The 141679-nt window shown below is 48.7% G+C and overlaps 5 protein-coding genes across 8 annotated transcripts; 2 read left to right on the top strand and 3 right to left on the bottom strand.

The window, feature by feature from the left end:
• Window positions 1–58317: 58317 nt before the first annotated feature.
• On the bottom strand, window positions 58318–66260 carry LOC112588523 (pollen-specific leucine-rich repeat extensin-like protein 1). Of its 2 annotated transcripts, XM_025298723.1 has the most exons (7): window positions 66165–66260; window positions 65716–65877; window positions 65336–65476; window positions 65011–65112; window positions 62730–62789; window positions 61091–61320; window positions 60705–60881 (listed from the first exon to the last, which is right to left on the bottom strand). In XM_025298723.1, the coding sequence occupies exons 1-6, from the start codon at window positions 66240–66242 to the stop codon at window positions 61105–61107; spliced, it is 759 nt and encodes a 252-aa protein (XP_025154508.1). In that variant the 5' UTR covers window positions 66243–66260; the 3' UTR covers window positions 60705–60881; window positions 61091–61104. The 2 variants fall into 2 exon arrangements, with proteins under 2 accessions (XP_025154507.1, XP_025154508.1); XM_025298722.1 differs by lacking the exons at window positions 62730–62789; window positions 65011–65112; window positions 65336–65476; window positions 65716–65877; window positions 66165–66260 and having other exon boundaries at window positions 58318–60881; window positions 61091–61331.
• A 2382-nt stretch (window positions 66261–68642) lies between these two features.
• Window positions 68643–71790, top strand: IntS10 (integrator complex subunit 10). The gene is made up of 8 exons (XM_011147714.3): window positions 68643–68795; window positions 68925–68992; window positions 69072–69315; window positions 69392–69899; window positions 69975–70288; window positions 70383–70547; window positions 70622–70880; window positions 70962–71790. The coding sequence occupies exons 1-8, from the start codon at window positions 68643–68645 to the stop codon at window positions 71126–71128; spliced, it is 1878 nt and encodes a 625-aa protein (XP_011146016.1). The 3' UTR covers window positions 71129–71790.
• Window positions 71319–78078, bottom strand: Sec31 (COPII coat complex component secretory 31). 2 transcript variants are annotated; one of them, XM_011147833.3, is made up of 14 exons: window positions 77965–78078; window positions 77517–77719; window positions 77105–77427; window positions 76898–76995; window positions 76573–76818; window positions 76205–76498; window positions 75731–76099; window positions 75517–75640; window positions 75124–75429; window positions 73857–75040; window positions 72985–73053; window positions 72670–72909; window positions 72481–72552; window positions 72230–72418 (listed from the first exon to the last, which is right to left on the bottom strand). In XM_011147833.3, the coding sequence occupies exons 2-14, from the start codon at window positions 77717–77719 to the stop codon at window positions 72230–72232; spliced, it is 3717 nt and encodes a 1238-aa protein (XP_011146135.1). In that variant the 5' UTR covers window positions 77965–78078. The 2 variants fall into 2 exon arrangements, with proteins under 2 accessions (XP_025154505.1, XP_011146135.1); XM_025298720.1 differs by lacking the exon at window positions 77965–78078 and having other exon boundaries at window positions 71319–72418.
• Window positions 78079–78124: 46 nt separating this feature from the next.
• On the top strand, window positions 78125–82642 carry LOC105187228 (polypeptide N-acetylgalactosaminyltransferase 1). 2 transcript variants are annotated; one of them, XM_011147954.3, is made up of 12 exons: window positions 78125–78322; window positions 79439–79586; window positions 79655–79799; window positions 79884–79993; window positions 80076–80256; window positions 80347–80516; window positions 80606–80773; window positions 80861–80960; window positions 81077–81486; window positions 81594–81736; window positions 81835–82101; window positions 82266–82454. In XM_011147954.3, exons 3-12 carry the CDS (start codon window positions 79663–79665, stop codon window positions 82395–82397), a joined length of 1818 nt encoding a protein of 605 aa, XP_011146256.1. In that variant the 5' UTR covers window positions 78125–78322; window positions 79439–79586; window positions 79655–79662; the 3' UTR covers window positions 82398–82454. The 2 variants fall into 2 exon arrangements, with proteins under 2 accessions (XP_011146256.1, XP_025154510.1); XM_025298725.1 differs by having other exon boundaries at window positions 78126–78322; window positions 79439–79799; window positions 82266–82642.
• Window positions 82643–86073: 3431 nt separating this feature from the next.
• Window positions 86074–118007, bottom strand: LOC105187303 (zinc finger protein sens). The gene is made up of 2 exons (XM_019842876.2): window positions 117828–118007; window positions 86074–97231 (listed from the first exon to the last, which is right to left on the bottom strand). The coding sequence occupies exon 2, from the start codon at window positions 97177–97179 to the stop codon at window positions 95680–95682; it is 1500 nt and encodes a 499-aa protein (XP_019698435.2). The 5' UTR covers window positions 97180–97231; window positions 117828–118007; the 3' UTR covers window positions 86074–95679.
• Window positions 118008–141679: the final 23672 nt, after the last annotated feature.

Genomic DNA, 141679 nt, shown 5'->3' with positions numbered 1-141679 from the left:
CTCGCGTTGAGGCGTTCATCAGCGCTTAAGGGTCTCGGAACCGATCCGGGTCTCGGTCGCGCGGTACCGTTACGGTCTATCGCGACACTGCTCTCCTCCAAATGTCGCACTGTCACCGAGTCGTTCACGTGCTTACGTCAGCTCATCCGGACACTCGACAGGTTCGGACGATATCTGGACGAATGTCTGTTGGCTCGTGCTCGATTGACCGCTCGTCACATAGGCGAACCACATTGGAGGACTCCTCGAACGGAGATGGTAATCGGTCCAATCGGCTGGACTGGCACCTTCAACTCGCGAATAGGACGATCGCGTTTGTGCAGTCCCCCGGAGGATTAGAGATCGATCTTTCGCGAAAGTAACCGTGACGTCCGCCGGAAGTAGAAGCACTCCGAATGACGTGACAGGGACGTTGCGGACGTGTTCGTGGCACGAGGCGTGCGTGTGCATCGAGTTGCCTCGACTGGTCTGTCCGTACTGAAGACACCAGGCGCCTCCACTCGCTCCTGGGCGGCCATATCGGCTTTGAGGAACGCCCCGCGCTAACCCCACTTCCAATTGGCCCCGGCCAATCCAACACGTTGGTGTTAAGTATCCCGCCAATCCCAACCGAAGCAACCTCGGCGCCTCCGCTATGTGGCACGGCTACGCCCAAGTAATTTGAAATGTGTTTCAGCGGTAATTCGATATAAAATTGTAGTTAATATCTTTCATTATAGTCCGGGTGGAGGGGCGGGGGGGACACGGGGGGAACACGGGCTCGAAGACGACGGTAGTGGGAGTGGGGCACGGGTGCACGGACACGGTGAGAGGAGGGAGGGGGGGCAACAGGGGGGGTTAAGCGAGGTGGGGCAGGCTGTGATACTGGTCTCCCACTTCCAGCTCGCTCTCCTCGAGATGGAACGACGAAGCGAATCGTCGAGAGAGAGGGAGAGAGAGAGAGAGAGAGAGAGGGAGAGAGAGGAAGAGAAAAAGAGAGAGAGAGAGAGAGAGAGAGAGAGAGAGAGAGAGAGAGAGAGAGAGAGAGTGAGAGAGAGTGAGTGAGAGAGAGGGGCGGGAGAGGGTCCGGCGAGACCACCTGGAAGGGGAGAAGTGCTATCGAGACGGAGGGAGGGTGGCAGCAGCGCTCCGCGAAGTTACTCCGCGAATTTACGAATTCACGAGGACGAGTGAGCCGGCACGGGAGTCCGGGCGAGCGAGCGAGCGAGCGAGCGCGACGTTTTTTGCCACGTGAACTTTTTGCGTCACCCTGTCGTCGAGGCTGAAGAAAAGGCTCGTTAAGCATATCAAAGGAGCGCGTTGATTAACTCGGGACGTGTTGGTCCGATGTCGTCGTAGAGTGACGTTGAACGTTAAATCGTGCGACGATGGGCTCTCGGGTTAGGGTGCTCGCGATGCTGGCAACATGTTTAGACGCTGACAACGACAGTGGCTGGCGATCGATAAAAATGACAATCACTCTATGGCGAAATCGAGGGAGAGAGAGAGAGAGAGAGAGAGAGAGAGAGAGATCGATGCGCTCTCCGATGTCCGTTGCACTTTGTTCACTCGTGACGACACACCAGCCTGTCCCGAAATAACGAATAATTATTTCGACTCGGGCGAAACCGCATTGAAATGGGATTAGCTACGGTGGGATAGGTAGGAATGTGCTGAAAGTATGTAGAAATTGGGGATGGTGACATCATTTAATTAGCGAGGGCCGCGCTTACGCGTGCAATCGGTACCCATATGCGACTCCATATGTTGCACCACTGTGGGTGCACCACGAGAGAGGGAATATAATTCTTCTGAAATAATAGATTACTTCGAGCTTTGCTAATGCATACCTTACAATCATGCAAGTGCTAGGGTATAGCTTGTCTGATTATACAGCACACAGAACGCAAAGTGGCATCTGAACATTAACCGCGTCGCGGAGAGACTCCCTCCCCCCCCCTCCCCCCGTGGAACACAGCCCGTGCGCTCGTGTGCGCGCATTGTTTTCCGAGTTATCAGTTATCGGTGTGTTCGATGTGCGAAATTGCATGCGCGGCGCGCTCGCGGGCAATCGCGCCCCTGCGGCGAATTCTTCTTGCCGATCCGCGCGCAAAGTAGCTCTCGCGTTCCTTCGCGAGGGAAGAAGAAGAAGAAGGGAGTGACAAAAAAAAGGAAACATCGACGGAGCCTGTAATGCGATCGTCAAAGCGTGACTCGACACGAAAGTGTCGGTGACTCGTAAGAAAATGCTCGGCTAATTCTTGCACCTTTTATTTTACACGCACCTTTACACGCGTCACCCCTTTCGCGGATGTGCCGGACAGGCCACATGTGTGCACGTGTGCTGCACAGGCGCGCCTGGAAGGTGATACGTTGTACTATACGTACGCGTCTCATTAATTAAACATGAGAATTAGCCACGAGTGTCGCACCCACGAGGCAACGAAATGAAAAGTTAGCATCGTTAAAGAGCGCACTTATCGCCCGGTAATTAGTTTCGCGAAATCCCCATGGAAAAGCACTAATGCAGCTCGAACGGTGTAGAAAAACCCGACGCTAATTACCAGGAAACGCCATTTACATTCGCTCGCGCGCGCGCGCGCGCGCATTTGTACCCTGCGACGCCTAAATATCCTCGACTTGAGCGCGCGCGTACGCGGCATAAAGTGAGGCCGGTCGATTAACGATAACGTTATCTCGCGACGATCACGATTAACAGAAGCAACGTAAATATCTACGTGTCGGGTGCACGCGATCCTGAATTATGCATATCGTCGGAACGCAGACTCACTTGGTACACAGCGAGCAATTCTTGAAGTAATAATGGAGCCCGAGACATTAACATATTCTACCGGAAGACGTAGAGCTTACCGTGACTAAGCATTTCCGAGTCTTTCGTTGGTTTAATATCAACGCGCTGCATCAACGCGCGGCCCTTCGCTTCGTGAATACTTGCAATGCAACGTGCTTGAGGTTTTTATTTAAAAAATAAAACAATCGCGAGCGAGCGAGCGAGCGCAGCACACGACATTTTGAGCGCGCGCGCGCAGCCGGAGGAGCGAGAAGGTTAACGTCGTTAAAACGCATCGCTCTCGGCCATTAGTATAGGTGTCGGAAATCTCCTCGGGAAATTTCCTCGAGGCTCTTTGAACTTTTGAACGCGCGCGAGACGTTGCCCGAAGATATTAATATGGATGTATCGCCCTCTAATACCCAGGACAAGTATATCCACGTGTACGTCATTAAATTTACATGAGGACACGACTTGAGCCTCGCGATCCGGTCAGGAAGACGAAGTGAAAAGTTAAGAGCGTTAAAACTGCTCCTATCAACGTGCCAATTAAGCCTCATAAATCCCAGACGCTCCGGCTAGACCGTAACGACATTTTTCAGTCACTTTGAAACAATGTATAAAGTTAAACCCGACATATTCAGAGAGAATTTGCCGTGATCCAAGCGGTCGTCTTACCCGCACTTTTCCGCACAAAGCTTAGTGAATTTCACGGAATTTTAAGGCCGCACCTCCATAAAGAATAACGTTACTTGTCGCTCCCGTAATTATTTTATCGTATCATATCGCGCTCTCTCTCTCTCTCTCTCTCTCTCTCTCTCTCTCTCTCTCTCTCTCTCGGGGATTGTACTTTGCAACGAGCGTTTCTCAGATATTGATCAGAGCGGCTTTAACAACGTAATCGGGATCGCGTACAAACGTGTACATGAGGATCGATTTTTTATTAAGATATACAAAGAGACGACGTCGAAGCCGTCGAGAACGTTTTACCGTGTTCCGTCGAAATGAATTAATAAACGGTCCGCGAGTCAACAGATGTTGCATGAAACGTACGCGCAAGGCGAATAAATTTGTTTATCGACGATCTATCGACCGGGGTCGGTCTTACGCTCGCTCGGATGATTTAGAGAGTCGCTAATGCAACGAGACGGCGCAACATCGATGCTCAACTCTCGTTGAAATCCACTTTTAGCAGCTGCCGCTGGGAGCGGACACCCGCCGAACGGCCGGGGCTTTCGCGGCGAGGCACGATAAAAGTCCTGAAATTAACGATCCTTTAAAACGCTCGTAAAATTCGCCCAGATAAAGATCCACCTTCTACTTGCTCCGACGTCGCGCACGGTATCGTGCGCGACTCACAAATTACTCCCACACGCACCCGCAAAAAGCAACGCAGCCTGCTCTCGTTCGCTCAACCGACGACCAACGTCGGAACGAGAGACGCGCGCTACTTTTCGTATTATGTCGTATGTTTTATTCATCGAATATGGTACCGTTGAATCATTAAAAAAAAGGAGAAATAATTGAAGCAGCGACGGTGCGCAGATACGGATCTATGTGAGAAACTGTGAATTTCAGAGGAGGACGCGGAGGGATAGTACTTTGCGAGTAAATTGCCGACGATTAGGCGATAAGAGTCGCTTATTGAGCAACTCCTTTTCGCTCCGCGTTTGAGAAAAGAAATATCCAATATTCGACGGGATTATTCAACATTCGCGAGTCGTGTTTACTATGATACGTGGGAGGGGGGGATGTCGGAGCGGCGGGTACAAAGCGGATCGCTGGCTGTGGACGAGACTGGTTTCCGACCTTTTCCAAACTTTTTCTCGAATTTCCGCGAAAGAAACCAAGTTTTTGCTCCCTTCCGGGACGGAGGATATAATTATGGGAAATTCTCAACAATGCTCGCAAATAACGTAGAGTTGCCTAACTCTCTCTCTCTCTCTCTCTCTCTCTCTCTCTCTCTCTCGCATAAGTGCCTTAACGACTGTGTGTATTTCCAGTAACGAAGGATGGCTGTCATCCACGCGAGCCTAACAAGTAATGACATCGTTGCGCCTCCTGCGGAGACCGCGGTCTTTCCTCGCGAAATCTACACAGAATGCACACACACACACACACACACACATACACACACCCGCTCTCTCGACACTCCCCGCCGAATGCCTCGCCGGAATGTATTATCACGTTGTGGAGCAAAGTTAAAGTAAATACGACGTATCGGGCTTCTTACGGACGGGCGTTCGCACCGCCAGCGCCGGCAACACCATTAAATCGCGCGTGCACGCGCACCCACCCACCCACCCACCCATCCACACACACACATACACACACACACACACACACGGCCACGGCATACGGATGGCGTGTACAACGAAAGCGTATCGTCGGCAAAGTGTGCACCGGCAAAGTGAGCGTGGGCAAACACGTCAACGGGGCGCTCACGCTCACGCTCACGCTCGCTCGCGCGAGTGTGCGCGCCCGGCACACGCACGCGGTACACCTCAGAGTCTACCGTGTCCAATGCATATTCATACGGCCATACATTATACCGCGCGGTGCACGGCTCGGGCCGTAGCTGATCTTAGATTAAGGTAAACGCCGGTTAAGTTAACGGCTAAACTTCCATAAGTCGAGAGCCGCTCGCATGCGCATCGCGGCGAAACCCGGAGCCGACCTCACTCTCTCTCTCTCTCTCTCTCTCTCTCTCCCCTCCCCCTCTCTCTGCGAACGATCGCTACCTGCTCTCTCTCTCTCTCTCTCTCTCTCTCTCTCTCTCTCTCTCTCTCTCTCTCTCTCGCAGCGCTCCCTTCCCTCGCAGTTTCGGGTGTTTCCCGGAACGTTCGCAGACACGCGGGATCCCTGCGACGTGTGAAGGATATTCCTCCATCGAAGTCCAGGCACTGCAGGTATCTCGTCACACCTGCGAAGAGACGCACCCGGATGCCGCAGGTACTGAGGAGTACACCTGGGTGGCAGAAGTGGCATATCCCGGCAATTGGTGAAGATCGATGCTCCCCGAGCGAACGGGGTGAAGTCCACCGGCAGCAGCTGTTTCATCGCCATCGAGGCTCTGACAGCCTCGATGAAGAACGAGGCAGTGATGTCCATGATCTTGGACGGTGGGCGAAGCCTTCCACGTGCGGAAGCTTGGCATACGCGAGACTCGAGGCTCTTCTTCAGCTTCTTATGTACTTGCGCGAGGCGCGCGCGCGCGTTCTCGTATACCTCAGCACCTCCTCAAGTACCTCCTCATACCTGTCCGGGCTTTTTACACATACACACGCGCGCGCGCGCGCGCGCGCGCGAGCTGCTTACGAGCCGGGAAGGGAGATGATTCGTCGTGCAGTGGTGGCTGTGCGCCGCACCGTACAGGTGTAAGTGGTGGTGTAAGTGCCTCTCACACAGGCGAGGCGCTGCTGTGGCACATGCGAAACCGTTGCATTTACGAGCCTCGAGGCGATCGTCTAGCTCCCCTCACGGCGGCTAAGCCGCTCGACGCGCTCGCGCGCATTCTTGCTCATCGCCGATGCGTGTGCGGCTCCGCTTAGCAACCCGATCCGATCTTGCGTTTGTTATGCTAAGTGCTCATTAAGATCGTAATGCGTTCTCACGGACGCGTCGGCGGAAATTTGGCGCGCGACGGAGAGGCCGCGTACGTTCTTCTTTCTTCTTTCTTCTTCGGCGGACGGAGGTTAATCGAGGAGGAGTCCCGCGCGGAATCGGCGCGGCCCGAAAGCGCGAGAAGGAGCGGGAGCCGCGGAAAAACGGAAATCTCGTCGGGATACCAAAGCGGCCGCGATTTACTCAATGGACCGCGGCACTTGACCCCCTTCCGTCCCCTCCCCATCCCCATCCCCATGCGCGCGTTAATTCTCCGAGGTGTATGCGCCGCTTACTTCGACGTGAATGAGAGTTTTTTGTTTTTCTTTCTTGCTTTGGAAACGCGACACTCGATGCCGCTCGGTGCCTGCCGAATGAAGAACTTGCTGTTGTAATCGTTTGTTATTAGCAGCTGTGTGCCACGACGATAGGTGAATTATTATCAACGATCAACGGGAGATTGCGGTCAAATTAGATTATACGCAGCACAGTAGTTTTTTTCTTTTTTCTCTTTTCAATATCTTATTTACAATCGCTATTCGGTGCGAGTCGAAGTCGCGTGAACGATCGGGAGAAAAATCCTCCTCCTTCATGTGATTATATAAGATTCCGTAATTAGCAATTCCGCGAGCAACGAGCTATCGGATTGGAAAATCAACGGGCAATTAAGGGGTGCGCAGCTGGTCGATTTGTTAATATCTTTTGCGTCAACTCATTACGCACGCGGAATCGCGCAAGACATTCTCGAGTTTCTACGCAGCGGTGTGCATGAGAAAAATTAATTAAGTCTCGTATAAAAAGGATGGTTAAGGAGAACTTCCAAAGCGGACGTTGCTCAAAACCCATTTCTAAATCGACAATTTGCCATCGTGGTTGACGAAATGGGCTTGTTAGCGTTGTATCTACATTCAAATATGTGAAAGTCATGGCATACAGCGCCGGCACGTAGTCGCAAAATAACGCGCATCAACGGTTTCATTTCTATCGGAATCTTTTCTTTTTCTTTCCACATTAAGACACTCGCGCGCAATTCGCTACATCAGTTAATGTCACCGGTTAATTAAGATCTGCTTCTCCAAATCGTTGCGATGCAAAAGTGTAAATAACAACAGTCGGAAATTAGCGTGCAAAGTAATTATTTTTGACAAGAGGTCTGACTTAATATCCCTCCTTGATTAAGTCTAGTCTCTCTCTTTCTCTCTCTCTCTCTCTCTCTCTCTCTCTCTCTCTCTCTCGGTGGAGCATTGTATTAAAATTTTTATTTCATCTTTGGCTCGCGCGCGTCGTTCTAGTCTCTTCCCGCGTCCGAGGATTATATCTCCCTCAATTCACCGCAGCGCGATTTTCCACGGTTACCGCGAAGTGACACTCGCGAATTATCCATTCCCGAAGAGATCGGATTTCGTCTAAGAGCCTCCATTACGGGCAATTTGCATTGATAGCGAGCAAGTGCCTTGAAACCCAGCTAAAGGCCACTTTGCGACATTATGTCTTCAGTTTCGCAAGTAGGAACTTCTCCATCCCCCGAAGAATTCCAACGTACGCATCAGTAAGATACTTACGTAGGATGATGAGAAATGTTGGAGAGAGGGAGAAATTCTTTTGATCGGTCGCTGCATAAAATAACTCTTAATCACCTGCACAATTCGATGAACGAATTAGACGATGATGTTCGCACTTTTGCCTCAACTCGTGTGTTTTTTTTTTTTATTAAATCAAGCATCGTCACGATATTGACCTTTCGTTACGATATTGACCATCAAATGTCAATGTCCGATTTCTCTCAATATAGGGTGGAGTGCGCTCCACCTTTCAATCACGACGTGCGTCTTCGTACTCGTTACGACGCACGTGTAGGAAAAGGGCCGTAGGAAAAAATCGACGTATATTTACAACGACGGCAGTTTTCTACGGCAATTAAGATAATATTTGCATTTGAGGGTTGTGATTTCCTGCAGGTGTTTCGATCGCCGAGGGTTGCGGGCGAGGCCTCGTTAGATATACCGCGTGTCCAGTCCGTTACGTACACCAATGTGTTGTCTCGCGTTAATTGTAAAACCGCGCATGAGCGTAGGTGAAACGATATCCGCAAATCTCGCGTAAAGATTGTCGATCGCACACGTTCTTATGTCTTACGCAGCATCGGAATCCGATCGCGAGAGAATAAGAGAGAGAATTAATCTATGAATTGCTATTTCTTACAAAAGTTACAAATTCACCGATAGTTACAGGTGAGATATTCTTCGTTTAACGCAAATGTAAATAACGATTCTTGTTCTTGTCTCATCTACGACGGTATGTTTGACACACACACACACACACACACACGCACAAAAAATATACATAGAAATAGTATCGATATAAAGATTAGAGAACAATTCCGGTAACCTCGACAAATGATCAGGCCAGCGAGAAACATATTTATTTATTTCTCTCGACTCGTTTCGAGGGCGTACGCCAATGCGTTCTGTTCACACATCCGCGCGCGTTCTTCTTTCTCTTTCTCTCCCTCTCCGTGTCTCCCTCCCATCGTGCATTACGAAACGTTCGACACAGAAAGACATGCGAGTGCAAGCGGCACGTATGACACATCGAGGGGGTTCCTGTGCACATATATACGCACAAGGAGGGTGCACTCACGAGGGGTGAGAATTAGTCCGGCGAAAAGCAGAGCGAGGGGAGCGCGAGGGATGGCGGGGGACGGAGGTGCCGCTATTAGATCTTTCTCATGCTGATAAAACTGTATAATGGACTTAATCGCTTTGCGCCCGGCCTCCGGCTAAATTTTCGTTATTTTTCATGGGTTCCCGGCCACCGCAGTCCGACTATCGCCATGGCGGATCTACTCCCGAGTTTTCGATCTCTCTCTCTCTCTCTCTCTCTCTCTCTCTCTCTCTCTCTCTCTCTCTCTCTCTCTCTCTCTCTCTCTCTATTCTCCGCTCCTCCCCGTCTCGCATCCGTCACCGCTCTATTCTGTCTCATTCGCGGCCCTTTGTTCTTCACCCGCAAATCCATTGATCCTGCGGGACATGGAACACGCACGTCCGGCCGATACCGCTGCCGAGACTCGTCCGACGGTTCGTCGCATTTGCGAGCGCACTTTTGTCCACGTTCCTCACGATTTCGCGTTTTGCCACTCGAGCTGTCGGCCCGCCGCGCCGGCCGCGCCGTTCGTCGCTTTCCGCCCTGTTCGTCGTCGAGGAAAATGGCGAGTGGTCAAAGTAACCTTGCTTTCTGGCTCGATTCGAGCAGCGAGGAAAATGGCGTTAAAAATGCCGACTGTTTCTCGTATCGTCTAGCATCGCATATCATCATCATTCCCGACGATTAATACGAGCCACAGGCTCCTCTCTCTCTCTCTCTCTCTCTCTCTCTCTCTCTCTCTCTCTCGCATGCTGATGCCTCCGCAGAGCTCTCTCGAGAGCCGCGGGCGTACACCTCGTGCGCTTATGCAGTAAACCGCCGCTGACCTCTAATGGCGCGGCTTAACTGGAGGAAGCTGAAAGGGTACGTAACTTCTTGAAGCGCGGTGATTGCGGGCCGAGCACACGATGTATAGACTCCTCCTGACGTATGAAAAGCCCGATCTGTCCGGACGCGCCGCGCCGGCGGATTCCCTGAATTCGAACATCATTTTCCGGTGCACGATCGTACAATTTCCTACGGTTTCACGGATCGCCCGAGCGAGAGCTCCCTCCGCCCCTGGCCCCGTCGTACTTCAGCCGGGGTAAAATATACGGAACGGCGCTCGGTGTGTGCTCGAATAGCCAATCCGGGAATCCCGGCTTTCCCCGCTGTGGATCGAACAACCGGCAATTTGCATGTTATACCTCCCGATGGCGCCCGAGACCGCTTTTTAAGGCAGTTACGACCATTACTGTAATGCTCGAGGTCGTGCGAGTCAATGCCAAGGAATCGGCATACGAATCTGCATCCGCCGCTACGGGTCGATCGTAACGGCCCTGGAATTCGGTCCTGGAATTAGAATGTACAAAGCGGAGGTCGATCGTGTTGCGCCGGGGTTAGATAAAAAGGAGAACTGGTATCGGTCGCTCCGGCCGCGGCGGAAGGAAACAAGAAGAAGAGGCGACCGGCCGGGTGTAGAAACGAGAACCGGTACCGGTACCGGACGCTCCGGCGCGTTCTATCTATAGTTGCGTCTATTAATTCGAGAATACCGATGATCCCGCGATGATCACGAATCGTCGTCATACGGCACGACGAGCGGCGGAGGGACGTTCTCATTCGGCGAGGAGCGCAGGGGCTCTTGGAAGCGTCTTACAGCCACGGCCGATCATTCGCCGTTCGACGCATCAAGGTGCGCGAGGTACGCTTCGTGGTCGCGCCGGGAGGTAGGAATGTTCGATTTTCGAGCCAATAAAGATCGACTTGCTATAAATGTCGAGCTGAAAAGATCGATTCTGCGAAAGTCGATGTAGACAAGACGTTAGACATCTATCTGCGACTACGTTCCGAAATATGGTATTGTTTTTCGCGTTTTCCGATATATTTTTCAATATGCTGCAAAATAGTGAAATTTGTTACTTTTTTTTTTTTTTTTTTTTTTTTTTTTTTTTTTTTTGGACGAAAATAGGTTTTAGTGGAACTGCTGACTTTTAGGTAATTCCATTCACGTATTATTCCGAGATAGTTCAGGTTCAGTAACGCATATATGGCGCTCGGTTGGCGGACTTGTGTAAATAACAAATATAAAAAAAATGTAATCGGTAAAATACACGATAATCGACGGAGGAAAGTGGGGACAAAACTTATACGAAATATTTTTCTTCATCGTCCGACGACGAAGTTTGAAAATCATCTTCAATAGAATCTGCGAATGCTCTGAGTAAACTCGGTTGGTGTTAAGTTAGGCATTATTCTAAATTTACTTCCAATCTCTACATTCAAATGGGTTACATTATCCTGCTGATCACTGCCCGACACTGCAAATGCGTTCCACTTTCCTCACAGCTGAGCGCGGTTTATACTGACGATTTTGCTACGACGCTGGTGTCACAATAGTATCGTCAGTATCGTCAGCATCGTTTCGGAACGCAGCTTATGAATCCCGGCCGTGCAGCTTTTATACATATGACGAATCGAAGAAATTGCTTTCCCGTTCGAGGAACCGACGGAAATTTCGCGGAAAGATTCCAATTTCCGACGATGCGCGATTAAAAATAACCGATTTTCCTCGAGAGAAAATCAATTTTCCGAAAGATCGACTCGAGAAGTCGGATGTCTCTCTAGGAAGGTCCTCGCCGCTGCGCGCGGCGGCTCGGCAAGGTCGTTGGCCCGACTTGCGCGCCGGTGCGCCGCACAGTTCAGCGCGCGGATCAGCGCGCGGCGGCGACGCTCGCTCGCGCGATGATCCAGCGCGATGATCGCGCACAGCCGGTGCGACAAAGCGTGAGCTTTGCTGAGCGCGCGCGCGCGTTCGCTGCTGGTATTTCCCAAGGGCTTGTCTTACTACGAGAGTTAGCTCACGTAAGCAGCCCCCAAGACCCGGGCACCGGCTTTAGTTACCCGACGTTACTCTCTCGTCTCGCTCTCGTAGGTATTGGATTACTTTATAGGCGTATCACTGCACGCACCTATGCGGCACATATATCGGTATGCACGAACAGCGGGCCGGATATGTGTAAACCAGTTACGTGCGCGCATTTCCCAAGCGCTCGTTTTGCTACTAGTTACAACGGGTAAGCAGCCTCCGCGCCCGCGCCCCTCGCCCGCGGATTAGTTTTAGTCATTCGAAATTGCCTGCGCCGTTCGGAGCGAATATGAACGCGCGCGCGCGCGCGCGGCGTGTACTTGCGCGTGTGTGCGAGCGCGTATATTCCTTCGTCCTCGACGAGAGAGAGAGGGAGAGAGAGGGAGAGAGAGAGAGAGGACGAGGGCGCTTTCGGGCGCTCGAGCGTCTCCTTGTTGTACCCGCTGTAACTCTTCCTCCCGGTGTAATCCTCGCCCTCGATGCGAGGACATCGGGAATTCCACGTTTCTGCGGCAGATGAGAAGGGGATGGCTTGATAGATATTTGCACAGGTAGCTCACACGTGAGATCCGCTGCAGCGGGCGAGTCGCAGACTCGTGAAAAATCCGACGAATCGCGTACGCTATGGCTGACTGTTATCATATCACGCGCCGCGTCCGCGTTGATATAAATTCCGAGCTGTCGCTACGCTCTGCGTGCGGATTAACTCATCAGCATACTCATTACCATGGAAGATAAAGTCTAAAGGCGCACGAGATTCCGCCGCGGCGTCGTCCGTCAGACGAAGCGGAGAGGGCCAGGAAACGACGACGACGACGACGACGACGACGACGACGACGACGACGACGACGACGAGGAGGTGTTAAGCGCGCTCGCAAAGTTCCGACAAACGCCAAACGTACGAGGCGCGTGCTCTTGCCAAGAGCTCGTTTTGCCGGGAGTTGCTTCGCGTAAAGCAGTAGCAAGTTTCAGTTATTACCCCGAGCCGTTTGAGACTCCGTGGAACGCCGAGCTCTCTTCTCCGGGCTGAGAGCTTCTCGCGCGTCTTCGCCGTCGTCTTCGTCGTCGTCGTCGTCGTCGTTGTCGTCGCTGGCTGGGCTCGGCTGGGCTCATTAGCATAGAAACAGCGGTAAACTCGTGGCTAGCTTACCGAGCTAACAGCGTGTAAAATAACCGCTAAGTTGTCAAGACAATGCTCCTACCGCGCTGGCAAACACCCCAAGTCTAAACAGCGCCACGGACTAAGTCCTCCGGCGAATTACTTCCTCCGGCGCGCCATTGTCCGTCGAGGAGCGAAACGTCATCGCGTTTCCGGCGAGAGCGCCGTTCTCTCCTCGGTCGCGTTCTTCCTCGCCCCTCCCCCCTCCTCTCCTCCTTCCCCCGAAAAGGATAAATTAAGACGACGAAACGCGGCTAATCATGTGCCCGGGCCTCGGCCTCCTTTTTCTCGACGACGCAGTCAGCAAATGAGGCGCTTCGCGCGTGAGTTTTGCGATTTGAAGGCGTCGATAAGGGTATTCGGTCGGGGTGCGTCGTTATCCGACGCAGAGGATCGCTCGACTACCGCGCGGCTCGGTAGCGGAGAACAATTTCACTCAGCTTCCAAACTCATCCGTTCTCCCATGTATACGTTGCAATTAACTTATCAGTCTCATTCGATAAGACCGCCTCGAAGTGTTATTTCGTACTTTGCCACGAGAGGATCGAGTGGAAGTCCCGCGGCACGCAAAGTGTCAGGACGCGCCACTCTTGTCTCGGCGGAACATGAAACCGTTCGATTATCAAGTGTCGAGATAGCGTCGCTCATCGTGGCGGCGAAACTTCCAATATGGCGATACTAACGAGCCGAAAATCGGCTCGCCGTGCCGGCCGGCCGGCAATCTCTCGGCCATCTCGAGCGCTCAATCGCTCCAAGCGGTAATCGTCCCCCGAGACGACTTTTCTGCCTTTTCGTCGCGGACGAGACGATTATCTCGCACGCGCGCCTCGCGTATATCCGCGCTCGTTAGCTCGAGCTCGCGACCGTGCGGCGGCGTATCGGCGTTAAACAATGCAAAAGGCATGCGCGAAATTCTCCCCCGCGCTTCGCGCATAACGCACGCATATCGTCAAATCGCACCGGCGAATTCTTCGCGGTTGGGATCAGCGGAGAAGCGTCTCCAACGGCCAACGAAATTATTAATAAATAAATAAATAAACAAATAAATTAGGGGGTCTTTGCAATACCGTCTCTCATAGATACGGTAAACGTAAATCGTGAACGTCATTCGCCCAGAAATAACATCGCAGTGTACGCGGCACAATAGCACTCACGATTTACGTTTGTCGTTTCTGAGACACATTATTTATCGCAAAAACTGCCCATTGTTTATCGTTGACCGAAAAGCCGCGCGCGCGCGCGCGCGCAGCTTGTAGGAGAATTCGGCTTCCGCGCGGCGCGGCGGTCGCGCGACGCGAATGGAAACCGTGCCTGCGGCGTAATGATCGGCAATCAGATCTACGTTGACGCACAGAATTGTTTGCGCAGAATTAGCCCCGGGCTCGCGAGGTATTTGCGTTTCCTACCAGGACACCCTGTACATACGCACGCACGCACGCACGCACGCACGCACGCACGCACGCACAAGAGGCACGGTCGGTCGCCTTGATCGCCGTCGACTCTGGGACGCAAGCGTAACACGCGATCTTCTTGTTAAGAGCGTTATATGCCGTTAAAACCGACATAATGTCGACGTCGCCGTCGACACACGATAGGTGTGCCGAAAATATCGGGAGGGGGGCAAGAAAAGACCGCACCGCGGCGTGATTTATCGCCGGCCGGCGTTAATCGACGGCACGGGAGCGCGAGAGCTCGAAAGCTTTTTACGGGCGCGACGAGCGCCCGTAAAATTGAATTCCGCGGGACGACCGACCGAATCAATTGTACTTAGGAGATGCGGCTCGCGAGCTGTTTGTTGCGACGTGCTTCCGCGCGTCCTCCGCGCTGGAAACAAAGCAGGCCACCCCTTGTCGCCGCGGAGTTAGGATTGCCAAATCCAAAAGTTGAAATTACCGGACATTTCTTCTTAGGTTAGGTGACAAACCCAAAGCGGACTAAACCGGACCGAAATATATAATCATAACGTTACATCGAATATAAAATGTGACAAGAATTTATTTACAAACATTAATTTCCAAACAATTTTATAAACAAGATTTGATTGAACAAAATAATAAACTATTACTTTTTTAACACACATGGAATGACGGATGATGACGAGCGGCAAGTCATCTACTGGATGGCTTTTCGTGGCGCTCGATCGTTTGTTGGTGCTTGAGACGGAGAAACATTGCTAAAATCTGAACTCTCATTCCATTAATTGGATGTAACTTAAGGGGACTGGAGGGTTAGATTGCTGAAAAGTCGTGCTTGTTTTTGACAATATTTTGCGATGAACTGAATAAATGTGCAAGAATGAAAATTTTAGGTATTCATTTATACATGTGAAGAGTAGAAAAATTTTGTTTATTAACAACAAATACTCATATAAATATACGATATATATAGCTGAAATATATTCTCCTTCTTTTTTTTTCAAGTTATCGTTTTTGCAGTAATATCTCGGCTCTCGGTGGTCCGATCAGAGCGAATTTTAGCTAGAAATCTTAAGGAGGCTTATCATTATCCGGTGAAGCACTATAAAAAAGATCGAACAAAATTAACAAAATGGCAGCTATTATTGGGAAAAGATTCAAATTTTTCAGTTCTTTTACGATAAGAAGATTAATATCTCGAAATGAAATATTTTGACGGAGTTGTCCATGGTTCACCTGAGAGCCAGACGAACAAATATTACTGCTTAAAAATTTCACATAAATCGACACGAAGCTCAGTTTCGGAAAAATCACTGCAAAAAGTTGAACAATAAAATTTCGAGAGAAACGCGTTTAAAATTTAAGTGGATGTATCTGAAAATTTGTTAATAAAAAAAATGTTTCTACTCTTCACATGTTACATAAATATATCAAAAATTTTCATTCTTGCACATTTATTCAGTTCGTCACAGAATCACGATCAAGAAACAAGCACGAGTTTTCAGTAATCTGACCCTGTAATCCCCTTAAAAACCGGACACATGACGTCCGGTTTGACTTATTAACCGGACACTGGACAAGACTTCTGAAAACCCGACAGTCCGGGGGTCAAAACCCCCGGACAGTCGGCAACCCTACGCGGAGTAGGCGCGACGCGGATTTAGCGCCGCAAAGTAAATCGATCGGCGAAAAATGTGGCCAATGTTGAATCCGTCTCGAGCGCATTTTCGTGATAACTTTTGCCCGTTGTCAGGCTTTCCGGGCCTCTCTGTCAGGCCGAGCGGCAAACGACCACTCCGCAAATTCGGTGGTTTATCGCCGTGATTACGGAATATTTTGCCTCGCGCGGACCACCTGGCTGTTACGATGATTTTATCATCAGTCGTAATACGCGCGTCGGCTCTGACGGCGTTTTTTATTGTCGCGATTTTTCTGACGCGTCTATCGTACGCTCTTTTCCTTCCTCGACCCACGTTAATACGGATCGCGGGCGTATTATGGCAACTAATGTTAACGCGCGGCCGCTACACGTCTTGACGCGTTTTCATGCACAACGGGGTCGTGCGAGAGAAAGAAAGAGAGGCAGCTACGCCTGTAAATCGCGTCGTTGACAGCGACACGTAAAACACCCGAAATCAGGCTGATCGCGCGCGCGCTCGTCGTGGTTTCGCGCTCCCGTTGCCGCGCGCGCCGCTTCGGGATAATGCCGAATGAACGGAAGCACGGAATGAGAAACGGGTGAATAAAATTGCACGCGCTAACAAAAAGACCGGGAGCGCTCCTCACGTGTTCTTTGTTACCTCTTCACGCGGTGTTTATGCCGTATCAGTTCCACCGATTCTATCGCGGCTCTTCTTGGGGAGCCACGCTTCGTGTTCGCGCTCTTTACGCTCCGCGTTACGATAAATAATTGCTATTGAATCGAGCGCGAGAGCTCATCCGCCTTTTCATCTTGGCAATTATGTGCACGGTATCCCGAGGTATCTGGGTTTTAATTTGTCGGTTCATTCGGGTGCGATTAATCACGCGGAGGTTTTAATGACGAGGAGATAACGCGCCGTAATGGCGGCAACAACAGCGAAAACTTTGAGGGTCCGAGATAAGAAATTTCAGAAGGGAGTATTGAAATATATAATTACGACCGCGCGCGCGCGCGCGCGCGAGAAGGGAGAAGGGAGAAGGGAGACAGCGAGTTCTCGCGGGGGTCCTCTTTATCCGCCGTGACAAAACACCAAGCGGGGAATTAAGGAACCTTGCAAAGTAATTAAGACGGCCGGCTTTGATCGCGATTCGTCGACCCGCTTCCTTTTCTCGTATCACGCGATACTTTGTTGCGTAGCTTAAGATTTTTTATTACTTTGGGTCGACGGCGAAACACATTCACGACTTCCTGCGAGATATTATCGCGCTGAGTTATCATTAAGGGAGTCCTTGGTCGGAGGAATTTTCTGTGTCCTCATCTACGCGCGCGACTCGTTTTAATCGTGCGCTAATCAAGAATCTGCGCGCGATTCCCATTAGTAGCGTTTCTCGGAAAAGCGATTAACTCCAGTCCCCATTTTGCGCGCTAGACATATTGTACCGAAGCGAAAATAATTAAAATCCCCGCAATCAACGAAGTTAGCAACTGGGGGGGCGATAGGGCGGCCGTCGAGGCTACGCCTCGAGGCGCGTAAATACCGTAAAAGTGGGCGGATCCGAGTGCGAAAGAAATTCATTTCTGCGGTATTCGACACAACTCTCTTTTTCATTTCGAATAATTTTATTTCGAAACACTTCCAAAAGACTCGCGAGAGAAAATTTCTGTTGTGAGAGTTCGACTCCCTCGGGTTCGGTTCCGCAAATCGTCGCGAGCGCGGAACCGCCGAGAGAAGGGGCATTTTGTAATCCTAGCGGTACCACGGTATTCTATAGCGTAAGCGATAAACAGTGAGAGAGAGGGAGAGAGAGAGAGAGAGAGAGAAGGGGGGGGGAGGAGGTCTTCCTCGTGTCGCTCTCGTCAAGAAAGTCGCCACCTTCCCGTCTCGAGTCCTTCCTCCTTTGCGAAACGCAATTAAACCAATTACCGCGACCGTCGGAGAAATGAACGCGCGGGAGTTACGTAAAGTAATTGGACGCCTCCACTATGTGCGCGCGGATTTCCTAAAACGATAATTAACGAGTTATTAAGCGCCGGCTATTCCTACCGTCGACGGTACTCGTCATTATCCGCGTTTCACACGAGCGCCGTGAGTGAAATCTGCTGCGATGAGCCGAAGATAGAAGAGCGCGTGTACACACACGCACACGCACGCACGCACGCACGCACGCACGCACGCGGCGCGAAGGTGTACCAGCGCAGGTGCGAATCAACATTAAATGAAACTTAAGCATCAGACCGCCAATTACGACAAGGGATCCCCTGTTTTGTCCGCAAATACTCGTCGCTTTATTCGTCTCTCTCGAGCCTTCCCAAACTTGTATGAAACATGTCGCGCGGACAATCACACATTGAGGCGTCACGAATGACAATGAAGTTTTGCGCTAAACGGAGTTCGCCGTCGTAGGGAGAGAGAGAGAGAGAGAGAGAGAGAGAGAGAGAGAGAGAGTCCGTTTCGAGGAAAAATCCGCAGCTGCGTGAGCGCGCGTTTAATGCGTTTAATAGCGCGTCAGGTGAGGCCCGAGGGCGCGTGAAATACCCGGCAGGTAAGTGCGAGAGAAGAGGCCTACACGTGTGGACGGACCTTAAAGACAGGATGCAATTACACACAGCCTTAAGTGTTATCGTTAGAGCAAAAATGCACCTTTCATAAGTCGCTGGCTCTCATTGTCGGGTCGCGGCGGCGGCGGCGGCGGCGGCGGCGCTGCCTCGGTTTATTACTCTCCAAATTAGGACGCCGCACGCGTGCGCCGCATAATCGAAGTTGGATCCTCGCTAAATTGCACCATTGTTGCGGCAGTGCTCTCTCTCTCTCTCTCTCTCTCTCTCTCTCTCTCTCTCTCTCTCTCTCGGCGAAACACGCTCGCGAAAAGCGCTGCCTGCGCGAAAAGTGACCTTTATTCCCGGAAGAAATTCGACGGGCGCGCTCGATGGCGCGGCTCGTAAGCACGCTCATTTTCGCTCGTGGCTTCCTTGAACTTAACAGACGCGACTTTGCTGCATATCATCCCTTCTTCGAGGATTCTGGCCGAGTTATCTGGCTCGCAATTACGCTCAATGTAGCCGCGCGTTCGCAGCGCGTTTCTCTTCTCAGCGTAATTACGAGCGAGACTGATGATGTAGTTTTGTAACGCACATACACACACACACACACACACACACACACACACACGGGACCCGTGCGATCCTTCCGCGAGGCTCCGGAAAGCCCCTTAACCGCCTGAAAACGCCTGATCAACGTTGTTCCGAGGTTGAGAACCCCGAAGCTGGTAATTAGCGTTATGAAGAGCCCGCTGCTTACCGGCGATGACTCTCAGATAAGGCGGTCTTGTTACATTACGTACGTTCGGCGCGCCACTGTGCGAGGCTACCGCACGTGAAAGCGGCCATTATCTAGTTTTACTTTTGCGCAAGCACGTTACACCTTGCCAAAACGGCCGCCTCACCGGCGGCCCCGCGGCGTCGCATCGTCGCGCTCAGCCGTCGTCCTGCGCACGCGCGACGTTATATTAATCACGTTGATCGCAGCGACGTTCTGCGGCAACATTTCGCTGCCGGTGTCATGAGGATGACAATAACGTAAAATCGGCAAGTACTCGGGCCGTCTCGTGCGAGCGATTTAAACCATTGCGCCAGCTTACGAAGCCTTTATTTTCAAGACAAATCCTCCTTTTCGACGATCGACGATCGATCGAGTCGACCGTAGGTCTTTCCGCAGGTCGCTGATGAAGCGCGTCTTTCGGCCGACGCCAATGTCCGCTTTGTACAATGTATTGTATCGGTCCGGTTGTTCAAATCGCACGCGCGCATCACGCTCTCTCAGCTCGTAGCCGCCGCCCCCCCCCTCCCCCTCTCCCCCTGTGTAACCGTGGATCTACCATTCCCCGCTAAGGAATCATTTGCGATTAACACCGGCTCATCAGCCGGCCCGGGGAAGAAGATCCCCGATCCCCATACATACGTAACATTGACTCCGTCCACCATAGACCGATTCTTACGAGAGTAAGCGCGGTCTCGCGCGAGCTCGGCTGCTCCGCTCCGACGAGCGTAACCGCGTGCTCGTGCGAGATACGAAACCATAGCGTCTCTCCTCGACGGAGAGATGCTGAAGAACCGCGTGATTGCACGTCTCCTCTGGACCATGATGGCCGCTCTGAGCACGGCTATTGGTCGATGGGTAATCACACGGTCCCCTCTCTGCCCTTCGCCGTCCACGTACCCAGATATACCCACAGCCACTGTTGAGCCCCGGCGCTGTCATTACCCGATCATTTTTTGTTTCGGCGGCATTTAATTTGAGTCGCTCCCCCGACTTCCTTGCCTCCCCGTCGACCCACCGCGCCAGCGAAGCGAAGGCTGGTTACTCCTCCCTTCGCTGAACACCCTGCTGCACCCTCTTGCTTCTCCCAGCGCTCTCTTCATCCTCCTCCTCCTCCTCCTCCTCCTCCTCGTCTTCCTCCTCCTCCTCCTCCTCCTCCTTCTCTTCCTCCTCTTTCGCCCCCGCCTCCTCCTCCTCCTCCTCCTCCTCCGTCGTCGCGATCTTCCTTCTTGGCGAACATCTCCCGTGCGTTAGCGCTTCGGCGCGGTTTCGTTCGGCTGACTCATTGTAATTCGGTGTATGATCGACGCATTATCGCTCGAGTATACGCATTAAGTGTTTTTCGTGGAATAATGACGTCGGACGTCGTTGCGGTGTCGTGTAATAATGCCGTTTGTGAATACCGCTTTCGCGATAATGAACCAACGGCGCCAAACGCGCCGAGTTCGGCAGACGCGCGCGTCTAACTTACTAGCGCGGGTGTTGCTCCCGCTGAAAAAACGCTGAAAGAACGCCTCTCGTCGCGGCTGCCGTCGGTCCTTTCGCGATGCGCTCGCTGCGAAGCTTCACCTGCAAGCGTGACACAGACGTAGAAATAGGTAGATAGAGATAAACAGAGAGGGGGAGAGAGACGCTGCAAACGTACCGATGTCGCCAATTTGAGTCGAGCAGAGTCGAATAAAGTCGTGCGCGACTTTACTTTATTAATCATCAACGCGCAAACTCTGGCGCTCCGCCGTCGACAACGTCGATATTTAATCTAGTTTCGCTAAAATGCATTTCATGTTTTTATTTAGGCCTTAAATCGAGCGTTATCGTCCATTTTTCTTATCTTAAGAGCTCGACAGGATAGGGAACGGCACCGGAGATCGCACCTTGCTCGCTTTTATCTCGCTGCTGCGTGGGCGCGCAGGGCTCGCGTTTACGTGCCAGCGAGGAGGACCAATTTGTTAACTCGGCCCTAATTCGTGCCCGCTCGGCGTCAGGTATAAGTTTCTCGAACTGCCAGGTAGAAGTAGATACACGCGCACACACAGAGAGAGAGAGTGAGTAGGAGAGCCGGGGACCACGAGAGATGTAAAACGCAGACACGAGCGGATACTGCGCGCGCGCGCGCGCGCGCGAAACGAGTTTTATCGGAAATTCATCGTTTGCCTACGTGTCGCCGTCGAAACTTCGTCGACAGTTCGATCGCGAACGCGAAACGGGCGAAAACTCGGGCGAAGAATATTCATCGGGCGAAATATCCGCGTCGCATGCGCGACGCGTGCGCGTGCTTCTTCGCGCGCAAGTGACGGCCGAGAAATGTCAAATCACGCGTTAATTGCGCGCGATAACATTTGTCAGTTTCGATCACGCGTCGTTTTTCAGCGTCGCGAGACGACGACGACGACGACGACGACGTTAGGGCAGAAGAAGGAGGAAAAGGCCAACGGAAGAGGAGCGATAAAATCACGGATGTGACGCAAATTGTCGGGAGGCGGGCTCGTTACGTTCTCACCGACGTCGTGACCCGTCGGATTATCGATCGCCACTCCGTTCGGCCACTCGTTATTTTCATTATGTCACGCGAGCGATCCCCAAATAAAAGTCGGATCCTAGACAAAACCGCTTGGCGCCAGTTTGGGACCTCCTGGTGAGGTCGTCCCACGCAACGGACGGTCCCCTCCGAAACACTAAAAACAGACACATCGAGCTAATTTCGAGCTGCAACGTCGGGCCCGTTTCTTCCAACTCCTCCCGTCTCATTTCGATCTCGACGTCAGCAGCCTCCGGCTCAGTGCCGTTCTCTCATTCCCCGACATTTGGAATCGTCTCGCCACGAGACGTCTGAATGAAAGGCTCCCCGAGGGCGACGAGGACGCTCCGATCGCAGTGAAAGGCAGACGGAGATACAGCGAGGAGAGGACGACGCGGTCCTTTTCTCAATGAAGAGTCTCGTAGGAGAAAGAAAAAAGAAAGATCACCGCTGAGAGGACCAGCCGAAATCACTGAATGAGTGTAATCTGGTGCCTCCGGGCGAGAGGAGAGGAGAGAGGAGCAGAAGAGGGACAGCAAGGACGGGGAGCGTACGAGGAAGAAGAGAGAACAGGACCGGGCTGGAAAATCGCGGCACCTGGTGCGACTCAAACGCACGCGGTCTCCTTTCATTTATGATGAAAAATCGTCGCTTCGGTGTGCCGCTTAATGAAAGCCAGCCCTCTGTCAGGGTGAAGATGGTGAAGGCAGGACACATCCGTGTCGTCATGTCCGTTTCCGACACGCTGACACGCGCAGAGCTGCTGCGATAGACGCGACTCATCAATTCCGGCGATTCCGAGCGTATTTCACGTAGGCGTGTCGCGGCGCGTATTGTTTCCTCGTCAGAATCAATTGGCCGTCGAGAATTTGCGAGAGCAAACGCGGCTTCGCGCAATCGCGCTAGGCGACGCGACGTCGTCGCGCCGACGTCGCGCCGGCCCTGAACAGGTAGAGTACCCTCGTGAGCCTCGCGAGCGAGTATACGTGCACGACTACACGCGCAGGTGCAACGTCGTCGTGGAGCGGAATATATATACGTGCGGCATTCCGCGGCGCGTCGAGCACGAAATTACAAGAAATGAAATGACACACCCGCCGCGGATTATCTCTCGAAAACGACTTATTAAGGTCCACGGCTCGGCGCTGCACACGAATAAAAGCCGATCCGCCTTCACACATCGGCGTGCGCGCCCGTACACGTACACACACGCGATCGCACACCGGGTCGAGGTAGATGCTACCCCAGCCTCTCCTCCTATTCCTCCTCCTGTACGTATGTTGTGCTTTCCTTAGACCCCGTTCTTCCCTCCCTTCCTCGCTTTCGCCCTTCTCCCTTTCCTCCTCGCTTGTCATCAGGTGGCGTGGGGAGAAGCGGTTCCGCAGAAACGGCGAGCGCGCTCGAATGATATGTAATTTCAATAATCAATCGCATGAACGTCGTTTAATTTTTATAATGATCACGCCGCCTCTATATCTCGCATGGGAACGCGGAGCTCCAGCGGACACGTTCCTTATGCAGGACAGGATTCTGGCTGGAACAAAGGAGCTGCATCGTAGTCGAAAAGCAAGAGGGCGAGGGAACGTGTACCGTCCCGATCGGTTTGACTCGCGAGAGAGTCGAACCGTGCACTCGTATTGCGTCGCATAGATGAGGGGTGGTTCGGTTACACCGGACGGGGAATTGTTCTTGTCCGATCCTTGCCGGACCGGCGAGTTCCTAGACGCGCATAAATATCGAGGACCATCATGGATTGAACGATGCGAACCCGCGTCGATTGTGTCGATTCAACGAAACGGATAGTCGCTCTTGAAACAAATTAAAATTTTTCCTTTTCATAATGTGTGTGTGTGTGTGTGTGCGCGAAACGATTTTTCCTCGAGGACAAAAAATTGTCGCGTTTGTCTAAAGTTTTACGGCTATGCACGATTCAGCAGGAGGGAAATTTTGTAGCGCAATCTTGGTAACGCCTGAACGGATGAAACGAGGATGAAGCACGTTACTCGCGATACTCGTCGAGTCGCGTCTGCTTGGACGAAGGGAAAATTTCGCGCATAGCTACATTCGGCCCGATGAAACGCGATTAGAGAGAGAGACAATCCAACTGCAGGCGGCAGGTAGGAAAACTCGCCGGTACACACGGCAAGGGTTACTACGGACACATAATTTCCTTACTTTTACCTTGCACCCTATTATTCTGTCGATACATAGAACAACAATGTATCATATTTAATAGTACGCGCAGCTGTCACGTCGCTGTCGCGGCGTATAATTTGTCCCAGAAAATGGTATTTAGTGGCACTTTGAACGGGGTGCCAGCTGGTACAGTCGTGGGCGTACGTTCCGGACTCTTAGCGACCACGAAGATCCCACGGACCCGCGATCGTTCGGCCGGTTATCTAAACACGGAAATAATGATCGCGTCTTATCGCCATCGCGAAGGAGGTACAACTCCTAATTATGTTTGTGACCCTTCCATCTCTTCTTCTTCTTCTTCTTCTTCTTCTTCTTCTTCGACTTTCGGATCGCCGTGACGCGTCCCTTTGATTTATTTATCCTGCGACCCAAGTTACGCAATGTGCGTAACCGTCGACGGAAGGAACGATATCCGCTCGTCGAATTTCTCGCGGAACGTCGTCGTTTCGCGCGAGTTACTCGGTCGAGCGAATGAAGCCAGTTTCTTCTCTCGACGGCCGTGTGTCGTTGAACTGAAAATTACTACTTGTCCGACGTCCGATCCGATTTTCGAAGACGACCGCGATCGCGGTCGTCTTCGAAAAAGATAAGAGAATGTCACGATTAATGTCACTGTATATAGATAACACACTAAATATATCGATATGTTCGTATTACTCGTATCTTTGTTATTTCTGTATTGTACAGCATATTGATAAATTTGAAGACTACTAATGTTCCTTCAGTCGATGCCAGCCGTAATATTCCGTCAATTAGCAGACAACATTTTGCGACACCGAGAACCGCTTTAATTAGCGACGTTACTTTGCGCACCGCTTTACAGCGCACGATGCACGATTTCATCGTAATTATTATATAGGTTTTGCCATCAACGTTTCAGATCGCGAGATTGTTTGCGCGATATAATACGCGAGGAATACGCGCCGTATAATTCCGTCTCTTCTCAGCGTAGCGTTATACGTAATGTGGGATAAAATGATTTCAACAAATTATCTTCATTAAGCATGCGTGCGTTCAGCACGATAGTGCCATTACCCTGTGCTACAGTGTTCTTCAGAGAGAAGCTTATCTCGTGTTGCGTTACTTAGTTGCGGTAATTATTATACACTCTACGCTCCAAGGAGCAAGCTAATTCGGTACAGTGGCGTAGGAGGATGCTTTTCTTATCTCGCGAGGCGTATTAATATACATATGTATCGCGTAAGCCGCTAAATATTTTTCACGACGGTCTTTTTATCCGGAAGAAAAAATTCACTCGAATCTATTTATCTGCGATTGAAACAAAAGGGAGGAAGGAAGATCGTCAGAGAGAGAGAGAGAGAGAGAGAGAGAGAGAGAGAGGGAGGGAGGTCGCGAACTCCCTTAAAAGCCTATCAATGATGAAAGTTGAAGACGAGTGAAGAATTCCTGTGCGCGAGACGTGAAATTGTAATTGCCTCTTTGTATGTATCTTATTTCAATTTTAAATGTAATGCTGTTATAAACAGCATTTACCGTGCGTGTCGAACGTGTGTATACGACGTTACCACTGCTGTTACTATAATCTTTGTTAAATACAATTACCGCGGTTATTATTAACTCTGCGCCCCGCGCAGCGTTTCTCTCCCCCCCTTTCTCTTTCTCTTCGGTCGGTTGATTAATTAAAATGCTCCATAGCAGCAGAAATGCCGCTTCGCGCACGCGCGACGCGATATATCGATACTCTGAGAAAGAGAATAATCGCAATTCGCGCGTTCGTCGACGTGATCGAGAATCCGCGTCAGTTATCACGGCGGCGTAAAATCCCCCGCCGGCGCTTGGCTTGGTATAAAATGCGCCGCCGTATTATATATACAGCGACCGCATTTGAAATCGGTGGCGTGGCTTTTTTCGTTGGAAGAACCAACCGCCACAAACGTGACGCACGCAATGGCACTCTGCGTGCGGCGGACGCACACGTGTTGGACATTCACATACGCTTAGCGAAACAATTAGACGATTTTATCGCGGTACGCCACCGGTGCATTCTGTCCCCTTTGCAGCGAGCCCCCAAGCAAACCGGAAACTGCGGCAGGGAGAAGGCCGCCCCCGTTTCCCCGCGTTGTACGCGCGGCAACACTTCCGGCGACGCTCATTAACGCCCGCCCGGCACGGATTTGTTGCTCGTAATTGTTCGCGATTAATCCGATTTATGCGATTTATCGCAAGTCTCGGGAAAGGCCCGTTAGTAGTGTACGGCTATCGACCGAACGGGACTTTTGTTATTCGCCAACCACCGCGCGACGCAAGATTTTCCACTTGAATTCCTGCACCTCCGCATTTGTGTACTAATCGGTGAATTTTTGGCTTTCCGATTCAACCCACGAATATTTCGTCATCGACAGTCGTCGAGATTTGCTCGTCACACATTTGAACGGGGATATTGTCGTGAATTAATTTGTAATGTAGAAAAGCGCACAGAGATTCACATACTCATTTACTCGGTAGGAAGAAGCGAACTTTTTAGCTGCCCAATTTCTCCCACGGTACCGAAAAGAATCGCATATTTGGAGTTTGAAGAACCCTCTACTCTGTAGAGCTGAGAGAGAAAGGGAGAGATATACATGTCGAGACACACATACCAACCACAGCGTCGGCGAGCGAATCAATGAATACGAGGAAATTGCTGTTATTGCGTTATACATTTATAGAAGGGAGCATCCGAACCTGTGCTTAAAGATTCGGGATGGCAGGTGGATGGCACCTGTTACGAGCGATCGATAGGCGGCGGATTTCTTTCAAGGCGGTTCGCGGGGGTATTTCGTCACTATAATTACTCGTTGTTTCCGGGGTCGTTTTTGAGAAAGGCGAGGAAAATCGTCCGGCCGGCTCTGACCGGCCGGCGAGTATAATTCAGCCGGCCGCTCCTGCGCTCGAGTCCGGAACCCTCGGACGTTAGCCTGATAGGCGGTCACTTAAGGGGCTTTTCATGCCGGTAATCGAGAAAATTGGTAAAGTACAGCTCGCGCAGCTCGGAAATCCGCGGTAATCACCGCCCGGGTCTGACAGGGCGCCGTTAATTTATCGACCGAAATCACAGGCTCTCGCGGCCGCAAATCGATTTTTAAATGCCGTTTTCGCCACCGAGACTTTTCCATTCGATACGTTCGCTTAACGTCGTAACGTCGCTCAGACCGCGACGCGATCGATCTCACCGATCTCGGACAAGCGTCCGTCCACCGCGCACCTCCTGTCGTCGTCGTCGCCGTCGTCGCCGTCGTCGCGTCTGTTCTTCGCGCAATGCGCGATGATGAACGCGCCGCGCGAGTACAGCCGTGCAACTTCGGGCGTATTGCAGCACTCTCTTTGTTAATGAGATTTTCACACAATTTCCGATGTCTAGAAACTCTCTCGGCTATTTGCACAGGTTGCGTTGCATTATATTCGCGCTAATTACAGTTAATTCCATATCATAGAAAAACATCTATATCGGTGTAGGCGCACGCGACGCATGAAGGTAACGGACCGTTAATCTCGTCTGATACAAACAAGGCGCGGGATCCCGCTCGGAATCGTGCCGGACGTGACGTCGTCACGTGTATCTCGTGAAAGTAACACAAAACCGGGGAACGCGCGCGACGCGCGGTAACCATTAAAAAGAGATTTCGGGACTTTATGCCCCGCGGGTTTCCTCCCTCCCGGCATTCGGCCGAATGGGCCGAAAGGTGCACGTGAATGGGCCGGGTCAGGGGGGGGGGACCGTCTATAATTGGATCCTAGTTCTAGGGCAGCTTCTATATAAGCTGGAGAATTTTCCCTAATTCCGTCCAATTTTCGGAGACATTGTTTTTTTTTTCTTCTTTCTCTCGCTCTCTTCCCTCCCCCCGGCCGCGGCCCCGACTCCGGCGTCTTTGGGCCGTGGACCGCGTGAGCCGCGGATCTCCCGAGAAAGATCGCGCATGGTCATTGACACGCACGCACACCCGCGTAGCGCAGAAATAAAGCCGCGCTTCTCGGCGGTCTTCACGGTAGCGGTCGTTTGTTCTCGGCCTCTCGGAGGATATGGAGAAAAAAGAAAAGAAAAGGAAAGAAAGAAAAGAAAAGAGAAAACGAAGGGGAGGGGGGGGGAAGGAAAGGAAGAAAAGCAGACGCGCGGAAGAAGAATGCACCCCCGCGGCGGCCGGGAGCGCGTAATCGACGTTGCAGTCCGAAGTGACGTGAATTTCGGCGCGGAAATTTCATAATATAACGCACGGTGTGTCGAGGGAGCGCGGCAGATGGCTAAAGTGTGTTCTTCCGACATGCCGATGGTGTCCGCCGGCTTTCACAGGTCCGCTCGATTAATGATGCTTAGGAGAAATTAGATTAACCTGTCAAACGCGCGTGTGATGCGTGTGCGTGTGTGCCTGCCAGCGCGCGCGCGCGCGCGCGAGTCCCGGCTCCTTTATCGCGTTAAATCGATCAGCGAGGTCTTGCCTCGCTAGGGATGCAACGATTTCTCGAAGATATCGATAACGATATTATTTAGAACCCACGATAACGAAAATATCGATAATTTTGAAAAATATCGACATTTATGTAAAAAAATTGTAGGACCGTGGACCACGGCCAAGCATAAAGGGGGTATGTGCGAAAAATCTGGAAAATATCTTTTAAAAGTTTTTATCTTCATATAATTTCTTGTCGTATTCTTATTGGATTAGAAAATATATAACGAACCGCAGTCACATTTGCCGGAGATCACCACGTACCATGGTACGTCTGTTACGGTTCAACGATTGAGGTGGAAATCGCAAAAGTGAGCGAATTTATTAGACACCGAGCAATTACACAATATATATTCTAGTGAATTCGCTCACTTTTGTCATTTTCATCCCGGTGGTAGAACCCCCGTAATAAGCCCCCAGAGCTGTAAGAGCTGAAAAATACGAAAATCAGTAAAATTCGTATCGATATGTCGATTTTATCGGAGACGAAAAAATATCGATAAATATTCGATATTTGTCTCTCGATATACCGATATTTCGATATTATTGATTTATCGTAGCATCGCCCGATCGAGATAATTGTTCCACTTGTGGCAACGGGCGTTCTCCTCGCTTCGGACTTTGCGTCGAATAGCGCATGATTGATCGTATGCGAGGTATCCTTAAAAAAAAAAAGATATGTTGTTTAGGAATTGAATTACGTTATATTCACACTCGCGTGTCATTCGACACTTCCTTGCGCAACTTATTGGCACTGTGCATAATTCCGTAGCGAAATTCCGACAGATGTTGTTCGCAGTTGTTTTTCCGCTCGCACATGCGTCAAACGTATGAAGTGTCGTACATTAAATGAAAGCTGAAATTTGTGCCGACATTTTAAGAAAGTATTCATCGAGATCCGTGACGTATACGAAGTTTAATTATATTTCGAATATGAAAGGAAAAAAAACCGTGTATTTTCGGTGCATCTCGCTTTTTTACTTCCGATGAGGCAAAAACGCGTCGCAAAAACTCACACAAAAGGATATGCGCCGTGTGCGGAGAGAATGCCGTAAGCGAAAGTGTGTTTGTCGGAAGTGGTTTGCGAAATTTCGTTGCGGAGATTTTCATCTCCAAGATGCTCCTCGCTCTCGCGACCAGTCACACTACCGATGTCGATCAAATCAAGGCTTTAATCGACTCCGACCGGCATTCGACGACTAGACAGAGTACTCGAACATAACCTCAACCATTGACCAATCAACTGTTTCGAGACATTTACGGAAGCTTGGGATGGTAAACAAGCTTGATGTTTGGGTGCCGCACAAACTGAGCGAAAAGAATTTAATGGACCGAATTTCAGCTCGCGATTTGCTGCTCAAAACGAACCATTTCTAAAGAGGATGATCACTGGCTGGATGAAAAGTGGATTTTCTACAACAATGTCAGTCGACAAAGATCATCGAAGTCGAAGAGCGGGGAGGCTGCTCAGACGGCCGCAAAGACTGGATTACACCCGAAGAAGGTCATGTTCTGTATCTGGTGGGATTGGAAAGGAATCGTCTATTATGAGCTGCTGCCACCCAACGAGAAAAACGATCGATTCGACCAAGTACCGATCACAACTGGCCAACCAAATTAAAGCGAGCAATCGATCAGAAGCGGCCCGAATTGGCGAACAGAAAGAGCGTTGTGTTGTACCACCAGGACAACGCTAGATCACACGTTTCTCCGATGACAAACTTGCCCCGGACCTGGCACCTTCAGACTATCAGACTTGTTCCAGACGCTACAGAACAATTTGAATAATAAAATCTTCGGTTCCCTGTGGACGTCCTCAAAAACCACTTGGATGACTTGGATGACGTCCAAAGATCTCAGGATTTCTATGAAAGAGGGATAATGAAGCTCGTGGAGAGATGGCGAAAAGTCACATTGAACAGAATGCAACATATTTAGTTGACTAAAATCGCTTTCTTTTGCTAGATATTTTGCGTTTGAAATTGATTCGATTTTCGCTACGGAATTACGCACAGATCCAATACTTTCGTAGCTGTTTCTTCGTCGACGCTCACCGTTTCGCTCGCAGTTTTATCGACGTTTATCGACACGCCGTACATTCTGCGCCCAGAGTGTATCTCGTCGCGTGGATTTCATCGAAGTATATTTCATCGCATTCATAGATATCGAGATCGGTCGAGATCGGCGATTGAATTCCGGACGAGAGAGTTCGTTTGCGACGGGACGTGAGGTTACCACCAGGAAATAAAACAGGAAGGAAAACAGGGAAGAAAATTGAAAATGAGGAGGAAAGCTCCGTGCAGCCGGAGGTCTTTCACGAGGACTTTCACCGGCGCGCGTTAATCGGTGCCCAGAAAAGATTAGATTAACGCATGTCGCCGCCCCATGGCGACGCACAGCGCGCGGCCGCCGAATATAATACCGGCTAAAACGACTTTCGCCGGTGCGTTAAGCGCTCCCATTGTTTCATCGCGGAAGTGCACCGGTGAGCCGGAAACGCTCCACTCGGCCGCAGTCATTTTCGCCGTCGCGAATGACAGAGCGTGTTCGTTAACACCAATTACCATGCGCTCGTGCGCGCGCGTCCCGTATTATATTGAATTATCGGAAAATTCCTGCCACACAGACACATACATACAAAAGCGAATCTGCAAAATTTCATTCGCGTTACACGATTTAGCGGGACAACCGCGACAACCTCGGGCCTCGGGCGGGCGCACGCGTGATTCGGATACGCGCAGGACGACGACGACGACGACGATGACGACGATGACGACGACGACGACGACGACGACGACGATGACGATGATGACGTCACTTCGCTTTGACATTCGGCACGCGAATAAAACGACGACGGTTTTGCGACCGTTTCGAGAGAAACCGCAGGTGCTTCGCGGAAACAGGCGCTGGCTGCGCGCGCGCTCGATCGGTCGCATTTTTATTATCGCTATTCGGCATCGACCATGCATCCAGCGTAGCGCTGATGAGCGGCATTAGGCCGGCGGCGGAGAGAGGGAGAGGGACCGAGTAGAGGAAGTTGCGGTTACGGCGTGTGGTGCCGTGTTTTCGCGGCCGAACGCTCACGCGAGTAACGAATAGTAATAATAATTCAGAAAAAAAAGAGGGGGAAGGGGGAAAAGGAGCGAGCGAACAAACGAAACGAAACAGAGGGGGAGACTCGAGCGGAGCGACAGCTCGCGCAGCCGGAACGCGACAGGTAGGAAACAGAGTGAGAGACAGGAAGGAGAGCGGTGGTGGAGTCAAGGATCCTGGATGAATCGTCAATTTTCGGCCGTGCATTTAGACCGCTGACCAATGATGATTCGCCGGTACGGTCGCATGACGCATTTACCCGCGGTCTTTTGTCGCTCGTAAAGGGGGACCTTATATTTTATCATTTTTTTTTCCCCCATCATTCCTTCCGGACAATCGTCGGTATTCGAGAACGAGAGAGAAAACTGAAATATTTCCAGGATCTCCGTCGACGTCCAACTCGTCCAACATCCGAATCTCTCTAGGATCTCGATTTTACCAACTCCAGGGATGATCTCATAAGGATATGGAAATATTCTCCCCCTCCCTCTCTCCTCCCCCCCCCGACAAGTTCACTAGCGAGCTATTGAATATGTTGCAGAGCAATGTTAGAAACAAAGCGCTCCTTTGTCTTCTCATTTTGCTCCGCGATATCCGCTGGGGCTATCCGGCAACCGGCGACGAGCGCGCTTCCTTGTTAGCTTAATCAACTTCCTGCCTCGTCTCTAGTCTCCGCAAAGAGATGAGATCACTCGTGAAGATCACAACGTTCAGGCAGCGAGCGATGTTGGTGAATCCGACGACCATTAAACGCGCGGATCATCGCCGTAAGCACGAACGCGCGAGCGTTCGTGATCGTGGCCAACAGTCCATATGGCAGAAGTGCAGCGCGCTATAGTCTACCCTCTCCCTCTCCCTGCCGACGCTGCTCGCCCACCTGAGGCCTAATTGTTACTTAATTATCCGTCCGGCCGCCATGCTGCGGTTTATACGCATTGCCGAGTCAATTATTGCGAGGCGAGCAAGCGTAGCCATCCGCAGCTTTTTGATTCCGGCCGGGGCTTGTGCGCACGTAAATACCTGTTAGCGGCAGTTTTTATCCGCGATTATGATTGCCGGCGACCGCAGCATTGTGGTCGCCGGTCATTATTCGTAATCATTGCATTATTATTATTCGTGCGCCCGACGCGCGGCTCGCGCTGCTACGCGAAAGCGATTGCGCGCGAATTGAGAGAAGAGGGCGCGTCGTCGCGCGCCGCGTAAGCGATCGTCGCGTTTCAGAAACCAAGTAAGATACACGGCCGCCGTTTACACCTGCCGTTTACACACGCTTGTCATATTCCAAGTTTCTGGCCTCATAGACGCTCTACAAGAACACAACGTGTACGTAAAAACTAAGATCGACCGAGTCACAGCACAGCCACGACCGGAATTTGATATATAGATCCGAGTTTTTAGCGGGAGTTTTCCTCTCTCTCTCTCTCTCTCCCCCCCTCCCTCCCTCCCTCCCTCTCTCTCTGTCTCTCTTGCGCGCACGCAGAACCACTAAATTATATGTGTTTTAATACGTCCTCGCGCCGGATGAGATTGTCGCGAGCCGATGTTACATTCCCGGTAGGGACTTTATCGCCTCTGTCGCAATAATAATCGCGACACCCAAGAGTTGGACGCTGCAGCAAACGTCGCCAATAAGCAGCCGCAGCTTCGTCCGTACGAGCGGTGCTACTGGTTTGCGCGTAGGCCGTGTTCAAATTTGCATCCGCAAAAATCTGACGACGATAATCCGTCAGCGGACGATAGCCCGCCTCGTCGACAGTTCCTCGCCGGTCAGGACGTTGCAGGCAGAGAGAGAGAGAGAGAGAGAGAGAGAGAGAGAGAGACAGAGAGAGAGAGAGAGAGAGAGAGAGAGAGAGAGAGAGAGAGAGAGAGAGAGAGGAGTCCCCTCGCTCGCAGGACAGCTCGCTACAGGGACCCCGTTGAAGTTTCGTCTTTATTACCGGTGCGAGGGCGACGAGGGGACTGGCAGGAAGAAGCAAGGTTGGAGGAGGGAGGAGGGGGAGCTGCGTGAGAGGCAGGAGGGGATGATTGATGCAGCTCGGTTATCAGGGACATGGACTGCAGCAGATAGTCGATCCATGGGTCTCATTACCACGACACGAAATGCTCATATTATCGTTATTTTTATTAAACACCGCGCGTAAGCTCACGTCGCGCCACGACGGCCGAGGCGGAGAGGAAAACACTCCCCGCGCGCGCGATAGTTAATCTCCGATGAAACATTAGTCATCGTGAATAATCGTAATAGAGATTAATTCCGAGGAGAGGCTGCGACGGTAAAGAGATGCAACGCGCACGACATACCTTTCGCCACGCGAGGTGGCGTATCGCGATTTTTGTTTTACGGCGCCGGCGTAATTATTTATACGAAGCAACCTTGACCCGGCCAGCGCGAGAGCGCCGCGGATCGTGGCCGCGTTCGTGGTCGCGCTCGTGGTCGCGTTCGTTAAATTCCGGATTAAGCCGGAGCTGCGCGAGGCATCGATTATTATTTTAGAGGGATAATGTGACGATTGTTTCTTCCCCCTCTCTCTCTCTCTCTCTCTCTCTCTCTCTCTCTCTCTCTCTCTCTCTCTCTTCTTTCTTCTCCTTGTTAGGTCGAACCATGTCAGGACTCGAGAATCACCTGGGTCACCTATTGTCACCTCCTCGTACTCTCGTCCTTGGACTCGTTAAATACCTGACGCCGCGACAATGATAATGCGAGGGACGAAAAATGCTGGATCGCGCACGGCACGCGGCGCGATCGTTCGTCGCGCAATTTTTCCTAACGATTACCGGCGCGTACCTACGTGCGAGTCCGTAGGGATGCAAGCTCGCGGATAATGCGCTTAATTAAAGGTACTTACGTCATTATTTTGTTAAAGACCGCTTGTGCATACGCGCACGTATCCTCGAGCGCGCGGATGGTATTCCCGTCGTCCTCGAGGCGACCGTCGCGGTCGCGAGGAGCCTTCGATGACAATCGATAAAGCGTGCGAAGGTAATCAGAAGGCGATTACGTTGTCGGCGATACGCACAGCCGCGCGGTGACATAATGAACGATAATGAGAGAAAGAGACGGAACAGTTATATTCGATTATCAGACACCGGAGAAAGGAAGGCGGCGGCGGCGGCGGCGGCGGCGGCGGCGGCGGCGGCGACGGAACGGGAGACCCTGGCGCGTTTTCTCGCGCGGTCCGTTTATTTGCGTAATACTGGCGCGCGCACTTGATATTCCCTGGAATCTCGAACAAGTCAATTCCCTCGCATGACTTCGCAGACCTCAGAATGCGAAATGTGAAGCGCGCCTCGCGCGTTCGGAGCAGCCTCGCTTCCAGAGGGGGAAATCGATCGACGCGATGAGAAAGTGGACCGATCTTGCAACTTTTTCTTTTCCTGACGTTTTTCGTACATCTTATGATGTCATTTTAGGATTATAAACGTATATCAAGCAATTATGGGAACGTTGTGATTGTACACTAGTAATTAAAAATTATCATGACATAATAATAACGACAACGTTAATATAATATAATGATAACCAAAAAGGATGATGAAAATAGCATATATATAATGCACGACGAGATACAGAGGTATCAATTAACGACAAAAAGGACAACATTCAACAGCAAGTTGTCTCTCTTTGGCGTGAAATGCGACACGCTAGCGTGAATCTAGCAATGGAGACCTATAAGGCCGTATGGAACGCACCAGTATAAATCGCTGCCAGATCCCTCGAGAGCAGTTCCTTATATGAATGGGAACGATTTAGCCTAGTGGCCTCGGCCACGGATATCTTAATTTCGTGAACATTTACCACTTCGGAGAAAGGGGACGAGCCGTGATGGTGGGAAGCCCGTCGGGCCGTTGCTTTATCTCGCTGCGTGGTCTTGTAGCTAATTTATAAGTCAAGTTAACGGGTTGATACAGGGACCTGTTCACAAATTAAACGTCTCCATCCGCCGATACCCGACGGAGGATTCGAAAAGTCAGGAAATCTCAGCCGGTATCTCCTCTCGCTCGCTGTCGCTACACTTGTTCCCTATTAACGTTTCTCCATTTTTCGACCGTTCCCTCGCATTCGCACTCGTTTTTACGACGCGCGATAAATCAGCCTATGAGTCGAGCTATAAAAACGCGATAGAATCGACGTAGGATCGTATTCGTTGACGCCCGGCGAGATTGTCAGGCGATTGAAACGACGAGACCGTCCGATTTTCCGAAATTTTGATGCCATATGAAATGCCTCGTGAGTTGCGTCGCGCGATTCGCGTTAATTGTACTACCCGACTACTTCGGACTCGCAGCTCTTCTTATGATTTTAATTTTACGAAAGAGAAAAATAAAAACTTCGCGTCGTCTCAGGCTGTGTGTACTCGGCGCGTGCTTTTTAGAAAATATGCTTTTCAGTACGCATCAGCATTAAGCATTTTTATTTTATACCATTCAGCACTCGCTTCTACATCTTCCCGATATATCGTCGTTTAAATAATAATACACTCGTGTCCTTCAGCTGTCGCGCGAAATGCGCTATCGCGACGAGCTTTCATAATCTCTACGCCCGCCATTTAAATCTTGTAACGGGTTCATCCATCGTGCCGTTTACTGGCATGACAAATGGTAATCGCACTTTGTTCGCGCCTCGTCGGTTTATCTTGCCCTCTTTCGCTCCGTTCGCTTACAAAGGGAGTTATCGGTATACGTTTCTGCGTTACATTATTTTTCCTACCTCCTACGTTCGCCGTTTGGCCATTCCGTAACCCGAACAAAAACCCTTCTCTCGTATAAATCATTCGTCGCGAGTCGGACGCGTCGAAAATAAATTTTGGCCCGTGCAAGTGGGATAATTGATGTAATGCACTTTTCTTTCTTTTGTTTTTTTAATCTCACGGTGGATTTTTGATATATCGCGTATCGGAGATTCCTCCACGCGATACTCACGCTCGTGACTCGCATCCAGTTAGGCGCTCGTCATTTATAGTCGTGACACATTTTCGTGAGTTTAATAAGGAAACATTTTACGCGCGAAATATTGTGTATGTTTCCAGAAATATCACGTGCACACACACACAGGACACACAATATTTCCAAATCCGCGCCGGTATATTTGTTCCATTCATCTTTCGTTTCTGTGTGTTTTTATTTATTTATTTGTTTGTTTTTTTTATTTTTGCTTTTGTTTTCGCGGCGGTGTCGCTTTCGCACAGTAGCATTCGGAATCAGGAAATCGCGTAAGTGACGACCGACGTTCCGTTTTCACGGAACATGGCGCCATTCAGAACGTACTGCCGCGATTCGTGTCGACGGAGTCGTAAATCGGCAAATAAGAAGATAAGACGTAGTATCTGTAAATCAGCGGATGAAACGCTGAGTTACGAGCTGTATGGATTTTACGGACGCTGGACGTAACAGCTCATTCGTGGATCCGCTGCCGCCGAAGTGGGAATCGGAGACGCTTGTGTACACACCGTGAGTGTTCCATTTTTTCAAAATCCACATCATTAAAACAGCAGCTCTCGCGCGGATTCATTAAGCGAAAAGATCTCTCTAACGACGCGTTCGCGTTTGCGTGCGACAGTGCGATACCACTTGACGACGTGGACGCGGCGATCGCGTGGACGGAGAGTCTCCGGGACGCCGTAATTGACATTACATTTTAAGCGAAGCCGTTCCTCACGATCGCGCATCTTAACTCGATCTTTCGGTACCTCGCAATCGCGTCCCTTTTTTCTTCGCGTCGCGTCCCGGGCGAACGGCCCGGCGAACGGAGGAAGAGGCAGCAGCAGGCCCGGAGGACAACTCTGTCTTCCGAGGGATGGGACGTACTTAATATGTGGCGCTCGTCTTATCTCAACAGGGTACGGGTATTCGTTTGCGCGAGACTCTCTCTCTCTCTCTCTCTCTCTCTCTCTCTCTCTCTTTTTCTCGCCTTAATCTCGGCTAATCACGGCTCTATTTAGATCCACGCGGGACCGGGCTGTTTCTTTAAGAGGATATCCGTGTTGAACTCGGCCGCGTTCGGTTTACGGCTCTTTAATCGGCCGAAATTTGTAGCCGGACGGTAAAAACGTCTTCCTGGCACCTCCAGGCACTTCCTTTAGGTCGTGCTCGCGGGAAGCAGCGGTTCTCAGGAGGGATAACATAATCGCGGCTCGCTGCGCGCTTCTGAAGACTCGGCGAGAGGAAGAGAAAGAGACGCGCGCGCTCGCTCACCTGCGAATAAATCGCGTCGTCGTCGCTCCTCGATCGTCTGCGCTTCTCAATTACAACGCGATCGTGAGACATTGTGACAGGCTTAGTTAGATCGAGATTGTGAAGCGCGCGATCGAGTCGTCCTTTGTCGCGCGTTGATCTCCACCTCGTGTCGTTTCCGCCGCTCATAATCCGCGGACAGATCCTGATTCATCCAACAGCTGATTACGATCATTTCGTAGTTGACGCGGTTAGAAAAATGACGCTCTCGTTGACTATCAATCCCGCGGAAATTGCGACGCCCTCCCGCCGTCTCGCCGAGGTCCCATCATTAACGTCACTACTGATACTCCATGATCGTTACGAAGAGACCAATTACTCATACATACCATCCTGCACCGAGTTTCTCCTCCATCTCCTCCTCGACTATCGCGCGAGAAGGCTGCGCGCGCTCTTGGCGCGCTCGATTCCCGATTCTCGCATTGCGAAAGTACGACTGTCTCTCTCTCTCTCTCTCTCTCTCTCTCTCTCTCTCTCTCTCTCTCATTCTCTCTCTCTCTCTCTCTCTCTCTCTCTCTCTCTCCGTCCTGTAATAATAAATGTTTTGCAGCTTCCACTGTGTGTGTGTGTGTGTGTGTGTGTGTGTGACCAGCCGCTAACGCGCGCGCATGCGATACAGCGTTAAACAATATCTAGGATAACAATAATTAATGATGCTCAGTTTTACCTCGCTTATCGTCTTCGCAGATCCGCGTTTTCAACATACGCGTACGCGCATTAATCTTTCGCTACGAAGTGGATAATAGCGCGATCATTTATCGCCCATTTCTAAGCGCGCAGCGCTAGACGGGACGGGCTAATAACAGAAAGAGAAATTGGTCGTTCACAGACGCGAAATTGGAGCGTCGACGGTTAGGCGTGCGCGCGCGTCTGTCGCGCACAGTAATCTCGTCTCTCGCCGAGTGTTGAATTTAATTTCCACGAAGGCGGGCACGCCTTCTAATCCCGAGGACATGGCTACGAGTGTACAACAGTCCGTTGCGCGATCCCGCGATCAATTGTCCCCTTTCATTCAATATAGATTTCATGAATCGCATAACGCAAGCAAGAAAATTGATAAAAACCGCTTGATGAATGGTTAAGCTCCGCTCCGCTCGCGCAACATGGCAACTTGTTCCCCGTAAATATTAACGGTACCTTGACAACGCGCGCGGCCGGGATATATATCAAAAGATCGATTGCGACGCCGTCATCATTTCATCCACAGTTACGCTCGATAAGACTTAATGCCTACTCTTCGGGAGAGCCGGTCTTCATCTTCATATCCATCTCTCCTCTGCATCGCCGTGCCACGGTATAAGCGAGTCCCTGCCTTAACCACAGCGACCGATTGCCCTATCATTTCGATCGAGGCGCACTCGCGCCGATGAATAAGGCAGCGAAGGCGAGCAGCCTAGCAGCCTAGCAAGTTGCAGTCGATGAACAAAATCATGATTGCACCGATCGCACCGATTGCACCGCGGCGAGTCGTCATTAGCGATCGATCGGGAGGCAGGGAAAAGAAAGGGCGGACAAAACGACGCTGGAAGATGAAGAGACACATACACACATATATATTTAAGCAGCGGAGAAAATAACGCGGGGAGGAAGAGGGAGAGAGAGGGAGAGAGGGAGAGAGGGAGGGAGAGAGGGAGAGCGGGAGGGGGCGACGGGCGGAGAGACGCTTGTCGAAACCTCGCCGATGACGATCCCGCGCGGCCGGTTCTGGCTCCGCTGGCCACGTTCGGCCGTAACATTAAAATTAATAACATTTCAGCCGTGCGTTATCGTTGTTATTACCGGGCAGGTGCCGTTGCGTGGTGTGCTTTTGTAGTTACGGTGGTTTGATTTCGCGTAACTGCCCGATATCGGGCTCGGCGCTCGTGTGTACTATATACACGCACGGAAAACGCGTGCGTATCTGTATCCCTGTGTGTGTGTGTGTGTGTGTGTGTGTGTGTATGCGCGCGTGCGTGCCGATCCCGATACGTAAAGTCCGCTTTATACCGTATTTCTTTGCTAATCGTTAGCCGGCTCTCTGCAAGCGACACGGTAGCTGCACAAAGATTTCGATTGTGCAGGATGCACGGGTTCGTCGATGGATCGAGTTCCGGGACGAATTTTTCCGCGGAGAAAAATTTCCACTTCCGTTACGCGGAAGTAACGTTCTCTCCTCCGAGAAGAAAAAAACACGTCTTTTTTTTTGCACCGGCAAATCCTCGGCGATTTGCCTCGGAATATCTCTCGCGAGTGAATCAGTCAGTAATCTCCGGCTGAGGAAGAGCCTACTTCCGCATTGCGGGGGCGACCCACGCGGTTCCTTGACAAATCGAGTCACGTAAAAATCAGCGGAACGCAGGATGCACGCGCGCGCGCGCGCGCGCGCGCGACAGTCCAAGGACTCGGCAATTATATCGCGGTGAAAATCCTGGAACAGCTGCCTTCCGTAATCATTGTCCTGAGCGTGTAATGCGTTTCGCAGAAACGCAACTCGTCGCTCTTTCCCCGTAAGATCGTTTCCTACAATCATTCCATTATCGTCGTCATAATCGAACGTCGCTGCGCGTAATTGAGCTGAAATGGAATATAAGTGCCGACCGGCTCCAGATTCCATCGGCTCGGGGCCGTCTGTGGGAAAAACGGCTCTTGTGCATTAGACTTGTGCGTAGGATACATAGTAGCGGGCGCGAGGCGAGCCGGATTAATATCCCGGCCGAGGGAGCGATATTATTTCGAAATACCGCGCGAGAACGGCAGGGCCGTCACGGTTGCGGCCGTGCGAAAGAGGTGACAAGTGCTCGCAAATAGCACAGAGCTCGCTCGCGAACAAGCGTGACTGAAAAAGACGAGAGAGACCCTTTCCCCTCCTCCCGCGTCGAGTAGTTATTTTTGAAGCTTGATTTACTCGCCCGCTGCGCTGCGCGGGCGAGCGCGAGCGCGAGCGCGAGCGCTCGCATCGCCCTCTCTTCCCCGCAAGTTCGTCGCGTGCTTTTGGGAAAACGCGTTAACCGCGGAAATCGGGAGAACTACGTACACACCTGCGCTGGCGGATTAGACGCGCGAGTCCGTGTCTCGAGTACCGAGAGCGGCCCCCGAAATCGCGGACTGGAAACAATCGTCGCGAGCGCGCTTTGGCGCCTTTGAGCCAGCCAAGGCTGTTGATATCGGCTCACTTTGAGCGAGCACAGCTCGCCATACGCCGTATGAATTTCAAATAAAGTCCACCCCTCCTCCTCGTCGAGTGCACATACGCGTACCTACGTGCATGCACGTGAGCGCGCGCGCGAGCGAGCGAGCGAGCGAGCGAGCGAGCACATATACACACAAGGAGGCGAACGAGCGCCGTTAGTCCTCGTCGTGCAGTTTCGCAGACGCGCGAAGGGGATGCTGCGAAGGACCGACGATCGTCCTTCGCTCGCTAGGAAACTTTCCGACACGCCGCGCCGGCACGAAGATCTTACGACCATCAGCGGTGCTCATAGCAGCTGCGGCTGCAGCGATTGATTCGAACTACGCGCAGTCCTTTCGGAGGGACGACCGGCAGGGGGTCGTCCCGCTATAATAATCGGGAAATGTCCTTTCGAAGTAACAGAATCGTCCTCTCGGTTCTCGTCCGTCACTCTCGGCTTCACTTTTTTTACGAGAAACATCGCAGTCTCCGTGCTCATGCTTTGTTGCTCGAAGAGCGGCGGCGGGGGGGGGGGGCCTCAATTGTTCGGCAAGCCGAATGACATATTTCTTCGCGTTTTGTACTTGACAATGCGCGACACGCGCGCGCGTTGTCCGTGTCCGATTTTACTCAATTATCCGCCATTGTGTTTAATCACAAGCACCGGATGCACTCGCGAGAGCCGCGCAAAAATCCGCCGTGGAAAGATTCCGGAGGACGTTGCGCGTCTGGCTAATTATCGCGACGAGTAAGATCGCGCACACGCGCGACAATCGCGCGGCGGTTTCCTCAGCGCGAGCGGCTCGAATCCCTCGCTCCATGCGTCGTTACATCTCCACTCTACTCCGCGCGAAGACGATTTCGAATGTGAATCACGGCACTACGACGTGTACTCCGAAACAAGCGCGTATCGTTTGATGTAGGCGCTTTAATATTAAAATTGGCAACACTTGTATGACGTGCGAGGCACGAAGATGATGGGACCGTGGGTTACCATCGGAGGTTGAACCCACCGTTCAAAGGAGTTTGCGAGATTTTACGGGGCTCTCTCTCTCTCTCTCTCTCTCTCTCTCTCTCTCTCTCTCTCTCTCTCTCTCTCTCTCTCTCTCTCTCTCTCTCTCTCTCTCTCTCCCTCTCTCTCTCTCCCTCTCTCTCTCTCTCTCTCTCTCTCTCTCTCTCTCTCTCTCTCGTGCGATTAATCAAACGACGATCTTGCGTTAATTAAGGACTTTGGAGGTCACGAGTGGGAGAATTCTCTAAAGATGCTAAGAATTAATCAAGGGATACGTGGCGCGCGATGCATGGCGCCGCGCGTCACGAGATTGATGGCCAGCTTTTTTCCCTTTTCGCCGCGATTCACCGCAATTATATTCCCGCGATATAAATGACAAATCGTTAGTTTCCTCTAGCCCGCTGCGTAGCCAATGTCACGATCGCATCGCGTACGTAATGAAGAATCACGTGCGAGAGAATCCGATAAGCGCGCACCGCCGCCGTCTCTCGCGTCAGCGAGGAATAGAGACTCGAGCGACAATGAAGCTGCACTGTCTTCGTCGTGTGTGATGCGCACACCGGTCGCGTCGCGTCGCGGGCATAAAAGCGAAACACGGGATACGCGAGACCGGATGAGAGCCGGGGCGAGACGTCAATCCTCGCCTGCGGACGCAGGCAGGTTGAGGGCAGGAGCAAATCGTTAGCCGTTAAATTCCCTTGTCGTCGTGGAAGCACAATGTGCCGGTCACCCGTCTCTCTCTCTCTCTCTCTCTCTCTCTCCCTCTCCCTCTCCCTCTCCCTCTCCCTCTCCCTCTCTCTCTCTCTCTCTCTCTCTCTCTCTCTCTCTCTCTCTCTCGCGTGACGCCGGTGTTTAGAGCCGGCGAATGGCACGGCCGAGAAAACCAATTCTCCTCAGAAAACCAACAACAATGGCGACGGGCGCGATTGTCTAACGAATTCGGTCTTTCATCGCGCCATCAAGCGCCAACCGCGGCGTTCGTGACGACGTCACCTAACGAGAGCGCGGCGGGCGAAAGGGCGGGAGGCGCATAAAATTGTTTGTTAGCCCGGGCGTGCACGTGAGGAAGCAGGCGAAGAAAGCTAAATGGCAGAGAGTAAAGCGGCGCACGGATATCCTCGCTGCGGAATCGCGTGACATCGGACGGCGGTGTCCGCGCCGAGGGCGACGGAGGTGAGAGAACCACCGCCCGCCGCCGCGCGCGCGCTTCTTCGATTCTGCGCTGGAAGAGCCGCCTGCCGTGGTCTCAGCATGCTTCGTCTGCCGGCTCACGCTAATTTCGCGCTCGTGCTCGCTCCTGCTCGCCCGAGCAAATTGCTCGTGTACTCCTCCTGAAAAGAGACCGCCGGGATCAGCAGGTCTACGTGTTTGGCGCGTTTCATCCGACCGCGCGCGCGGTTCTTCTCTCTCTCTCTCTCTCTCTCTCTCTCTCTCTCTCTCTCTCTCTCTCTCTCTCTCTCTCTCTCTCTCTCTCTCTCTCTCTCTCTCTCTCTCTCTCTCTCTCTCTCTCTCTCTCTCTCTCTCTTTTCTCTCGTCTCTCTCCGTTTTACGTGTCGTTACGTGTCATGATGAATGATAACGACAATTATTTCATCGGGCTATCAGAGGGGCCGAGCGGGGTGATCTCGGCCGAGGGCGATAGGCGCTCTCCCTCGAGGACACCGGCGACAATTTCGTCGGCGCCGCTAGAATTCTCCTACGAATCCGGGACGAATTTCTGCAGCTAGAGAGACAGCAGGATCCCGTGTGACGCGATCGCGTGCTACCGGCGTAAAAAGGGGTGAACAAAACCGGCGCGAATTAGTGGCAGTTGCGACCGGAATCGATCTGCGGTTTCGCCGTCATGTGTTTCAGCGGGAGTGCCGCCACGCCGTTCGCGCGCTCGGTCTCGCCTTCTCGTTGCCTTCTTCTTCCGTGCCCTCCGTGTAGCCGTCTCCCTCCATTGTATTCTTTTTTGCGGAAAAGGAGCTCACGTAGTGAACATATGCCTAATCGCCGCCTGCCTCGCCGGCAGGCCGCGAAGAAATCTGTTACTCGAACGAAAATCGCCAGATCCAAGCGGCTTGTCAATAGAGGGGCCGAGAGAACCACGATGGGTATTATGCACCTGCCGATCGCGCGTAACCGAGATCACGAAATCCTCACTTCTATCCGCCCCCCCCCTCTCTCTCTCTCTCTCTCTCTCTCTCTCTCTCTCTCTCTCTCTCTTTCTCTCTCTCTCTCGCTCGACCCGCGACGTCCGTGCAAAATAGTGCACTCGTGTGCGCCCATGGACAATGCAGTTGCGCCATATGGACGTTGCGCCGGCGATCCTCGGCTTGATTCAATCAGCCGCGTTTTGTCTGTCACGCGCGACGCAGGACGTATATTCGTGGTTTCGCAATTTTGCATGAGATTAGCAGCCGTTTCGTGCCATGTCGGAGGCGCGGGGGAGAAAGGCGACGAGTAATCTGGACGAGGTATGCGAGGGGCTCAACGTCGCACTGTGGGATGTTTGGCCTGAAAAGTAGCAAAAAATGAATTTTCTTAAAATCATTCTTGCTCCACATGAGTGACTGTCCTAGACAGTCGAATATCTGCGGGATAATGAACCGCTGTGCTTTTGTTCATCCACGATAACACGAAGGTGGTTTGGTTAGTCGGAATTTGGACGTTATTGCATCAATTCTCAGCGCTTTATAATGATACGATCTTCGATCAGAATTTTAAGCTTCTTAGAAGTGGCAGCGCGAAATTTTTTGTTTTGGATTGTATCGAGGAAGGTGTGAAGAAACATGTTAGACTATATTTATTACAATTGAATTGTTATTCACGTAGATGTACGATTTTGAAAATAGCATTCAATAATGTATCTCGATGTCAAACTCGAAGAATTTAGTTATACTTCAGGGTGTAATCCTTGTTACGTTTCTTGGATGAAATGAAAGAGTAATCTCTCCGGATAAAATATCGGAAGGAATTAGCCGCGTGGAAAGCCGCGGATGTAGTTTTAGTAATTACTTTTGTTTCCCTAAACGTAAATTAGGTCTTGTCCAAAGTTGATTTAGACATGAAGTTTCCTTCTGTTTCTTTTTGTTTCTTTTTTTTGTTTCCTTCTGTAATATGAACATAATCAACAGATTTCTGTTAAGTTCTCACCCGTTACTAACAAACATGAGACCCGTACCAAGAGAGAAATCCAAACCATTTTTAAAGGAAACGTTGGATATGTTTCTTCTCATTGACCGCACGCCAAGAAGAGGAGATATTTCAATAGATGGAAATGACGTTGATTCTGAGGATGGAATACACTCATTTGGATGAAGAAATTTGGAGTTTGTCTAGTCGAGTACTCATTGATGCGCGATATTATGCTTTCTTAATTATTAAAATATTCTTACATATATATTTGCACTTTATTTCATTCAAAAACTTACACGTAATCTTTACAACGACCGTATATATAATTAGTAGCACGTTCTCAACCAAAATTCGTCAAAAAGTAATTTCGGCCAACTTTTTCGTACAAACGTCCCCACTATGCGTCGCTGCATTCTCGAAGGATCCTCGGCTTCGAGGGTGCAAGAAAAATCCTGACGAGTCGTCCCCGTTGGACTACCGTGTAGATTATATGTTGAGTTAACTTCTCGCTGTCTATATATATAGCTATAAACGTGACAGACGTGTGCGAGCAGGTCATGAACATTAACGAATTCGCGGCGATCGTCGCTCGGGCGACGGAGAAACGGGCGAATGCATAAATTCAGTCCGCATCGTTCGCGCAGGGAGCCTCGTGGAGTCGTAGATATTCGCGAGCGAATCTCGGAGAGGATCTCGTCCTTGCCGCTCGATCCTCCCCGCGATCTTCGTGTTTGCGTCTCGCGGTCCGTTCTCCGCACGGACAAACGGGAATAAAATATACATGGAGCTCCTTTTTCCAAAATATTCAAATCTCTCGTCCTCAGATCAAATAACTCGGCGGGGTATCAGGTCGCGGTGCCGGCCCCAAGGAGAGGTCTCAGGCCATGAATATCATGACTGACCGAACTCGGCTCTCACAGCAGTCACGTTCTGACGATTCTCGCAAGGTGCGGCCGTACGGAATCGGTTCCCGGAGATCAGAGTATCGTATTCCCCGGCCGCGATCGTCTCCCGCCGCGGAATGCCGAGCTTCTGCTCATTAGGGCACTCGCTCATTAAGGCACACGGTGTCGATTAAACGGTGCCGCTGGACATTCGTCCCAGCGACGAATAATTTGCGGAAATCGCCACGAGGTAAACACACTTGGTTTGTCGGGGGAAGATTCACGCTTTGAATGCACGGCTGCCAGCTATTGTAAATTACGAAATATTCCATTCCGGCTTTGAAAACGTTGCTCAAGCAGGTGAGGGGGAGAGAGAGAGAGACTCGAGGGATTTCGACGGGCGGGATTACCTCGGTGATAGATTCGGCGAGAGTTAAAACTGCCCTGCGCGCAAACGCCTCGTGTGTCCCCGAGAGTTTCGCATCCTCGGGACGGGGTTTTTGCGCGAACGCGCCTCGACGCATGCATCATCGCAGAAACAGCAAGCGGCGGTATCTTACTGTCCGGTGAAAATGATTGATTTCGTTTGGCCTCGCACGCCTAGCCGCGAGGAGTGTGCGCCATCGGGCTGACATAGATAACGCAGCTTATGCAAAATACCGCGGACACACGATTGCCAAGGCGGAAACTATTTATTCGTACTGCCATTCTTCGCGTCTTTTCCTCGCGCACGGGAGGCGCGCGGAGTTAACGGTAAAGACGAACGATTAGTCACGAGCGTAACGCGTTTACCCGATGGACGCGTGGAAATGCCCGATAATACGTCAAAAGAATTATAACGGCTTTTTGCACCGGCCGCTCATTTTTCACTCTGACAATTCACGGACGATGGTCAAGACGAGAGACCGACAACAGCCGCGAGAATTGCTTAAACATACGATAAAAACGCGCGGTCGGTCGGTCGCGTATTTGCTCTCTGCGCGGCCTGCAATCAATCTCGAATTCGTGCGCTTTTTCTCGCAGCTTAAGCATCGCGAGTCCCGCGACTGATTTTCGAATTATCGAGAGATCAAGCGGCGGGAGTGACGTTTTTGCTCCGCTCGTCGTCTGACTTGATGAAACTCGTTTTTTCTCCTGGAATTTTCACACTCGAGCAATGTTCACGTACAGCACCTCGAGAGCACGCGAAAATGTGCACGCAACAATGCAACGCGAGAAAATAAATCGTGCCCCGGACGGATCTTCGATCGTTTTTCCATCATGCGCGTCCACTCTGACGAATAGCTGAACACATTCGGAACATTCGGAATCAATCGGTCGCGTGACGATCCACCTCGTAACCCTCCGAAAAATTGACTTACCCCTGTTCCCAGTGGAAGGCGATGTGGGCGTCATCGCCGCGTCCCCGCGTATTTTTTTCGCGCGCGCGCGCCAGGGGGAAGTTTTTACGGTAGCCGGCGCACGGGGCGCGATTTTTCGTTTTCTGTCTGCGGCGATTTGGCGCGGTTTTAGTGCGTTTTTAAAATTAACACCCAGCGTCGCGTCGCGTCGCAGTTTCACGCCCCTTCGACGACAACGACGTCGACGACGACGACCGCGACCACGACGTCGAGACGACGGCGATGATGACGATGAGGCTATACGACGCGCGACGTCGATAGCCGCGCAATGGTCGTTTCTCACAATCGTGTTCGGATAAGAGAGAGAGAGAGAGAGGGAGACACGTCGTAAACTGCTTGGCAGTTAACACCCAACTCTCAAATGGTAGCTCGCTGCTTGAACTACAGCGCCTCTCTCTCTTTCTCTCTCTCTCTCTCTCTCTCTCTCTCTCTCTCTCTCTCTGTTTTTGCTCTAGCGACGCAAATTGTATCTCTTGTGTGTAAAGAATAATATAAACGATGGTAAAAACCCTGAGGTGAGACCCATGGACGTGTACCGTGTGATTGCTGGGTAGTTAGCACGGATAGACGAGCGAACGAGAGAGCGAGCGAGCAAGCGAGCGAGCGACCTCGTCCTGGTCTTCGAAACATCCCCTTTTCGAGGCATCGACGTAATTCCGCCGTCTGGCGCCGCGAAGGCTCCCTTCGCTGGCGCGACAGACTCGATCCACGAGAATCGAGATCGTCACGTTCGCTAAAAATGTCGCGCACCGCTCCGCTTTACCCAAACCAACAGCGACGAAGTAACGCGGACAACGAAAAAGAAAATCGCAGCTGCTTGAGCAAGAGAGGAAGATATCGGATACAATCAGGCGAAGTCGAGCGCGCCATTTTAATGTCTCGTATGGGAAAAGCGTCAAAGGGAAGCGTAAAACATTCCCCGAAAGGTATTTCAATTTTTTTTTCGTTGTGCCGCAGTTGGAAAAGATACCCGATATTCGTCATAGACGCAGAGAGAGAGAGAGAGAGAGAGAGAGAGAGAGAGAGAGAGAGAGAGAACGTGAAAGAGCGAACTCGGGACGCCGTGACTTTGTTGCAGAGACTACTCTACAATCGCCTGCGCGTATTAATTTATCCGACACGCGTATTAATTACAAGAGGCCTGGTTAGCGCGCAGACAGTCCGCGCTCGCAATCCACTTTTCTCACGTATCGCGATTTATTAACGATATCCCCCGGCGATATACCGCTTCGCTATCGGCCTCAACGCCGTCATTATCGCGCGACGGTCGATTCAACACGTATCCAATATTCGATAGGAACCGAGCGAGCGAGCGAGGTGTTATAGTAATACACGACCGGGGAGGAATGCCATTCCCCCGCGGTTCTTGATTTATGCATTACAGAATATAGAGACACCGTGACTCGTGGGGATTCGATTTCGACCCGCGTAATACAACGTGAGTATTATTCAAAGTGTTGCTCACTTGGACACGTGGACACGCCGGAGTAAATCGAGGTTTGACCGTAATCAACGACACGTGACGACACGTGCCGCCGTTCGTTCGCCATGGCCGTGCGTTTATTGCGACCGGACGTGAAAAAATTCGTGCACGAACGGGTAAACTTATTAAAGCGGTCGCGAGCAAAAATTTCGAAGTAGCGTCGCAACGCATCGCGGCGTTTCAACCTTGTAACTATTTTCGCGCTTCGCTTCAGCGACCTGCGGCTCTAAGGTTACCGCACGGCGAACTTTCGTTCTTCTCTCGTTCTCGCGGGAGCGCTCGCGCGACATCCGAAATGACACATTTAAAAGTCGTCTCTCTCTTGCTTCCCATCTCTCCCTCTCTCTCTCTCTCTCTCTCTCTCTCTCTCTCTCTCTCTCTCTCTCTCTCTCTCTCTCTCTCTCTTGTTTTAATTCGTAATTGCCGTAATCGATCACCGCTTTTCCGTGTCCTCGCTCATTGTTTTCGTGACTGGTAGCAATAGGTAGCAGAAAATTTCACGATGAAAACGCGGAAGTATTCACTTTGCGAGCGTCCGCGAGCTTTCTCGACCAACGGGCGCGCTTGGTCAGTCGGTCGCAGCGATAGTCGCGGCGATAGTTGGCGAATATTTTCCATAAATTTACATTACGTTAGCTAGCGATGTACCGTTATGCAAAAATAACATTATTACTTGTCGTTAACGGCAATCATAATGTTTCTTTTCTCCGCGGGATAGGATTGTTTCCGCCTGAAATTGTGGTCGTGATGTAAACTACAGTTACCGTGTGATTGCGACGTTTCATAGTTTCTTCAAACAGAATCTTCCCACGATTCCCCCCATCAGGGGGGACATCAGGGGGAGGAGAAGTCAGAAAATATCGTACATTCGAAATTGTTATGGATCTTTGAAAAGAAAAGTCAGAATCCCATCTCGATGTCTTGAATGTCGGCCCGCACTTGTAATTCCTCCTCACCAATTTTACATGGGGGATTAGGATTAGGATTAGGATTAGCCCGCTCGTTACTTTGTAGACTTTAGCGCGCAATCGATACGATACGCTACTCGGTTCCACGGTAATGTTCAGCCGAGCGCGTTGCAAACGTACCGAATTACGGGAAGGGAGTTGCAGCATTGTTGTTTCCACCTCGACTTGGTTCGCGGGTCCTTTATGGTCCCGCGACGATCCCCCCTGCTCCCTCTCGACTGGCCGAAACACTAGAGTCGTGCCGTCAAATCGCTCGCTACCAGTTGCGACGTTCGAGCATCGTCGAGGTAGTCGAGTGCACGCGCTTGAGATCCGCGAATGAAAAATCTCTCGATAATGTATTTAACGGTCAAGTACGTAACGGCTCGAAGGAGAGAGAGAGAGAGAAAGGGAGAAAGAAAGAGAGAGAGAGAGAGAGAGAGAGCACCCATTTTCGTGAGCTGCATACCGGGTGATCGGAGAAAAAGGTGACTCAGAGTTTATGAGCAAAATTTAATAGAAAAAAATTTTAACGACCGAACGATCGAACGAAAAGATGCACGAATGCATAATTTCATTGATTATTGTAGGAATACATCTCTGCTTCTCTGTGAGAAGCATCATATTCAATTGTCTGCCGTAGATGCTTTAACGTGAACAAAGGGGAGGAAATGCCATAAAAAGAGCACGGCCGTAACGAAGCGTGTTGATCGTGTGTATTTATTACGCGAAACCATAATTAACTATGCTAATGAATCACATGGAAAAAAGGCAAGCACTTATTCTGCCTTTGAGATTCATGAGTACAAGGTATTACATAAGCGTCATAAACGTATCCGCCCTCTCTCTCCCCCTTCGATGCAGTCCGTTTTCTGATCATTTCCCCGACATTTTCGCGAAATATTTCCCCTCTAGCAAATTCTACGTTGTATTAATTTCTTTACAAAAAATTAACTATTTTAGCGTCGAAATGTAAACGACGTTACGCCATCTACATAAATTCATCCACGTGCGCGATGCAACGAATACGGCAAATCGCCACATCGCTGATTTTATAAAAGTTACATTTTGCTCGTCGCTCCCGCAACGTCTGTGTCCTTCGGACGCAGCTTGAAATGTGCCACCCTGTAAAGCACAGTGAGAACATTGCTCCTTTTTTTTCTTTCTTTTTTTAACACCGCGTCAGCCATTTATGGTTTGGCGTGCCACTTGACAGGACGCACGGCGTCACGGGGTAATCAAAGTGCCATTATCCATGGGAAATTGTAACCCCCCAATCTCTCTCTCTCCCTCTCTCCCTCTCTCTCTCTCTCTCTCTCTCTCTCTCTCTCTGTCTCTCTCTCTCTCTTCCTCTGTCTCCCCATCTCGAACCAAACCGAAGAGGGGAGAATATGTATATTCGTGCGGACTACCACTCTCGATATTCCTATTCTCTCTCTCTCTCTCTCTCTCTCCCCCTCCTCCTCCCTCCCTCTCTCTCTCTCTCCCCTTCCCCCTCTCTCTCGCTCTCTGCCTCTCTCTTTCACGTCCTCGTTCGATCTCTCGCTCGCGCCACGTCGTGACGTGGGGTGGTCATTATGTAAACCACCTCACCTCCTTGCTTCCGTCGTGTTACGCGGGTTACGATGGAGGGGTCGACGAGTGGCACGCTGTCAGAGTGGAGTCAACCGCTGAAAAATGGCCGCCACTTGTCGCGGAGAATTCGACGCCCTTGTAGTGATTCCATGGCGAAGTGACCAGCCCTTAAAGAATCCCACCGCATGGAGCGAGGAGGCAGAGCTCCAACCCTCCGTCGAAATCGACACGTTTCACAGGAGTCGCGCCGTCGACAACCGCAATGACGCAAATGAAAATTGTGCAGTTTATTAAGGCAACGCACAGCTTCAGCTTTGCCCTCACTCGCAAAGTCTACGAGAACATTTTATCCGGTGGGGATAGTAGAGTAGGATTTGTCGTATTTCGCGCGGTGAATATCTGTCAAAAGAGAAACCTCCGCAGCGAGAGTGAGAGTGATAAAAATAATAAAGAATTAATAACGCTCCTGTAAATGTACCGTCGTAAGCTCGCCTGTTTACGCATTCGGGCGCGTACCTGTGACGCGGTACCGCATTCCGCGATAAAAGATCCATGTAATAAATTACATGGAAGCAACTTTAATTCCCGCCGACAAAAACTTGAGTCCCCAAAGTCGACGTCGTAAATTCAGCTGCTTCCGCTTTTCCTCGCTTGGCTTCGCGGCTCCACCGATGGCGTAGGAGAAGATTAGGTGGGCTCGGGGGCTGGTACGGTGGGCTGGCACGAATCCCAGCCCATGCATACCAATCGGGCGACAACCTAACAACGGTTAACCGCAACCAGTCGACCCGCTGCTAATCAAGAAATCACGTTGTGAGATAACCCCCAGCGGAGGGGTTGCCGAGAGCGAGTCCGCCGGGTCGGACTGGTGTCATAACGCCGTATCCGCCAACCTCGATCTTTTCACACGTCGCCCGTTTTATCAGGCGACGCGAACTTTCGCTCGGATCAACGCTCGTAACGCTCGAAACTGAAGCTCGCCAGCAGATTCATAAGCGAGCTGCGGATCGCGATAAAGGGCAAGCTGTGTTGTTGCCGTAATTGCCGCTGAGTGATTCATATTTGCGCGTTGCGCGTGCAATTCTGCCTCGACGAATGGTAAAATGCGCATAAATGCCGCGATAATTTACAAATTTTATTATCACATTTTGAAAGATAGAGCGATTGCAATTGTGGGAGATTAATTCCAAACGCAGGCGTAGGGTACGGAGGAGAAATTTTATTGTTATAAATTACATTGTCCGTAAGTTGTAAATAGAATAAAAAGTTTACATTATTATTGTTATTGTTAATTATACATTATTGCTATTATCTACTAAGTATTATACCCAAGAGAAGTATTATATTATATCTATGTACACTGGAACAAATGGAAAATGAATTTAATTTTAGCTCAGTTTATACTCTTATAATTATCCATAATTTCATACATGTTTCGAGGATTGCTGCGCGATGATGATGTAATATGTAGGGAAAAAAGATTACACATTTTCCTTCTGCTTGGCTCTGTTTTTCACGCACATTGAGTGCACATCGCGCGTTTACACATGGGACGCCGGGAGGCGGCGCGAGGGCGACTCTGCAGTAATTACGGGGTTAAATATCAAGGGGTTAATAGCGAGCCAATGAAGCGGCGAGCACGATCGGCGCGCTATACGATCCAACGTACACGTTAGCGGAAGCTTAGACGTCACGGATAATCCCGAGAGACGGATGAGTTTGAGTAGGAAATATCGCGGGTATCGTCGTCCTCTTTCCCTGCTCTCTTCCCTGTAATTTGCCGCCGGACAGATTATCAGAGACGACAATTTATCTTTATTTGTAAATTATGTTACCGTTGCGTGAAACATTGTCGCGCGACGTGTGTGTAAGCACGCGTTCTAACAGGACGACCTTACCGTAGAGCGTGTATTGCTGTTTTACCGTGAAGAATGGACGCTGCCTATTGTTATCGTTGCGGCTCTATGCGTACGGTTCTTTTTCGGTAACCTCTCGCTTTCGCTCCAAGCCAAGGGAGAGAGTCCAACGCGAAACGAGTCCTTAAAATTTTCTTCGCGAGCGCACCCTTTCTTCGTTCCAGCCACGTAGCGAAGTACTCGAAAGCTCGGTCCCACGAACCACGTGAAATCGACACTCTTCTGGCTACGTTTCAAGAGTGCTAAACCCTTCGGTCTCCATTTCTGGAGAAGCACACTTCGCGATCGTATTCACCAGAAAAGAGCGCCGAGGGCCGCGTGTATCGCTTCAGCGGGAAATCGATTGTCGCACACGTGTGTCGTGTCGCCGCAATTAAAAGTACAAATTATACAATTTGTTGAGTTGTAATTATTGTGTTGCACGGTCTCCTCCCCCCCCCCCCCCGGGCCACGGAGATGGATTCGAGACGAGGAATAAAATGAAGATAAATCTGTGGGAATTTTGAGCGAAGGACAATATCTCTTCCGAGACAGCGTCTCGGAAACACGTAAATAGCAATTTGTATATGTATACGAAATAAGTAAAAATATCGGCAGCGTTAAATTTCAGCAGTAAGGTAATATTTTCTCGGGTTTCGACGCGAGTCTACGCTCTCGCCGCTCAATCGTAAATCTACGAAGTCGTAGAGAAAACATTGCATAAAGCTAGCAAAGCCTTCGAACAAACAAGTTAGTAGTAGTTCGCGCGACTACAGGACCACGGCAAACAAATAAGAAACAAACGAACGAGACCGTCGAGAGGCACAGGAAAGGGGGACGTTTGCCCGCGCTTACCTCCTCTTTTAAGGTTCTTGCAACGTTCCGGAAGTACGAAATCTAATTTAACCTCCGGTCCGATAGCGGAACTCTTTCCTCGCTTGAAATTCTCTTCCGTGGATCCTCCCGTGTAAAGCGGACCGACGCAAGAACTTTGACAACTTGAACAAGTCGAATTTTCAGAGTCATTTGGGACACGAGCTAGAGTGGCCGATCATTACTAGAAAAGTGAAAAGTTTCACTTAAAACGGATTTCGTAAATCTTGAAAGATGGACATCCATACGTAAAACCTGCACCGTCTTCGGCGCGCTAAAGGTGGAAACGTTTTTCCTACGATAAACAGTATGAAATAAAAAATTTACACGTTTAGTCCGATCAAAAATGTTAATTATCTTCGTAAATCTCCTAGCATTGAAAATGAAAGGGATACATCAGAGATAATCCAGTTTTCTCGAGCAATAGCTTTAATTTCACGTAATATCGCTTTATCATACGTTCGCGGTATTCTCTGCGTACTGCGTATGACGTGTAACTGATAAAAATTTTATCGACTCGCGCGCAAACTTAACGAACGAAAAATGCGCCACGTCCTCGGTGCGGTCGCGGATTAAAGAAAAAAAAAATATATATATATATATATATATATATATAAGAAAGAAAGGCGCCAGGCGTACACCGACAAAAGTTTTCGTCACTCCGGATACGGGGAAGTTTCACCGTATTTGCGCATCCGGTATCATAAATCTACGACTCTTCCCGCCTTCTGGTACCCCGGTGGCCAAGTCACCGAGCCCTTCGTCCGTCCGTCCGAAGAATAAATTTGCAAGACTGCCACATTTCTTCCAGTTTGGCTTCTTTCCCGTCATTAATTTTTTTTCCCCCCCGATGAGAAATCTCTTAAACGCGCAGCTTCCAACATTTGACACTTGGCACAAATAAGAGCGCCAATAACTCATGACTAATCATGAACAAATCGCATAGCGATAAATAAATCTTGTATAATTTTAAGATTCGTAAATCTCCAGGTCATTATTTTTACGTATTCTATAGTCGTTGTATTGAACGAGAAAATTTGTGGTCTTTATACATCTCGATATGTATCTCGTTGACATGACACGGCGTGCTTTAAAAATTCCTTTGTGTGCCAAAGCGCAGAAAATGCGACTTGTTCTTCTATTCCGTCCAGCGACACAATTATCATTGCCGAAAAACTTGCTGCCGTGCCGTTCGTTGATCCGAGCCGCGTCATCAGGAAATCATAATTCCCTCGTAATCCGCGTGAATCCTCCGTCCGCGTCCGCCAATTCATCGCTATCAACGCCAGCTTTTTGCAGATTATTGATGATCGAGGCGTTTCGACGTACAAAAGAGCGGCATAATAACGCAATTAGCGGCGCGTTGACAAATTGAATCGATCCGGAATGTATTCTTTTCACCGTGCCTCGATATACTGCGTCTCTCTTCTTCTCCCTCTCTTTTTCTCTGTCTCTCTCGCGGCTTTTCCCCTACCGATAAATATTTCATGGCGCCCGTTGTCCCCACATCCGTCGAACGTTGGACGATCCTCCGTTACACGACTTTGCCCGCCTACCGCCCTCGAAAATTCTTGTGGTGAAAACCATGAAAAAACCGATAATCCTTCATCAATCAGTATCAGCACGGCACATCGTCGCCGTTTCAAAAATGTGCAGGATATTCCGCGCGGATGAGCTTATAAATTTAAAAGGGAATCGTACTCAGTCTGCGTGACCGATTAAATATTCCGCTGTGCTAAAATCTCCCGCGATAAGCAACGGAGAATCGATCCGTGCCAGGTATCGACTCTCATACTCCGGAGACCGCGACTGCCATTTTAATCCTGAGATACACATATCGGAGGAACCTCGGCCTTCGCGAGAACGTCGCGATTTAGCCGCCATTCGGCCGACGTCTCGTAGCCGCGTGACGTTAACATCAAGATTAAACTCGCGCAAAAATTAGCGTCCGAGCCTCGCCCCCAGATTATCTCGTCGCGTTTCACCGCTCTCGTTACGGCCGCCTTTACTCGCGCACGACGAGCCGCCGCGCCGCGCCGTGCGACGATAAAGCGCCGCACGAAGCCTGCCGGCCGTAATTTGTCTCCGGCGATGTCACAGAACTCTTAACTCCGTCCATATCGGAAACGGCGTGAAAACGGCGAACGCAATTAGAGAGGCGATCGTGTGTACACCCGCGGATTGGTCGCGATGCAATTACGCACGGCAGGGTGGGCGGTCGGTCGCTCGGGCGAAGGTGTTAAATTCACTGGATGTATACGTCGGGGCGTGCGAACGAACGAACGAGCGAGCGAGCGAGCGAGCGAGCGAGCGAACGAGCGAACGAGCGAAGCGAGCCCCATTCTGGGCGGTAGCCGACACAAATCCGATCGTATTTTCATCGACGCCAAATTGGCAATATCCTCGCCGGTGACGATTCCTGAATTATGCATCAGCCTCGGGGACAGTCGCTCCGAAGTTTATCCATCCCGCTTGTTTCCACCGAGAAGCCCGACCCGCTCGGCTCTCTTCCACGCGGAGAATTTTCTCCCCTTCTCTCCTCCGCCTCCACCGCCCCCTCACCCCTCGCCCTTCCTCCTCCTCCTCCTCCTCCTCCTCCTCCTCCTCCTCCTCCTCTTCCTCTACCTCGTCCTCCTCCTCCTCCTCGTCGTACTCGACGTCGTTCACCCCCTCGCTCTTCCTCCTCCTCCTCCTCGCTCACCCCCTCGGAACATTGCACGTCTCGTCTCTCTCGCCGAATTGCCACCCCCTTTCGGGCTCCCTACCCTCCTCACCCTTTCTCGGCTGGAAACGTCACTTATTGGTCGAGCGAGAGGGTGGAAAAAGAGACGATACCCTCGAATCCGACCAATCACGGTGAACGCCCGCGATAATGCTCGCGATATCTTGCACCGGTGAAACCTGGCCTGGCGCGACGCGCACGCCGTAGAAGAGAAGTTTCCGCGAGCGCGAGATAACTCCTTCTCATCGGCTGCGATTCCGGCCGAAACCGCTTGGATTATCGCCGCGACCGATACACGCGCATTTATATACGCCGGATATATTCTCCTCGAGATCTCTCTCCTGTGACCTGATCAATAATCTCAATCTCTTCTTTTCTTACGAGAACATCTTCAAACAGCCCGTCGCCGAAATGTCTCTTTCGTACAGATAGACAATACTCTCTCTCTCTCTCTCTCTCTCTCTCTCTCTCTCTCTCTGTATATTGTCGATCCTTGGAATTTAATTCTCCGCGAGAACGGAGAACGATGTGTGCTCTAGCTCCTTCGTCGATCGACCGAATTCGTATCCTTGTGAAGGATTTGCGGCGAGACAAAGTGCGGTGACACCCGGTGACACACGGCACGAGAGGCGCGGCTGAGGACAGGCTGGTCGTTCCCATTTTAATAACCAGGAAGCATCGTAGAGAGGCTAGGTTATCCTATTGAGCGGCGGGAAAACGACGCTTAAGCCTTTAAGAGGGCATCGAGGCCGGCTCGAGGGACAGACAATGGGAGGTAAAAGTAAAACGTCGTTCCGGGAAAACGAGGGTGGGCCACCCCAATAATAAAATGATAAGAACCATCGTCCCTCTTCCCGCCGACCGCCCTCGCCCGGTCGAACTTCCTCCGGCCCGAAACCCCGTCGTATATAAATGTCGATATTATTGTAACGAAGCGCTTTTGATGCCGATTTCGTGGCGCGAGTTTGCCGCGCGCGCGCGCGCACACATTCGCACGCGTCGCTTACTCGTGGAAACAGTTACGGGCGGAGGGGCGGCGTGTGGCACGTACAGCCACGATTATTATCGCGTACACAGACGGTACACACGGGATCGAATCAAACGACGGAACCGATCTCCAACGGTAGAAATCGATTTCCTATTTCGAGCCCCCGGCGCCCTCTTCCGCCCCTCTCGTACTTCCTATCCGAACCGGCGTGACGCGTCGCAGCGATGGATACGACCTGTCGTTGAACAGAGGCTGCGAAACTCGCGCTCGAATCGGGAATCCGCATGCCTTCGACGAAAAATCCCTGCGATTAAACTTCTGGGAAATGGCGAAGGAGGCGAATTTTGCGATCGCATCGTGCGATCTAAGCGTAAGCGAAGGAACAGTCGATGAGCAAGATTTTATTTACACGATGCTAAGAGGGATTTGACAAATTCGCAGCTACATTTTCCTCTGTTATGATTGTAATGCGCCGTACACAAACTGCGACACAGATCTCTGTGTAAATTTTTCCAAGTTTCGTCGCTGAAGAAATATTTTCCAATAAATGATATATGTTTTTTCGGTTACGTTGGGCGTTAGAAAAAGTTCATGGATGTAATTCCCGAGCGCTTGCATTCTCCAAATGTGTGCAAATCGATAATCTGAAATTCTTTAATCACCTGTTTCAATCAATTGCGCCAGTTTCTCCGCTGAAGCTTCGCCGGGGATCTTCGGCCCACGGAATGTGCGTAAAAACAGCAGAGTACGTTTCTTCTATTTTGTGCGTGTAATTATCTGCGAGATCTATTCGAATTTAGACTTGGGTTTTTTTCTTAAAAAATTAATAAAATGCATGTCGCACGTCGCATGGCCAACAAAGTCTATATTCGAAATTTCGAGAAAAAGAGACACTTGAGTATCATTTTCGTTGAAAGTTCGACTCGATTTGTCGAAATTATCGGTGCGAGTTGTGTGCTTTTCAGCGTACACATTTTCGCGGGGCTTTATTAATGCGACGCGACGCGACGCGACGCGGCGCGATGCCCGCATTTATCAACAGCGCACAATTTTAGAATAAACAATCCGTCAGTCACGCGACAAGCAACACGCATCGTCAGCCGGTTTGTTCACCTCGCACTTCAACTCTCGCGACCAATGGTGCGTACTCCCTTTCTCCTTTGTTCCTTCTCGTCGCAAAATACGAGACTGTCGGACGAAAAACTGGCCAGCCCATCGATCGCACGAGCTGACGGATGGTGAACGAGTCAGCCTCGAATTATTGACAATTATCGATCCAGGAGACCGAACCTCCAATTTCATAGATCTCGCAGAAATCACCGCCATTCTCTCGCCTTCGAGCGCGCCTTCGTCCTCGTCGTAAATCGTGTCGTGCTAATTACTCCTGAACGAACAGCGCCGGAAGGAAAGGTAAAAAGTACCTGACGCGCGAGCGCTTGTTCAAATGTTTGGAAGATAACGACCTAACCAGTGTTGCGTATCGCGTACTACTTGCTGCGCGTTGAAACTTTTTCAAGGCTTCCGTGTATTCGGCGGGTGCTTCTCGCAAGCCGATGTCTTTTCGCATTTCTTCGGGGGACAGTAGTGCACCGCCGTGGGGCAAGGGTACGGTTTCTTCGGAGGGCACGCTGCTGGCAGCGTGTGCGGTTTGACTTCGTTCTTGTGCTCGTAACACGGGCACGACCCGGGGTGTATTTTAGGCGGCGGCGGGCAGGGACACAGGAGGATAGGTGTGCACGGCGGTTTCGGCAATGCTGGTGGCGGGCAGATCTTCTTCTTCTTGCTCTTTCTTTTCGCCGCGTCGAGTTCCATGGGCGGCGGCTCAGTGTACTTCATTCTCGCGTCCTCCCGCACCGACGGACACGAGGCGAGTTTCGCGAATTTCGACGGCGGACACGTCACCTTCTCGTACGTCATCTTCATCGGCGGCTCAGTCCTGGGGAGGTCGCATTTGCTCCTCGGCAAACAGGAGTCCCTGCACGGCGGCGGCTCCTTCGCTTTCCTCAGAATCTCCTTCTTCTTCTCCTCCTCCTGCGGCTTCTCGCACTTGACTTTCTCCCGGTGACAGGCGTCCTGCCTCTTGCAGGGCTTACCGCAGTTGTTGTCCTCGGCTGTTTCGCAAATATCGTCCATTTTTCGACAGCCGGTGGATTTGTCGGAGCTCCCTTTGCCGAGAAGCATCGTGGTGCTGTGAAATCCTCGCCGATGAAGTCTTCGCGGTGGAATCGGGTGACGGAGACCGCAGTAAGCGGACACTTTGAATATTTCGTGCGTCCGTGGTTTCCGTAAAGTCCCACATATGTCTCGCGAGCACTTCGGTTTCGTCTGTCGGCAAGCTTCAGGGTACGATAAGGACGGAGAGGGATTCGGACTGCGTGAAAGTTGAGAAGAAGTTTCGGAATCCTTGTTCTCCGATTGCAATCGATCGCATTCGCGTTGCATAGTCAAAGTGGAGCGTAATCGAGGTGCATTGTGCGAGCGGCTCTTCGTCGGATTCATCGGGCGTTTAAACTCCGCTGACTCACGATAGCGAGGTGAAGATGGCGGAATATCATTTTCAGCCGATGCGAACGCTCTCAAGGACATTGGACTGGAAAATTCTTCATCTGGCAGTGAGATCTGGTAATTAGCTGTGTCTGCTGGCAGCATCATCGCCATCGGTTGTTCTGTCGTAACCGAGAACGGTTTGGACGAACTGTTTCTCACTCCCTCGCCAGCTCGACTCCATATTTCATCCGTTGGAGGCGTGTCCATGAGCTTGCGAGAAGAGAAATTCCTCCTGCGAACTCGTCCTTCTTGGCTGGACGTCAAAGGGTTTCTGTTCCATCGGATTTGACGCAATTCTCCAATCCCGAAAACAGGCCTCGTGCTGTATCCGATTTCCAAGCACTCCCCCATCATTCCGACAGACGTTCTCGCCGGACTTGCCGACGGTGCATCGACTCGATGAACAGCCTGCGGTTTAGAGAAAGACGTGAAAAGGAGGATACAGGGTTACATTTTTCTAGAAATAACCACTCTCAGTCTCCATCTGATCAATTTGCGACTGCCGCCGATGCCTCCACGTACCCTCTGTCTCTCTCTCTCTCTCTCTCTCTCTCTCTCTCTCTCTCTCTCTCTCTCTCTCTCTCTCTCTCTCTCTCTCTCTCTATCGCTCTGTCTACCTCGTTGACGCGACCTAGCATGGATCGTCGTTGCATGGTTTCTTGGGCGGGCATTTAACGCAGAATGGCTTTCCCTTTGGCCGCGGTTTCGAAGACGGAGGATAGCCCGGTGGATGGCTCGGCCGACAGGGGCCCTTGGGTGGATCGCACGGATTCTTCTTCGGTCGAGCCGGTGGATCGTCGCTGCAGTCGGGCTCGCCCAGGCGCAGTCCGGTGCCACCAACTGCCTGCTAGTTGTTATGCATTAAGTCGCGGAGGAGATCGTTCCGCGCTCCCTCGCTGTGGTACTCGCGATAGTCCCGACTCGCCTCTGGCGAGTCCACCTCCCTCCTTTGTAGAGATTAGCGAAACGACGGACAGCGCAGGAGCGCTCGTGCGCTTCCTTTCGTGCTTAAGGAGTACTTTGCTGCTGAAAGTTCACCGGGTTCACCGAGTGTGGTGGTGTGCCGAGTCTCGCGGACGATACGTCACCGGCCGAGGTGTGCGAGTTCAGCTTGTTACGCCGAGGTGAGAGTTCTCCGAACGAACGAAATCGGATCGCGACTCGTCGGTGTTGCTGCTCTCGTTGCCGATCTCCCTCTCCTTCCTTCGGGGGGCCGATCGAGCCCCGGCGTTGGTCACGTTGTCTTCGGAACGGAAAATTCGCCGCTTGAATTCTGCGACCTTCTCTATCAGAGTCTGCAGTTTTTCGACGGCTTCCTGCTCGGAGGATCTCTTCGACATTGGTGTCACGTGTCCAGCATCTGTCAGTCCCATTTGACCCGGTGAATAGGTGTGCGTGCGGATGAGCCCTGTCGGCGGCGCGTCTCTGCTGACGCGTCGTCTCCCGTCGTTATTCTCGAACATCAGCAACGCGGCTGCGAAATTATCATTCTCGTCATCGATACGCCGCGGCTCCTGCCTGGGTACTCGACATTGACTCGACCTCTGACGATCGTCCGTGCCGAACTCGTTCTCGAAATCCGCGCCTTGAGGAAAGTAATCGTCATTGCTCGGCCTGTCGCCGTACGGCGAGTTGGGCTGCTCGGGCTGACGGCTGTCGTGACGACGCGACGAGGCGATCGCGCATAAAGGACCCCTGTTGGCTTCGCTCTCACCGCGCTCGATCGATCTCCCGCTCTCGGAGAACCCTGGCGCAGATCTCGCCGATGGGCTCGATCCCTCTCTTCTCTGCGGAGGGAGGACGACCACAGTGATGGGATTTACGGTAACTCGTTATTTACCGTCGCGAACGAGGCATCTTTTTATCGCCTTTTTTTTCTCTCTTTCTCGTCTCTCTTTTTCGTTCGACGTCTGCGCTGCGCTCGCGAAATTCTCGCCGAAAAAAAGGGGAAAAAAGGGAACAAAAAGGAGGCAGAAGGGAGGTGGAGCCACAGCGATCAATTTTTAGTTGTTTCCTTTTTTTTCTCAGGAGAACTTGCGATCGTTCGATTGTTCTACCTCTCCGCGAGCTCGCTCGTCTGACTTGATCGTGCGATTTGCACAGGAACTCGTGTGAATCGCAAAATATACGCAAGGTATGCAGGGAAATTCTGATTTTTCTACAATTCTCACGTTCGAAACGGAGCGTAATGCGAGACGCTAAGATAGTTAAGATGTGCTATTAGAGGGGAGGGGATCGATATCCTGAAAAACTTACTTCACCGATCGTTCCGCTTTCTCGGAACCCACCGCTGGGGCTTTCCTCCTTCGGTCGCAACTGCAACACAGTAGCAATAACACAATGTGACACGACTGATTAATTAAGACTCCTCAAGAGACGTTCTTATAAATGAAAAAAAAAAAAAAGAAAAAACGCAAATGGAGAAAGAAAGTATACTCGTAACATTTACTATCATCCACGAAATTTTTTTCACACGAACGCGCTCTACTTTAGAGACGTGTGTGTGTGTGTGTGTGTGTGAGTGATATTACGCGCGGAAATGGCGGCGCTTTCCTAATTATCACCGATTTCAACCCGTCGGGAATTGTATCTCTGCGATATCGATGGATCGCATTTCTTGCCCGAGCGATATCCTTCGAAGCGTTTCGGAAACACGAGATAATCCGGTAGTCTTGGCGTAGACGAGGTCGTCGCTCCTCGTCGAAAAGATTCATGGCGCGTCGACGAGACGGTCTTCAACGACCCTCCCTGTGATTCTCCGGGCAAGCCGGAGCCCTTTTAACAGGTGGACATTCTTTCTTTTCGCACGACTTCGCTTTCTCGATAGCGGGGGCGGGGGGGCGGCTTTCTTCTTTCTTGTCGTCGCAGGTGGCTCTTTGCTCTTTTCCCTGTTTACACGACGCGTCCTTACCCGCGTCCCTCCCGCACCTGTCCTTCTTGGCTTCTTCGCACGGAGCTTCCTTCCGATCCTGCCGCCGCTCGTAGGCAGCCGGCTCCGCGCGTTGACGTTTCTTGCAAGGCTCCTCCTTTGCTTTACAGCTGTCGTTGCCCTTGTGCCGCGTGCACCATTGCTTCTGGCACCTCTCCTTCCGGGTCTTACAGTCGCGGTCATCTTTATCGCCGCAAGAACTCTTTCCGCCGCTGCAAAGGACCTTTGTTCGCTTGCCGCACGCCCGCTCGCGCCTCCCGGCGCTGCTGTCCGTTGTCCTTCGCTGACACATTTCTCCTCTCTTCCGACACGTTCCCTCCGCCGGCTCGCAGGACTTCTCCCTCTTCTTGCAGATATCGTCTCTGGTCTTCCTTCCGAGCAGTCTGTCCCATAACGCGCAGATCTTCCCCAAGCTGCGCCGAAGATTGAACTTCGAGTCGCAGCTCTTCAGCGCTAAGTGAATCGTCCTGCCGGCGGAGGACATGTAAACGGAAGCGGCAAGAGCTTCGTTCGCAGCGGGAATATTCGCTCGCTCGTGGGCATCCAAGGTAGTTGACGGACGCGTTCGAACCTCGGCGCACAAGTTTGACAACACGGCGGACTGCACTCCGAACGACATTCGCTGAATCCGATTGTCCTCCTCAACAGTATCCTGTGTTGTCGCCTTGGCGGGTGCGAGACCGCCGGCCGCTGACCGCGGGCCTCGTCGAGAACGGTCGTCGTCGCGATTTACCGATATCGAGTCGTTCGTCCTGTCGCTAACGAACGTCCTGATGACAGCCCAGTCGACGAATCCTCCGCTGTGGATCTCACGCGACCACCTCGGTTGATTATTCAACAACGCTCCCGATGACAGTCGGTGGTTGGTCGACGTCTTCTGGCCGCATGTATTTAAAGATACGCGACTGTTATCGGGCTTGCCCGTTAATCTTCCCACCGGCTTTTTGTTGTCCAGGAAGGAAAACGACGGCCGGCGCCGATAGTCATTCTCTTTCGCGTCGTAGACGTCGCGGCTTGTATCGTCCCCGATCTTGCCGTTATCCTTACTCGGAGGATGCCTCCTCGAGGTTTTCGTGGCCGCGGTAAAGTTTACGTGTTCTTGAAACGGCGAGCCACACGTCACGCCGGGGAACCACTTGCGAATCGCGACGGTGGCGCAATCCCTTTGCCGGGCTCTCGTGCCGTTAGGACCGATCTCATCCAGGAGTGTCGCGTGAGGACGCATTCCGCTGCGCGCGTTGCCCGCCTGAGGAAGGCGAGAGACAGGCACTTATGCTGTAAACTCGGTTGTGCCCGCTTAAGCCGGCTTAAGGATCGACTAAGATTTAGAGAGGAATAGTTTGCAGTTCTAAACGCCGCTCCATCGACTATCGATCCTGCTCCTCGAGGCGGAGATTTTTGTCAAGAGAGGACTCGGCGCTTCCGCGTTTGAGCTTTCTCTTTTTTTAATTTGCAGTCGGTATCAAGTATGTAGTTAGTTGTTAGTCTGTCTCTCTCCCATTATATTTAGGACAAATGCACGTACACGTAGGACGGGGGATATTCAGATCTTTCCAAATTCTCGCACCCTTAAAAGCTACGGACATTAGAGATTTGTTTATCCCTTACCTTTGATGTTGTTTCATTAGGCGTCAGCGAGCTGATTGATTTTGGAACTCCCTCGGCTACTGGTAGATTATAAAGAGCTGCTATAAGTTCCTCGGTTTCGTGCTGCAGAAAGAAGAGTTTTATATACATTCTACGTTTTTAAAGCACTATAAAAGTAATTCTAGAAAGGAAGGATGGGAAATGCGTTGGATAGAATTGCGAAGAATGTTGTCTACAAGATTATGCGGACAAACGAAAATAATTCGACGATTAATCAGTCGTCAACAAATACGCGTACCGACGCGATCGAATAAATATTTCAGCAATAAGTTAGCTTATACTTTACCTTTTTATTATCTGCTTGATGATTGGAGAAATTCAGAACGCTATTGTCGCCAATTTTTACTGCATCATTAACTGTGATATCTGGACTCTTTTCCTCTCGAGTCGAGTGAGATTTCTTTTCATTAGTATTCACGGTTGAAGGCTGTTCAAATTAATATTTATTCTTCTCTTAATAAAAAACAGAAGGTCACTTTGTGTCGCGATTATTGGGAATATTTTAATGTGACGATAATTAAATTAAATATATTTTAATTTTAGTTTTCTAAGTTTCAATTAATTTCTACATTTATTACATCTAAATCTCAATAACTTAAAAATTCCCTCTTTGCGATTTGCAAATTACGTCAAAGTTTTTCCTGTAGTGAATGGTAAGCAACTTACGATAAGCGTTTGATCGACACAATAATTGCGTATCCTATTGTGATTAGACCACGGTTTATTAACAGCCGTCACATCGTACAGCGCAAGTACATTTAGTTTCATGCTGCTTTTTAACAGCTGCGACAACGTCTGACTGATTCCTCCAGCGCCGCTAAAAACATTCTACGTGGACAATTTTAATTAGGGTAATATATTCTACATATTAATAAGAAAGAAAATAATGAACTTTCATCGCAAACATCAAGGTTAAAAATAAGCTCCATTTTCCCATGACACACGTGATTTACACAATTCTTCGAAATAAAGTTTATAAAAAAATTAATAATATAACCTGCTGAAATATATACAATGTGTGTGAACAAATCAGACAGAAGTTTACGTATAACAACAAATTTAATAAAAATATTTTCTTGCGTGTCAAAAGTCGTCTGAATAAAAATCGTAAATACCTTGAAGTTCTGTTCGCCAATGTGGAACTGGCGCGGCCCGAGGGACCTCACAATTAATTTTGTGGCCCGGGAAAACATCGTTAAATATGTCGGTGAATAACTTGAAAAATTTTTAACGCCTTCAACGGGCGTCCGACATGTCGAGAAATGATGGATTACGCAGCGTTTGTTAAACGAACATCGATTTCTTCGGCCTCAACTGTCCGAGTATAGTCAAGGCGTTATGCGATTTTACTATCGATAGTTTTATTATCATTTATTCGTCGAGTTTACAATTATCTTATAATGATTATGACTATAAAAAAAATTTAATTAAGAACTCAACAAGAAGGAAACTTAATACACGTGGAGTTAATTGCGCGAGTAATATATTATCGATATATTAATATTATCGATAATATATTAATATTATCGAGACGCATTGCGTGGATGAAAATAAAAAGATCTAAGATTCAAGTAACCTGTTATTTTTCAATTGCGCAGCTAATTAACAGACGCGAAGGCTTTTATCCTTTCAAGTGATACGATTTAAGTAGAGGAATAAAATTCAACAGGCTATAACTTAGGAAAAAAATGACGATAATGAGATAGTTGAAGAAGCATTTTACAGCTCCCTAGAAATCCTAGTTTCCAGATATATTTTTGAAGATAAAAATTCAATTTTTTTTTACAGTGCTACGTGAATATTAATCAAGACTCGCCAGATCCCAGAACTTTTTAGGAACTTTATTAAATTTCACCATGTCGATAAAAAGATCACAGACAAATAGCATTTATATTATTCGAAAGCGTGAACTTTCCTATCTAATTTGCATCCACGCAGATTACGATGCGATCTTTTTTTCATCGAGGTTTCATGTTGAAAGAAAAAGCGTCCTTTCATCTTCGATCTGCTCACAATGGACGAACGAGACGGTTTATGATATTCGTTAATCAATGAATAAAAATCTGAAAGAATTGTCCCTTTAAAACGGGACTTATCATATTTTTGACATAAATCAATTTTCAGTATAAAAGTTTAACCGAAGGATGAAGTTAAATATAGAATAATCGGCATTATTCACTCAATTCGATATTACTTACTGATAAACAATAACAACTTTATGCATTTAATATTCCTAAAAAGAAGAGATTTCAAGCTTTAAAATGCTTGTTGAATTATTTTTTTATCGTCATTTTTAACAAAAATACAGCTTGTTGAATTCTACTTATGGTTTAATACAAGGGAAAACTGTTTTAAGTCATACTACTCACTTTTGAGTCATACTATTTGAGAAATGGAAAAGATGGCTGTTCTGTCAAATCGTACGATATCTCAAATAAATATAGTGGCGGCTCATAGCGGAGACTTCAGAACTAAAGTTTGCTTTCACCAAAGATCCGAACCACGTATAGCCAAGACTCAAAGCACATTTAACTAAAGCTACCGACGAGATATTAATAAAGATCGTTAATTTTACGGGATTTGAAATATCAGAAAAATCTCAATGAATGCTAACGCTACCGACGAGATAATATAAAAACTAACAGCCCTGGGTAAATTTTCGTATCATCTAAAGGGGCTCGAAGGGGTCCGGAGATAATTGAAGAGCAATGATAATACCAATTGCTTTAGCTACGCTCATGATAATACAGCTAGCAATTATTGCCGGTGCGAGGTGAAAGAAAAGACAACACGTCGCTATCACCGACGAGATATTATAAAGACTGTTGGTCTAACGAGATTTAGCGTATCAAAGAAATCTTGCTGTGCACTAGCGCCCTCTTAGGAATATCATGGCCGGAATATGAAACATAGCTTGAAATAAGCATGGATGGTAACAGATATGGAATAATGAAAAAAAGATATCGGAAAGTATCAAGAGTATCAAAGAAAGTATCAAAGCCGTCGTCGTAGTCCTTCGTCGTCGTAGTCGTAGTCCTTCGTGATCGCTTTAAAGCCAGCGGCATACGGTGTTTGTTTTCGTGCTGGATTGTTTGTTAGATGAAAATATTACATTCTGATTGGTACATTTTTGAAGATAGATGGAAATGCACCAATTAGAACGCAGTATTTTCATCCAGCAAGCAATCCGGCACGAAAACAAACACACCGTGTGCCGCTGGCTTTAAAAATGAGAAACAATCAACAAGGCTACTTTAGCCCAATGCTGCGAAAATGTGCCCGAGTACATCACAGCGTGCGAGGGAAAGCGTCCCCTCCATGCGTCTTCTCCGCACACAACGCTACTGCTCCGTCTATCGGTGTGAAGGCGCGTCGCTTGGCGTCGCCGGCGTCGCCTCGCTGAGCGAGAAAGAGAGCGGTGAGGGCGCATGAAGGGGACGCTTCCCCTCGCACGCTGCGGTGCGGTGTGCTCGGGCACATATTTTCGCAGTACTGCTTTAGACTCTCTCAACGACTCAATAAACGTAACCCATCACGAATCGCTATTCACTTTTGTGTTTACATGACACGGTGACGTGATATAATATTTCACAATGTTGGAAAAAACTTCTGGATCGGATAATAAATTATCCAAAGAAGATTATTTAATAATGAGAGCAAAAGAAGTTTTGCCGGTCGACATATATGCGGCTAAGTCGTGGTTAATTACTGCTAAATCTTTATTTCCACATAGCGCAAAAGTACAGGTTAGTATATTTTGTTGTTATGAAATATATTTAATTTTTCTTATTTTATATTTCTGTATCTCTTCTTTCTCAATTTATACATACTATTAAAAATAGATAACGATCTATTTTATTATGCTTCATCTTTAGTTTGAGGCTTATCACGTTGAGAAACTGTCAAAAAATGTGAAAGAGGCTGCTAAATGCTTCAGTGAAATGTAAGTATTATGAAAGTTTACACATGTATGGTTGCATTTTTACTTCCAAATATTTCTGTATCTAAATGAGAGAATATAGATTTCAGAATTTTCCGGATGATCGTGATATCTGGAAAGAAATAGAAATGATAACAACTTGTCTTCGTGCAGAACAACGCGATTCTGAAGGAGAATTTTTATGCCAGATATTTGAACATATTCCACAGGAATTGCAACATAGATTACTTGTCATGACAGCTGATCATAGTGAAGATACAATGGAGCACTGCAAATTGTTGCTTTTGTTATTACGTAGGTTTCCTCAAACAATTGCAACCCATGGAGTATGTATCTTAAACACAATTATGAATATTTGTACAAACTTATCTTTTAGAAAATAAATTTATATTGTTATTTTAGCCGCGTTTGGTGGAAACACTGTTAACTGCAGAGAAACATAGTCATCCGGGTCGAGCAATAAATGATTTTAGAAAATTATTGGCTTGCGATGCATTGCCATTGCTAGGTACAGGTCCGGTAGAACTGAACACACGTCTTAGTTTACGACTGCTTTGTAAAGCTATAGAATTTTACTTGGCATATATACAGCAGCCACAAGATGCGCAAATACAAAACCCATGGGACAGGCTTTTCCAAATTGTAGAGTTAATGGGCAAGAAATTAGGATGGGAGTTAAGCAGCCTGTTTTCCATGCCTTGGAACTGCGAGGTGTACAGTGAGAGGTTGCAGCAATATGCAGTTGCACATAATACAGGCCTTTGCGACGAGCTCATAGTCAAGCAATTACTTATGTGCACAATTGTAATATTATTAAGGTTATTAAATGAACACACTCAACTTATGAACAACGGTGAGACAGTGTATTGTCTTGTAGAAGCTTTCGGAGAAGGAGTACATGTTCCAGCAGGTAAGATGCTGCACACAGTTATGTTGTAGTAATAATTATAAACTTTATGCTTATATTTTGTATTCTATAAATCAGAACCCAAATTGAAGAAACGGAAGCGTGAAGATAACGGAGTAATAATAACCAGTGACAATGACTACAATGGCAATGGCTTAGCATTGGCAGTAAAGTTATGGGACTTATTGCACAGTACTGACCATTTACAGAGAGAAATAAGCAAACTGAGTCAACAATTACGGTTGGACGCTTGGTTAAATCATTTTTTAACAGATTTGGCAATGTACAAAGGTTTACATCATGAAGTAATCGCTAGATTATCGCAAGAAGGTGGTGGTTTATCTGTTAATCTTCGTTTGGCTGGTACAAGTTTCTTCTTAAAAGATTACAAGGTCCGTGACGCCTAGATTTTCGATAAATTATAGAGAGGATCCTGTTTTCTCTTCCCTTGAAGTTATTAGTAATATATTTCCTCTTTTCTTTTAGGTGATGTTGGAGCATATCGTTTTAGTAGCAAACTCTTTACCAGTTGTATCAGGCAAGGTGTCTCATAATTTAACTGCTCCAAGTATGAGGCATTTACATTATTTAACTCTCGCTCGATTCCCTATCTTACAATACTGTTGTAGATTACTTCTCTTAGCTATAAAGGTAAGTAATCTTCTTTCCGTACGTGATATCTTTGTGGTATTCGCTTCATGAATACATGATTAATATACATTTAGGACAATTTTGCCTTATCTGGAGGCTTCGGAGACCTGGCTATTGGGCATGCACTGGTACTGATGCAAATGGATTGGCCACAGGAAGCTAGTACTTTATGTATAATTACAGAGAGGATTATCAATCGTGGAAGCTTCACTTACCCGTTGTTTCAAGCGTATGTCATATGCGTAGATATTCTAGAAGAATTAATATATTTATGGACCGAACACGGACATGGCATATCGCTGGACATAGCTACAAATTCGGGGGTGTTACAAAGTACATATAATGACGTCTTCTTTAATACGCCTATAGCACATTATACAAATGAAAGAAGTTGCAAGGAAAAAATTATTCTAGATCGCCGCATCACTACTCGTGGTACTGACAAAGGAGTGCGTGAGGAGATCAAGCAAATCATGCGTCGACAAGCCGCACGGGACGGTATCGACTCTTTGGATGAATTATTACAGAAATTTATTGTCAACGAGAAAAACGCCATTCTGCATACTTTAATTGTCCAATGATTACATCTAGTTTTTCCATTATTCGTTATCGTACATCGTATGTGATAGGACTTTTTATATCATTTGAAGCCACACACGCTAAATTTGTGATTCCAATCTGTTTCACAGATTGCACTTGATAGCAATAAATAATATTTTATAATTAAATATTTAGAAAATATTTTTTAAAACATTGTATAGATTTATACAATTAAAGAATATGCCACTATTATTTATTGCAAAATCCCATTTTACACATTAAATGAGAACAGAAGACCATTGTCCGTGCGCATAATTTACTTCGAAATATTAATATTAATAATAAATAGATTGTGTGAATTTTGAGACTTAAAAAAGAGATGCTTCATTTTTACTTATTTCATAATCGACTTTAACGTTACAATATATACATATGGAATTGTTAAAACAAATTGCTGTTAGCATCCTATCTTTAAATTCTTTATACGGACGTCTGTAAGTATCTCGTTATCTCACACACATCATTAACAATAAAAAATCGATAACTGACAATTATATAAAGTTAGCCTAGATAAAATATGATTCTCATGTAATTCCTCGTGAATCATCTGGATCAATAGCCATATTTGATTACGGTATAAGCAGAAAATTATACGTGACTTATTCATACAGTATATGAAATAAACTGATTCTCTTGCACGTCACCATCCGTATTATCCGTAGGATAAATTTGTAAGATATACATACCGAATATCTTTCTTTTTACTTGGATGATTATCTTTAATCAAAAAAAATAAATAATTCGTTAAAATTGTTATAAAATCTATTTTAGTTTTTTGAATATATAGAGTACACGTACATTGTAATGTTCATTGCCAAAAAACAATTAAACAATAGTTTTTGGCATATTTTTCAGTTTACATTATTAAACGCGAGTGACAACATGCAGAGAGAACCAAATAACAGGATATATAATTATATACCTACATCGTGATTCTATTTTATATCTCATATAACATATATACTGAGTGTTATATAAAGTTAATGTAGCACAAATAACTCTCTCGTTAAGGCTGTTTAGAATTACAAAAAAAAATCATGATGAATACATATAAACAACTTAGCGTACGATCCTTGAGCATTCTATCTAATGTAGACGCTCAGTTGAAGGGCACTTAGAAGTAATACTTTAATCCCAGGCATAAAGGAAGCTATTTGACTAAAATCTGGTCCTGACACCAATTGCGTGTGTAAGTCTAATCCTCCTGTATAATTGCCATTTTGAATCATCTGTGATATTTGATGTAATCCTTGCAAAGTATTCTGGGACAACTGAAAGATATACATATAGTTATGAAGAATGCACGCAATAACACTAAACAGCTGAGACTTACCTTATTCTCTCTAAGGCAATCATATAGCACCTCCAGTTTCTTCGACACGTCTTCTAACTTTCTTTTGATTGGCTGAGACAAGAAAGCATTATGAGAATAAATTTTAAACAGTAAGAAATAGTCAAATAGTTACTGTACTACGAGTATCACACCACCGTGATACGATACGTTCAAGGTTCAAACACTTACCGGATTCTTCGCACTTTCATAACATTGATTTTTTAATTCATCCAATATCGTTTTTAATTGCACATGTTGTTCAGGAATAGGTGCTTTAGGTTTCTCAGGTTCGGCTACCCTCGCAGGCATTACGGGTTGTAGTGGCTCCATCGGTTTGTTGAATGATGCAGCGGCCGGCACGCTTTGCCCGTATTGTGGGTTGTAAGGTGCATTATGAGGATCTTGATAAAAATTATCTTGAGCTAATAACTAAGAAAGTTACATTATGTTAGCGACATGTAATTGCATACGTATACATACACAAAAACTATAAATAAAACTCACGTTCGGTTCTGGCTGATTGCTTCTCAACGGATGCATAATGGGATTTTGTGATTGAAATTCCGCTTTCGACTAAAAAAAAAAAAAAAAAAAAAATACAAATAATTTATCTCCAATTTGTCCGTAAGATTTCTCAGCATTTTTCAATTATTTTACAATGGTCGGTGCTGGTCTATGTCACCGGAAGTAAGTGAAAGCTTTCAGACAATACGAGCGGCTTGTAAAATCCAATAAACGCACTGTGCAATTTTTAAAAATAGCTAGTGCAAAAACTTTCGATATATGATACTTCGATTAAATCAGTAAAATATATGAAAGTTCACTTTTTCACTTTTATACAGTTTGATGTTATATGTCATAGAATATAAGAATGAATGATAAAAATCTGCGTAACGCCAGTCTCAAAGTGCAAAGTAGCTCTGAAGTCTTTCTTCCGCACAGCATACTTATTAGTTCGTATCACAGCAATGTACAAACACGTTACACCACGATCAAAATTGGATTAATTCTATTAATTAAGTATAAGTAACAAGAAGAATAACGATAATGATACGTATTCTACAATTATTGCAAACGTAGCACTCTTGGTTGTACGAAATACAATCATTGTAAACGTAGCACTTTCAATTGTCCGGCTACCTTGACGCCTACACCTTTCGAATGCTTCGCCCTCCACTTCCTGGTACCAGCGTGTTCCGCAGACATTTCGTTTTTTTCATATAGTGCCAGTACTGGCTACATCATTTTAATACACACACATTTATCAGTATTCGAATGTTAAGCTTATCTCAATGACAGTGTGTGTATAATACGCATTAGTGATTACCGGAACTGAATAATATAATAGGACAAACTGAAGATACACATTGATTTACCTGTACTCTGGAACTTTTCCCGATCGGAGGATCGTTCCATCCGGATGATTGTGACGACATCTGATACATGTTCTCGTTTCCTGCGTATGCCTGCGTTGGCGGAGGAGGTGGCTGGGATCTAGCAGGCTCGTATATCTGGGTCTGAGGTGCACTTTGCAACATCGGGCCTGGCTGAAGCGGCTTGTAAGGGTCGGGTTCCTTGGGATTGTTCGTGAAACTTGATGGCTGACTGGGTGGATAAGTGGCAACTGGCACAGGAGCTTGCGGTTGATAAAGATTTTGCGAAGGATAACCGGGAACAGACGAGATTTGCTGTGAATTGTAAAATTGATTCTGCCCCGGGAAACCGCTCTGACCGTACGAAGGCGTGGACTTCACCGACGGATCTATCAGATACTTCGATCTCGACTGAGGTCCAACACTGGACGGTCTCGAGCCGCTCAGACTGGAGCTGGACGTAGGCGGAGGCGGCGGCGGAGGTTGAGCAGTTGGGACCTGATTGTATGGATGCGATGTGGGATATTGATCATACATCGTAGACTGTGTTTGAGGTTGAGAAAGAGGCGGTGGCATCCCGTACGGCTGAGGCGGCTGGGTCGTGAACTGATTCGTCGTGGTACCGTATGTCTGCTTCAGCGGAGTCGTATTCCAATTCTGCACCGGTGTTGTTTGCTGCCGCTGTTGTTGTTGCTGCTGCTGCTGTTGCTGCTGCTGCTGCTGTTGTTGATGTTGCAACGGTTGCTGCAGTTGCGAACTGTACGCATTTTGCGAGCTCTGTGACAGAGTACGACTTCGGTCGTAATAATTTTGAGTTGCGGGCTTCGCGGTGTGCCTTTGTTCCTGTATGTAGCCCAAAGCCCTACAAAGACGGTCCCTCAACATTGAAATTTTCTGCTCTTGACTGTTTCCGAGATAATTCAAGGCAGCTTCTAGATTGCCTTCCGTCGCCAGCATCTCCGCGTACTCGGACAGTGTAGCAGCGATTTTATCCTCTATCCGAATATCCCTGATGCCTTGGAATTCTAAAGCTTTTTGCATTATCACAACTAATTCCACCACTTCTTGAATATCCGTGTCGGTCACTTCAATCAACTTATTTAAATTGCCAGAACAAATGTAACAAATTTGCGCTTGCTTCTTGAGGAAGGAATTCTCACACGAAGCCAAACGGTCGCCGAGCATATCTGTTGAGGGAGATTCATGTTAGAAACATAAGAATGATACAAATGATTGTGACAAATTACTTTTCCATAACATCAGTCCTTACCGCACAAAGCAGGTCGTTCTTGTGCATTGGAATGTGTAAATATGCCAATCAGTACTTCTTTCCAACACTTTATGTCGCTATTCTTCACAACCTCTGTCCAATTCTCACTAACTAATGAATTAATGAGAGAATTTAACGGACTGGAATGTTCTACAAAGTATCTGTACTGGGTACGTGCTAATAACTCGGGGCCAGCAGCCATCGAAAGGATAATGGCGTCGGCGTACCTTTTGTTGGCAAAGCACAAAGATACGGCTGCCTCGATATTTCCTAACAAGATGGCTTGAGTAATAAGACCATCTTCATCTAGAAAACAATGCATCGAATGTAATACATTTGTAAGTTTTCTGTCGTGTTCTTGACATTAAATCTATCAACATGTGCAGGTATTACCATCGGAAGTATCTATGGTGAAAGTGTTATCCGCAGATTTGTTTGACGGGACTACTTTTTTACTTTGTTCTTGCGCAATAGCATCAAATGCAGCACTGCCGTCTAAAACATTCCCGTTCAGCACCTGAGACGAATAAAAATAAAGTAATGTTAAAAAAAAATAGATCTTAGCAATAATATAAATGTCTACACGTACAATGAAAGATACACTTACATTATTGAGATTGGAGACGCCTTCTATAATACTGTTAACATCATCCTGAGGTACATACTGGTTCAGTTTGTTGTTCATTGTGTCAATATTGTAGCCTAATAATTCCAATATATTTTTCGTCACATTTTCACCAAAATAAGCACAGACACAGCTCCAGATTTTCTTGGTATGTTCATCCAGGGATCTATCTATCTTTCCTTTGCAATAATCGCCATACTGTTCTGTTTTTAATGTTGCTTCTAAGTTATTGGAACGTTGAATAAGACCGGGTTGTGTGATTACTTGCGATACAATAACTTTTCTGTTTGAGTTTGCTGGTAAATTCGGATCAGCAGGTAGGTTCTCGAAAATCACTAATTTACCACCAAACTGAAAATAACGTCGTTTTTATCAAACAATCATTGCTTTTCATTATAGAAGGAACTTGTCTGTTAATGTTAACGCAGTGACATAGAACCGAGTTAAATCACTCACTCCAAATGATGCTCCAAATGGCCTCTTTAACCATTTGGGAGCTTTCGTCAATATTGCTGTTTTTTCAGTTTGTACTGTAGCCGGAAGTTGAGTGAAAGGATCCATTCCTGGGAACGAATCTACTATTTTGCTAGACGGTCCCATAGAAGCTTGCTGCTGTCCACCCAACAGGGAATAAACAACAGCATAACCGTCAAAGCTGCTACTAGCAATTAATCCTGGATGTCTCGGGCACCAAGACACATCAAAGTTCCATTGTTTTGTTTGAGCCAATTCACATATCACCTCACCATTCTGTAATTCAAAATTGACACATCAAGTTCCGCTAAGGTCTTATTTACATGCCTCGAGATCAATGCATTGCGTACTGGTGTATCTGAGTTAGGATTCCAGCATAAAATTCTGTTATCTTTGGCACAACTCAAAAGTAGATCAGAATCGTGCGGATTCCATGCTATTGAGAGAACACCACGCTGATGATTCTGCAGTGTCTTCAGAGGAGACATTGCAAACCTTAAATCCCATAATTCAATAATAGGCATCTGATCATCTTCTGAGGCTAAACACAGTTGTGTCGCAACATCAGGATGCCACTGAACAACCTTCCAACGTACCTATAATTAGAGTATAATAGAGTGAAATTTTTCTGATTATATTCTTGTATATAACATCACATGACAAGAGAAATTATACCCTTGAATTTGCATCTGTCAATCTGATTATTGGCTCATTTTTTCTTAAATCCCATATAACACAACATTGTGAAAATGTTGATGCAAGAATATGTTGTACTGTAAAATAAGAGTATACAAAATAATATTAATCATCAATATATTAAATTTAGATAGGTATTTACTTTCAGAGTGAGTAATTAGTTTGATTATAATTTAGTATAAGAACCTTGTTTATTCCAAGCAATATATTGGACATCTTCTAGTGGCTGGCTTCTGGAGCCAGGTGTCATAGGTGTGTTTGTATTAACTACATCCCAAATATAAATCTCGCTCTCTGTTGCGCCTGTGGCTAATAGATTAGCTTGGAAGGGATTAAAATCCATTGCTCTGACAGGACCAGTATGTCTGTCAGGACTGCTTATTAGGCAATTAGATTCCTTGGCCAACAATTTTGAGGCAGAATAAATTTTTATCGTGCCATAGTCACAACCTCCAACAATTATGCCAGCAGGATTATTTCCATATGATCCCCAAATAATTTTATGAAACCTAAATCACCGTAATCATACCGATAACATACAGTTAGTAAACACAGTACAGTGAATAACTCCAATATTACATCCGTAAACTATAGACACCTATGATCACTGGGAACACTGGCTTGAAGTTCCATTTCATATCCTGGCTGTTGCAAATTCAACGAATATAGATCTAAACTGGCAGAAGTACTGAAGCTTGCATCTAGTTGTTGTGCTGCTGTTCCTGCAGCCAACATAATAGGATGTTGAGCTGGCGGGGACCATGCCACATTCACAGTCTTCAGCAGCTCTTTAATCTTCATCTACACATCGTGCGAAATAATGTTTAATTACATATTTGCATGATAACATTGCACACTATAAAACTACGTTTCTCTTCTGGCAACGAGATACACTGTAGCAGAAAAAAGCTCGAGTAAGTGGATTTAATCGCACAACTATAGCGCGCAGCCGACAGTATGGGAATTGGGATTCGGCTGTTTGTGATTAAATTAAATTTATCATTTCTCAAACGATCGAGTATCTCGATTAAACGATGCCTTCTCACCTTGGCGTATAGAGCTGCTGTAAACAGAGACTTTATACAAAATAATACACGTAGGTAATCTGCCAAGCCGCAACCACCCGTCACAAGTCTTCCAACGTGGCGAGCTACATGCAAACCGACACTATCGCCCTCCTTGGAAAAATTGACGTATTACGAAACCCATGTTCTCATTTCCGTGCGTCGGCTGCTACTTCGAATGGCGGCACCAATGGTCATCCGACCGCCGCTACTTTTTCCTTTTCTTAGCTGACAGAACGTTTCTTCTCAGACTGTAAAGTAATCCGTTAATGAAGTGTTGTTAGTTAAGTTTCCTTGCTGTTTGGGTCCCTTAGGAAGAACATCTTTGGTTTCGTTACCGGTATGTATGCGTGTTCGGCTTTGTTGCTTCGCAACTGGAATCGAGCAATTACGATGTGTACATATATGGTGTTGCATAAAAGAAGATTGTCGGTTCTTATATTGTTCGGTATTAAATTGTTTATTACCTCGTAAATACAGGAGTTGTGCCTTTATGCGAAAGAATGTTACGATACAGTTGCTTTAAAATAGTTATTAAGTTATTATTAAGTTACATGGTTCTATGTAGAATCATTAGTTGTTACAATGCTTTTCACAATGTCTACTACTGATTCGCTTATTGCTGCATAAACTTTGAAATTATATTTTTATCTGCATTTTTTGTTTGAACGCTACATTGTTGCTTCATGACCTGCAAGCAGTTGTCATATCATTGATCAGTGATCATATTATCATTATCCTTTATTAAGTTTTCTCATATTCTAGATAGCAAAACCAACAAAAGCAAATTTTGCAAGATATTTGCTGCAGACTCTGCTAACAGTAATACAACAGGATCTGATGGCATGACGATAGGCTGATGGCAAAAACTGAGCAGAATCTGTCGTTCCAATGTATTTAAATAGAACGTGTTGGAGATTTTGTTTATTTTCTGCCACTAATCTGTTATCAGGTTCTGTCAACAGATCCAGATTAAATCTGTGGCCAATTTATGGCCAAGCTGTGGCCAATCTATGAGGAGACTGCTAACAAATCGTTTAGCAGATATTAAACTCTGTTATGTTATATATTCTGAAATATTTTTATTTTTTCATTATTTATATATATTACATATAGATATTAGATAGATTTTTATAAATTTATGACACAATTACTATTATCTTGATATGTATCGACATATGATTCTTTTGTAAATTTATCTAAGAGTATAAATAGTAATTTATATCTAAGAGTACAAAGTTTAAACAAAAAAACATTATCAATTTTAATTCAATGACACTATGATTTTTATATATGTATTATATGTGCACGTAATATATAGAATAAAATGTTAATAGTTTTAACTGTTTAATTTAATAAATATTAAACAAATATAGAAAAATCTCCCATTTTAATTTAAAATTTTAACTAAGAGAATGAATAATAGTATCTGTAATAGTAAAAATCTTCCTTCCAGAGTTCACCGTTAAATCTTCCCATTTCTTCACAATGACCCGACCTGCTGATCACGAGGAACTTGTGATAATGGAAGTTAGACTTGTGCGATAATTTTAGACAGCTCGATGAAGTAAAACCAAGTGAAACTTCTCAAAACTGACCAGTGTGTGAGTTGATTTTCTGTCGACATACATCAAAGAAGAAAAAGAAAGTGACTGATATCATGGACTGATAGGCAGTAGTATGTGGCCGAGATTAAGACGATCCCGTCGTCTGTCGACGATCATTTTCTTGATCGTTGTACTCGTTGGCACGCTTCTTATTTGGTCTTGGAGTGGAGAGAAAAGCATTGATCGGCGAGATGATTTTATCTTATTACGGTATGTTCATAAGAAATTGGACTCTAATACTTAAATCGATTTATATGCTGATTCAAACATCAGTTCATCTTTGATCACTTATAGATCACATGACGATCAAAAAGATTACATTGATCGTCGAGGAATTCACGTAGTAGTCGGTCACTACATAGGAGATTCTGTAGATCCATTGAAAACTCCAAATATCACGAAAGGTAATAATAGATACAATTGTATATCATATGAAAATATTTATAGCAAAGAAAAAGGAACTACATACGATTATTCTTCTTTTAGATGTGATTAATCAAAATTTATTCGATCCGCGACCATTCGAAGGTAAAAATGGAGAACCCGTAGTAATACATCCAAAAGATTTTTACAAGATGCAACAATTATACCAAATTAATCGGTTTAATTTAATGGCTAGCGATAGGATACCGTTAAATCGTTCTTTACCCGACGTCAGGAAAAAGAAGTAGGGATACCACACATCTTTTATTATATAGATTTTTAATGTCAATTATAAAGAAATTTAAGTGGCAGTTTCGTATTGAAAATTTCACAGATGCATCTCCAGATATGCAAATTTGGGTAAATTACCGAAAACATCGATCATCATAGTATTTCATAACGAAGCATGGAGCACTCTGTTAAGGACAGTGCATAGTGTCATTGATAGATCTCCGAGAGAATTATTAGAAGAGATTATTCTTGTCGACGACAACAGTGAAAGAGGTATGCAGTAATTTAAATTCACTGTAAAAGTACCTATGGTATTTCTTTGTCGTATTTGTAATATATTTTCTATTAATATCTGTTGCCAGAATTCCTGAAGAATCCTTTGGACGAATATGTGAAGAAACTAAGTGTGCCCACGAAAGTTTTACGATCCACTGAACGTGTAGGATTGATAAAGGCAAGACTTTTGGGAGCGAGTGATGCTAAGGGCGAAGTTCTCACTTTTCTCGATGCCCACTGCGAATGTACGGTTGGTAGGTAAGCTCTATTACATTACACCTAATTCTGATGATAATTTCTTTCGTATTATGTAGTATTGATATCGGTTGTAATTTTTATAGGATGGTTGGAACCACTGCTCGAGGCAGTCGGTAAAAACGCAACGAGAATAATTTCTCCGGTAATCGACATCATAAATGATAATACGTTCAGTTACACAAGGTAACGGCTCACTTCTATGTTTATCAGTTTATCAGTAACGATATTATGATCGTAATCTCGACAAGACTACAGTTTCTTCATTCTGACAAATAACTTACAAGTTGATAACTTTTCAGATCGTTTGAGCTCCACTGGGGCGCATTCAACTGGGACTTGCACTTTCGCTGGCTGACTTTGAACGGCCGTCTATTGAAGGAGAGGCGCGAGAGCATCGTCGAGCCGTTTCGAACGCCCGCAATGGCAGGTGGATTATTTTCAATGAATAGAAATTATTTTTTCCAATTAGGCAGCTACGACGATCAAATGCGTATTTGGGGAGGGGAGAATTTGGAATTGTCATTCCGAGCTTGGCAATGCGGTGGCAGTATCGAGATCGCCCCTTGTTCTCATGTCGGGCATCTCTTTCGAAAGTCCTCTCCGTACACCTTCCCGGGCGGTGTCGGTGATATTTTATACGGCAATCTCGTTAGAGTCGCCTCCGTATGGATGGATCAATGGGCGGAGTTCTACTTCAAGTTCAATCCTGGTAAGTGAGATTACCATTAATGCCGGTACGTGTAAATTTACTTTATCTGCTGGGATGGATCTTCAATTTCATGGATCGATGGATCCTCGTACTTCGGTTTTTATTAGAGGCAGCGAGATTGAGATATAAGCAGCAAGTTCGCTCGAGGTTAGCTTTACGCGAGAAACTGCAGTGTAAAAGCTTCGAATGGTACTTAGAAAACGTGTGGCCCGAACACTTTTTTCCTACGGATGACCGATTTTTCGGCAGGGTAAAGTTCACTCACGAGTTTAATCATACAATATAGCTTATCCGGTTATAAAATTGATGAGATGAAAATCAAACATAAAATAGTAAAATCAATCTTAGGTAATACACGCTACAACAAATAGATGCCTTATGCGGCCGACCGCGAAAGGTTCTTACACGCAACCGTCAGGACACGCGGTCCTACACTCGTGTATACCGCGGCCGATGCTCAGCCAGATGTTTGTGATGACTAAAAACGGAGTGATAATGACGGACGAGAGTGTGTGCTTGGATGCACCGGAACGAGATACGCAGCAAAAAACGCCGAAAGTAAAGATAATGGCATGCAGCGGTCGCGACAGACAAAAGTGGCAATACGACAAACAAGTATGTCGACGTTACTGACGAAGTAACCAACTATAGTAACGCTTTTGGTTCAGTGGATCTTATTATGATCGCTTCGAGATTGTTAATTTATACGTTTCTAGTATAAATAATAATAAGTGACAAGGGGCGCGCGTATAATGGCGTAAAATAAGGATTACTTTTAGACAAAGGTACTTTTGCACGTGCCCTCTGGAATGTGCCTTCAAGCAACAACGAATAGTGATACACCCGAAATAGCGGCTTGCACTAAGAATGTTGATCAACAATGGATCTTAAAATCCGTCCCTTGGAAGTGATGACGACGCACTGCGTTATCTGCAAAGAAGAGAAGAATGGCAGTGCCTTAATGAACTCAGTCTACGAGTAACAATATATACTCTCATCGCGACGTGCCAAACTGAGGCGACAGCGTTGGCACGCGTGTCTCTCTGATTTCAATGGAGAGTTAATATTTTTGTACTTTTATACTGGCAGAAACAGATATGTTTACTCTGTGACAGGGTTTAAATTGTACAATCGAAAAAAGAAAAAAATGAGAACAGCAAAGTGTTTGTCACTTGAACCAATTCTCTCCTGCATTCTTCCATTCTGAATCAATTACGATCGTCTGCTCCATCGTCCGTTCCTCTTACATCCCTGATCCAATCTCGTTTATTATTCGTCCGGCCTTCACTTATCGTTCCCCTTATTGCATCTTCTATTTCCATCGAATTGCGTTCGATGATTCTTGACAGAACGCGATTTATATTCGTAAGAGATAAAAGAAATAAGCGCAAAACATGAGCATTTTTGCATGCGCGTGGTCTTCCCATCTCGTAAGTGGATCTCGTTTCGTCGGCTAATGGATAAGATGACTGTGCTTGGTCACGGGTAGTAATCAGAACACGAGTGGCCGTTTTGAGAATAAGAATGCGTCGATGTCGTGATTATCATGCGCGCGTACGCGAGCATCGTTTTGCGCCGCGCGACTTCCTATTAGCGTTACCTTCCAAGTAACATTGCGCCGAGCTGAACGACCAATTTGGTAATCTTAAATAAAAGCACGTGGATCGCGTGGTACGTTCTTCCGACCGATTTGGCATTGCCTTAAACGGATAATCCGCCGCTGTCGCAATTCCGAAGAAGATGCGTATTGTTAATGATTCATTGCTAGTTAAGGCCCTGCTGACGAGTCATCTTTATTGTCGTCGTCGTCGTCGTCGTCAAGGCTGAATCGAAGATCGTGTCGACTCTGCTACTGGTCTTTGAAGAATTAGAAACGGCTCTCTTCGCTTTTGTCGAAATTGTTATTTCCTCGTCCGTTCCAATATCACTTGGTTATTCTTTAAAGTTAAAGGAAGTAAAATCGGATATCGGACAGAATTAAAATTAGGCAACACAACCATGGGAAATCAGTTGCATTTTATAATTACTGTCCCGTGTAGAAGAATTTACTTATTCGGAGTTTCTACATCTCACTCTTGAAACCTCCGATTTATCTGCGACACGTTGTCGCGTCGTGAGACGTTCTTAATTAAAAGCAACGACTCAGGGACTCTTTGTTTCTTCCAACCCTGATTCCAACCACAGTAGGTATATGCATGTAATGAAGGTGAATGCGTGATGCACGGTTTTTCTCGATACAGCGCTGTTATTTTCTAAATTGCCATTATCTCCACATTCTTTGTGATCTTTTTTTAGAGTTTGTGGTAAGCTTGTTATCTGTTCATACTGTACTTCATTGTAGTTGCAACTGTATAGCAAAAGATACTTTTGCACGTGCACGTTTTGCAATTTTACAATGATTCATGAATGAGGATTTTTAATATACGTATCTTACTGACGTATTTGGACATGCGCCAAAACGGAATTACTAATATAACTTTAACATATTTCAAACGCGTTGCAATTTATGCATGAATTATTTATCACAAGGTAAAAATTCTCGCAAGATCGATCGCTGAATCGATCAGGAAAGAACAACATTCAGCAAATCGCCATGCACAGTAGGAGAGATCGAAGAGCCGATCTCTGTCGTTTCGTTTCAGCGTGATTTCGATCCAGACGATACGAACGAGCTGCATCCGCGGGCTACTTGGCACAGTTTACCGATATCTGGGTCAAAGTCACGTCCTCGGTGAGGCTAAGAAGGCACTTAGCCCGAAGCGCACTATTCCGCCCGTGCCTTCGGATCCGATCACCTCCAGGCCAAGTTTGGTTGAGATGAGTGAAACTTTATTTATGGATTCGCGTTGCCTCCGAAACGAAAGATTCTCTCATCGCGCCGAGGGATCACTAATAGTATGCGCTTTTTCTTCTTTTTCTGTCAAATGTGTAGTATTTTCATAAATTTATTTTAATTATACGCATATATGTAAGGAAAGAAACCGCGAGAGAGAAAGGCAAATACACATATACACACGCACACACACACATACACATATATATATATATATATATACATATATATCGATATACATATATATCGAATATTTTAATTAGAACTATTTGCGTCATAGCAGAGAAGAGATCATTTGATGTTATGCTGCATTTGTTGATTGTTATGCATTTGATGATATGATTTTGCGTTGTATAAATAGTGCGATATCATGTCCACGTATTTGCATATTATTAATTTAAAAATAGTTGCTGAAATATGAGGCAGTAGCAACTGTAGTTTTTCTCTCCATCGATGCTATAATCGAGACTGCGATTTAGTAAAGGACGAAAAGTGGTTGATTACAGTTTATCTGACGAAAGCGATCGGTTTGATTTGTCATAGATATCACGGATGAGACCAAGCTCTTGTAACGTTGCGGCTTTTTTTAAGTACTTCTAGTTTAATTAATCCAGTTAATTTACTCTCGCGGCAAATAGCGCAACGCAACGCGGCTAAGTAAACGCGGCTTTTGACTATCGGAGGCGTCTCGCGAGTACATCATTTTTGAAATTTATCCACAAGTCACGTCGTCAACTCGTCCGCACTGGGTAGTCCGAGTGTTCCGGTTCTCACACACTTGTGACCCTGGCCAGGCGGCCGTTTCCCACATTAATTGCGGTTCTTCTTCTCCACGTGGGGGAAAGAGGACTTAATTTTCTGGAAACATCGTCATATTCGGGGCTGAACCCGCCGTTGACCCTCTCGCCGTGCGGTCGTATGGAACGAGAACAGAAAGACCAAAATTCCGCGAGGTGGATGAAAGGTGTGCATGAGAATAAGCACAGTATGAGCTCATGCTGGATCCTGAATATTTTCTTCCTTCACGATGTCGTGCTGGAGCGGCTGTGAGTGTAATCTTGACGAAAATTAGTGGAAACTCCAAGAGTAGAAACTGGTGGAAGAAATTGGAACATTTTTACGCAGGAAGCCGATCGGTGCATGTTGTTAATCTTTTGAGACCATCGATAAATATCTTCGGAGAAAGAAAATTTTACAAAAATATTAGAAACAAATCGGCGGCATCCGCTTATTAGTTACACCGATTGTGAATTGTTGCGATACGCCGTGTTTGCTTTCACGTATGATACTATTCTGCTCGTTGACAATGGAAATGGTTCTTGCATGATAATCTTTAATTGCAGAGAAAATTCGATGAAGTAAAGCAATCGAGAAGAGACAGAAGAGAGAGAGAGGGAGAGAGAGAGAGAGGGAGGGAGAGAGAGAGAGAGAGAGGTGTTCTCTTATTGAATTATAATATATATATATATATTTTTTTGCATCTCAAATATTACATATTGACATATATACAGTCATCGTCGTGCTACAAAGGCGTGACTACGTAGCTATAAATGTCATACGGAAAATAGGAGTGACGAACAATTATAGGATCGTTCACGGACGTCGTCTTTACTCGTTCATCCCGTTCGATGAGCCAATCGCGTCTACTCGCGTCATGGGAAAAATTGAACAATTCAATGGATCATTTCGAACGGCAATTTCAATCGGCAATCCGAGAGAGACTTCAATCTTGAATTATGCATATGTAGATGATGTGTGTGGAAACCGCTTCCTTTCTCAAGGAAGATTCGTAGTTATCCTTCCCAGAATCACTAGAACGTCACAATTTGCTTTTCTCCTATCGCATCAGGATATCACATTGAATTCTGACAAGATAAATAATTAAAATTGAGAAGGAAGAAGAATAAATAATTGAGATATTTACAATTAGGTCCGCGTGAATGAAGGGCTTCGCACAATGAAATGTGATCTTCGCGACACGAAGAATTTTCAGTCATTGCTCCGGTGAACCACTGAGATTTTATTAGACGGAAGCGTCGTATTTTATTCGCACAGAATACATTCGAAACGTAACGCGAGTCCAGTTTTATACATCAACACAAATAACACATCGCGCGTCTTTGTAACAGCATCAAACAATACTACGATCGTTCGTCCGCTTGAAGCGCTCGGCGCTTGTTATGCTCTTTATATTTGACTATAAACGTAAGAATCTGTGGGATTGAACTGAGCTTGAAAACTGTCGTGTACGTGTGTGTGTGTGTGATGCATGTTACTGCGTGTGTCAGTGTGTGTACGCGTGTGTCCCTTAAAAAACTACTTGTTCTAAAGGTAACGAGCGCTTTATAGCTTCCTCGGCACACGGCGCCGTTTCCGTGGCTAATAGTAAGTACGTATAACACGGTAACCTCGGTCAAATCACATTCGTGGGTGGTACGATTTATATCTCTATCTGTACGTATATATATTAGCTATGCATATTCATATCGTATATTTATATCTCATATAAAAATTAGAGAGCTCTTTTTACAAATTGCTTCTTTTTGTTACTTAGTACATACCGCGTGCGGTGTTGACTATATATAATTACAGGAGGGTGGTACGAACACTCGTGCGAATCGGATCGATTAGCTCCGTTAGAATTCGACGTTGGCGACGATCGAGATCGCGGTAAGGCCTGAGAGAGAGAGAGAGAGAGAGAGAGAGAGAGAGAGAGAGAGAGAGAGAGAGAGAAGGGAGAGAGAGAAGTGCTTTACGACGGATGCGAGCCCCTGACTCACGGGGGCCTCGTAACTAAAATACAGATTTAAGCCGGTCTTACCGAGTTGATCGAAGTAAGTCGCCACGTCGGGCTAGCGCACAATCGTCGATTTTGCTCCACATATCGCGAGATATGTGTGCTTCCTTATATTTAATACGATGCGACGTTTACGCGTGTCCGCTCGGGGATGTCGCACCTCGAGAGCAACATCTATCGTCGAGACCACATCCACGAGCGTTGTCGACAAATGTGAATGATCTCTAATGAATTTACATGTGCAATAATATGAGCGTGCGATGCCGATGTGATGAGGCGCGATCGTCGTTACAAAATAATCTCATGTTTGGAAATTCGGAACGCTCCAGAAAGGGAGAGATGAAAAGAGAGGGAAAAGGGTAGAGAGAGAGAGAGAGAGAGAGAGAGAGAGAGAGAGAGAGAGAGAGAGAGGGGGGGGGGAGGAGAGTGAGCTTGAATTACGCTCATTGCGGTGGCACTCTCTTTGCGAGATTTCGTCTAACTATAAGATTGAGCCTCGATATACAAACGAATTCTAACAGCTAAGAGATGTATACATGTCGGGCACGTGCGATTCGCGTTACACAGGCCGCGAGTGTCGTACGTACTATTCCTAGTATTTACGGTCGTTGCTTCAATACGCATTTTATTGTAACATGTAGTCGTCGGAATTTATGATTCACGACTGGAAGGTAACATAAAAGGCTCGCGTGCTGACGAGCACCGCGGCACAGCACGACGCACGCTCAAACGAACGCTACGAGTTTACCAACGGCGCGGCGGCCGAAATGACTGCCGCAGTTTTCCGCAGCCGCACTTTTCTTTTGATTCTCGCTTGCCGGCTGTCGCAATTCGGCGGACGAACGAAAGCCCGAGAGCGTCGCGCGACCGCTGCTGACACGCATGAAACACACACACACACACACACACACACACACACACATACACACGTGAAATCACGCACTGAGAATCGCGAACTGAAGCGGGAGAAGCCGTGAGATGAGATCGTAAGGTGCGAGTCGGTATGTCGCTCGGGTCGCGAGTACCTGACGCAATTTCGCGGATAGACGCAGCGCGGCACCGAACGAGCCGAGCTGGTTTTGCAGGAAACTGGTTGAAAAGTCTGCCGGGTTTAGATTCGCAAATGGTACGAATTTTGCGCAATCGCCGACGCGCCTTCGCGGCGAGTCGCCGCCTTTTGCGAAACGCTCTGCTTCCGAATTCGCCGGGGTTCGTTAGCGAGGCGCGGCTCCTTTCGAAACGCGCCTCGTACGCGCGCTTAATATCGACACAGTCATACGCGAGATCTGCTGAAGAGATACGTGTAAGTTTGTACTATAATCGAGAGAAGAATCGTAAGCGTACTCGCTGCGACTCTCTTAGCACGCGGGAGCAGTTTGTGAGAGACGACGATCGGTCGCTAGAGAGTTTCTTTCGTTTCCCGTTTATCGGACCTTCTTATCATAATTTCCTTGGCTTTCGCGGAGAACAAAAAAATCATGGCGCGTTGCATTCTTAAGTTAATCACGGGAACACTGATTTTCGTATCCGCGGAACATCCGGCGTCTTGGTTCATTGAATCTCGCGCTTATCGAAGGCGCGTGTTTCGAGAGAAAATTCGAATCGAGCGTATCTACCTGCGCTGGCCGACGATCGCGGGATGCTGCGAGGAAACCGATTTCCAGGCCTCGAGGTTCCGATCGATAGGATCTCTCTCTCTCTCTCTCTCTCTCTCTCTCGCTCTCACTCTCTTCCTCTCTCTCTCTCTCCCTCCCTGTCTCCTTCTCCCTTTTTCTCGGTCTCGACAAGCCCGTCTCTCTCTCTTTCTCTCTTCCGCCTTCGCGCTCTCTGCTCGAGACTCTCGCTCGGCGTGGCTCCTTTATTGCGTTTCACTTTCGCGATGAGCTTACCCGTTCGATCGGGGCGTGGCAAAAGTGTAACGCAAGAGAGGTCCGAGGCCATCGGCTGCGATCGTACACGTGTGAAGGAGAAAAACAGGGTCCGCGCGCCATCCTCTCGAGGCTTCACCTGAGATCTGCATTGTGCGGGCTTAGTCACCGCGCGCGTTCGCAAGGCCGCGTTACGAAACGACGATAATAAGAGTAAAATGAAGAATTGGACGGTAGGACCGCGAGAGAACGAGCGCGCGTCGTCCTCCGCGCGCGGCGCGGCGGAGCGGAGAAGATGAGCCAACAAAAAAGACACGAGAGACGGCGACGCGATCGGTACTTTCGAACGTTTCCATGGGAATATCGCAATATTAAGTACACAGGATCTGCGCAATTTATACATGTACAATTACACCGGCATTTTATGACTGCGCGCGCGAGTTCTTCGACCTTCGCTAACCAACCATGGAGGCCAAGACGCGAACACGCGCGCGCGCGCGCAAATCTTGCTCCTATCTTGAAAGCACCCGCGTTGCGTAGGTATTATCGTTTAGAAAGCGCAATAATTTTGATCCGCAGCCAGCGATTAAATTCTTCCCGGCGCGGCGCGGCGCGGCGCGGCATGTCGTCGACGTCGTTCTCGGCGCACGGCGGCGGCATCTCGTTCTTTCCGCGCGGCGATTCAAATAACAATCCGCTAGATATTTATTAGATCCTTCCTTCGGGCGGAGAGCCGCGCGTATAGCAAAAGTGGATCGCTCCGGGGAAGCGATCTACGTTTAAAATGTTGCGGTTTACGAGTCATTGTCGGCGATATCGCGCGGCGCGATCTTTCCGCGCATTTGCATCCGCGCGCGCGCGCGCGCCGTAGAAAGCGGCTTTTCCAGCCGTCCGCCCTCCGCGATGAAACGAAAAGGGCGTGGAAAAGTCCGACAGACGCGCAGCGATCTTCAGCCTCGGCAGCACCTTGAGCTACTCGTAGCTCACGTCATCCTCTGCAAGCCGGACAGGCTCTCGTTACAGTGTTACGAATCACTGATCGGGTTAATCAAGGTCGGATTTGCACCTGTACACCACCTTCGCGCGCGCGCACGAGCGAGCGAGCAAACGCGCGCGCGCGCACGGCTTAGAAAGTGCCGATAAATTTGCACCCAATATCATACCGGCAGGAAGGATTAAATCGTTTTCACGGTGAGCGAACCCGGCGCGCGGCGACGGTTCGTCGGGTTGCGGGAAATTGCCGTCGTAATCGGACGGGCTCGCGATAACTGCGTCATCGTTAAATTAATCTACTGCTATTTACGACAGTCGTATCGAGTCCCGATAAAATACGTATGTAATGCCAGGAGCGAGAACGCGCAGTCCGGGGTGTCGGGAATAATGCACGGTGCGTATTATCGTGCTCACGTTGATTGTCACATTTTCATTATCACTGACGCGCGCGCGAACACGGAGGAGCGATTTTCACGCAGCGATCGAGACCGGTATAATTTCGCAGCGGGATCGATTTCCCACGCCGCTGATAGATGTTACAGGTAATTGGTCCCGCCGGAATATTACTCGCTGGTCTCGCCTGATAACGACGCGAGCAACCGAGTGAGATTGAAGATGAAACGGACGACGGGGCATCTGCGATATCGCTAAAGTTTTATATACGACGACTTCCGCGCTGTCGCTCATATATTTTATCTCGTGTTTTATCTCGGTGACAGCGTGACGTATCGCTGCTGGAGCGGATGCGTCGCGAATCGACCAAGCAGTCCGAATGGAACGCTTATTTACGTCGCCATTATCGCCGGCTGCGTAAACGCAAAAGACGCGTAATTAATCGGGCTCGCGCGCGAGATAACACTTTCAGTCACGAAACTGGACTTGTTATTTGTTTTCCGCTCCGACGGTGTCAGGCACGATCTAGAAAGCGCGGTAAACTAGCGCCCGAAGATCAGTGCCGGGAAGCGATTAGTCCGTTTTTAAGACGCGTCGGTCGGGATTTTCAAGCGCGTTCCGGAGAACTCGAGGAAACCGAGCGCGCTTGTAATAGTGCTATCGCGTGTCGCGGGATTATTCCACCCGACGAAAGTAACCCGGGACTCCGATTCCAACGAACGAGAAACACGCACGTGTGCGTGCGTGCGTGCGCGCGCGCGCGATTTTCACCGAAAATGTCCGCAAGGACTGCCCAAGTCGTCCAATGTATTCCGCTAATTTCGCGTTTTGGATTCGCGAGATCCGCGAGGTTTCACTTGAATCGCGTCGCGACTCCAGAGGCACTTTGACACATTTTTTACATTTTCTCTTCAATTCGAATACACTTAATAAAAAAATCGGAGAGAAAAGTGAAAAAATAGAGATAGAAAAAGATAGTCAGTTATGAGAGACGAGACGCGCACTTTATCATTAGCGGAAAGGGGGGAGTGCGCAAAGATTACGCAGGGAAGAAGTGTGCGAAGAAGAAACATCAATAAGAGACTCCGTAAAACGATAAGGCCCCGAGGCGCCAGGATGCACGCATCTGCCACTGGCCGAGCCATCACCTTTCCAATTTAGCACTGTGATTTAGCGGAGCTTGCACGTATCAATTTTCCGCAGGTGCAAGACTCGCCGCGCATGCGATGGCGGTATATACGAGCGAGGGGAGCTCTTAGCGTATGCAAAATATCCTTGCCTGCATGCACGTGCGAGGGGGGGGGGATCCTGCGAGCACGCGACTTTTCCCGCGCGACACGTACTATCCTCCACGCGAGATCCCGCGACGTCGACGTAAGGAGACTTTAAAGCTCACTTCTGTTCACCGCGTACGCGCGATCCATCGATCGTTTACCGGCGATCAATCGGTTGCCCGAGTTTATGCTCCGTTATGTCTCTGACCCCCGCGTTGCGATCCGCTCGCTAGCACGAGTCGCGTCGATCGGGTTAATCTCAAGGTCAACCGATCCACCCCGGAGGAATCTGCACCTGCGGTGCGCCGGGCCGCGTATCGAACGCTCGCTAGAAAGTGCCGATAAATTTGCACCTGACTTAAGGAGCGGAAGACGATTACATCGTTTCGCCCAAGGTACGCTCTTGAGCGACCGTCCGCAGGAAACGAGGGGATATATCATCATCCGTGTGGGATTGCCCGCGGTACGTTCACCAAGGTACCCCGCTCGTTTACTCGCCTCTTCTTGCCGATCATCGCCGGCAGGAAGCACGCAGCTTTTCCACGCCGCAGATTCCGTTCGCGCGCTCGCTCCGCCGCTCCGCGCCGCGCCGCGCCGCGCCGCGCCGCTTCCGATCGCGAGTCCTTTCTTCGCCGTCGTAGACGTCTTCCGTTGATGGGAAATCTCCTCGCGGGAGATTTCGCACCATTTGCCTTCGCGCCGGCCGGCATGATAACCGTTCGCCTGCCGTTTTTGCGGCCTTTTGCGGCCCCGCGAACGCGCTGAATCGGCGGATATCGCTTTCCGATGCGTTAGCTGCAACGAATGCCGCCGAGCAGCGCATCGTGTGAAGCGGATCGTCCTGGCTGTGCGCTCCTCGAACGCCTCCGCCTCGCCTCGCCTCGCCTCGCCGCGTTCGTTTGCCAAACGCGAGCGAAGGGGCCGCGTGATGAGATTGATCGACGCTACTGCAGACGCGAGAGATTTCCGCGAGTTCCGCGAGTTCCTGCGACGGCGCAACACACACTTGTCCTTCGTAATGCTTTTCCAGAATCCGACGTCTGACGCATATTGGGCGGGTCGGTAAAACGCGGTCGTAATATCGATAAATCGTGACGGGGTGGGGGGGGGGGGGCTAATATCGTTAGACCGTTACTTCATTTCCGAGCGGACGGATTAATTCCAAATTGGAGATCAACTCGCGAAGCCCAGCGGTTTAGATCCGGATCGCGTCGCGCCGCTGTTTCGCGATAATTGACTCTCTCGCGGCTCGCCACGGTAATGGGATATTAATAATCACGCAGGACGCGCGCGGCTGCTTCTTTTTTCCCGCTATGAACTGGTTTCAGACGCGGAGAAACAGCTTCCACTTGGTCTCCCTTCCGTTTCTTCTGCAGAACGGCCAGACTTTTATAGGAGGGTCTTCTGTCAGTTTGCGAAATTGCCATTCAGACTGCGGATCAATTAGAAAGAATCCAACGAGTGCGAATTTTCATTGTCCCACGTTCTCGAGGAAAATCTCCGATTGACGAATTTCGATCGAACACGAAGTGAACGTGTAGTACACACACACACACACACACACACACAATGCCACAAACGCTCCGACCTCCGATTTTGCGTTCCAAGACGAACGTTCTCGCGGTCGCAAGAATGCCGGAGAACGTTGCTACAGGCATCGACGTTTTCATTTCGCGGCGATCATTCACGGTGCGGCCGCGGCCCCGCGACGCGTCACCGCTTCCCCGATTAAAAACTTAACGATCCGAGGCGCGCAGAGTGCGACGAACTTTCCGAGCTCTTCCGTCAGTTCCGATTTCCCAACGCGCGGCTGACTGGCAACGGCAATACAGGCGCGTTCGCGGATCCGCCCATCGATTTCTAAACGCTATTTTATTATCGGCCGCCTCAGCGGATCATTGGGCCCGACGAGCCCGAGTGATCCGCGATCCGCGGATTACGTCCGAAGGCGCCCGAGTTGCTCGAGTTGGGGCCGGGTGCTGAAATTCACTTTCTAGGTCGTAAAATCGAGCGGTCGCCCATCAGCCGCTACGAATCGTCCCGCGCCTTCTCGCCACGACTTTTCCTTCCACGAAGGACTTTTTCGTCCGTCTCGCCGCGCCGGGTCGCGAACCTCTTCCTCGGCGGTGAGGCCACGGCGTTTGCGCGAGTATCTTACCGCTTTCAGTACCGAGCCAGCTGTGACTTGAATGTGTACTCGAGTACTCTTCGAGTACTCGACACGCGACAATATGTGACGCGAAAAAATTACATTTGATAAGTTGATGAATATTAGCGGCTGGATTTTTCGTGACACGCCGACAGAAAAGATGCGATAAATCGCGATCGGTGTTGCGAAATTTATTTGATAATCGCCGTGTGATTTTTCATATTTCACTCGAACGTTTAGAACGTTAATTGCTGCTATCTTGGCACAAGGACTTTGTCTGTGTCGCACGCGGCACTTCTTCGGGCGGTACTTCGCGCCGCGTCGATCTCGAAATCGGACTTCTGCAACTTCGAGCTGATCCCTGCCGCGCGAGAGGAATGCGTCGTGAAAGGTGGAAAAGTGCAGGGACGATCGAAAGGATCGCGACGGCCTTAATTACGCAGCGTCGGCGCTTCTTTTTTTATTCCCATGCTGGCCTTTCTTCTCCGCGAATTAGTCATGCGTTATGCCGCAATCGGCGGCGCGCCGATTCAACGCCGCAAGTTTCAGAACGATATCGCTCTTTCGGAACTTTCTCAGTGCATTTGCGAATTATATTGACCGTTCGGTGCAGTTTCTGTTTTTGCCCAATATCGAAAGTTTAACATTTTATGTCGTAGCGATTCGAGTTTACGCGAGAGAAATCCGATGCGGATGCGAATTCGCGGGTAATTACAATAATTTTCGGTGTGTAAGTAAGAGGATTGCGACAGCCTGCAAACGTAAATGGATTGTACTTTGTACATACCGTATGGGCCGTTGGAATTCTACGGCCCGAGCTGCGAAGTTAAGATCGAAAGAATGTTCCTCGTCGTTGTTATGGAACTTTGCAAACATAGAGGGAAAATACGCGCGGCAGCTGAGAGATAATTTTACAAATCATCATCAAGACATCTCGCATCGCTCGTAGCTTCTCGCCCGGGATCGGAATTCCGCTAGACTTCTTCATTGTTTCTTCGCAGATTGGCTCGTAGATTGCGACTTTCGACTTTGCCTCGACTTCTCAATGACTTTTCCGACTCGCTCAAGCGCACGCGTTTAACTCTAGAATTATCTAGTGCGGTATCTAGCGCGTATAAGAGATAGATTAATTTATCTCGTTTAACTAACTTAATTAAGGCTCTTCGTATATCGACCCGATCGGATCGTATTCTTCAGGATCGAAGGACGATGCGTCCTAGAAGTTAGGCACATGTTTCTTCAGGGCACCGCGTGCCAATTTAATTCCGAGCGTTTCCTCACTGAGCGGACTGGAGGTCCGCCGTCTGAGAAGCCGTCTCTCTCCTCTCGTCGGCTACGTCGCCCGATGAGTTCGTTTCCGAGTTTGTGGATCGTTAAAAGCTAGCATATAGAAAACGATGATCCGACTACGTATCGCTCGTCGTGTCTTGAGCAAATGATTCACCGCCGATCTCTCGAGTCAGATCTACCTTCATTAATAGATCGCTCTCGCTTTTTCGTCTTCTCAGATTCCGTCGGCGTCTCTTTGACGCTCTCTCGGCTCGCGGGAAGGAATTTCTACGCAGGATAATTTATCTCGTGCACTCTAATAGTTTCGGATTAATCTAGGATCGCCACGAGTGATAGCAGTTCCTCGTGGCGGTGCCGTTGCTGTGTCGTGGAGTCGCTCGTTCGGCCGGAAATTTATAACCCTCCCGAGACTTTCGCTCTCGTTCGATCCCAACGGCTCGAACGGCCCGCGCGTCTCGCTCTCCTTCTCTTCCTTTCTCTCGTTCCCCGGACTCCACCGCACTTTAACGAATCGGCGAAACGTCTCTCTTTCTCGACCGTGAAGCAGTCGCATGCTGATAACGGGTTACCATGCTAATGACTCCGGGTGCCAGGACTCAGGTGTTGTTGCCCGGCGAGAGCGGCGGCGAATTCGTTTCCCTCTGTTCCTCCTGGACGCTCTCCGGCCTGCTGGTCGTGCCGCTCGACCTCGAACTGAGGTTATCCCGGTCGCTGAAGTACGACAGGTCCCGCTTCTCCTCCAGCTGCAGCTGCTGTTTGTCGTTTCTGTAATCGTCGGTGGCGTGACCGAGCAGACTCGGGAAGTACGATATCCCCTGCCGCTGCGATGTGATCTTCCCCATGAAGCTGCGAATCTCCTCGAAGTAGGACTCGTCGGCCTTCGGCAGCTGACCATGATACCTCGATCTTACCTCGTCCAGTATCGTCGGTCCGTCCGCGTCGTGCTTCTTCAGGTGTCTGTCCAGATTGGTCTGCTGGCCGAAGCATCTCTCGCAGAGCGGGCACTTGAACGGCTTCTCCTTGTTGTGGATGTTCCTCACGTGACGTTGCAGGTTACTGGAGATGCTGAAGCTCCTCTCGCAGTACTTGCACTTGTACGGTTGCTCGCCGGTATGCGTCCTCAGGTGTCTCGTCAGGTTCGCCGATCTGGGGAAGACCTTACCGCAGAATTTGCACGAGTATCTGTCCTTGGGCTTGAGGCCGGCCTGCACGCTGATCGAATACGGCGGCAGACTCGAGCCTTGCTGTTGCGGCTGCTGCTGCTGCTGCTGCTGCTGCTGCTGCTGTTGCTGCTGCTGCGATTGTTGTTGCTGCGATTGCTGCTGCTGCTGCTGCTGCTGCTGCTGCTGGTGTTGGTGCTGGTGCTGGTGCTGATGCTGCTGCTGCTGCTGCTGCTGCTGCTGCTGCTGCTGTTGCTGCTGCTGCGACGGGTGATTTGGTTGCGGATGCTGCGACTGTTGACCGCCGATCGGACTGACGGCCCTCACGCTCGGCTGCGACGACGAGGGCGAGGTGGTCGACGAGGTCGTCGAGGAGAATCTGTTGGACGGCAGCGGCACCATCGTCGGCAACGCTCTGACTTGGATCTTTGGCAGATCGGGCACCGACGAGCCGTGATGATGTGACCGATACATCGCCTCCAGCATCAACGGGTGCATCGCGTGAGGCTGGGGAAAGAGCACCGTGTGATACGGCAGACTGCCGCCTAGGCTGTTTTGGTTCAGCACTTCGATCTCGTTCTGATTCTCGTCCCTGAGCCGCTCCTTCTTGTGATCGACGCGGAGATCGAGCGGCTCGCAGTCGAGCTCGTCTTGCTGATGAGGTTGCGGTGGTCTGGCCGCGGGGCTCATGTGCGGCTGCTGCTGTTGTTGATTCGTCGGGCTCGACATGCCGCGACCGTGGCCGTGGCTGAGGTCGTACGGCAGCTCCTCGACGTCCGGCACGCGGACGCTCAAGGGATAAATGCTGGCTTGCTTCGGGCTTATGTGGCCCGGCATCTTCCTCGGGCTCGAGTCCTTCTCCCGCATGGCTGGAGGATACTTGGGATCGCGCAGCAACGTCGGGGGCAGGGTGATGCTACCGAGGTATCCGCTCATCACACTGTCTCTGTCACCCTCGGCCTTGCTCCTGCTCTCCGCTCGGGATAGTCTGAAACGTAGAACAGAAACGATGTGTTTGATTAGCCGGCGAATCTCGGCGAGGGGGCTTTTCTAGCTTGTTTTCTCTTCGAGAGCACATCGTGTGTGTGTGTGTGTGTGTGTGTGTGTGTGTGTGTGTGTGGTAACAGATGTCGCGACTAACCTAGTCGAAATTTTGAATGCATATTAATTGATATTAATTGACCCATTTCATCGAGCAGAATCAAATTCAAAATATTTAGATGTAATATTACAGAAGCTTCTACGCACACTCGACGTTTCGAACATTTTCTTCTCGTCGAAATTTCCTTTAGAATGATTCAATGTTTAGTTGTCTCGCTCACTCACTCAACACATCACATTTGATTTTTTTCAATTTCAATAGCTAATGTACGTATTAATTATGTAGAGTGCTTGACCGTAGATAGGAGAGAACGTGCGATGAACAAATATTAAATACTTAATACGAGTTAATAATAGGATAATTAATGGGTAAATAAAATAATAAACTTTCCTTATTCATCATTAATCAATCATTATTATTATTTTTATTAATGGAGAATACGCTGGGGAATACGATCAAATTTATAGATTTGAAAAGAGCGAGAGAGAAGGAATTGTAAGAATAAAGATCATGTGTTGCGCGCAGTAACAATGCGATACGTCGATAAAGACTTGACCCTTTGCACTTAGATGTCTCCTCTGAGGAGACATTATAAGTGTCCGCGAGATGGCGCCGAGTGCAAAGGATTAAATTTTGGCATGCGATAAAGTAGCCTCATTCTGAACAGAAGTAAACAAGACGGTAATTGGAGGTTCAAGGTGGGATTTGCGAGATGTTTTGTACGTGTATTTGTTTGGCTGACGATTGGAGAGTGCCCTTTCTTTTGTCCATTGAGAGATTTGTTATTGTTGCGTGTCGCATACTTGTCCGTGATCCCGTCGCGACGTATCGAGTCGACGAACGACGCACATATCGCGACGCGAAGCACGCATAGCACGGTGAGTTATCACACACGCGTGTCTTCTTAAAATATTTAATTAGACTTTCACTAATCGCGCATAAATCAACATGCTTTTCAGGTCAAGTTATATTTGCTTGATTTCAGTGCCACGACGACTTCGTAGCCGGCAGTCACGATGCTGGGATCGGGAAGTTGGACAGAGGAAGGAGGTTAAATTAGGTTAGAACGTGGGAAACGATACATCATACGATTTCAGATATGTGAAATTATTCATTGTGCAGGAAATGTCCGAATTTAATGGATGTTTGATGAAAATGAGGCGATACTCGAGCGAAATTCATAGCTCGTCATCATTTGCCAATAACTTAACAATTATAATCTCATGCCTCTCTTCCTTTTTTTTTGCTCAATTATTCGTCAGTCTGTATTTATACTTATTTAATAGTGATTAAATGCATATTTATGTAATTAATTACGCTCTCAACGTAGAAGCAAAATTTCGACTCGGGAACGCGCTTTTATCCCCTTGAGACTGATGTGCATCGCGATCAGAAAATTATATTTCAAGCGCGCGATACTACGATCGCATTTTCCCGATACTCCTATATTGTTGCAAACACAAATCAACAAGTTGATTTAAATTCAATATTTTATTCACATGTGCGATATATATATATATATATATATATATATATTTAAACACCATAATATCGCATGTTAAAACTGTAGTGAGAAAATAGTCTAATTCGCGCTTCATACCTTCATATCTTAGAGTTATGCAACGGCAAAATATGTTGCGGGGCTGAGAGAAGGTAATAAGTATCAAAGAAAACTTTGTCATTGTGCAACGCGAAAGCGCGGTGTTAAACAAACTTTAAGGTCACGCCCCGATTACGACAGACGGAACGTCACTCAAAAAGTAATTGAATATACCAATCCGTAGCATCGTTAGATAGACACAACCGATTATTAGAGATACGTATCGCGTAACATCGGCCGCCGGTTGACGAGTACAAGCCTCGCCTGGTGCTTCATAAATCAAGAGTCCATCATACTTGACTTTCTTTCTCGCGATAGAACCAGATTATAGCGAGTCGTGAAGAATAGAGGATCGTCGACTAGGGTCGCTAGAAAACGACGCGATTTGGAAACATTAGTGAAAGGATCTCTCTCTTCTCTCCCTCTCTCTTTCTCCCTATCTTCCTTTCTCGATCGACATCATCGTGAATCGTTGTCGGTCGCAGCACGAAAAAGGTAAAGAGAGAGAGAGAGAGAGAGAGAGAGAGAGAGAGAGGAGAGACAGGAAGAGAAGGTGAGGAAGGGAAAGAGAGGGAGAAAGAGAGAGAGAGAGAGAGAGAGAGAGAGGGAGAGTGAGTGAAAAAGGGAGAAAGGCAAAGAGAGAGAACGCAAAACGGGACTCGATAAATCAAGGCATCAATCGCGTTGTGATAAATGTGTCTTCGACCCGAGGCTACGGTAAAGATTTTAGGAGGCGAAGAAATCGATCTCCCGAGCAAATCGAACTGCTCGCATTTTTACAGCTTGACGTCAGGCACGTCGAGGATAAAAAGAAAAAGTGTAGATTGAGTAGGAACACCTGCCAGAGGTACGTAAGATGTGTCTATCAGATTTTTGTGATCGCGCGATTATGGATCATTGAGCCGGGCCTCTCTCGTTTTATTCCCCGTTTCTAAATGCTTCTCCATTTCACTCCGGCACGTGCTTCGGAATCCGTAGCGCCCGCTAATTGACAGAATTTTATTAATGGCTCGCGAACCTACGCGCAATTAATTTTGCTCGGCGTTTTTTCGGCGCGCTCGTCAGCGAGTGGATACCGTAATCTCTTCCGCGGTGTAACGAAGCAACGATATCTGTCACGATCCGAAAGGGATAACGTGATTTGATTGTTCTATTTCTCCGGCTGGCGTACACGTCAGAATTCGATCCGTTAGCTAACGCTTTTGTCATAGAAAATGAGCGAAATGTTAGACAGAACGTAATGTGGTTATATACGATATCGAGATATTTCAAATGCGTGTAACAGTTTGTATCATCTATTTTTACTATTGGAATATGCAGGTGAAATTTAGAATGTGCATATAACGATAGCCACATGCATCAAACTGTTATATTCCCGAATTGTTGTCTTATCAATTCCTAATTTCATCAACAAAGAATCTGATGGACGCATTTCGCACATTCTTACCTCGCGAGAGTTACCAGTGCGTTTCTGAAGGCTTTTACAATTTACGAACAATAAAAAGCAGCGTTTTTCGCTTGCTCACATGCGTCTCGACGATTATTTTTACGAGTCGATTCTCCGACTGAAAATTACGCACCTACGATCCACGATGTGCCGCGTCGAGATCACCGCTTTCCGCGTGTTCTTGCGAGCGTTGATGTCTCTATCCGCGCATGGCGGGAAGGCGGGTATATTTTATCTTCAATCGCCACGTGCTACCGAGCTAAACGTAGAAACGCGAGGGACTTTATTGCGTATCGCAGACATATCTCGCCGCGCGATTACGCATCTGTTCGCTTTTCCGAGAAAGTGCCAACAGAAATGTAAAACATAACAACGTATGAGGCGCAACGTAAAATTACAACCTATTAGATGCGCGATGTTCGATAAAATAAAATAAAGCAGGCCGATCTGTCAGCAAACAAATGTATAAATGTGTGCACACAAATATCATATATAATTGAGATAATTGTTCAAGAAAAATTATATTTTCCATTATTTTCTTTCGATTTTCGCGATATACCGCACGTGTGTAAAAAATAAAACCAAGGAAAGCTAAGATGAAGATAAGAAACGCACGCGCGGTATAATTTTATTAATAATTATTACCTCAAGAAATATATAACATTCTCGCGAAATCGTTGATAATTATCGTTGGTACGCAAGCGCGATCTAAAGAAATCTCTCACAAGTCAGATTTAATTAATGGGACGATTAATTTCATGACTTTTATCATCGTTTGCCGATCGTCGAGCCTGCTCGCGCGTACGCTCGCGTTTGTATTGATCCAGTTGCGAACCAGAAACTAATCCGCTCCTCGGTTGTCCACTTCGGCGAAAGAGAAATCCACTCGCTACGTTGTCAGCGCGGCCGGGAAGGTGAGGCGGAAAAAGAGCGCGGCGACGCGCGCGCGCGGCGTAAAAGGAGCGGACGGGCGCAAAAAACCTCGCTCGTCCGACGATAATAGTGAAAAGCGTTAATTATGGGCGTCGAGAAGGATGCCTTGCGACTTAACCGGGTGAAGTCGAAAGTATACGCGTACGCGGCGCGATGCGGGAAGCCGCTGTCGATTTTTCTGCATTGCGCCGCCCCGCCGCTCGTGTTTTCGCGCGCGCACGTCCGAAGAAAGTGATAGTAGTAGAGCGTGTGTCGTCCGGCGAGAGATGCGGTCGATTAAGCTCAGATTTACATGTACTTTCCCTTGTTCCTCGTAATAATACTCCGCGGAGAGAAACTTTCGCGCGACTCGACCGGACGCATCCTCGGGCGACTTCGCCCCGCCGAATTCGAAGAGGCGCTACGGTCGCTATGTGATCCGTCGAATCGCTTTTTCGCGAACTTTTGCGCCAAAATAGTCTAGCTAGCGTTGCTTTTAAGTTCTTTTACACTCACTGCTTCAATTAACTATAAAGAATCTTAAATCGACGGGTGAGATTAGAGTGGCTGTGAAACGTTAAATTTGACCATCTTTCTGCCGAATGACGGATGATGCGATAAATAAAAAAACTGACGTGTCGTCAGTTCGAGGATGTTCGTTTAACCGAATATTCTTCAGGCGCTTGAGTTTTCAAGCTGCTTTAAGTAAAATCTCGGATTCTCTCTCCTTCTCTCTTATTCTTCCTTTCTCCTTTCTCTCTCTCTCTCTCTCTCTCTCTCTCTCTCTCTCTCTCTCTCTCTCTCTTCGTACCGAACGGGAGTTTCTCCGGAGCAGCATGAGTGAGTAATGTCCACGGAGAAACGGTAGCCGGCTACGCGGAACGGGAGGAGAAATAAGAAGAGCGAAAGAAAGGGGAGCGTGGTCGGCGAAGATTGACGTCTGTTACGTGAATCAACCCGGACTGACGTCTCTCGAGATCTCCCGAGATGTCGGCAGCCGCGATCCAGTTTTCGGTTTCTAGAAAGTCGGGATGAGCCGGGCGTGGTTTGTATATCTCTCTCTCCCGCTCGGCCCGTCACCCTGCCCTGCTCTTTCTCTCGCTACGTCGTCCTTGCCGGTATGATTTCTCTGCCGACATTCACCTACGTGTACGATAAGTGCGCTTTCAGGGCCGCATGCATCTCGGTACGTGCGATGCGGTTTATCGGACGTGCCGAGACGAACGTTCAATTCGTCATGCGGTGAGAGATTCATCGCTTGTCGGTGGAGCACCATTTGTCAAGATAATTTTATACGACACGGCGAAGATCCGAATTTAGATCGCTCGAGACAAAACAAGTTGCTCAAGTTGCATTTCTCTCTTTTTCCCTGCCTCTGTGTACCTGCGAGTTTCATTAAACCACACGAATGTATATAAATGTTCAAGTGTCTGAGCACGACACACGCATGCACGATTTTGCCTTTGCTTACGATTACGATAATCGCGCGCGCGACGCCCTTTCTCTTATTTTTATCGTTCGTAATGGTAATTACGTTCCGTAATATCGAGCGTACAATCGTCCCTTGGCCAATTGCGCACACACAAGCGACGATTATTTTCACTTCAATTAATTCCCGCGCGTAACACGATAAACGTCGGTCATGTAACGCATATTTATCCGCCACTTGTTACCCAAACAAGACACGTCCCTGGCCGCTTGTCGAGCACGAGGAAGATTTTAATCGGCCGTTTTTTTCTCGCGTGACGCAATTCCTCTTTCTTCCGTCGTAAAGAAAGAAGAGAGCCGAGCGCGACCGAAAGAAGGAAGCGTCAATTTTCTTCGCGTGCATAATAGGCGTTTCTTAAAGCGTCCCGCGGCGACGTAATCATCGAATTATTCCTTTACGGTGAGCTCAAATTGCTAAAAGTATCTCGCGACTGTGTCATCAGCGCGACTCGTTGCCACTTTCGTCCCCTTCCTTCCTTTCTTCCTTCCTTCCTTCCTTCCTTTTACTCGCCAGAATGTCGCGAGATCGCTCCCGCGGCATCGTTAAATTACCGATAATACCCGCGAAACTTAAACTTTGAGAAATTTCATAACGTGTCCGAGCTACTAATATATCTCTCTTTCTCTCTGAAGCAATAAAATTTTCACCTCGCCACAGGGTGCGCGACAGCGCGGGGCCTTCGGAAAGATTCTCACACGCGCGCCTCACCTGACGCGCAATATTTTCTGCCGCGTGTACGCGCGCATTCGCGACCGACTCTTGTACGTATCCCCGAAATTTACAGTTCGTTCAACGAATTCGTCACTCGTTACCCTAACGAGATATGTTGCTCGGGTCGCGTTGTCGGGTCCGCGCGCGAGATTTCAATCGGTCGTTTCTTTTCGGCTGACACAATTTCTCTCTTTCTTTCGCTCCCTCTCTCTCTCTTTCTCTCTCTCTCTCTCTCTCTCTCTCTCTCTCTCTCTCTCTCTCTCTCTCTCCCTCCCTCTCTCCCTCTTTCCGTCACCCTCTCTCTGCCGCCCGCCTCCGCCTACCGCGCTCTAAGGACGAAGGCGAATTAAAGAATGAAGAAAAGAAAAACTAAAAGAATATCGATCTCCGCGCCGTGTGTCCTTCCTCGCTATCCGTCGGGCCCCCGTATGGGGGCTTGATCGTTCGTGCCGATAAGCTGGCCAAGAAGTGCCGGCATTTAATTACGACGCGCGCCGCTTTAAGCACCGCCTTGTCGGAGATAAAGTGCGCCATACGTCGCTAAATTGATACATTGCGCGACGCGAAAATATTACTCTCCGTGTGCGAGAGACGGCCACGAAATTTCGGCGCGGTCCTGGCTGCGTCATTGAAATACGCATTCTCATGGGTCCCGCGACGCGAGACACCGACACCGAGAGAGAGAGAGAGAGAGAGAGAGAGAGAGAGAGAGAGAGAGAGAGAGAGAGAGAGAGAGAGAGAGAGACGCGACACCTCATTCTAATTATTTTAATAGTACGCTCCGCGAATGAATCTTCCCCGGGCGGGGCAGAAATTTTCTTAGCCGCTACTGCGAACGCTGAGATGGTCTTTTCCGGGAGATTTGTCACTTCCTGAGAGATCCTGTTTCGATTATTCCCGACCGCGCGTCCGCTCGTGTGTACAGCTCGTTTGGAATGTCGTCTTCCTTCTCTCGTGAGAAAAAAGATCGCAGAGGGGTGCAACGGCATCCTCTTGCGCGGTTTCTCAGGCAGCGGTTTGCCAGCGTCTTGTCCAATTACTTTATTACTATATTACTGGAAACGCACGTATCGAGCGCGTCGACCGGCTCCTTATAAACTTGGGAAACGCGGCGTGTAACGACGCGCGTAACGCGAAAAACTGATCGCGCCGTGCCGAAGAAATATGTATGTATATATATATTCACATTACGTCGAAAGTGAGCGTACCAGAGGTGAAATAGTTTCGGCCTGCGCCGCTGCTCCGTCTCCGCCTCATTACCGCGTTAGCGAGCGACTAGTGTTGCCCCCCGGACGCGTTTATAAAGACGGGCGATATGACGCGGTGCGATCACGTAACACACGCGTAATGTCTTCTTCCTTCGTTAGAGCAAAAATCCGTCTTACGCGTGGCGCAGTTTATCGGGGGCTCGTTAGCCGCTTGATGATTCATCGGAACGCGTGCGCGATGCGCCGCGCCGTTCGGCGTGCCTCGGTGAAAGGATGTAAACAAAGGATACGAAAGGTAGGCGATTTGCATGCGGGTCGAACCGCTTTGCCGCGATTAAAGCCGCGAACGAGTCGGAAACCATTTCCAGTGGGTGGTTTTGCAGATCTCTCGGTGTAAACCTCCAAATATTAGCACTTGGCCGAGACGCACTTGGAACTTTGGATTTGTGATCGCACCGTGTACAGTAATGACTCCTTGACATTTACTCCGAATCGTTTTAAACAATCCCTCAGTGTCGTAAGATATATTCGTTTGACATCGCGTTTAGATGGGAGAAATAGCATTTGAGATTACAGATGAAGTTAAGTCGAAAAATATTCTGTCGGAAATCGAGCGAACAACGAGAGACGAGTGTTCGTTTTTGGTTACGCGAATCCTGATGAACGCGCAGCTCGACGAGTAACAGGTGGCGAGTAATCCGCGCGAAGGGAAGACGGTGAAAGGTCTCGCGGAGTGCCCGACGCGGAGCGACGCACGCGTCAGAGCTGGCGCGGATCGTTTAAACTTTTAAATGTTGCCCTCAGTTCGGTTGACAGTCGACATCGTTCATTATACATGAATCTCGCGCTCTATGAGCCGCTCTGCGCTGCGCCGCGCCAGGCCGCGCGGAGCGACGCGACGCGGCGCGGCGCGGCGCGAGAATTAATTCGCCGACAATATTATGTCGAGAGGCGCGCGTGCGCGCTCACACACACACACACACGCGCGCGCGCGCGCAGTTGATAATCCGACGATTATTATTTATGATTTCGCCCGGCACCGCGACGCGAGAGGCTGAATACGTCACCGGTGTGCCGGGAGCCGATGTGTACGACGCCTACGCGCGCGTTCTCCGCTCGTTTCTTCGTGGATATTGTAATAGTCGACAGCCTTGCCAATAACGCGTGCAAGCGGCAGCTCGCATTGTCGTCCGGTATCGTATATCGTTACGTCCGCCCATAAATATGCTCCTCCTTCGACGAACGCTTCATTCGCTTCTTTCGGAGGATTCCGTGTTCACGCTCGCGGATCCGAGGAAGCCGACACACAGCACTGCCGCCGTACACCCGCGAGCGATTTTCCGCGTCATGAGTCAGCCGGAGATGCGCATTTCGTACGCGCGCGCGCGCGCGCGCGTCGGCAGGATGAAGATTCCTTCGTGCATCTTCGCGAGATTACGCAAGATTGCCACGCGGACAGATCCGTTAATTTGTAGATTTCTAAATCTACAAATCTACTTGCCGCGCTGCTCGGAGAAGAAACGGCAGGCTTACAGATCCATGAGCTCAGCAGGTTATACATCAATAGATCTGTGTCTTTATTTTTTTTTTCACGCGGAAAGATCGCTTCTTTCACCGTCTCGGCGAGATGTCGCGAGTTATAGATAAGGAAGATGCATGAGGAAGCGCATCTCTCGACGGTCATGCTGACAAACGTATTATCTCAGCCGGTGATTCGTAATCGCGCGCGACTCCATCTGCCCTTTCGAACGTACTATTTAGCTCGGTTAATGGAGAGTCATTTAACGAGAGCATTTAAAATCGGCCCCGCAGCTTGTTCACGTACGGCCGACTCGTCGGGACTCGCGCGAGAGTGTGTTGCTCGCGCGGTGTTAGAGTGAATTATGCGCGTCGTCGTGTCAGGAGATTCTTTTTCTACGGAGGTAAATTAATGCCTCTTTAATCCGCTCTCGCGACGTTACACGTAAACTGACAGTTGAGAGACAGCAGCGGGACGATCGCAGTCAATCTATGTAAATCGGTTCTAATCCCGCGGCTACGTCTTGGAAGTGGAAGCCGGCAGGCTCGGGCGGACATATTTGGAAGTAACCTACCTACTTTTACGCGAGGCATTTCGCGCCGTCTCGTCTCCTCGTCTCGCGCCGAGCGGCGAGCGCGTAAAACGCGCCACGCGTTTCCACTCTCTTTCCGCGTTATCTCTCAATGGGAAATTGAAATTGATCCTTCCTTCCGATGCGCGTTTCATCAACGCGCCATTCTCCCTTAATTAACAGCAACAGTCTCCACGGCAGCTCGATCGTCGCAAGATTCAAGGGAGAAGAGGGGCACGCGATATTGCGACTTGCAGGAAATCGCATGAAATTTCATGATTCATCACTTTGCCTACAAACCTCTCGCGACTGATCGCGAGATCATTAATCTTCCAGGTCTGTCGTTTCGCTCGTTCGGAAGCGAGCGCTCATGTTCCCGGCGCATCTCGACTCTCTTATCGTCCCAGCAAGACCATCTCTTTCTCTTTTCTTCGAGCTAAGACGAATGGATTAAGGCTCACTTCGCCGCGTCGCTTCCGTTATTCTTACAGCCGAGGTATGACCCTAATAGGTGTCGCCAAGGGGAACACAATATCGTCGCCGATGAACTCGGAGTCTCGCTTCCGAGCGAGCGATGTGTCACCCGCGATTCCATCGCGCTCCGATAGCTCCGTCTATTTTTCTTCTCTTCCGTTGGAAATTCTAGCTCACGTCCGATCGACACCGAGTGAGAGGTGGCGAAAAGTAGGGTACTCTTGGTGGAATCGTGAATCTAGGATATACTTGCCTGTTGTGTTGGCGGGAATACCGGGCATATTGAGATGTCCGACGAGGTGTCGCGCGCACGAGCTCGCGGAGGAACGTCGAGAGGACATCGAGAGTGGGTAGACGCAAAGAAATTGATTATCATCGTGCAAAAAGCGACGAGCGTGTTGCGCAATCGGTACACAGCGAGACTCCGGTCGCTGTTACATCGAGATCGCTCGTTTCGGAATTGAGCAACGAGCAGCGTTTGAATCTGCCCAAGCGAGACTAACTTCCAGCTCGCAGTTTTTACGCGTTTTTCCGGCCGGGCGAGTCCGACAATTGGCCGATAGCATTCGCGGGATATCGAGGAGGAAGAAATCGGCGTTTCGGATTTGCCAACGATTTTAATGCGATTGCGATACCGCGCGCGAGCCCGCGCCCGCCATTCGACTCGGCTCGGCTCGGCTCGACGCGGCGCGATTCTTCGCCGAGGATTTCCTTTTTACGGCGTATCCGCGGAATTTTAGACGCGCGCGGACATATCTCAGCATCCGCGGCAACACGCGGTATACTATTCGATAGTTTTCTCTGCGATTACAGTGATTTAGTTAAATAGCGACTCGCTCCAGACGTTTCCTTATGAAACCGAAGTGTAAAGCGAGCCTCTGGAATCCCGACTCATGCTCTCACCGTAAAACGGACAATCCCCCGTCGAATTCCGCGTTACTCATTGGCGAAGGCTGATTATATGAAAAAAGGACGATACATCATCCTGTGTTGATCCTCCCGACTCCGCTCCGTGTTTTTTCCTTCTGTCTCTCGCAAGGCAGTATCTCTCGCGGGGGAGGGGGGGGGGAGGAGGTACAATTACGCGTGAAAATCAATCCTCGGCTGATACGCGTTCGCGCTCGGATAAATTTCCGTCGGGCGTGCACTTATCGCGGTGATGAAAACGCGAATTGTTGTTCCGATGCCAGGCCAGGCCAGGCCAGGCCAGGCATCGTGGCAACACACACACACACACACACACAGGGTTGCCCGAGCGTTTAATAAATATCTGCCTACGATAGAAGGCGACTCTCCGTGAAAGTATTAGTAGCACCCGCGGCAACAGATAACAGCCAGGTGCAACATCAAGATTTGTTGCGAACGGTGTGTGCGCGCGCGGCGCGCGCGAGCCTTTCTCACGAATCCTGCGGCGTCTTTCCGTCGCATCTGGCTGGCTAATAATTCGTCGGGAAACTGCGGATTAAGGAGGAGGAGGAGGAAGAAGGACGATGAAGGGTTCTGGCGTAACAGAGATATCAAACAATTGGTTCCGCCATTAGACACGATCATCATCAGGCGCAACAATTTTCTCGGTTCTGTTAGCCTCGCCTGAAAATCGTTTTCTACCCGCTGGCGGATATCCGAGTTTGCGAAACTGACCGTTAGTAGTACGGCCGATGGAAAGCGAAACGCGGCCGGTACGAAGTCGCTCGCTGTCTCGCCCACGACGGCTCTCCGTCGTCTGCCGATTCGATTGGCCGATTGGCAATTATTGACAGTTTCAGCAATGTCGGGCTTCCGTTACCCCAATGCGCGTAAATACCACCAAAGAGAGATCTCCTTCAGATTCCAACGATCTGTGGTAATGATTTATACGAAGGAAAAATTGGACCTTTTGTTCGATCGTTTTCTCGAGAAAGCCTTCAGAGTCGCTCTTAGACGTCATTACGAAATTGATGACGTAGACTTTCGCGCGCTAACGCAGACATCGACGAGGCGATGATAATCATTATCGATAACACGTGTAATTCGCGCGATAAAGTATCGCACCGTTATATTACGGTAATGTGATATTAACTCGAGCGAGCGAGCGAGCGCGCGCGCGCGCGCGCGCGCGCGCATCTCAAATTTCGTTTTGAGCATTTCTTAAACGGTCGCATCCGGCTCGCGCGATTCAGAAGGTAACGTTTCATCTTTAACGAGCGATTGTGATTTAAAAGGAGTGAAATCGTGTGTGAATGAGAAAACGAAGAGCACGATATAGAAAATAAAAGCGGGGAACGCCCGTGAATGGTGGCACATAGGGACCGATGAACTGTATTTAATTGGACATTCTAGAAAGTGCCTTCCTAATTAAAATCGATTAGCTCTCTTCGTTAGTTCTCGCACCGACAGCACGGATCGGGAAGCGCTGTGTAATTAAACATTCGCGTGTTTTAATATCGACCAACCGCTTTTCAGCGATAATTATTCAACCGGAGAAGATCCTCTACAACATCCTACAAATGTTTAATAATTCATCTATCGACCTGTCAGTACTTTGATTTTCCGGCAACCACCAATTTAAAAGCAATTAAAAGCAACGGCGACTCAAAGTCGCGCAAGTGTCAGTGGCGGGATGTCGCGCCAATCAATCAAAATTTACAGCAGCCAGTCGATGAACAAAATGAGTGAAGATGATGGACGGTGGAGCGGTTGTACAATCACGGCGCTAAAATAACACGTTGATATCTGTCGGAACAAATCGCGTAACGCGCACGAAGCATAAAAAAAACCCCGGCGATTGACGATCTTGCGAGATGTTTTGCATACACGCATTATTTTCCACGCGAAAGTAGAAAGCCGATCGATCGATTCTCAGCTCTCGGGGATTGAGTTTTCTTCGCGGGTTGATGATCGTCTCCTGATCGTCGGCCGGTCGTTGCGATTCTCGAGATCGCATTACGACGCCGCGCTATTTAACATCGGCCGCGTGCGGGACGTTCGCGGATTGCACGGCGAAGAACCGGGCACGGCCAAATCGCCGACAGGATTACACGGGTTCTTCCATATCGCGCATAAACATATACAGCGATCGGCCACGAAATCAGGAATAGATTTTCATGAATTTTCCTCCGGAGGGAGACGACCCGGTTGTTGCCCAGCGCTTGGCCTGATTCCGTTCCTTCGGCCTCCCTTGCCGCCTCGCCACCGTTCCATCCTTGATCCACTCTGCTTCCTCTTCCACGATTGTCGTCCCCACGCTCCTCCTCGCTTCTCTTTTGTCGATGCGACGCGTCTTCTTGTCTTCTTCTTCGCCACCGTCGTCGTCGTCGTCGTCGTCGTCGTCGTCGTCGTCGTCGTCATCGTCATCATCATCATCATCATCATCTCCTCCTCTTCCTCACCGCACCGCGATCTTCTGCCGCGATCCGATCGACAAACTCGCCGACCGCACCGCCCGACTTCTACGCGGCATCTCCGACCGTTTCCTCATGAAATATTCACGCTGTACGACGAAATCATCGTTTGTTAGTCAACGCCATCTCTCCGTCTTTCGCTCTCTGCTCTCCTCCGCTCTCCTCTGTTCTCTTCCGAGAGAACGCGAGCCCGACACTGTCGGACATTGTCATCATCGTGGCCCATTTCTTTCCGCGCCCCGGCGCGACCTCTTGTTTTCGCGCTTGTTTTCTCGCGAACTCGTCTCGTCGCGAGTAGAAAGTGCGTGTGTAAGATTTCGAACCCAGCGCACTGCAGCCGATCGAATGCTCGGGTAATGTCGATTGCCGCCAAAGTGGATCGCACATACGAATTATTTCAGGAACTACGACAGCCGCGCGCAGCGCTGCCTGTCGTAGTTGATTGAACCGAGTTAACGTGTCCGCTTTAACGCGCAGGAAGAATTAAGATTTTTGTATTGAAACTTTTTATCGAAAATTTTGCCTGGCAGAAAAATTTGCCGAGCTGAGGGTTCGCGCGTCGTGCCATCCATTTTACGTTCTACCAGACAAATATCTGAGTTGCGTACCTGATCCCGCTCCGGGCCGGGTGAAATGCTCGGCCAGTGTCGATGCAAATTATTGTGTCGAATACATTTGATTTGCATTTACATTCGACGTACGCGTGTACGCGCGTACGGTCGAAAGGTTAAACGGAGAAAGATACCGTTCGAAATTTCAGGTGAGAACGTTTTCATCGCGTTCTCCGTTCCTGACGCGTGTATATATCTCAAGTTGCCTCGACGATCGACGCTTCTTTCGCAGAATTTGCCGAGAGTCCTCGAAACGTAAGAAACAGCTTCCGTAAAATTTCATCACCCTACCTCTCCGCGGCCCCGTCTAATCGGAGCGTAAATTACAGGTGCTCTCTCGGGCAACCTTGGAACGAATTGATACTCAAAAATCGCCACAAAGTCGCCGCCGCCACCGCCGCCGCGTAATGACCGACGAAACGTAAACCGGTGAAAGGATGCGTGGGATAATCCGATTCTCCGGAGGGGTGCCGCGCTCCGGAGGTGTTCACGGAGATTTTCTGCGCTTTTAATGAGCAAGTTGATCGTTAATAGACCGCGTCGATCGTGAGAACATTTTCGTTTTCTCTCTGACAAATCGGCGATCTCGTAACACATCCATACTACATCTCTCTTCTTCTCCCTCCCCCCCCTCTCTCTCTCTCTCTCTCTCTCTTCTTCCTGCTCCTCTATATCCGCCGATAAATAAGCAAGTCTCGAACGAGCGTAATTCGACGTACGTGCAACACGCTCTTTCGACTCGGCTTACTCGCGAATCGACAGTTGCGGCGGATTTCCACGGTGCGCGCTCGCATGCTCTTCGCCGCGCTGAACGCGCCTCTCGGGCCTTCCTCCTTTGTTGAACGCGCCAATAAACGACCGAAGGAATCGTTAGCGGGTTTGCAACTGAAACGGTGCAGCGCGCACAATGATATCCTCCTCCTAATTTGTCGGATGACCGGTCGTCTTAAGACGCTGACTTCGATTTCAATTCATGATTATGTTCGCATGTAACAATGCGCAGGCAGAAGGCGGCCTGTCGAGCCGATGACGAGCGAGAAGTAACAAGTGTGTACAACCTTCGACGATGATGGAGGGCTGATTAAGCAAATCAGAAACACGCGTGCTTACGATACGCACGCACGCGAGCGAGCCGCAGAGTCGTTGCGCAGAGAGAGAGAGAGAGAGAGAGCTTCAGCTTCGCTAGCTTCAGCGCGCCAATTTCTCTTGCTTTTTATTTCTCGTTTGCGCCGAATTTACATTTTATTCTTTTTCTCATGATCATTTCACGATGATTTTTTTTCTTTTCACTTCATCTGTCTGAAATTCTCGCATCTGAAGTGAACTAATACGCGCGTAAATACGATCTCGAGCCGATCGAATACCGCGTTTAACAACGAACTTTCGACCAACTCGCAAAGCACGTTGGAAGTATTCGATTAAACAAGACGGACAGCGCGTCTCGAAGAGGCCGCGATGAATTGCGAGATGAAATAAGAGGGTCAGCGTGTACGGGATAAGTGGTGGAGGCGCGCGCATACACGCGCGCGTCGAATAATAAAGCACGTAGGTACTGTCCGGGCCCTTTTTTGCATCTCCGTACGCCACCTTACGCGCGCGGCACGATGTTATCGTCGTCCTTACATCACGAATGTAGGCTGTGGCCTCAAATTTAAGCTACCCATCGAGTAGTCGCTACAATTATCTCTCCGCGCCTGCAAGGTCGCCGCATTGTGCATTCGACGAAGATGCAGTCGGCGCGGTTTCGTCACGCACAAGGCTGCCATTGTCGCCGTTCACCGTAATTAAATGACAAACGGTGTGTGTTTCTCCGTAATATCGTACGGTGTAACGTATTTCTGGCCAAGAAGAGGGGAAAAAGAAGAACGGACGGCAAGCGCGCAGCCTCGCGTCCAAATTCATTACGCAAAGTTGCGCGATTCGCGGTTTACGATCGTCTCCTCTTCGTGTTTTCCTCCTTTTATTTTCCCTCAAGCGAGAATAGTTAATTAATATACCGTTTACTTAAGCGATGCGCTCTGTCCTTATACGGCGGTTTCGTCCCGACTGACACGGGCTTTAAATCAAGGCGCGGGTAAAAAAGGTTTACGTTTGCTGTAATGTTCGGTGATTGCAGCCCGGTCATAAAAATGTCGGCTTTCTTGCGCTCTGCGACGCGGCTTGAATGATCTTTCGGCGGGTCTGCCGCGCATTCCACGTGTTTTTGCGCATTTTTCACCGCGAACCGTCCTGTAAATTTTCACTTCGAGCGCCATCGCAACAACTCGCTCTTGTCCTCGGGATCGCTTTTAATCCGCGGCCTCGACTATCCCTCGGGGCGATTTTCCCCTCGTCGGAAGACCGACAACAGCCGGCTAAATTCAAAACGCTTCTTACGAGCGCGGCACGTTTCTCGCGGATTTTACATAAATAATTTTATTCACAAACCGGTTCATGTCTCTCCCTCCGCGGATCGGAAGCGTCGTGAATCATCGAGTTCTTCGAGTGCTTGATCGTGCTAGAAACGTTGTTTCTAATAAGACGCTAATGCGACAACGAGAAGGACTCTCGTCGCGGAGCCACGCCGACCGTAAATTTTCACGACGCGGTCACGAACTTTTTCGGTACACGTCCGCGATTTGCGAGGTGGAGTCTTTAGACGGCAATGAGACTAACAATGCCATTGCGGCACTGCTCGAATTTAATTTAAAGGCAGCGAGAGCCCCATTGTACGCGCGAGAACGTACGTATAAATAGAGTCGGCATACGAGCCCACGCACCGCCTTTGTGCCACCGAAGATCCCGTCTTCGTCGCCGGAGAGACGAATTTACATTTACGAACCTATTTGTGCCCGCAAAAAGGCGGCTGAAATTGTTCCAATCTCTCCCTTCTGAATGGCCCATTACACAAGCTCCGTGCGTCTCGGCTTCTTTTTCTTTGTTTTGGTCATAATCGCATCTCGACTCGAGTTATGTTGTGATCTATGTTTCGATCAACCTGCTTCTAGATTGGAGATAGCTCTTGACGCTACCGACTTCACGTCCCGGCAGAGGAATGTAATTTGCATCGCGGAACGAATTTATTTGCGTCATGAAAGATAAAAAAGAAATTGCGTCCACTTGCATAGTGTGTTTACATTTGTGGGAATCTATTAATTACTATTAATAAAACATTAAACTAACAATTTTAATTTGTTTTGACTCTATATGATGTATATTCTTAGAGTTGTGCGAGTCAGAAAAACGCTCATTTCGATGAATCGATGAACGCTCGTGAACGAGACGAGAGCCAGACTTGAAAGTTCGAGATTTTAAGTGGTGATGCTTTAAGAAAGCGCTTTACACATCTATGAAATATATATTCTCGAGTAATGTAATTTCGGAGAATACTCGATTTGGAGGAATTTGATGAAAAATGTCGGAAAATAGAGTGAGAAAATAGAGCCTCCAGAGAGTCGCTAGTAAAATTTTTTTTATTCGACACGTTTATTTATATCGCAGGCAGATTATCATCTTGAGCAGCTTGATAATACGCAAATGGAGAAAAAATGAGATGTAAAAACAACTATGGTCGTAAATTATACAAAACACCGGATAGCATCGGCGCTTGTCAGAAACGCTTAACAGCTGGTATACCCGGTGACGGTGATGTCGTTCGGGGGCCCGTTTTATTGCCGTTTGCGCCAATCCAGAACCGAGGTGGAGGAGGACATTGTTCGAACGTCTGGGAATCTCTCATGATTGTCGTGCTCCCCATTCTCGTAATAGCGGGCGTATTCAAATACCGGCCTGCCGCTTGTACACCGGATTGCTGCCGGATTGTTGAGCAACGGAAAAAAAACACACACACACACACATACAGGAGGTAGGATCCCCCGATGTCGTTCGCGTAACATTGCTTGACACTGTCACGTACCATTCGCTTTTGCAAGAGGGGAACCGACGGGACAAGCGTAAGAGTGGAATTGTCCGTGGTTATTTATCGGAACGCATACCGGAGATTCGCCGTGGTCGCTCTTTTTACGTGGGCTCTGTGTGTTTTAACGTAGAAAATTTCGTAAAGCAGATTAAGAACCGCGGAGTTTCTCAACGACGCGAGCCTGTCGGCTCCGTTTCGTTCGAGGAACGGACAGTTACGTGCTCGCGCGCTGCTAGGTCCGAGTTCAATCTGTCGACCTCGCGCACGCAGCCGTTAATCAATTTTGCAACAAGAGCGCATACGAGCGCATACCGCCGAACGGAACTCGTTATTCGCGCGCGCGCGCGCAGCTTTGCCTCTTGAAATTTCTGCTTGCGCGGCCACGCGAGTTATCGTTTGTTCCTAAGGCGCCGAGGGCCCGAGCGCCTGAGCATTGTTTACAATTACTTCGGCGCGATGAGCAATATTCGCGCCCGACGTAATTTGCGATTTATCGCAGTCATGGGTGCGTCGGCGCACGTACGCGCGGCCGATCCTAACAAATTGCCGATAGCGAGGCAGAGATGGATCGGGCAGCAGTAAGAGCAACAGTTCGAGAGAAGAAAATAATGGGCCACGAGACAAGAGCGGTCTGCTCGCGGCCGCGTTGGTTTCACATAACTGTTAACGGTGTTGTCGGCCGGTTGCTCGCTCGCTCGCTCGCTCGCTCGTTCACCAAGCTGCCTGCTTGGTCTATATCGAGATCGGCGTGGCTCGGTCAGCAACAAAAATCGCGGCGTCCCGCGCCCGACTTACCTGTTATCAATTAACTGTTAACGTCGCCGTGGTCTACCCTGGACGGCAGCGCGTCCATCGTGCCCCAACCGCGCTGATGAATAATACATCGGCGGTAATTCGCACGCCGGCCGACGATTTTCCGCGTGGCGGAGGTGAAATCCGCGCGATTCGATTCTCAGCTTCGGCCAACCGCACCGCGGTTTCGTGTTTATCATACTGGCACTTCCACGCTGTCTTCCACGTGTAGCTATCAACTCCTTGCCATTTCGCGAATACCTCGGCTACATTCGCGCGCCGATTGTGTTTCCCTTATCGAGGTAAATCTTCGAGGCGACTCGCGGCGCCTGTCACTTTCGCGTTTACATCATGCGATACGACTCGCATTGCCTTAACTATTTCGGCGCAGACGCGCGTTTACCTTAAGGTCTCTCGCTCTTGTCTCGTGTGTACCAGCCAATCTCACGTGTTCTGTATCCCTCGAATGGGCGCAGTCGTGCGCGCTCGCGCGCACCTGGAGGCGCGTAAATTTATGAACGAGGAAACGGCAGGAATGGCGGAGGAACATAGCTTTTGCAACGTCTGCTTTCCTGAGCGGCAGAACGAACCGTTCGGTGATATAAGGACGAGTGTGGGCGGCTCACTTTTGCGCGGGATCGCAAGCGCAGCTTCAGAACTGGTTTCGAACGAATTAGACGTCCGACGCGTTTTCGCGCGATACCCGAGTAGAGACGTGAATTTATATCGCGAGAGAGAGAGAGAGAGAGAGAGAGAGAGAGAGAGAGAGAGAGAGACGATGCGCGCGGCGCTTTGAGCGGCCTTTTAATTGTGTTACGTAAGTTTTTTCCGGCATCGCGTCGCATTCTCGCGATTAAGAAGGCGGGGTCTCCGGCGTGATGAACGTTTTGCCATTTAAATCCATTAACTGCGATTCTCGCGGAAGCATCGGAGGATCTGTAAAGTTTTCTTTTTCTCGACCGCAAATAGCGAGATGAGAGAAAATGTAGCGATCGAATTCTCCTATCATTAACTGGTTCTCTAGCTGCGTCCCCGTTATTATCATATTTCTTTTTCACGAAGCGTGCATATGCTTATCGGACGCAACATCGGCGAGCCATCGATTGCGAGACAACTTCCGTGGTCACACGCACACGCACACACGAACGCGCGCGCGCATTCGATTGTTTTTATTCAAATGAAAAGTGTCCCATTCGCGGCTATTACTATTCTCATTCGACGTTCCCGCGCGCAGATTACTGTGCCCGCGACGACACCTCCTCTGCATTGCATAGGAGCTCCGTAATTACCGGGAGCGCGAGACGCCGGCGCCAGGAGTGCGAATCGTGATTTCGTGGACAACGATGGGACGAGGCGCCGCGATCAGGAAATTCGACGAGCTTGGCAGGGAGTTTTCGCAATAGCCTGATTGAAATACGGCGAGTCTCGCGTTCGCTGGCCGATAATGAATCGTCGTGCAAATTTTTGCCGTACTGGGATCAGAAGATCCCAGAAAGAGGAGGAGATGAGGGCTAACGAGTAACTTTCTGAGAAAAATTTCAAACTTGCCTCTCCCCTTCTTCAATTTTTGTCTCTTCTCGCCTTCTCGCCTATTCTCGCGTTTTCATCGAAACGATCGCTGACCGTGACATATCGATGTTGCGACGTTGCGACGTTGGTCAGAACACGTTGTGACGAAAAATTCCTAACGTCGGAAGTCAGCTTCCTCTCGTCGTTTCTCCTCGGACTCGCCGGCGAATCCTGAACGCGCGATCCCGATCACCCTCATAAATATTCAGGAGCACCGCTCGGGATGCCGCGATGTAATAATACATGATGAGCGTCGGCGCCGCTACGACGAACGGGAAGAGAGAACCGTGAATCGTCTTACCTTATTCGTCATTCCACGACCTTGACGCCGAGGGGGATCGGTCGTTCTGTCACTTCCGCTGGTTCGTGACACTTTTCCACCTTCGTCGTGCTCACAAGAAGATCCAGGATAGAGAAAGAGAGAAAACGAAAGATAGATAGATAGAGAGAGAGAGAGAGAGAGAGAGAGAGGGGGGCGCAGGAAGAGAAAGAGAGGGAGAGAGACAGAGAGAGAGAGAGAGAGAGAGAGAGAGAGAGAGAGAGAGAGAGAGAGAGACAGGGACAGAGTCAGACGATTACGGAGAGGTGAAGAGTAGTAGAGAAGGGTAGCAAAAGGGGCGCGAAGGTGAATCAAAAAGAGCACTCGTTTTCAAACAACACACTATCCTCACACTCGAGATCACTCTTCTTCTTCTTCTTCCTCTTCGCTTCCGGGCCTTCGCATTTGCGCCTGATTATCGGCCTCTACGAGATCGCGAGATATCAAAACGTCCGCACAAACATCCCGCTGAGCTGTGCCGAAGCCCTTCCCTCTGTCGCGCGGTCTGCCGATTCCGGATTCCACCAGGAAGAGCTTCTCGTTCCGATACCTCGTGGTAGCGACCACGTGCTTGGATAACGGTCCCGATCGCGCGCTCTCGGTCCGTGATGCACACAGCGCGTGTCCTTTCTCGAGCAAGACGAGTCGAATAGCACACACCACACCGGGAACAGCTCTCCTTGTCTCTCCTTGAGGATCTCACCCTCCTCCTACTCTCGCTGACTAGAGTTCGCTCTGCTCTCGCGGTCCCGGTCCCGGCGTTGAACGATATGATCGAGTCCCAGCGCGGCGATTCTGTCCGACCCGGGCGAGCGGTTCCCGAGGGATCTCGCACAGTCGATCCCCGTTGCAAGCTCGATCGGCAAAGTCGAGTCGGCTCGCGGATTGAGCGCGTGTCGTGCCGTGGTCGACAGGACAGCCGAGTCCTGACTGTCGGTTTCTCTCTCTCGGGAGCGACGGAAGGAGCCAACCACGTTGCTCACCACCGTCCGGCGATCGTTTGGTGCCTGTGCTCCGTTGTCCAGGTCCTCTCTCGAGGCGTGTGATATCCCCCCCCCTCCTCCTCCTCCTCCTCCTTCCTGCCGCGGACGAAGCGGAATATCAGCGAGAACCGAGAGCGCTCGCGGAGGAGATTCGTGAGACGCGACGAGAGCGGAGTGTGGTCCGTACGCTGGTGAGTAAGCCGTGTGAGATGGTGTGTAAAGCGGCCGATGCCGCGTATGAATGCCGTACACGGACACACACACACACACACACACAGAGGACACGCACCACACACCCACACACGTGCACACTGCCGTGGTGAGACGCGCGTATACGAGTCAACAGACACGCAAGTATATGCCGTCGATTGGGCGGGGAGACTGAATTCGTAGGCTGGCGGGTAGGTTAGTAAGTAGGTAGGTAGGTAGGTAGGTAGGTAGGTAGGTAGATAGGTAGGTAGGTGAGCCACAGGGGGAACAACACCTAGAGGAGACGTCCGCGCGGGCGTGTGTGCGCGCGCACACACACACACACACACAGAGAGACGAGCGCAGCGCGGACTACGTTGCAGCTGTGTGAGTGTGCAGCGGATCGTACAGTGTGGCCAAAGGACAGGCGTGTGTGGGTGCTCACGCGACTGCGATACCCCCCCTCGATGTGTACGTGTAAGTTAAGTGTATATATATATATATATATATGTACGTATATATACGCGCGTCGGTTTCTGCGAGTCTGTGAGAGTGCACGCGCAGAGGATAGCAAAGGAGCTCCCCTGCGTGTTAACCGTGAGAGACGTCGGGAAGGTAAATGCTCTCCTCTCTTTTCAGCTTCGGAGTAGCACCACGCCGGCACGCGACCTGCCTTCCCCCCCCTCTCGCTGCCACCCCTCCCTCTCTCTCCCTCCACCGCCTGCATCCACTTCTTCGTGTTCCTTTTCCTACTCCGCCAGCGAAGGACGTCTCCCTCTAGCCAACGTTTCCTCCGCTAAGTTCCTTCGGAGCACTCTTCTGACTGTTCTTCCCACTCCCCATGAGCCGGGTCGGGATCCTGGAGAGGTGGATGGTGTTGGTGCACCACTCCCACCCGATGGTCACCGACACACCGGAATCCTCCCAGCTCAGTCGACGTGCTCTCGCGGAAGCGAGAGGAAAAGAGCGAGAGAAAGAGAGGCAGGGTGGGATAGAATGAGGAGTATCGAACAGTCACTATCTCTTCTCTATCGTTACTCGCGGTGTAACCTCCCAGCCAACTAATTCACCTTTGCAACTGTATCGACACCCTACCTACCGCTCCCTTGCCCGCGAGTACATTCGTTCCTTCCTCGGTTCTCTCTTCTTCTTCTTCTTCTTCTTCTTCTTCTTCTTCTTCTTCTTCTTCATCATCATCTTCTTGTTCTTCTTCTTCGTCCTTATACCATCCGAGCGACTTGAAAGAAGGTCAGGCTTAAAAAAAGAATACACACACAGGCAAACTTAATAACCCGTGCCTTCGGATAATTACATTTTCTGAAATTGTTTCGTCACATGACGTGAGATTTCACTTGGTATTATTATAGCCATAATTTTATATCCAGCCAAACAGCCAGTGGATTTTACGTTACGTAGAAGCCCGTTAATATCGACGATCGTTTTTTTTATTATGGCTTGATCGATCTGAACTTTATTTCGATCACATCGAAGGATCAAAAGCACGCGAACACACATAATACATATAGTACACACAAGACTTTCTTCGGGTAAAGTCGAAGCATCTGTGAATGAGAAAAAGTCGATAAGCCCGACCCTTCCTTAGCTGTATCGTTAGCTTTCAAGTTATATACTTTCGATTTGGTTACGCGGCTTATACTCAGTTATCCCGCTGTCACATTATCCGTCGACTTCCTGCTTAGTCCGCTTCGTTTCGATTTCGGTGTTGTCGCAATTGTATCAAGAGTGTTTCCTCCACTCTCCTCCACTCCGTGTCGGACTTCACCGTCAAAGCTCGAAACCGCGTCCCACCGACGTTCATCGTCGACGCCGGACGAGGGACGAGGGCAGTTTGAAAGGTTCTCGGCTTAACAATTAAAGAAAACTTTTTTGTCGTGAAGTATGTTTTGTTTTTCAATATAATCTCCCGAAACTTCCATACATTTATTCCAACGTTTTTCCAATAATTCGATACCATCATTAAAGTGTGATTCCGGAAGGAAGATTCTTTTCGCTCCGGTGTATAGTGGTGGATCCAAGTTTCATCAACAGTTATGAAACGACGCGTGAAATCCATTTTATTTTGCTTAAAACCACCCAGACACGTTCGGGAAATACGCATTTGAATGCGTTTTTGGTCAATAGTTGGCAAATATGCCATCCATCTGGCACAAAGCTTTTTCAACTGGTGCTACTATTGGAATGACTTGACAGATTGAATAAAAGTTTACATGGGTTTACATCAGGGATGCCACTCCCCAATACAATAGTTTGACAGTTTCTAATGCCATGTACGTGTCAGATCGAGAACTTTTTAGACTGCCTATGCATATACTCTTGTCTCGCTCCTTACCTACCAACTACATTCACCTCTGTGAAGATGGCCCCTCATTCTTCAAATTTGAAAAAAATTATTAGAGTTCTGAATGCCCCTCGCAGAGTTGAGTTCGCAATCCTTTATAAAAAGAGCTTCGTCATTTAAAGAAGGGAAAATACTATTTTAAAAATCGAAGGGCCAACTTCACGACGCCCCTCATTATGTAAAAAATGCAAATTTTTTGAGAATTCTAGATAGATCTTTAATAGTTCTATAGTTTTAGATAAGTTTTAAAAATAGTTCTGCTTAAAACAATAAGAAAAATTATATTTAAAATTCTCGAATTAGAAAACGAAAAATGGCAAGAACCCTACCAATTTTGGTTTTAGCGCGTCGAATGTTAATAATAATATTTAGAACTCGTGAGGGGCTAACCAGAACTCTGAATGAAACGTCGGATTTTCGAAAAAAAATTTTCGATCCCAGGGACTTGGAAATATTCGACTCGAGGGACGAAAATCGGCAAGAACATTTTCAGTTCTGGTTTTAGCGCTCCGAGTGTTAATAATAATCTTTGGAACTCGTGAGGGGCTAACCAGAACTCTGAACGAAACGTCGGATTTCCGAAAAAATTTTTCGATCCGAGGGACATGGAAATACTCGACTCGAGGGACGAAAATCAGCAAGAACTCTTTCAATTTTGGTTTTAGCGCTCCGAGTGTTAATAATAATCTTCAGAACTCGTGAGGGGCTAACCAGAACTCTGAATGAAACGTCGGATTTCCAAAAAAATTTTTCGATCCGAGGGACATGGAAATACTCGACTCGAGGGACGAAAATCGGCAAGAACTCTTTCAATTTTGGTTTCAGCGCACCGAGTGTTAATAATAATCTTCCGAACTCGTGAGGGGCTAACCAGAACTCTGAATGAAACGTCGGATTTCCGAAAAAAAAATTTTACGTGCTTAATAAACAATCAATCTTTTCGAAAATCCGACGTTTTATTCAGAGTTCTGGTTAGCCCCTCACGAGTTCTAAATATTATTATTAACACTCGACGCGCTAAAACCAGAATTGGTAGGGTTCTTGCCATTTTTCGTTTTCTAATTCGAGAATTTTAAATATAATTTTTCTTATTGTTTTAAGCAGAACTATTTTTAAAACTTATCTAGAACTATAGAATTATTAAAGATCTATCTAGAACTCTGAAAAAATTTGCATTTTTTACATAATGGGGAGCGTCGTGAAGTTGGCCCTTCGATTTTTAAAATAGTAATATTTAAAATAGTAGTATTTTCCCTTCTTTAAATGACGAAGCTCTTTTTATAAAGGATTGCGAACTCAACTCTGCGAGGGGCATTCAGAAATCTCATAATAATTTTTTTCAAATTTGAAGAATAAGGGGCCATTTTCACAAAGGTCTACATTCACCTTCACAACTGTATTGTCGTCTCACAGGATACTTCATTCCGGTCTTTGACTCTGCACGTTGACGATCCACAGTTGTCGTAGGACCGGACTAGCTCATTGTTATACTTTCGTATCCCATATGGCTCCTTTTTTCTGTTGCTTTCATTCCGCGATCATCCGTGACTCGGAAAGCTCCTTCGAAGTCAAAAGAATTCTCCAAGTCATCACCGAGTCCCTATTTTATTTTTTACTTTTCTCGTAGAAGAGAAAAAAGGGCAAATTATGCACCTGAACCGCCAATGGATCTAAATAATCCCGACGTTACCTCGCCGGACGAATGTTAATCCCTTCCATGGCAGAGCGAAATTTCGTAAAATGACTCACTGAATCACTGAAACCGCCCCAGAAAAATGACGGGGCGGATTTTTTCAATAATTTATACACTTCAGTTTTTTAGTCGCTGAAGCCGAATTTGAGGTCAAAATATAGAAATTCAAAATGGCGGACCGAATATGGCGACTAAAATATTTAGAAATGCTTAATATTATAAATAAAAGTAATTGGTCATTTCTTAAGTCACTAAATTAACGATTTTTATATAAAATCGCTCTTAACGCTCTTGCTGCTCGTTGCGAACTGACTCGTTCGCTGTTCGCTCTTCGTCCTACATCCTCTATTTTTTGGCACTACCGAACACTCGGATTCTTTTAGGCGCTGCGGTCAAACGACGTCGAACGTCGCGTGAAATTCATTGATGACGCCGGTGCCCCCGTTCTAACGACGATTCTTCCATCGGACGCCGCGATCTCTCCTCAGTTTCTCTCTCTCACCCTTTCTCACTCTCACACATCCCGTGTGTGAAAAAAGAAATTTTACAATTTTCCGACATTTTAATTTGATTATAGTTTTTTTTATTAACAAATTATAAAAAACTAAGTTGAAGTTCGTAATCAGCGACCCAAAAAATACTGGATAAAGATTCTACAACAATAGTTATTACACTTAAAATTCAACACAACACGAAAATGATCTGGACGCGCACCGGTGCATCCGTGCCACGGAAGGGGTTAATTCTCCAGAGCTAAACTCTTTTCCTCTTTTGCTCCGCTCGATTCGCCCAACGGACACCGTGTCGTTCGCGACGCTCGCGAATCACTCATCTTCGCGTCGTCGTATCGCGTCGTTCGCGTGGCGGGAACATTATATGGTATATCCTCGCTGCAGCTTTCTGGGTCAATCTCTGGCAATCTTAGCTTCTTAGCTTTAAGTTGCCCGAGAGACCCTAAGCGCGACGAGTAAATCGAGGAGGCCGCTGTGTACGCCCCGAGACCTTAGATCATCGGATCCTCGTGGATCTCCTCGCTCCGCTCGTGTTGCGCAACCGCGTCGGTGATCTCGAGCACAGCGGTCCTGACACAGTTACCTGGTCAGGGCGTTACAACGGGATTAAGAGGAACGGGAAAAAAGGAAGAAGTCGAGAAACGTGAGCCACTCTCGAAGACCCTTCCACGGCTTCACGGTTTGATGACTTTTTTGCGACCTCTCGTTGCCGGACAAAAAGGCACGTCTTCGATTCTTCGCCGTGGCTTTCCTCCACACTTAAACCACTCCGTATGGCTCTCTGGTCGATTCTCCTCGCCGTGTCGTGGTGTGTTGCAACCTGTGCGAATTTTGGCCTTCAACTCTCGGCACGCGGCCGCCGTCGTCGTGACGCCCGCTGACGCACATTAAAAGCTGACTGCCCCCCCCCCCCGCACGCACAGCGTTTCGTGCGGCACCACAATGCCCCATGATATTCCGAATGCCCGTCGCTGCCCGGCAAATTGCGACAACAATGGGTCTGCCTGCAATTTCGCGCAATCACGAGCATCGTCGCGCGCCGACGTTCTTCGCGTTCTTATAAAAGGCAAAAAGGAAAACGCGATGCTGACGATTCTTCTGCTGGCGGCATACAGTCGCCAATTTATCGGGATCCGCCGTTTCACTTTGCGCACTGGATTCGCACGCGTCCCCCCTCCACCCCCCCCTCCCCGCCCCGATAGTAGTTGGTCGATCCGCGACTCCTCGGGAGAACCGGATGAACGACAGAAAGGTTTGCCGTGTTGGTGTCACTTCAGGGTCGTCGATCGTGATATTTGAGGCTCATAGAGGCGGGTCGGAATTCGCGACCACGTCGCGACGGATTCTCCCCCCTCCCCCGCCCCTTCTTCCTCGTCGCATTCTATTCTCATGCGACGACACCTTCCTGCCAGGCTGCCACGGGGTTGACGGCGGCGCGGCGTGCACGCGACACGCACACGGCCTCGCCGCGCGGAACCCATCATTAGACGCCTACGCGGGTGAATATCGGCGAGGACGGCACGACGACACGATGTCGTTGACGGTGTCGTTGCGTCGTCGTCGCGACAAAGGCCGCGCGACACGCACGCGGAATCGCGTCGCCCTAGTAAGAACGTCGTTGACAATAGCGCGCGCGCGCACTCCGGAAGCCCCGCTCGTCGTCGTCGTCGTCGTCGTCGTCGTCGTCGTCGCAGTCCTCGTCGCCGGCGCGTCATGGTGAAAGTTAATCATCCTAAACGCTCCCTTCAAAGACTAGCCGGATCGGGACCCATCGTCGTCATGGAGATCGCTTTAATTTGGCGTCTAGTTTCATCTGGCGCGCGCGCGCGCGCGAGACACTTGGAACGCTCGGCTAATGCTCCGTTAAATGTATGATAACGAAGAGAGAGAGAGAGAGAGGGGCGGGGGGAGGGGGGAGGGAGAGAAAGCGGATTTGCAAGAAGGTAATTGAAAAAGCTGAAGCGAAGGAAATTGCGAGCTTCGCTCGCGTGAAAGCGCAAATCATCGGAGAAATATGACGGGAATGTGTAACATTTTCCGAGTTTAATGCGCGCTTTGTCTCCCGCAAAATTGATACATCCTGTTGGAGGCCGAGGTGGTGTGGAGTATCATGTAACGCGCGCGATAGAACGTGCACAGTCAAAGCCAGAGAACGATACTTGGGTAACGCAAAGACGGAGATAATCCTCTCGTACAATAGATTTAAGACTTTATTGCATCGGGCGACTTAAATCTCGATGTGCTAATAGAGATATTGTAACAACTGCTCGACCGCCACGGGGCTGCGAGAGCCACCACGATGGCGGCTCGTCTTTATTGTCGACGATCGAGTCCCGCGCGGCGCTCTCGGGTCTTCGCCATCGTTCGTTGCAATTTTCGTGGCGTCCCGCGAGCCAGTCCGCAGAGAGCCGGCCGGCCGCCTTAAATCTCGGCTTTAACGACGTCCGAGATAAGTTAAGCGTGAAAATCTCGGGCTCGATTGGCCCGCGGCTAGATCCTTCCACTTGCACAATTTTCGACCTGAATACACTGCGAATGCTCCCAGGAGTAATTACGAAAGTACGTCGAGGATGAGGAAAGGAGAGCCGTGCAAAGATGTTCCTCAAACATTCCTAGAAATACTTGCAGTATCGCGGAATAATTTCGAGATCGTCTCATCTATTAAACTTTCTTCTTATCACGATCGCGTCGCATGTACGACGCGTGCGCGCGATTTCTCAGCTCGCGTTTCGCGAGATCTCCGAGCTAAAGGCCCGGCTAGAGAAGGAAGAGAAGGAAGACGCGCGGTGCATCTTCCAGTCGCGGCGTGCGCGAGTAGCGGATTCGTCCGCGCCCGTATTCTACGGGCAAGTGCATTTATGACAGCAACGATTGACGCGGAAGGGGCAGCGTGATTTCTATTCTCTCTTGGATTGGTCACCGCGTCACGTCACGTCTTTCAGTGGGAGGAGCGCGTTTTGTACGAATGTGCTCTTTGGTCGTGCATAGCGAAAATGCATAATGCATGCCTACGTAACTGTCAGCGTCGTGAGCATCCACGAGCGGCTTCGTTACACCTCGTCGCGTTACGTGGCACGCAATCACGTTTTCTTTGTGTATACATGTGGCGCATGAATCGTACTTCTGTCGTCGGTTGGATGATAAATCGCGGCGTATCTGATTCGACAAGGATCTCGTCACGGAGGACAAGAACGATCCACTTGAGCGTGTTCGTCGCGTCGCCTTGCATTTTCGTAAGCGGACATTTTCCGCTTCCTGCAAAAAGCAGCAGCGCCTGCTGACGTCTTGATACAATCATGCAGCGCATATATTCCAATAGTTTGTCGCGCCATCGCGGAGGCTAAAAACACCCTCGATTTATAAATGTAGACTTGACGCGAGAGAGCGCGTCGAGTTTGATGATGGATCGAGAGAGAGAGAGAGAGAGAGAGAGAGAGAGAGAGAGAGAGAGAGAGATTGATGATGGATCACTTCAGCGTCAATTCTTCAGTCTGGTCTCGTCATTTCGTCTTTCGCGAACGGTTCGTTCGGAAATTTCGCCAAGCTCTTGACCGCGACGTGAAGTCGATTGAGACCTCTCGTCTCTCCCTCTCCCTCTCTCTCTCTCTCTCTCTCCCTCCCTCCTCTCTCTCTCTCTCTCTCTCTCTCTCTCTCTCTCTCTCTCTCTCTCTCTCAGACAAGGTCTCATCGGGCCACTTGAGATTTTTACGCAAAGACGTCGAGACGTAGGAGACGTTGTTAACAAACCTCGAGGCGCTCGTCAGTGCCGACGCTAATATGGTTCCTCGGATCTGACGAATAAGATCCGACGACCGCTCAGCGGGATCCCGACCGGTGAATCATCAAAGAATGTTTACTGTTCCGTCGGCTTCGCATCCGTCGCGCGTCAGGTATGCCGCAGGATAAACACTTTTGTGCGTGTCGCGAGTCCCAGGACTTTGAACGTTGCACTTCCGGCGTAACGTCAACTGCTACTCGCATATAAAACGTATTGTTTGGTTGTTAACGTAGGGTTAACGTCGACGCGTCGCGCGTCGTTCAGGTGCCTCAAAGTTCCCGGTGACGTTATTTGATCGACCGTCGATTATCGAGGCGAGGTAATCCTCTTTGTAAAACACTGACTACATTGTGACTTGCACTCCCTCGATAATTAAACGATTAATATCTTTTTTCTTTTCTATATCTTTTTATTATTTCTTTACAATTATGTCTTTTTTTCATCGCCACACGCGGTGGCGCGGTGAAGTCTTTTTCTTCACGTACGTCGTTCAGGTAGTTGCTGAAACGGTCATCGAGTAATTGCAAAATGTGATTTGCCACTTAGATCGCGCGATATATCGTTGGCATGCGATGGTCAGGCCGGAGGGGTCCTTGAAAACCACCAGGATGACGCAACTAGAGCCAACTAGATGCCTTCGCTGTACTCACCCACCTCACGCACGCCCAATCTGCCTGGTCGTGTTCGGTAATTATTTTTCTCTCTCTCTCTCTCTCTCTCTCTCTTCTCTCTCTCTCTCTCTCTCTCTCTCTCTCTCTTCTTTCCTTCTCTTTCTCGTGTGCTCCCGCTCGCGACTGTAATTGGGTCGGTGGCAGGCTCATTCCTGGCTCTCTCGAGACGTTTGAATGTTACGTGATATCGCTTTCGGTCTCTCGGAACGCGGCGCGTCGCGAAACTTACGAAATTGTTTATCGCCCGAATTATCCTATGATATTCGTGCTGTGTTTCCGCATCCCTCGGTTGCGACAGTCTGACGACTTGTCGCGGGACAACGTATATTTATTTGATGGTTATCGCCGCGCGGAGGGATATCGCGCTATCACTTTCGAATTATCTATTCTCTCCGCCCTGTCTATCTTTCGATCGAATCGTAACTGGGCCAATGGCCAGATTTCTCTTCACATCGGACACTGTCCTCCCTCCCTTGGCTTGGCGTGTCCCGATCCTCCTCGACGATTACGGATCGACCGTAATTATTGCGATATCTAGCTTGCAGGCGATTCGGTATTTAGGATGACGTCAGCTCGGGTAATGCCGATGTCGATTTGCCGGTTTCGATCGCCCAGTGATTCGTACCATGTACCAGCGTATACCGTTACCAGTATACTGAATAATCACGTTGAAGCGCGAAAGATACAAGAATATTTCGGACTTGCAATCAGTCGGAGACATCGCAATCGTTTGTTTCTCTTTTCGCGAGAAAGGCAAATTGACAGTCTTTCGATAAAACTTGCATAGGACTATTTTATTTTATAGGAATATATTTTACCTCCTCATCAAACTGTTTCTTTTATTTTATCCCTATGAAAGAAAACGAAAATCGTTCCATTTTCTTCTTCGTCATCGCCGAGCTGTTGAAATGCGCCTCGTTGAGAACGCGACGCGCGATAGGATCGGATTGTTTATCCAGGCCGTCGGCGCGATGTATATGAATAATTGCCGCTTCCGTAATTATCCGCCAAATCGCACATTGTTCTTCCCAACGACGGCATTGCGAATGCCGTTCGACAGATCGTAGGCACAGCGCGTATTGTGTATGGAGATGCGCGTGGCCGACTAACTGCCGCGCGTTAACAGGTTGTACTACTTCAAGGGAAGCGGGGTGGTGGTAGTTGTGTCTGGTCATTTTTACATATTTTAGCATATTTAGACACGCCTATTGTACGACCAACGTTCTCGTGTCTATCTGCATCGGCATCGGCCGAGTTGTCGCACGCGGAACCGAGACGAGCAGGATATCGCGCGAGTCATTGAGGCGAAGGTGAAAAATCTCGAACAAATCTCAAACAACAGCGAAAATCGACCAACGACAAGACGATCCCCCCCCCCCGCGCACACTGCAAACCCGTTGTGTGTTATTTTGACACTAAGTATAAGCTGAAGCTTTCTTCACGCGTTTCTCGTCGTCTGAAATCACGTCATTTGATATTTGGCATTTCGATATCGCGTTAAACGCGTTTAAACGCGTTAAACGCGACGTGATTTCAGCAGACGACAAGATACGCGTCGAAATAACACACAATCAGGTGTTGCGGTGCACTCGAGATCCGCGCACGAGACCCCCCCGTGGTCCAGCCGTCGAATGACCGTAAATGACGATGAATTGTGCGATTGTCCCGATTGAAAAATCCTCCTTCGATTCGTCAGTCGCGTCGCAAAGTGCGAGCGGACAAGCGCGGAAAGCGCGAACGCTCGCGGCCAAGCCAGCCGGACTCGGCGCGGGGCGCGGCGCGGGCGGTGCAAGGGGTTAATGCGCGAGAGCGCAGCCGACTCGCGGAGATCCCCATTTACGAAGATAGAGGCGGTAATTCGCGGCGTTTTGTTCCCGGTGATTATGCACTTACACGCCCGCCGGAGCGCATCCACGCCTCGCTACACGTACGTTTTCGTACGTACTGGTGCTGCTCGCGCGAGCGCGAGCGCGAGCGAGCGAGCGAGCGAGCGAGCGAGTGCACGTAAGTGCACGGTCGTGCATTACACGCGGCCTGTGTCTCGGGTTGCTTCATTCCATTCGCGATATTCCACATTCTTCCCACACACGTAAGAACACATTGGTAGGTACACGGTGCCCGAGATGCCTGACGCTGATACGAACTGTTGGGTCGCCGCCACTACCACGCCGCGCCATTTATGGGGGGCCAAGAGAACATCGGAACCGTTTACGGGGCACACCGGGTACGTCCCACCTGGAGAATCCGCGCCGCTTCTTCTTGCCTGGGAAGCGGGTCGGGTCCCCGCTGCGTCTTTCGGCACCGCGACGCTTAGCGCGAGCCTCGAGACGAGGCTCGCGCTAAGCGTCAACAATGCGGCGGGCTATTTATTTCCGACGTGAGAAACACAAAGTTTCGGAACACTGCGTTTAATACAAAGTCTTTCCTTTCCGTGCTGCGTGGAACTTGAATTCACGCAACCGAGGCTCGATCTCGATGTTTTGTGTACGTATCGTCGTTTCTTCGAAGCTTTCCATCGTGTATGTACGATGAGGAAAAGTGTAGATGGTAATATTATGCGTGCAATAGTACTTTGTAATTTGTAATTTCGAGGGTCGCGAAGGTTTTCAAGCTGCAGACACGTGCCGAGCGATGAAGAAATGGTGTACTTGTTAGGGAAAGTCCGGAAAGTCTCGTCGTTTCTCCGTCTTCTCTTCATTTGGTTCAAACGCTGCCATTTTCCAGGAGTTAAGTTCGATCTTAATGAAAGCTGACGTATACAATAAAGAAATGTTGCCGATTAACCTGGAATTTGAATTAATTCTGGATTAAAATCAAGAACTCGTACTACGGACCATGGAAATCGAAGATTGCTTAAAATACGAAAAGACTTTCCGGTACCCGTAAGAAATCTCTGCGGGATTTTTACGCTGCGGGAAAAATCATAACGCAAAAGACCGCGCCGCGCTCTCGCCGCTCGATGAACGTGCGGAAGGATCATCCTGCATCTTGTGCAATGTCAAGGCATGTCAAGAGATTTATCCTACGTATAAGGCGTACGCCGCGGGCGTAGGGATTCGAGGAAGGGCGAGAGATTATTTGACGCGGGTGAGCGAGCGCGAGCCGCGAATTTCGAGTATTCGCGGTCGGTCGTCGTCTAAAGAGCGTTGCGTCTAACCGCAACGAGCAGATTGAAACGGGAAGGGCGCAGCACCGTCTACGGTGTTTCTCAATGGGCGTTAAATGCAACGACGGGGAGGATGCAGTACCGCGAAGTGCGATCGCGGAGGAGGTGGGAGACACGTGAGATACGATTTAACGTTCTCATAGTTCTGCGTCTCCTCCTCCTCCTATATTCCCTCGTCGGGAACACATCGTGGGCGCAGGATAAGGGTTTATCGTCGTTTAATGCACCACGGACGTACGCGAGCCGCATAATTAGCCTCGCCCGATCTTCGCAACTAAATCAAATTGAAATTATGACTGTAAATAGCTTCATTAAGGCACGCGAGTGAAATCGAAACGACGTTCTCGTAAAATATGTCTCACGCACCGGGAATGAATGATGGCCATTACGCCTATAGAGTCTTTCTTCTCTGTAACGTATTGCAGCTTCACAGGGTACAGGGGTGTACCATAAGTTGCGCGCTTTCTCGTGCCTGGGATTTTCGATTTACAAATACGTCTTTCGGAGGAAGTTGGTGGAATTGCTGGAAATCAATTTCGAGACTTTGCTCGAGTGAAACCCACTTAATGGGAGAGCGTGATAACGCGCGATAACACGTATAGTCGTAAAAATCGTAGACTTATTATTTTATCACGCAGCATGCGGCATAATCTTATTTTCATGTCGGAGCTGTTGCTAGACTCGTGTACAGATTACCGAGGATAATTTACGAGGCGCGAGGTAAGAGGCAACAGACAAAAGACAAAAATCGAGGAGAGATATTTGTGCGGTATCACACGTCGCGATAATCGTGTCTGTTCCGTTGCGCTACATCGGAGATAACGCGGCGGTAGCGCGGTTGATCTCGAGCAAGAACACGAGTAGACGGTTCGCGACGCGAATCGTAAAATGTCACATCCGCGGGAGCGAGCCGTGAAAACTCGCCGAGTAATCTCACGCCGGAGATGCACGCAAAATTCAACACAAAGACAGGCAGAGACAGGGGGCTCGCGGCAGGGAAACCCAGGTGTGCCAGTGCGAAAGCGGTGACCCATTATCGCACCTGCGGGGGGGGAGTCACCGGCGGGGCTCGTCCCGCCGTCGGCATCGTCGACTCACCCAGGAATGTTTCGAAAGACCTTAACGGGATAAACAGATGCGATAAATAAGATTTCCGCGAGTACCTCCACTTTAAAGTCGTGCGGTTTAACACGGCCGTTAGAGAGAAAGTGATATGCGCCGCCACGGAGATAATTGACGTATACGCGCGGACCGAACGACCGGAAAAATACTGTCCAATCGCGATGTGCCGAGGGATATATTTGAATATTACAAAGAGTTCGGGAAGTTGCGCCTGCGAGATGTATTTGTTAATGAACGAAGAGTGTCATGACTAAGCAGGGTTCTCCCGGCGCGATTTCAGTTTGGTAATCACGCTTCCCCACTGTGCTTTCAACGCGTTACTTATTTCAGCATTTCAATTTCCACAATCTATTGCTATCATTATTCAAAGCATTTTTATCTGCCAGCCAGGCTGATGGAAAGTTGGAATTTCTGTTTTCGATCGAAATATCATTAGGTATCCCCCCCCCCCCCCCGTAATGATCGCTTTTGCGGCAAACTTCTTTCTCCGCAGGATCGATCTCCTCCCGTGCAGGCGCGATCTCCGACGGTGCAAAGTTGCCTCATATCTCATCCCGTCACTCCCTCATCAATGAAGCGCGTCTATCGTGTATCGACATTACCCACCGTATATAATCACACAGTCGACTTATTCACTTTCACTCGCTTCATTCACTCCGGCGCTCCGAGCGGACGTCTTCGACGAAAGCCAGTGGCGATTCTCGATCCATCGTCGATCATTTTTTTCTCCAGCGAATCTTTCCGCTTCGCAGAATTCATCCAGCAGTACCGCAAACCGTTCGGCACTTCCCTTTCCTGTGCGAAATCCTCGGAAAAAAAAAGAAAAAAAGTAGGAACGGGCGAAAGAGAAGGCGACCGAGAGGTCATCGAGTTGCTCCAGGCGATCTCTTATTTTACGGGTCGAGACAGGACGGGTTCCCTGTTTTTTTAAATATAGTAAAGCAAGCAAGCGCGCGCGCGCGGGCCGACCGCAAAACATTAGAAGCAAATGCTCGCCGAGGCATCTCGCGCCGACTTTCACGATACGATGGCATCTTTTTTCTTTCCCTTTTTTTCTTTTTTTTGCTCAGCAAACTGAATCACCAACCGTTCCTCGGGTTTCGGACGCTGACGAATTCTCACGTCCGCACCTCGATTCGCGCGATCGAGGAAAAGCTCTCGCGAGCGACAAGCGGAGGGGAAAAAGGGGAAAAACGTCCGAACGCGCTCCACTTTTACTTTGCTCTTGGAGAATCTCATCTCGTCAGTTGGCGCTGCATTTCTACGGATATCTGGCGGCGGAAAGACGGCCCGCCCCGCCGCGCCGCGCCGCTAATCACGCGTACGCTCACGCTCACGCTCACGGACGGCCGTGTGCACGCGTGCATTCGCGTTCGCGTACTTACTCGAGTACAGGTCTCTCTCTCTCTCTCTCTCTCTCTCTCTCTCTCTCTCTCTCTCACAACGGGCGCAGCGTGAGCAACAGGAGCGGAGCGCCGCTCGTCACAGGGTGGGGTTGGGTATAGGCACCGAGCCGCGCCGGTGGAAGTTTAACTCTTCGGTTTTACTTTCTAACATCCCTCCCTCCGCCGCGCCGCCTCGTCTCTTCCTGGAGTACTCGCGATACTGTCGTACGACGACCGTACGTCCCGAGCGTACACCTACTCCCGCGGCCGACTGCAAAAATTTCCTCCTTCTCTTCCTCCTCCTCCTCCTCCTCCTCCTCCTCCTCCTCCTCCTCCTCCTTTTCCTCTTCTTCTTTTCTTCTTGCTCCTTCCCCTCTTCTTCCTCCCTGCCCCTGACGCGTCTCACTCTCTCTCTCTCTCTCTCTCTCTGTCTCTGTCTCTGTTGCCGGCACCCTTTCACGAAATTCTTTCTGCTCCTTTTTTTCCCTCTCGCGCGATTGAAGAAACATACGGCGGGAGGGAGGTCAGTCGATGACAGGCAAGATGGATACCGGAATTTTTTGCCCGCTCATGGCTTACGAGTCCGCGTACACGGGAGTTTTTGTCATCTCATTATCGTCATATTGCAGGTTGACGGGCGACGCGCGTGTGTGGGTCGGACAGTTTGTTAGAAGAGGCTTCACGCGATCTGCGCGTTCCATATCTCTCTCGCGGCAACAAAGAGATCTTCCGCTTTCTCGTCGGCCGCGAGGTCGCGTTTGTGATTTGCTGAAAAATTCCTGCCCCGTCGTCCCCCCCCTGCGTTTTTGCCCGTCGCGACCTCACGCGTACCAAACGATGACGATGTATCAGCAGCAGCAGCCTCCGTTTTTCTCTGCGCAGCGCCGTTTTAAATTCGCTCACCAGACGCGCGCGCGCGCGAGGCTCACGCGTGTGCGGCGGCGAGACCTCGCGGCGCGATGGTGTGTGCGAGTAGACCACGCCAGGGTGGGGTCCTCTCGCATCCGACTTGGCGTTTTCAGTTTCACTTTCTAAGTCGTCGTTTCCCCTCCGTTCCTCCTTCCCACCTGAGGCCACCTTGCGGGAGCGATCCGGGCTCCGGAGTAGTCAGCCACCCCACGCCCTACTATTCGCTCAACGCCGCTCGCGGATGCAAGGATCGAGAGAGAGAGAGAGGGAGAGGGAGAGAGAGACAGAGAGAGAGAGAGAGAGAGAGAGAGAGAGAGAGAGAGAGATCCACGCCGAGAGTCCCCTCGATCGGCGCGATCGCGTTCCCGTTATGCACGCGCGTCCGCGCGGGAAATCGCGGAGAATCGCGCTTTCGTTCAATTCATCCGCTCCAGTGCGTTGTTTGTTTTTTCTTTTTTTCTTTTTCTCTTCTTTTCTGCTCAGCCGACGTATGTCTGACTCTGGATATGTTTCCTTCATCGATTAATATCCTCTTTAGATTTCACGTCCATGTTCTTTACAAGGACTTTCGGATATAAGAAGGACTAATCGCGGTGTTTGGGGCCAACTCGAAGCCCAAAGTGTTGAGTTTGAGAGAAATTTCAGAATCTTACACAAAGCTCACACGATAGGCGCTCCGCGATAGGTAATGTTAAGATAATATTCAGCTTCCGCTGAATTCGGCACAAAAGAGCGATGCGAATATTACGAATGCAGGATACATTGTAAATGTGGAAATTAAGCTTCTCGAACGCTTCTCTCGCGGCGACGTCTTACTCAACGGCGGCAACCTGCCGTTTTCGTGTACCAGATCTCTCGTGAGCGTTCTCACACACGCGACGGCAATCCACGTGGGTGCGAAATGTGAAATCGTTAACCAGAAGCTCGAAGAGGCGTTCGAGGAGAGGGCCCCCCGGGCCCGGAATTATTATCCGCGCGTCCACAAGAGCCAGCCGACGTCCGTTTTCACGGAGAGATTTATTTCTGAATTCGTCGGCGAATTTAATTGGATCGGCCGTAAGGGCGGTGCTGTCGCCGGCCTCTTCGCCGTCGTCCTCGTTGCGGTGTTGCGCGAGGCCCGACAGAAACTTTCTTCGTGCGGTCCGCGCGGTGACAATTGAAACTGGATTCCGCCCGCACCGGGCGAATTTATTCGGCACGGCGCGTTCAAAAGCCGCGCGAGAAGCGAACGATGATTCCTTGGTGAAATTGACTTGATCTTAGGTGAGATTAGTTAATTTAGAGGATTAGAGAGAGTAGTAGAGAATCGTTGTTAAAGTAAAGAAAAGTAGAATCAAAAAGAATTAAAGAGTTTCCGGTATATATCAGGCGCAAAGGGCCGCGATATATAAGAGGACTTTATGGCCGGGGATTAACCGCGACACGTGAAAGTAGCGCCGCGCGCGCGCGCGCGCGCGCGTGCGCGCGTCCGGCGGTGGTGATAAATTAAGGTTCGGCGACGGCGATTCGAGGACGGTGTTAATTGTCGATGTCGTTGTTATCGGCGCTTCACAGACGACAAAAATGTAACGTCGACGCGCGGTACACGGTATACGGGCCCGGCCGTAGCGCGGCGTGGCTTGTAATTATAATCAATCGTACCGCATTTTTGCCAGCGCGAGCGATGGGGTACGCGCGAAAAATCTTAACGAGCTACCGAGGCGAACGTTTCGGTTAACGGTTTCAGCCTGAGAGATATTTAATTATTACTCGGCGCGACACGTGCGCAATAATGCGAAAGAGAGGCGGATTACACACGTGCGCGCGTGCGTGCGCGAGTGAACAAGTGAGCGAGAACCGCCGAAAGACGCGTTTTCTAAATATAAAGCAGTCCGTCGGCTCGGCAAATAACAAACGAGAGCGAGTTCTTCCGCGGCGCGGCGCGGCGCGGCGCGGCGCGGACTGAAATTACAACGTCGAGAAACTGGTACGGCGAATTGGATGAAATTTTTACGTTCGGCGATATTTGGATGGAAAAGCGCAGACCGGCGAACAGGTTCCGCCGTGCCGGAAACGCGTTTCTATTAAGCAATCTCGGGCGATCGGTTGTTAATTTCCTGCGCTTCGATTAAACCGCTCTAGCGGCGCGCGAGGGAGACTTTACGTCGGGAAACAAAACGCGAGCTCATACGCTCGCTCGGCCGTGAGCTTTGCGCGCGGACAATTTATTGGCAATTAAATATGACGCGGATCGAACACGCAACGCGTCTCGCAGTCTCTTTAAACTTTGCCGCTCCGCGTCACACCCGGAGCAGAAGCGGAGACGCGCGACGAAACAGATGCCTGAGCGCTCCGAGGCACCGTTGAAAGCCGCGAATCCGCTTTTACCGTTATCAACCGCCCGATGTCCGATGTCTGATTTGCGGCAGAGAGAAAGAGAGAGAGAGAGAGAGAGGCAGATGTAGATTTCGCTACATCGGCATCCCACCGATCGAAATTCACAGGACCGCGACAGTAAGAGAGGAAAAAAGGAGAGATGGCGAAAGAATGTCGTTTCTTGTCGTGATTAAAGCGTTTTACGGACGCCTCGTGTTAATCGTGTCCGTTTGTAACGAGCGGCAGATTTCTGAAATCGTCCGCTTCCTCTTTCCCGTCACGGTTTAATCAACAGCTTCCTCGGCCGCATAATGGACGCCGGATGAGAGAAAAGAGAGAAGAGAGAGAGAGAGAGAGAGAGAGAGAGAGAGAGAGAGAGAGACATTCTCTTGGCGCTCCTTTAATAATCGTGGAAGCGGCAAAGTCAAATTGAGGCATATTCAATTCTTCTTTCAATTTCTATGCCAGTCTCAAGACACAAAATTTGGTCATTCTCAGCCGAATAAAATACAAAAAGCGATTTCTTGTTTCGTAATTACATTTTCGTAATTGCATCGATCGTAATTTCACCGTCACGGTAGTAACCGACTACCGGTAGAAACCGGTAGTTTTTCGACGACATGAATATATTATAATCAACGTTCGCATCAACGAGCACGTTATTTTGCATGTGTTGTTTGACCGACTTGTCTCGCACTGCTGATAGCCCAATTCGAAGGCGTGCTCGACACGGAGAATTGGAGGTCACATCTTCCACGGTCGCGAGAAGAATCACGAGTAGCCCCGACCCGTCCGCCGAATTCCCGGCGAAGCGTGAGAACTCCTCTCTCTTCCTCCGTCTCGCGTTCCTTTCGACGTTTTTATCGGTTTACCTTCGATCCGTCTGCATCCTTCGGCAAATAGTTTCGCGAAACCCGATCTCCTTAGAAACCCCTTTTTCGCTTCTTCTGCGATCTCGTAGGATTGCCCGGCAGATCCTGGACAAGGGCAATTTATAGAAGATTAAATCGTTTATTTTAGTCGATCAATTCTATTTTGTATTATGTAATTATGACTTTCTCCATCAGATCGAGTCAAATTGAATTTGCAGTTTTCTCTGGCACCAAGATACGTACAACGAGAAATACGATTTATATCGTATTAAACTCTATTTTGAAAGTCACGTTTTTTACCTCTTTCGCGCATGATTGGTTGATGCGAATGACATCTCGTAGGATTTGAAGGAGAAAAGAAATGTCCATTGAGAGAAATGTAACACTCATTGTCAGCGATGGTAAAAAGCGCTATACATCGGCCTGCTGAAAGTTCTAGTGAAAGTCCTGTCACCCTGCGACATCTCTGTAACGTATACTTTGTGGCAATCTTGCGCTTTCGTTACATTTCTTATCGAATTACGAACTGGTTCAATCAATGATATCATTCGTGCAAACAGGAAAAATACATGAATTATAATTGCATTCAAAGCTGGCAGAATTGGAGATAACAGGTTGCAAAAGTTATCAAGGAGAATAGAGTAGCCATTTATTTCCCTCAGCAAAAATACAATCTTAAAAAATATAAGGATACAAGCAACGCTTGTCGTAAACTTGTAAAAAATGCAAAGTATTTGTTAAATTCAATATAACGCCATTTCCGAAGGTAACATCCGTTTTTAGTAAATTATCAGTTACCAGAGGCGGTGGCCGTAACCGTAGTTAACTGGAGAGGTGACGACCTTGGAATAGCGGCCTGTCATATCTAGACAAGTTGAAGATACGGAAGAAGCGAAGCTAAGAAGCAGTTGGTTAAGATTGATTAGAGCGTACAAGGTAAGCCGACCCTGAAGCATATATTATAACACGTCGAACCGAGGGAAATTTCGCCGGCGGGAAGCGGCGAAGAAAGGGTGAGAGAGAGTGAGAGAGAGTGAGAGAGAGTGTGAGAGAGAGAGAGAGAGAGAGAGAGAGAGAGAGAGAGAGAGAGAGAGAGAGAGAGAGAGAGAGAGAGAGAGAGAGAGAGAGATGATGGTGGTGAGAAACGGGGCTAAAATTGATTGATACGTTGCCAAGCTTCTTTATTATTTTCATGTTTCTCGTGGCGGATTATGATAATAAGTTCGAGAAACGTGAACTTACGCTACATTTACATCCACGGAGCCGATGGTTGACAGGATCAAATTACACGTTCGCATGTGTCCTAGGTACGTGTGCCTGAGTGTGTGCCATCTACGATCTCTATGAATTATTATGCCGCCTCACACAGAGTCACTTTGATGCTTCTGACATCTCGCGTAGACGGCATATTTTATACAACAACTGCGCAGCGTGCGTCTCGATCAGACGTTGGAGCTCGTTCCGACCTTGAAGCAACGAGTGATCGCGTTTAGCCCGGCTGAAGATACGGAAGGAGCGCGGCAGCAAGAAACAGTCCGTTATGGTTGATTAGGGTGTTTAAGGTCGGACGACCTTAAAGGCCAATCGGTGACAACTCGTTGGAGAGAGACCGTCTTGTCGCGGACAATGTCGCTCGCGCGATTGGTCGTGTCGTGCTAACACCTGGGGACGGATGATGCATAGGACCTAACCGGGCATTTCCTGCATTAGTATATCATTTACATCCCCGTGTGCGCCTGTATCTCCGCTCATTATCTGCCTACGTGCACCCCGACGCCTGTCGAGCAACTGTCGGCGTTACTGCACCTGAAAGACCAGGTACTTCGCCGCAATGTGGCCAGGAGCGGATCGGCTGAGAAGTCGTGTAGATTTCGCGAGCTGACAATTCTACGAGCGGCTTTTGTCTGCGGAGAGACTCGGAGAGAGAGAGAGAGAGAGAGAGAGAGAGGAGAGAGGGAGGGAGAGAGAGAGAGAGAGAGAGAGAGAGAGACAATTACGCGCGTTGTGGTTAAAATAAAGTTTCTCTTGTGCCACATTGAACGTATTTGAATTTCAACGATCGACGCAAATTACATACATAAATCATTATTCTAATAAATCATATATAGACACATTGCTCTTTCTTTGAAAAGATGCTGATAAATGAGAGAAATATATGTAAACATGGTCTTAATTAATATTGTTACAATATTGCAGGAATATTTATCTCTTCTATTGGGCTATTTTTACTCGGATGAAAGGTTCATTTTTATACTTATTTATACCTGCATATAGCACTATGATGCATATGACGCGTCGCGGTACGCTGACATGGAATGATTTTTCCGACCGCGACGACTAGTTTTTACGACTAGTCCGCCCCTGCGAATGCGAGCGCGACTTCCGTAGATGGAAATTCTCTTGTCGTCATGTGCATATAAATGTGGTCTTTTAAGCGGCGAGAAAAGCTATTCTCCTCGTTCACATCCTCGCGTGGACTTGTTTTCTTGGAAGATGATAACTCGCTGAGTGTCGCGGATGAAGTGCTCCATAGCGCTTCCGTTTTGTATCTTATCGGTGCGATTTAACTGTACGATAAAGTCGGACAAGTTTATTACGCGCGCGGGACCAGAGCTTAATTATTTCTCTTTATTTTAGAAAGTTAGCGGCAAGGACTGCGCGAATTCGCTCTGCGAGTGCTCTGCCGGTCGTTTCTAAAATTCCGCCGGCCCGGGATGCAGATTTGTATGATCGTGATTTTGCCGCTCACACGCTGTCGAAAATATAGTCCGTTGGTGGATAATAAACACTACGTGTATACGTTGTCACGGGTTATACGCGTTCGTGAGATTCGCTGCTCCCCATTTACAGAACGTTCTTCGCTTTCAACGGGTCTCGAACGGGTTGGCGGGGGGGAGGGGTGGGGGAGGAGGGAGGGGACAATGAAACGGCGAGGAAGAAATTTTCGAAGCGCCATTTCATCCGGTGCGACTGAAGAATACGTCGCTGACGTCTCGTCGAGCAGAATCTCAGGACCTTTGGCACAGGGTGATCCTGCGCTCGATCCTGCGTCGAGTTAACGAGCGTGACTAAAGAATAGGTTTCACGGGTATCCGCTCTGACCCTCGTGACGATAGAACGACAAAATTAAAGGTCCGCGCGCGCACAAGTCTTTCGTCGTAAATAATAAAAAGTAAACTGGCCGTCTATACGAGCCAGTCTCTCTCACGAAGATAAAGTTGTAACCTTTGTGCTCGCCATACTTTTCACCTTAATTCTCAGTCTCGTTGAATAACGTAGTAAATTGAATCGCATACACAGACGGGACGTAAATGCGCAAGCACGCGTAACGATGGCGTCATCTGTTCTTTTCTTTTACAGAAGCCGAAATCAAGTCTCGTTTTTGAATATTGGAATCCCCTTAAACTTTGAAATAAACGCTTCAAATATTGAGCGTTACCTTCAATAGAGACGAGCGCGCGATGTAAACGCTCTTTGTTGACATTCCGCAAGCACGCGCGTTTTTACAACAGCGCCGCCGTATTTACGCGTACACGCGCCATAACAATTCTAAGCGTTCACAGGCAAGCACGTAAGTCGATACTCATTAGTCACTTGTCGATTTTCGCTTTCTTCAAATTACTCCGAATTAATCCAAGGCGAGAATTCATAGTGTTCGTGTTACGATCATAGAGCGTGAAATTTAAACGATAATCCTCGCGTTGTTTTATTAGATTCTAAAATAACCTCCGTATTTTTCGGAAGATTCTAACATAACCTCCGTATTCTTAATTTGTACAGATCGAATAACCGCGCTCGCGTCCATTGTAATTATTAATTAGAGAAAAGTCTTTTATTCCT

The sequence above is a fragment of the Harpegnathos saltator genome, unplaced genomic scaffold, assembly GCF_003227715.2.
Source record: "Harpegnathos saltator strain DR-91 unplaced genomic scaffold, Hsal_v8.6 scaffold236, whole genome shotgun sequence".
In the NCBI taxonomy this organism is placed as follows: domain Eukaryota; kingdom Metazoa; phylum Arthropoda; class Insecta; order Hymenoptera; family Formicidae; genus Harpegnathos; species Harpegnathos saltator.
This window is presented reverse-complemented; position numbering and strand designations above follow the sequence as displayed.

What these genes read in the sequence shown, in the direction of transcription:
- LOC112588523 (XM_025298722.1), bottom strand. Translation starts at nt 61,144, where the DNA reads ATGCCCGCCCAAGAAACCATGCAACGACGATCCATGCTAGGTCGCGTC. An exon ending in TGCTAGGTCGCGTCAACGAG is followed by an intron (nt 60,882 to 61,090) that starts GTAGACAGAGCG and finishes TCTAAACCGCAG; the next exon opens with GCTGTTCATCGAGTCGATGC.
- IntS10 (XM_011147714.3), top strand. Translation starts at nt 68,643, where the DNA reads ATGTTGGAAAAAACTTCTGGATCGGATAATAAATTATCCAAAGAAGAT. An exon ending in TCTTCTTAAAAGATTACAAG is followed by an intron (nt 70,289 to 70,382) that starts GTCCGTGACGCC and finishes CTTTTCTTTTAG; the next exon opens with GTGATGTTGGAGCATATCGT. An exon ending in TACTTCTCTTAGCTATAAAG is followed by an intron (nt 70,548 to 70,621) that starts GTAAGTAATCTT and finishes ATATACATTTAG; the next exon opens with GACAATTTTGCCTTATCTGG.
- Sec31 (XM_011147833.3), bottom strand. Translation starts at nt 77,719, where the DNA reads ATGAAGATTAAAGAGCTGCTGAAGACTGTGAATGTGGCATGGTCCCCG. An exon ending in ATCCTAACTCAGATACACCA is followed by an intron (nt 76,499 to 76,572) that starts GTACGCAATGCA and finishes TTTGAATTACAG; the next exon opens with AATGGTGAGGTGATATGTGA. An exon ending in GGAAAAGTTCCAGAGTACAG is followed by an intron (nt 73,054 to 73,856) that starts GTAAATCAATGT and finishes TTTTTTTTTTAG; the next exon opens with TCGAAAGCGGAATTTCAATC.
- LOC105187228 (XM_025298725.1), top strand. Translation starts at nt 79,663, where the DNA reads ATGTGGCCGAGATTAAGACGATCCCGTCGTCTGTCGACGATCATTTTC. An exon ending in GATGATTTTATCTTATTACG is followed by an intron (nt 79,800 to 79,883) that starts GTATGTTCATAA and finishes GATCACTTATAG; the next exon opens with ATCACATGACGATCAAAAAG. An exon ending in AGTGGCAATACGACAAACAA is followed by an intron (nt 82,102 to 82,265) that starts GTATGTCGACGT and finishes GATTACTTTTAG; the next exon opens with ACAAAGGTACTTTTGCACGT.
- LOC105187303 (XM_019842876.2), bottom strand. Translation starts at nt 97,179, where the DNA reads ATGAGCGGATACCTCGGTAGCATCACCCTGCCCCCGACGTTGCTGCGC.